This window comes from Ranitomeya imitator, chromosome 1 (genome assembly GCF_032444005.1).
Source record: "Ranitomeya imitator isolate aRanImi1 chromosome 1, aRanImi1.pri, whole genome shotgun sequence".
NCBI lineage: Eukaryota > Metazoa > Chordata > Amphibia > Anura > Dendrobatidae > Ranitomeya > Ranitomeya imitator.
In genome coordinates, this window is record NC_091282.1 from 280,145,822 (window position 1) to 280,284,708 (window position 138,887).

The 138,887-nt window shown below is 45.0% G+C and overlaps 1 protein-coding gene and 1 long non-coding RNA gene across 2 annotated transcripts; one reads left to right on the forward strand and one right to left on the reverse strand.

The window, feature by feature from the left end:
* Nucleotides 1-8,979: 8,979 nt before the first annotated feature.
* On the forward strand, nucleotides 8,980-119,144 carry ULK1 (unc-51 like autophagy activating kinase 1). The gene is made up of 28 exons (XM_069756064.1): nucleotides 8,980-9,578; nucleotides 13,299-13,391; nucleotides 13,473-13,514; nucleotides 44,097-44,129; nucleotides 47,892-47,928; nucleotides 58,996-59,169; nucleotides 60,083-60,156; nucleotides 62,337-62,438; nucleotides 72,991-73,049; nucleotides 74,210-74,292; nucleotides 74,878-74,928; nucleotides 79,281-79,369; nucleotides 83,203-83,374; nucleotides 90,418-90,475; nucleotides 90,765-90,851; nucleotides 91,614-91,736; nucleotides 92,573-92,721; nucleotides 99,522-99,605; nucleotides 100,306-100,565; nucleotides 101,272-101,465; nucleotides 103,476-103,591; nucleotides 105,634-105,771; nucleotides 105,860-106,047; nucleotides 109,881-110,059; nucleotides 110,507-110,625; nucleotides 111,791-111,948; nucleotides 113,065-113,200; nucleotides 115,820-119,144. The coding sequence occupies exons 1-28, from the start codon at nucleotides 9,489-9,491 to the stop codon at nucleotides 115,873-115,875; spliced, it is 3,144 nt and encodes a 1,047-aa protein (XP_069612165.1). The 5' UTR covers nucleotides 8,980-9,488; the 3' UTR covers nucleotides 115,876-119,144.
* LOC138657727 (uncharacterized) lies at nucleotides 36,294-43,030 on the reverse strand. The gene is made up of 3 exons (XR_011317157.1): nucleotides 42,806-43,030; nucleotides 37,789-37,930; nucleotides 36,294-36,628 (listed from the first exon to the last, which is right to left on the reverse strand). It is a non-coding gene; the product is annotated as an uncharacterized lncRNA (long non-coding RNA).
* Nucleotides 119,145-138,887: the final 19,743 nt, after the last annotated feature.

Consider the following 138,887-nt stretch of genomic DNA (forward strand, 5'->3'; position numbering starts at 1 on the left):
GCACTGTTTTACTTTTTCAACGCAGAATTGGCTGGAATTGAGATCGGACGCCATGTCGCGTTTGGAGAGCCCCTGATGTGCCTAAACAGTGGAAACCCCCCAATTATAACTGAAACCCTAATCCAAACACACCCCTAACCCTAATCCCAACAGTAACCCTAACCACACCTCTAACCATGACACACCCCTAACCCTAATCCCAACCCTATTCCTGTGTTATGAACAGGTAATTCAGAACCACAATGGACATAGAAGTTCAGAGCACACAAAGTGACCTGACAATTACCAAAAACAAAGGACGAGCTCTGAGACGTGGGAACTCTGCTGACCGCAATCCCTAATCCTAACACACCACACTAGAGGTAGCCGTGGATTGCACCTAACGCTCCCTATGCAACTCGGCACAGCCTGAGAAACTAACTAGCCCTGAAGATAGAAAAATAAGCCTACCTTGCCTCAGAGAAATTCCCCAAAGGAAAAGGCAGCCCCCCATATATAATGACTGTGAGTAAGATGAAAATACAAACACAGAGATTAAATAGATTTAGCAAAGTGAGGCCCGACTTACTGAATAGACCTAGGATAGGAAAGATAGCTTTGCGGTCAACACAAAAACCTACAAACAACCACGTAGAGGGGCAAAAAGACCCTCCGCACCGACTAACGGTACGGAGGTGCTCCCTCTGCATCTCAGAGCTTCCAGCAAGCAAGAAAAACCAATAAAGCAAGCTGGACAGAAAAAATAGCAAGCAAAAATAACACAAGCAAAACTTAGCTTATGCAGGATAGACAGGCCACAGGAAAGATCCAGGAGGAAGCAAGACCAATACTAGAACATTGACTGGAGGCCAGGATCAAAGCACCAGGTGGAGTTAAATAGAGCAGCACCTAACGACTTAACCTCATCACCTGAGGAAGGAAACTCAGAAGCCGCAGTACCACTCTCATCCACCAAAGGAAGCTCATAGACAAAACCAGCCGAAGTACCACTCTCGACCACAGGAGGGAGCTTGGCCACAGAATTCATAACATAACTGTAAATGTAATCTAAACCCTAACCGTAACTTTAGCCCCAACCCTAACTGTAGCCTTAACCCTAGCCCTAACCCTAGCCCTAACCCTAGCCCTAACCCTAGCCCTAATGGAAAAAAATACATTTTTTTAATTTTTCCCTAAGGGGGTGATGAAGGGGGGTTTGATTTACTTTTATAGCGGGTTTTTTAGCGGATTTTTATGATTGGCAGCCGTCACACACTGAAAGACGCTTTTTATTGCAAAAAATATTTTTTGCGTTACCACATTTTGAGAGCTATAATTTTTCCATATTTTGGTTCACAGAGTCATGTGAGGTCTTGTTTTTTGCGGGACGAGTTGACGTTTTTATTGGTAACATTTTCGGGCATGTTACATTTTTTGATCGCTTTTTATTCCGATTTTTGTGAGGCAGAATGACCAAAAACCAGCTATTCATGAATTTCTTTTGGGGGAGGCGTTTATACCGTTCCGCGTTTGGTAAAATTGATAAATCAGTTTTATTCTTCGGGTCAGTACGATTACAGCGACACCTCATTTATATCATTTTTTTATGTTTTGGCGCTTTTATACGATAAAAACTATTTTATAGAAAAAATAATTATTTTTGCATCGCTTTATTCTCAGGACTATAACTTTTTTTTTTTTTTGCTGATGATGCTGTATGGCAGCTCGTTTTTTGCGGGACAAGATGACGCTTTCAGCAGTACCATGGTTATTTACATCCGTCTTTTTGATCGCGTGTTATTCCACTTTTTGTTCGGCGGTAATAAAGCGTTGTTTTTTGCCTCGTTTTTTTTTTTTTTTTTTTCTTACGGTGTTTACTGAAGGGGTTAACTAGTGGGCCAGTTTTATAGGTCGGGCCGTTACGGAAGCGGCGATACTAAATATGTGTACTTTTATTGTTTTTTTTTTTTTTATTTAGATAAAGAAATGTATTTAGGGGAATAATATATATATATTTTTTTTCATTATTTAGGAATATTTTTTTTTTTTACTTTTTTACATTGTCCCGGGGGGGACATCACAGATCAGTGATCTGACAGTGTGCACAGCACTCTGTCAGATCACCGATCTGACTTACAGCACTGCAGGCTTCACAGTGCCTGCTCTGAGCAGGCTCTGTGAAGCCACCTCCCTCCCTGCAGGACCCGGATCCGCGGCCATCTTAGATCCGGGCCTGGAACAAGCAGGGAGGGAGGTAAGACCCTCGCAGCAACGCGATCACATCGCGTTTCTGCGGGGGGCTCAGGGAAGCCCGCAGGGAGCCCCCTCCCTGCGCGATGCTTCCCTGCACCGCCGGCACATCGCGATCATGTTTGATCGCGGTGTGTCGGGGGTTAATGTGCCGGGAGCGGTCCGTGACCGCTCCTGGCACATAGTGCCGGATGTCAACTGCGATAGGCAGCTGACACCCGGCCACGATCGGCGGTGCTCCCCCCGTGAGCGCCGCCGATCGCGCTGGACGTACTATCCCATCCGTGGTCATAGGGGCCCACCCCACCTCGACGGGATAGGACGTCCGATGTCAGAAAGGGGTTAAGAAATGTCTCTATCTCCAGCAGAACTGCTTATCACTGTTGTTCATAATTTGATAGAACATATATATTTGAGTATCATTTATAAAATTAATATGAAAGTTCAATTATGAAATATTAATACATTTTTTTAAAGCTGGAGTCGGTACATTTCTACCGACTCCAACCAAAACTAACTCCGACTCCACGACTCCGACTCCACAGCCCTGCCAACTTGAATTGGCTGAAAAAACCATATGGAAAAAATATGGATTTGAGTAATACAAAAAAGGCTTTTTCGGTAATTTAAAAAATATCGTAAAGAGCCAAATTACGCTTGTGGGCCAATCATTCTTACATCACACACATATGCTCTCTTCATAACCATATGTGAATGAAGTAAATACAACACACAGAGTTCAGAATATAATTTTTTTTTTTTTGTAAACTTAGAATATAGTTAAAAAGGAAAAAAATCACAAATGAGCAACAGCATAATCTTGCCAGGGAGAAACAAAATAATTTGTGAAAAAATCCCTAACTTTTATGCCAGAAAGGGGACGGCGCTGAGGAGGGCCATGTGGTGTAGGCCTAATCACATTGCTCAACATGTGTTCAGCAATATCAGCTGAGGAGCAATCATGTATGCGGGTAAAATTGTGCAAAATAACACAGGCTTTTAGGACTTCATTCACTGTAGCCTCACTGAGCTGAATGGCAGACTGGAGGACACGCCATTTGGCCACCAGAATACCAAAGTCGCACTCCACCAGTCTCCGCGCCCTGGAAAGCAGCAGTGGTCCAGGTTGCGCCGGGGATAAGGCCTCATGACGTGCCTGTCAGTGGGAACGCCTCATATCCAACAAAAACAAAAGGCACTGCTTCCGCATCAGGGCCTGGGAGTTGTTGTGGTGGTGGGAGGTTCAACTGGTTGTCACGTAGCCGCCGACCCATAATGGACGAATTGAAGACCATAGAGTCTCCAGTTCGGCCATAGGCCCCAATGTCTACAATTATAAACCTGTAGTTACTGTCAACTAGAGCTAACAGAACTACAGAGAAAAACTGCTTATAATTGTAGAATTGGGAGCCAGAGTTCGGCGGCTAATGCACCCTGATATGTGTCCCATCCACGGCTCCAATGCAGTTTGGGAAGTCACAAGTATCCTGGAACCCACGGGCTATTTTGAGCCAATCAGCCTGTTTTGGCTCAGGCATCACAAGTTCCTGGAGTTTAGCCCATATTTGACTACAGGTTGACCGCACAATGCCCGAAATTGTCGACCGCCCAATCAGAAACTCCAGGTGTAGTCCCACATACGACAAGCCAGTGGACAGGAAGCTGAAAGTGAAAAAAAAATTATTAGATAGGTAACAAGAGGTCACACAAAACATGAAGAAGCACAAATAGAATGTACGGTATATTTTAAAAAACATGATTAACTCTGTAAACTGAAAAATTTACCTAGGGTACTTAACTATAACATTAACCCCTTACTGACATCGGACGGTATAGTACGTCCGATGTCAGCTCCCCTGCTTTGATGCAGGGCTCCGCGGTGAGCCCGCATCAAAGCCGGGACATGTCAGCTGTTTTGAACAGCTGACATGTGCCCGCAATAGCGGCGGGTGAAATCGCGATTCACCCGCCGCTATTAACTAGTTAAATGCCGCTGTCAAACGCAGACAGCGGCATTTAACTACCGCATCCGGCCGGGCGGCTGGAAATGACGTCATCGCCGACCCCCGTCACATGATCGGGGGTCGGCGATGCGTCAGGATGGTAACCATAGAGGTCCTAGAGACCTCTATGGTTACTGATCACCGGTGGCTGTGAGCGCCACCCTGTGGTCGGCGCTCACAGCACACCTCCATTTCTGCTACATAGCAGCGATCAGCAGATCGCTGCTATGTAGCAGACGCGATCGTGCTGTGCCTGCTTCTAGCCTCCCATGGAGGCTATTGAAGCATGGCAAAAATAAAAAATAAAAAGTTAAAAAAAATTTGAAAAAAATAAAAAAATATAAAAGTTTAAATCACCCCCCTTTCGCCCCAATCAAAATAAATCAATAAAAAAAAAAAAATCAAATCTACACATATTTGGTATCGCCACGTTCAGAATCGCCCGATCTATCAATAAAAAAAAGCATTAACCTGATCGCTAAACGGCGTAATGAGAAAAAAATCAAAACGCCAGAATTACGTTTTTTTGGTCGCCGCGAAATTGCATTAAAATGCAATAACGGGCGATCAAAAGAACGTATCTGCACCGAATTGGAATCATTAAAAACGCCAGCTCGGCACGCAAAAAATAAGCCCTCAACCGACCCCAGATCATGAAAAATGGAGACGCTACGAGTATCGGAAAATGGCGCAATTTTTTTTTTTTTTTTTTTTAGCAAAGTTTGGAAAAAATAACCTAGTCATGTTAGGTGTCTATGAACTCCTAATGACCTGCAGAATCATAATGGCAGGTCAGTTTTAGCATTTAGTGAACCTAGCAAAAAAGCCAAGCAAAAAACAAGTGTGGGATTGCACTTTTTTTGCAATTTCACCGCACTTGGAATTTTTTTCCCCGTTTTCTAGTACACGACATGGTAAAACCAATGATGTCGTTCAATAGTACAACTCGTCCCGCAAAAAATAAGCCCTCACATGGCCAAATTGACGGAATAAAAAAGTTATGGCTCTGGGAAGGAGGGGAGTGAAAAACGAACACGGAAAAACAAAAAATCCCACGGTCATGAAGGGGTTAAACACACTTTTTTGGATCTGCTTGTGCCCTAATGTACACATATACTTGAAAAAACCTGCTAGAACACAACACATAAAAAAAAGGATCATCAACATACAGTATGTGAGGATGTTGAATACATACCGTAAGGTAAGGAGAAGACGCTCCTCTGGGGATATGGCTTTGCGCATCCTTGTGTCTTGATAGGTGATATCTGGACGTAATATCTCCAACAATATATGAAAGGTTCTGATGGTCATGCGACAGTACAGATAGAACTTGTCAGGATGTGCCCTCAGAGCTGTATAGAGCCTCTCAAAATGTCCTTTAGTGAGGCGTTGGGTCAAAAGAGGATGCACCCACAATCTTCGTCTCCTCCTTCGCGGATCAACAATCATGGGATATGGCTGCCCAAATCGACGTGACAAGACCCAGTGAAACAACACCCGCTGACTTGGGGTGAAAGACAGTAGGTCAGACATGGTTTTAAGGTAATACCAACACACCAAAGAGATGCACACCAACTAAATGGCCAGATGGGAGGGTCCCACCTGTTGTAGAGGGCTTAAATAGGGTTGGTGATGATGATTTAAATTAATTGCAGGCCAGAAACCCGTTAAATGTCCATTATGTGATGTTGCGTGTAAAATACGCATTACGGATTACATACGCAACATTACATGCGCAAAATACGCGACCACACCATGGCAACGGATTACCTATGGAACATTATTTCTGGGACATTTCTGCGTATTACGGCCGTAAAAAAAAGACTGTATTTGCCTACGCTGAGTGTGATGCCGGCCTAAGGGTACCGTCACACAGTGCAATTTTGATCGCTACGACGGCACGATTTGTGACGCTCCAGCATCGTAACAATATCGCTCCAGCGTCGTAGACTGCTGTCATACTTTGCAATGTACGACGCTGGAGCGATAATTTCATGACGTATGTGCGATGTAGAAGCCGTTGGTTACTATGCGCACATCGTATACGATATATGTTACACCATGCGATCATGCCGCCACAGTGGGACACTAGACGACGAAAGAAAGTTTCAAACGATCTGCTACGACGTACGATTCTCAGCGGGGTCCCTGATCGCAGGAGCGTGTCAGACACTGCGATATCGTAACTATATCGCTCGAACGTCACGAATCGTGCCGTCGTAGCGATCAAAATTGCACTGTGTGACGGTACCCTTACTCTGCTGCCCAACTAATTAATCTCTCTCCTTGCTAACCTCCTGCTTCCCCTCTTTGCAATTCCCTTCACTGGCTCCCAATTTCCCAGCGTATCCAGTTTAAACTAACAATGACCTACAAAGCCATCCGTAACCTTTCTCCTCCGTATATTTCCAAACTAATCTCTCAATATCTTCCCTCATGTAATCTCCGGTCCTCCCAAGACCTCCTTCTCTCCTACACGGTTGTTCGCTCCTCACCCAATCGCCTCCAAGACTTCTCCCGAATATCCCCCATCCTCAGGAATTCTGTGCCCCAACACGTCCGGTTATCCACCACATTTGGATTCTTCAAAAGAAACCTGAAAACTCGCCTCTTCAAAGAAGCTTACAACCTATAATGACCACACGGCCACCTCAACACCATCGGAGCTACTGCAACCCCCGACCTACTGTCTCCTTCCCAATAATACTGTAGAATGTAAGCCCGCAAGGGCAGGGTCCTCGTCCCTCTGTATCAGTCCGTCATTGTTAGCTTGCTTACTGTAAGTGATATCTGCAATTTGTATGTAACCCCTTCTCATGTACAGCACCATGGAATCAATGGTGCTATATAAATAATAATAATGTGATACGCATGGCATGCGATATATAGGGCATGTGATATGCTGGACACGTAATACGCCAGGCACATGATAAACTGTGAATGTGATTCACTGGGAATGTGATACATCAGACATGTGATACGCGGCATGTGTGATATGCCGGCACGTGATACACCGGGATATGTGATACGCCGGGCACATGATAAGTGGGATATGTGATACGCCGGGCACATGTTATGCGTGGTATGATACGTCGGGCACATGATAAGTGGGGTATGTGAGATACGCGGGGTATGTGATAGGCCGAGCATGTGATACCCCGGCGGGGTATGTGATAGGCCGAGCATGTGATACCCCGGCGGGGTATGTGAGAGGCCGAGCATGTGATACCCCGGCGGGGTATGTGAGAGGCTGAGCATGTGATACCCCGGCGGGGTATGTGATAGGCTGAGCATGTGATACCCCGGCGGGGTATGTGATTGAGAGGCTGAGCATGTGATACCCCGGCGGCGTATGTGATAGGCCGAGCATGTGATACCCCGGCGGGGTATGTGAGAGGCCGAGCATGTGATACTCCTGCGGCGTATGTGATAGGCCGAGCATGTGATACCCCGGCGGGGTATGTGAGAGGCCGAGCATGTGATACCCCGGCGGGGTATGTGAGAGGCCGAGCATGTGATACCCCGGCGGGGTATGCGAGAGGCCGAGCATGTGATACCCCGGCGGGGTATGTGATAGGCCGAGCATGTGATACCCCGGCGGGGTATGTGAGAGGCCGAGCATGTGATACCCCGGCGGGGTATGTGAGAGGCCGAGCATGTGATACCCCGGCGGGGTATGTGAGAGGCCGAGCATGTGATACCCCGGCGGGGTATGTGAGAGGCCGAGCATGTGATATCCCGGCGGGGTATGTGAGAGGCCGAGCATGTGATACCCCGGCGGGGTATGTGAGAGGCCGAGCATGTGATACCCCGGCGGGGTATGTGAGAGGCCGAGCATGTGATACCCCGGCGGGGTATGTGAGAGGCCGAGCATGTGATACCCCGGCGGGGTATGTGAGAGGCCGAGCATGTGATATCCCGGCGGGGTATGTGAGAGGCCGAGCATGTGATACCCCGGCGGGGTATGTGAGAGGCCGAGCATGTGATACCCCGGCGGGGTATGTGAGAGGCCGAGCATGTGATACCCCGGCGGGGTATGTGAGAGGCCGAGCATGTGATACCCCGGCGGGGTATGTGAGAGGCCGAGCATGTGATATCCCGGCGGGGTATGTGAGAGGCCGAGCATGTGATACCCCGGCGGGGTATGTGAGAGGCCGAGCATGTGATACCCCGGCGGGGTATGTGAGAGGCCGAGCATGTGATACCCCGGCGGGGTATGTGAGAGGCTGAGCATGTGATATCCCGGCGGGGTATGATACGCCGGGCACATATGCGCGGCAGGGTACTTGATACGTGGGGTATGTGATAGGTCAAGTGCACGACCTCTGGGAGACACATCTGTGGTTACGGTGTAACAAGCCCAGACCACGTGGCTCATGGGGGAAGGGACCACAGACCACTCGGGCACGCGCCAACATCACCCAGAAACACATGTACATTCATGAAAAACTTAAAAAGCTTTCAATGCCGATACCTTCAGGGCTTTGGAGACGACTGATCAGAATTTGCTAAAACTAATAGAAAATCCTCTGATTTCCCACATACAGTGTAATGGCCTGATCAGATACAACTAGCGCCATGATGTTTCTGTGCTGCCCCTGCGTTTTACCACCTCGCTCCCTATGACGAGCACAGCGCTGGAGGCCATCCCCGCCCCCTCACCGCACAGCAGACCATCACCAGTGTCACCACACAAAACAACAAAGAGCGGATAGACGCGCATGCTCAGTAGGAGGAGGTCGCTGGCGGAGTCAGTGCGCAGGCGCAGGCCCTTCAGCTGCCGGAGGACTGCGCTGTGCCATCGGCTGCGGCCCTTATTGTCAGTCCCCGCGGTGCAGCAGCAGCAGCTCCTCTCACAAGTCTCCGCTCCGGCCTGTGCACAAAGCCTCGTCCTCTATTAGCTCTGGTGGAGGATCCTGGTGGCATCAGCGCCCTATAGATCACCATGGCACTAGTGGTCGGGTGCCAGAGAGGGGGCGCTGACCTCCTCCTCTAGGGGATCTGTCACCCCTTCCATCCAGCTGCATTTTCCTCCTCTGCTACCCACTAACATGCAGCAGGGAGGACCGGAGTGCTGGGAGCAGCAGCCCATGCAAGTGGCCCCCCGGAGCCTGATCGTCGGCAGCAGGGAGGTGGACAGGAGAGCAGCGCTTCTTTTCCAGCTGGTCTTCAGCTCCTGATCTGCTCCTTCTACCCATCAATCACAAATCCTTCTACACCTTATCGCACTGTTGTCGGCCGATCCAGGGATTCACAATGGAGTCGGTCGGGAAGTTTGAGTTCAGTAGGAAAGATCTGATCGGCCATGGAGCATTTGCTGTTGTGTTCAAAGGCAGGCACAAAGAGGTAATGTACCCACATCTAGGAGGCTGGCACCATCCGAGGGCTCTAGTGGCGCCTTTGTCTCTGGGGGGAGGCTGGCCGATCTGTGTCTCTGGGGGGAGGCTGGCCGATCTGTGTCTCTGGGGGGAGGCTGGCCGATCTGTGTCTCTGGGGGGAGGCTGGCCGATCTGTGTCTCTGGGGGGAGGCTGGCCGATCTGTGTCTCTGGGGGGAGGCTGGCCGATCTGTGTCTCTGGGGGGAGGCTGGCCGATCTCTCTCTGGGGGGAGGCTGGCCGATCTCTCTCTGGGGGGAGGCTGGCCGATCTCTCCCTGGGGGGAGGCTGGCCGATCTGTGTCTCTGGGGGAGGCTGGCCGATCTGTGTCTCTGGGGGGAGGCTGGCCGATCTCTCTCTGGGGGGAGGCTGGCCGATCTCTCTGGGGGGAGGCTGGCCGATCTGTGTCTCTGGGGAAGGCTGGCCGATCTCTCTCTGGGGGGAGGCTGGCCGATCTCTCTCTGGGGGGAGGCTGGCCGATCTGTGTCTCTGGGGGGAGGCTGGCCGATCTGTGTCTCTGGGGGGAGGCTGGCCGATCTGTGTCTCTGGGGAAGGCTGGCCGATCTCTCTCTGGGGGGAGGCTGGCCGATCCGTGTCTCTGGGGGGAGGCTGGCCGATCCGTGTCTCTGGGGGGAGGCTGGCCGATCTGTCTCTGGGGGAGGCTGGCCGATCTCTCTCTGGGGGGAGGCTGGCCGATCTCTCTCTGGGGGGAGGCTGGCCGATCTCTCTCTGGGGGGAGGCTGGCCGATCTCTCTCTGGGGGGAGGCTGGCCGATCTCTCTCTGGGGGGAGGCTGGCCGATCTCTCTCTGGGGGGAGGCTGGCCGATCTCTCTCTGGGGGGAGGCTGGCCGATCTCTCTCTGGGGGGAGGCTGGCCGATCTCTCTCTGGGGGGAGGCTGGCCGATCTCTCTCTGGGGGGAGGCTGGCCGATCTCTCTCTGGGGGGAGGCTGGCCGATCTCTCTCTGGGGGGAGGCTGGCCGATCTCTCTCTGGGGGGAGGCTGGCCGATCTCTCTCTGGGGGGAGGCTGGCCGATCTCTCTCTGGGGGGAGGCTGGCCGATCTCTCTCTGGGGGGAGGCTGGCCGATCTCTCTCTGGGGGGAGGCTGGCCGATCTCTCTGTAGATTGGCAGAAAACACAATATTTACTTTTAGGATTGTTTTAGTGAGAATGTAAACGGCCATTAATTTAAGGGGCTGCATAGTGAAACACTGGGCAAATTGTTTCTGAGAAGTGACCTGGTGGCAGTGGGGCTGTGTGATGAGCTGGTGTCATGGAGGCTCCTCACTTCTGTGTGATCAAGGTGATTTTGTTTTAGGAACAGCACAAACCTGTGTGAGAGGGATCTGAGAGGGATATACACATGTGTGAGAGGGATCTGAGAGGGATATACACATGTGTGAGAGGGATCTGAGAGGGATATACACATGTGTGAGAGGGATCTGATAGGGATATACACATGTGTGATAGGGATCTGAGAGGGATATACACATGTGTGAGAGGGATCTGAGAGGGATATACACATGTGTGAGAGGGATCTGAGAGGGATATACACATGTGTGAGAGGGATCTGATAGGGATATACACATGTGTGATAGGGATCTGAGAGGGATATACACATGTGTGAGAGGGATCTGAGAGGGATATACACATGTGTGAGAGGGATCTGAGAGGGATATACACATGTGTGAGAGGGATCTGAGAGGGATATACACATGTGTGAGAGGGATCTGAGAGGGATATACACATGTGTGAGAGGGATCTGAGAGGGATATACACATGTGTGAGAGGGATCTGAGAGGGATATACACATGTGTGAGAGGGATCTGATAGGGATATACACATGTGTGAGAGGGATCTGAGAGGGATATACACATGTGTGAGAGGGATCTGAGAGGGATATACACGTGTGAGAGGGATCTGATAGGGATATACACGTGTGAGAGGGATCTGAGAGGGATATACACGTGTGAGAGGGATCTGAGAGGGATATACACATGTGTGAGAGGGATCTGATAGGGCTATACACATGTGTGATCAGGATCTGCTCCTAGCGCATGACCTGCGCCCATGGGACCCAGTGCTGCAATTTAATAGGGACATTTGCATAATAAAACTGGCTAAGATTAGATCTATTCTTGGAAGCTCCGCATGGGGCAGAAATTAAATCCTTCCCACAGAATTTGGACCACCATCAATTCCCCACCATCTCACAAGCGTGAATTAATGAATAATTCTGGGCTGGGCAAGTCTGGGCAAGGACCAGTTCAGGAACAATGGTGCCCCAGTGTATACTGTACACTACACAGGATCAGAGCCTGTGGTACCCCAGTGTATACTACACAGGATCAGTGCTTGGGGGTACCCCAGTGTATACTACACAGGATCAGTGCTTGGGGTACCCCAGTATACACCACACAGGAACAGTGCTTGGGGTACCCCAGTATACACTACACAGGACCAATGCTTGGGGTACCCCAGTATACACTACACAGGATCAGTGTTTGGGGGTACCCCAGTATACACCACACAGGATCAGTGCTTGGGGTACCCCAGTATACACCACACAGGATCAGTGCTTGGGGTACCCCAGTATACACCACACAGGATCAGTGCTTGGGGGTACCCCAGTATACACCACACAGGATCAGTGCTTGGGGGTACCCCAGTATACACCACACAGGATCAGTGCTTGGGGGTACCCCAGTATACACTACACAGGATCAGTGCTTGGGGTACCCCAGTATACACTACACAGGATCAGTGCTTGGGGTACCCCAGTATACACTACACAGGATCAGTGCTTGGGGTACCCCAGTATACACTACACAGGATCAGTGCTTGGGGTACCCCAGTATACACCACACAGGAACAGTGCTTGGGGTACCTTAGTATACACTACACAGGATCAGTGCTTGGGGTACCCCAGTATACACTACACAGGACCAATGCTTGGGGTACCCCAGTATACACTACACAGGATCAGTGTTTGGGGGTACCCCAGTATACACCACACAGGATCAGTGCTTGGGGTACCCCAGTATACACCACACAGGATCAGTGCTTGGGGTACCCCAGTATACACCACACAGGATCAGTGCTTGGGGGTACCCCAGTATACACCACACAGGATCAGTGCTTGGGGGTACCCCAGTATACACCACACAGGATCAGTGCTTGGGGGTACCCCAGTATACACTACACAGGATCAGTGCTTGGGGTACCCCAGTATACACTACACAGGATCAGTGCTTGGGGTACCCCAGTATACACTACACAGGATCAGTGCTTGGGGTACCCCAGTATACACTACACAGGATCAGTGCTTGGGGTACCCCAGTATACACCACACAGGAACAGTGCTTGGGGTACCTTAGTATACACTACACAGGATCAGTGCTTGGGGGTACCCCAGTATACACTACACAGGATCAGTGCTTGGGGTACCCCAGTATACACCACACAGGATCAGTGCTTGGGGTACCCCAGTATACACCACACAGGACCCCTAGACACTCTGGAGAATCAGTTTGGTGTTTGTGGTACCCAAGTATAAGCTGCCCACTATACAATGGTGCCCCCATATGTGATACAAGTAGCACTACCAGTGTGGCTGCAGGTTGGGAGCCCCTCTGCTGTCATGTAGTGCTGCCCCCCATGAGATGCTGATGGTTCTTGTGTCACGTTTTCAGAAGCAGGACTTGGAGGTGGCTGTGAAATGCATCAATAAGAAGAACCTGGCCAAGTCCCAGACTCTACTAGGGAAGGAGATCAAGATCCTGAAGGTGAGCGCAGCGCTGTTTGGTCAGTGCGGTTTCTGTGCGGTTTTTGTGCGGCTTGCTGTAACCATAGTCTTCTCGTTGCAGGAGCTGAAACATGAAAACATTGTGGCCTTGTACGACTTCCAGGTAAGTGATGATACAGCTGCTAACCCTGCGTGCTCTGTCATACAACGGGACCGCGGCCTTGTGTGTCTCCAGCTGTATGCCCGTGCAGCGGCAGGTCCGCTGGGAGGATTCCCGGTGTGCAGCGCTATGTAACGTGACCGCCGTCACCTCCCGTGCAGCCCTCCCTCCCGGCACAGCCTCGGCCGCCGCTCTGCCGGCTCCTGCTGCCCTGTCACGTGGCCGCCTTCTTGTTTGTTGACATTCCTGCTTACTGAATTCTCATTGGTCCGGCGGTTATATACGTCACGGAATTCTAAGAAAACCTCGCCCAGCTGTCAGACTGAGCGGAGGCTCTCGGGAGTTGTAGTTGGTAACAGCCGTTGTACGCTTTTTTTGCGTGACGCGGAAACTACAACTCCCATGTAGCTGTTCGCGATGTAAACACATTTTCTTGCTTTGGCATCCATCCAAGTTAGTGTTTGAAGTGGGTTCAGTTTGTGTTGTGTGTCCCAGACTAGGGGCGGCAGGGAGGAGAAGTGCTCGGTCATGGTACCAGGAGGCCGCCATCATTGCTGGCATTTTACAGGACAGGAGGAATATGTGTGACAGTGTCCCACTGACTGAGGCCACACACCTGTGTGATCTGTGCCTGTGCTGTCATTAAAGGGACGTGCCATTACAGACGCTTAACAGTCTGGGTGCACAGGTCCTTTAGGGGTGATGAGGGCAGAGTGTAAGGCCACGGTCACACCTTCACTGGACTGGTGACTACAATTTGTGCCCCATGTCAGTACATCTATGCATACTCCCCCGGTGCCCCCACTGACTGCAGCAGCCCACAGGACGAGGGCCTATAGCCAATGGGGGATGGGTACGCTGAATGTCGAATGTCTCCTGATCCCCCCTAGAAGTCATGGCGGACTGCAGCCCGGTGACGTAGATATTGTGCTGTAAGCTGTTGCCTTATATCAGGACCCTCGGTGTGCTGCAGCGGAGATTTCCTGCTTCCAGTAATACACCGGTGGTTGGGCTTTGCTCATGACGCAGTTTCCTGATAGGTACACTTGGATTTAGAGGTGGCCGGTCACCAAACAATTCACCAGCGCTGCACAGCTGAGATCCCTTCAAGGAATTGTCCACCTCGGAATAACTCCAATGTAAGGTCCTATTGTGGTGGGGGTGAATGATCTCTGGGACACCTGAGGGGGCAGCTAGCCGTATGTGACAGGACTGAGATGAGCTGTGTCTGGTAGATCTTGGTGAATGTCCGTGCCCCTCCTCCATGTTTATCGTCTTCTTCCCCAGACGCAGACGTCCTATATCAGCACACGGTCCATCCACATACAAGTCTAAAGCAAATGACCTATATTTGACCACAGGGTGTCCTATCTCCGCTGACCTTTGCTCCTGGTCGTTGCGGTGTCTGATTCTTTGTTTCTCCACATGCCGTCTCATACGTTTCATTCAGACGCCTATACCTTTATGTACTTTGGCCTTTTTTTTAATGCTAAGTAATATATCTAAGGCAGATCTAGATTATAAGTAGTAAATATTAGTGAGCTCTGGCAGAGAAACTCAATGTCCCCTGAGGCCTCCTTCATCTCCATGTCTGCACCATGGAAAAACAAAGCCATCCTTGTTCCAGTGATCCTGGCTACTGCCAGCCTCCTGCATCTTCTGGCTGGTGGCACATAAATGTCAGCCGAGCCGGCCAGCCACAGCGGGAACCACACAGCCATCTGATGTGTTTGGGGGTCCCGATTCTCCTCCCAGGACAGTAGAATTACATCTCAGCATGTCGGATGTTTGTTCTTGGGGGATATAAGTTGTTGCCACAGCTGTTAGGGAGTTACTCAGTTCCGTCTCCTCATTGAGAACACAGGCGCAATGCACGTGTATGGGGCACTCATGAGATATATCTGCCGGATAAACGTTAGTTCTTCTGACAGCTATCTAAGGTGCTGACATTTCTATATAATGTGAAGTACCATGATAAATCTCCCTACCAGAATGAGAATTCAGCGTTGTCCCCTCACTGCCGGTGTCACGTGGCCCACATACACATTAGACTAAAGTTGTCTGAACCCACCAATTATAGCATGGTCATCTAATGTGTATGGGGGCTGCCTGACTTCTGTTAGAGTCAGACATGTTGAATTACATCCACCGATCCTTTTTTTTCCCTGGGAGAGATGTCTGGCAGCAGCTTACTACACTCTCCCCATTGAAAATACATATGAATGCTTGTATGAATGTTTGTGTATGGGTGAGTAGGTAGGTATATAGACTATGTATGTGTATGGGGAGTAGGTAGGTACACAGGCTGTATGTGTATGGGGGAGTAGGTAGGTACACAGGCTGTATGTATGGGGGAGTAGCTAGGTACACAGGCTGTATGTATGGGGGAGTAGGTAGGTATACAGGCTGTATGTATGTGTATGGGGTAGTAGGTAGGTACACAGGCTGTATGTATGGGGGAGTAGGTAGGTATATAGACTATGTATGTGTATGGGGGAGTAAGTAGGTATACAGGCTGTATGTATGTCTATGGGGTAGTAGGTAGGTACACAGGCTGTATGTATGGGGTAGTAGGTGGTACACAAGCTGTATGTATGGGGGAGTAGGTAGGTACACAGGCTCTATGTATGTGTATAGGGGAGAAGGTAGGTACACAGACTGGGGGAGTAGGTAGGTACACAGGCTGTATGTATGGGGGAGTAGGTAGGTATACAGGCTGTATGTATGGGGGAGTAGGTAGGTATATAGACTATGTATGTGTATGGGGGAGTAGGTAGGTATACAGGCTGTATGTATGTCTATGGGGTAGTAGGTAGGTACACAGGCTGTATGTATGGGGTAGTAGGTGGTACACAAGCTGTATGTATGGGGGAGTAGGTAGGTACACAGGCTCTATGTATGTGTATAGGGGAGAAGGTAGGTACACAGACTGGGGGAGTAGGTAGGTACACAGGCTGTATGTATGGGGGAGTAGGTAGGTACACAGGCTCTATGTATGTGTATAGGGGAGTAGGTAGGTACACAGGCTCTATGTATGTGTATAGGGGAGTAGGTAGGTACACAGGCTGTATGTATGGGGGAGTAGGTAGGTACACAAGCTCTATGTATGTGTATGGGGGAGTAGGTAGGTACACAGACTGGGGGAGTAGGTAGGTACACAGGCTCTATGTATGTGTATAGGGGAGAAGGTAGGTACACAGACTGGGGGAGTAGGTAGGTACACAGGCTGTATGTATGGGGGAGTAGGTAGGTACACAGCCTCTATGTATGTGTATGGGGGAGTAGGTAGGTACACAGGCTGTATGTATAGGGGAGTAGGTAGGTACACAGGCTGTATGTATAGGGGAGTAGGTAGGTACACAGGCTGTATGTATAGGGGAGTAGGTAGGTACACAGGCTGTATGTATAGGGGAGTAGGTAGGTACACAGGCTGTATGTATGTGTATGGGGGAGTAGGTAGGTACACAGGCTGTATGTATGTGTATGGGGGAGTAGGTAGGTACACAGGCTATGTATAGGGGAGTAGGTAGGTACACAGGCTGTATGTATAGGGGAGTAGGTAGGTACACAGGCTGTATGTATAGGGGAGTAGGTAGGTACACAGGCTGTATGTATAGGGGAGTAGGTAGGTACACAGGCTGTATGTATAGGGAAGTAGGTAGGTACACAGGCTGTATGTATAGGGGAGTAGGTAGGTACACAGGCTGTATGTATAGGGGAGTAGGTAGGTACACAGGCTGTATGTATAGGGGAGTAGGTAGGTACACAGGCTGTATGTATAGGGGAGTAGGTAGGTACACAGGCTGTATGTATAGGGGAGTAGGTAGGTACACAGGCTGTATGTATAGGGGAGTAGGTAGGTACACAGGCTGTATGTATAGGGGAGTAGGTAGGTACACAGGCTGTATGTATTGGGGAGTAGGTAGGTACACAGGCTGTATGTATAGGGGAGTAGGTAGGTACACAGGCTGTATGTATAGGGGAGTAGGTAGGTACACAGGCTGTATGTATAGGGGAGTAGGTAGGTACACAGGCTGTATGTATGTGTATGGGGGAGTAGGTAGGTACACAGGCTGTATGTATAGGGGAGTAGGTAGGTACACAGGCTGTATGTATGTGTATGGGGGAGTAGGTAGGTACACAGGCTGTATGTATAGGGGAGTAGGTAGGTACCCAGGCTGTATGTATAGGGGAGTAGGTAGGTACACAGGCTGTATGTATGTGTATGGGGGAGTAGGTAGGTACACAGGCTGTATGTATAGGGGAGTAGGTAGGTACACAGCCTCTATGTATGTGTATGGGGGAGTAGGTAGGTACACAGGCTGTATGTATAGGGGAGTAGGTAGGTACACAGGCTGTATGTATGTGTATGGGGGAGTAGGTAGGTACACAGGCTGTATATATAGGGGAGTAGGTAGGTACACAGCCTCTATGTATGTGTATGGGGAGTAGGTAGGTACACAGGCTGTATATATAGGGGAGTAGGTAGGTACACAGCCTCTATGTATGTGTATGGGGAGTAGGTAGGTACACAGGCTGTATGTATAGGGGAGTAGGTAGCTACACAGGCTGTATGTACAGTGGGGCAAAAAAGTATTTAGTCAGTCAGCAATAGTGCAAGTTCCACCACTTAAAAAGATGAGAGGCGTCTGTAATTTACATCATAGGTAGACCTCAACTATGGGAGACAAACTGAGAAAAAAAAAATCCAGAAAATCACATTGTCTGTTTTTTTAACAATTTATTTTTATATTATGGTGGAAAATACGTATTTGGTCAGAAACAAACAATCAAGATTTCTGGCTCTCACAGACCTGTAACTTCTTCTTTAGGAGTCTCCTCTTTCCTCCACCCATTACCTGTAGTAATGGCACCTGTTTAAACTTGTTATCAGTATAAAAAGACACCTGTGCACACCCTCAAACAGTCTGACTCCAAACTCCACTATGGTGAAGACCAAAATGCTGTCAAAGGACACCAGAAACAAAATTGTAGCCCTGCACCAGGCTGGGAAGACTGAATCTGCAATAGCCAACCAGCTTGGATTGAAGAATACAACAGTGGGAGCAATAATTAGAAAATGGAAGACATACAAGACCACTGATAATCTCCCTCGATCTGGGGCTCCACGCAAAATCCCACCCCGTGGGGTCAGAATGATCACAAGAACGGTGAGCAAAAATCCCAGAACCACGCGGGGGGACCTAGTGAATGAACTGCAGAGAGCTGGGACCAATGTAACAAGGCCTACCATAAGTAACACACTACGCCACCATGGACTCAGATCCTGCAGTGCCAGACGTGTCCCACTGCTTAAGCCAGTACATGTCCGGGCCCGTCTGAAGTTTGCTAGAGAGCATTTGGATGATCCAGAGGAGTTTTGGGAGAATGTCCTATGGTCTGATGAAACCAAACTGGAACTGTTTGGTAGAAACACAACTTGTCGTGTTTGGAGGAAAAAGAATACTGAGTTGCATCCATCAAACACCATACCTACTGTAAGGCATGGTGGTGGAAACATCATGCTTTGGGGCTGTTTCTCTGCAAAGGGGCCAGGACGACTGATGCGGGTACATGAAAGAATGAATGGGGCCATGTATCGTGAGATTTTGAGTGCAAACCTCCTTCCATCAGCAAGGGCATTGAAGATGAAACGTGGCTGGGTCTTTCAACATGACAATGATCCAAAGCACACCGCCAGGGCAACGAAGGAGTGGCTTCGTAAGAAGCATTTCAAGGTCCTGGAGTGGCCTAGCCAGTCTCCATATCTCAACCCTATAGAAAACCTTTGGAGGAAGTTGAAAGTCCGTGCTGCCAAGCGAAAAGCCAAAAACATCACTGCTCTAGAGGAGATCTGCATGGAGGAATGGGCCAACATACCAACAACAGTGTGTGGCAACCTTGTGAAGACTTACAGAAAACGTTTGACCTCTGTCATTGCCAACAAAGGATATATTACAAAGTATTGAGATGAAATTTTGTTTCTGACCAAATACTTATTTTCCACCATAATATGCAAATAAATTGTTAAAAAAACAGACAATGTGATTTTCTGGATTTTTTTTTCTCAGTTTGTCTCCCATAGTTGAGGTCTACCTATGATGTAAATTACAGACGCCTCTCATCTTTTTAAGTGGTGGAACTTGCACTATTGCTGACTGACTAAATACTTTTTTGCCCCACTGTATGTGTATGGGGGAGTAGGTAGGTACACAGGCTGTATGTATAGGGGAGTAGGTAGGTACACAGCCTCTATGTATGTGTATGGGGGAGTAGGTAGGTACACAGGCTGTATGTATAGGGGAGTAGGTAGGTACACAGGCTGTATGTATAGGGGAGTAGGTAGGTACACAGCCTCTATGTATGTGTATGGGGGAGTAGGTAGGTACACAGGCTGTATGTATAGGGGAGTAGGTAGGTACACAGGCTGTATGTATAGGGGAGTAGGTAGGTACACAGCCTCTATGTATGTGTATGGGGGAGTAGGTAGGTACACAGGCTGTATGTATAGGGGAGTAGGTAGGTACACAGGCTGTATGTATAGGGGAGTAGGTAGGTACACAGGCTGTATGTATCAGCTACTAACTAATCTGTATTTGTCCAGTGTATGCAGAGAATATTGTATTGTTAGGAGAATGGAGCTGTGTTATTCTTGGCATTGGGGCTCATTAGTAACAGAGAAAGTGATGTTGGACCTCAGCTATGGTAGATTGGCCATCACCTTGGCACTTGTTTCATGCACAATGTGCCCTGGACCTGCATTGTTATGTAATAAATGCCAAATGTTACATCAGGCCTTCAGTGACATGAGGACGGGCATGTGAATAACGTCATTAGTCATCTCAGGGTGTTCTTGCTTTCTTTAAGTTTTTAGAGTGAATCACTAATAATGGCCGGGAACTCTTTGCCGGGCAGTGAACACGTTTAGCAGGAGCCGACGTAATTGTATATTTCCCTCCAGGAGATTGTGTGAATGCCATGCACCATCATGGCGGCAAACGTCTGCTTTCCCAGCTTTACTCCGACTGCAGCATTTGAACATTGTCTTACATTCCTAGAAGAGCTTTGAAGATGTCATGTTTCTAGCTCTGGCCTGTCAGCCAGTATACAGTCATATATTTGTCGAGGACCCTTGTATGTTGGCATTTTCATAGCAAAATGAGGATATTTATCATCGAAGACAATATATGAAAGAGCGAAATCCTGTAAATCATGGTAAAATAAGCTAAACCTTGGGATGGAATAAATTGTCTACTGATATTCTGCAGCAACTTGATGTTGATGTGTATTGGGCGCCATACAGATGATATTAGTGAAGATAAAACTGGGTCATTTCGAATTCTCTCTGATTCTTTTTGTTCTTTGGGCTATAAGCTGCCTCCAGAACTCTCTGGCAGCTGCGTTCTTCTTTCTTCCCTTTGAAAACACGTGACCGATTGACCGAGTCGAACGTTTGTGTATTGGAAATTGGGAGAGATAGGTGTTGGGCTGAACAAGTGTTTGGCTAGCTTGGGTCTAATGACAGAAAGTCCAAAAATCCCTGCCCGTATGGACCTTATTACTTGCTTGGTGAATCTTTAAGTAACAAAATTGACAAAATGCACATTGAATGTTAGTTTAGTTAAGACGTATGTTGTAACTTTGTCCACGGGTCCTCGGTGTTAAGCAACGTAAGCTATGGACGTGCTATCAATGTGTGGTTGGTTAAGTCCAAAAAGTTCTGAAAAACATTATACACCTAAAGTAATTCCATGTGTATAAGCCTCTCGCCAGCTGAATCAGGAGCCACGCTTTCCAGTCTTGTAAATATAGAGAGATCTCTTTCCTAATGGCTTGTCCCCATGCACGGTACATCTGCTGGTTGTCCTTTCTAAGAAACACATGGCCGGCGACGAGCGCCAGAAAGCTGTTCCTTTTTATAGCGTAATAGGTCATTTTCCCTGAGTGGTGCGAGGGTCAGACGTCCATTACCTTGGGGTATTTCTGTTAGTTACACAGGATTAGGTGGGGTCTCTCATTTTATAAAAGCGACGTGATTGATGTTTGTTAGCGGCACATTATTAGCAAATGCTTAAGTATGTGGAAAACCAACCAAACACGTCTGTTGGGTTTAGTTTCTATCTCCGATCATCGGGAAGGTTCCTTTTTGTACCTACGGTAGAATCTGTATTTCCTATAAATAATGAATTAGAGAAATCAAATAGTGACACGGACATTATCACCATCACCAAGATGTTATTAGCTTGGCTCTAGTAAGGATAGTGGTCCTGAAATGGTTAATGATCTAACTAGGGAGGCTATAGAAAACAATGCCATTGCGTATGACGAGCCGGACTATTGTCTCGTTCCCGTGCCACCTGTCAGGTTAACGTTGGGTTGTTGACAACAGGTTGAATTATAGGGTGTTATTCTGACACGTTACTGTCAGTTTAGTTTACCTAATGACTCATGTCCATGTCACCACTTTGCTATGAAATGTAGGATTCCTCGGCCATCATTCATCTTATCACATCCCGCACAGCCAACATTAATTCTGTGCTCATGGGGCAAAACGTGAGAACCAGCTGAACTTGTAGTGACAGTCACATGTCGTCCATGAATTAGGACGAATACAAGATGGCAATGACTTCTGCCAGTGTTGATCAGGAGTTTTCCCCAAGCTTTTCTAGTTGTTTTGATGTTTTCTTGACCCCGAGCCAAGACCAGTCATGACATGAGTGAAGAGCAAATCAGTTCCGTGCCTCCATCACGAGTAGACCCCGAGAGGAACAGCTCGATTGGTAGCAGAAGAGGTTCTTTATCTGACCGCCACTAATTTGCTTCATCCTTCTGCATAGCGACTAATCTGCTTTGAGCTGAGATACGTCTGACCGTCTAGTAGATAGGGACACGCTGGTTAACAACCACAGATGGGTGAAATCCTCAAGTAACACATGTGGTTCATGGCAGACTTGTTGTGGATTTGTTACCAAATCCATAGCAGAGTGCGAACATAACCCTTATGTCTTCATATACCTGCCAGGATGCATGTATGGTACATCTATCATCATCTACTAAATGAATAATGCTGGCGTGGGCATGAGCGGCACCAAAGAATCCCTTTTAGTTATGCTCAATACAGAAAAAAGGTGCTCATACGCTTAAAATATCTATCATGGCATGACTTAGACACGGCTATGGCATATATGCCCAATGTGGGCCTATTATATTTTATAACTAGTATAACCACCTGATCGCTGCCACTCCATGCACTGGATTTTCCTAGTACTCTTGGAAATTTATTAGGTTTTTTTGCACCAGTATTCCAACCAAAAAAAATAAAATTTTATTTTAACCTCAGATATGCATAAAATTGATATTTAAAAAATATGTACAGTAAGTTAGCAGGAAAGGGCATTGGCATTCCCGATTTACTATATTTCACACCATATATTAGCAGACATCAATGTGAGTGTAGATTTTAAGTTGTGGCGTAGCTTTAAGTGCATACAATGTATCCGCCATTCATAATTTCTTGTAGCACTGACTACATGTGACCCTACTCTTGCTGTGCTTTGAAGACCACTTATCTGCTAAAGGTTACACTTCAGGTTTTGTGTATGTACATTGTATGTATGCATAAGAGCAAATGGCACCAAGTCAAATATGCAAAAAATGAACTCACATGTAGTATTCATCTGTGTTCTCTAACTGGGCATTGTAAAAATGTGGCATGAAGAACGTTTCTCAGCACGTTTCACATCACTTAGCTAAACTAACCGATGCCTAAATGTATAGGAGATGTATACATTTCATTCCTTTAGGTTCCCATGCACGTTAAACTAAAGTCAGCTGAACCCGCAGATATTGTCAGGATCAGCCAACAGATATATATGGGAGCCTCCCAATCTTCACCGTACTGTTGATGTTGGCGGAGAGAAGGTTCCAGAAAGTCAGATTTCTGACGACCGATGCTTTTGTTCTCCCTGAGAATAAGCCACCGAGCCCCTCATAGAGAACACAAGGGCGCGTGGCCGAACAGTCCCCTGTATTTATTATTATTATTATTATTATTGTACATTTTTATAGCGCCATTTATTCCATGGCGCCTTACATGTGAAAAGGGGCAAATATAGACAAATATAATAAACATGAGCAAAAAAACAAGGCACTAACAGGTACAGAAGGAGGGAAGACCCTGCCCGCGAGGGCTCACAGTCTGCAGGGGATGGGTGGGGATACACTAGGAGAGGGTAGAGCTGGTTGTGCGGCGGTTCAGTAGGTTGAGGATCACCGCAGGCTGTAGGCTTGTTGGAAAAGATGGGTCTTCAGGTTCTTTTTGAAGTTTTCTATGGTAGGCGAGAGTCTGATGTGTTGGGGTAGAGAGTTCCAGAGTGTGGGGGAAGCACGGGAGAAGTCTTGGATGCAGTTGTGGGAAGAAGAGATAAGAGGGGAGTAGAGAAGGAGATCTTGAGAGGATCGAAGGTTGCATGTAGGTAATGGTACCGTCACACTTAGCGACGCTGCAGCGATACCGACAACGATCCGGATCGCTGCAGCGTCGCTGTTTGGTCGCTGGAGAGCTGTCACACAGACCGCTCTCCAGCGACCAACGATGCCGGTAACCAGGGTAAACATCGGGTAACTAAGCGCAGGGCCGCGCTTAGTAACCCGATGTTTACCCTGGTTACCATCCTAAAAGTAAAAAAAACAAACAGTACATACTTACCTACAGCCGTCTGTCCTCCAGCGCTGTGCTCTGCACTCCTCCTGTACTGTCTGTGTGAGCACAGCGGCCGGAAAGCAGAGCGGTGACGTCACCGCTCTGCTTTCCGGCTGACCGACGCTCACAGCCAGTACAGGAGGAGTGCAGAGCACAGCGCTGGAGGACAGATGGCTGTAGGTAAGTATGTACTGTTTGTTTTTTTTACTTTTAGGATGGTAACCAGGGTAAACATCGGGTTACTAAGTGCGGCCCTGCGCTTAATTACCCGATGTTTACCCTGGTTACCAGTGAAGACATCACTGAATCGGTGTCACACACGCCAATTCAGCGATGTCTGCGGGGAGTCCAGCGACCAAATAAAGTTCTGGACTTTCTTCCCCGACCAGCGACAGCACAGCAGGGGCCTGATCGCTGCTGCCTGTCACACTGGACGATATCGCTAGCGAGGACGCTGCAACGTCACGGATCGCTAGCGATATCGTCTAGTGTGACGGTACCTTAACTCCTTCCCGACCCATGACGCCACGTAGGCGTCATGAAAGTCGGTGCCAATCCGACCCATGACGCCTATGCGGCGTCATGGAAAGATCGCGTCCCTGCAGATCGGGTGAAAGGGTTAACTCCCATTTCACCCGATCTGCAGGGACAGGGGGAGTGGTAGTTTAGCCCAGGGGGGGTGGCTTCACCCCCTCGTGGCTACGATCGCTCTGATTGGCTGTTGAACGTGAAACTGCCAATCAGAGCGATTTGTAATATTTCACCTATTATAACGGGTGAAATCTTACAATCCAGCCATGGCCGATGCTGAAATATCATCGGCCATGGCTGGAAATACTAATGTGCCCCCACTCCACCCGACCGATCGCCCCCCCAGCCCCCCGATCTGGCCGGTACACTGCTTCGGCTCCCCTCCGTCCAGTGCTCCGCTCCCCCCCCCCCCGTGCTCTTGTCCACTCCCCCCGTGCTCCAATCACCCCCCCTGCACTCCGATCCACCCCCCCCGGTGCTCCATTCCAGCCCCCCTGTGCTCCGTTCCACGCCCCCGTGCTCCGTTCCACCCCTCCCGCACTCCGATTCCCCCCCCCGTGCTCCGATCCCCCCCCCCGTGGTCCCCCCCCCCACCCCATCATACTTACTGATCCAGCCGGGGTCCCGTCCGTCTTCTCCCTGGGCGCCGCCATCTTCCAAAATGGCGGGCGCATGCGCAGTGCGCCCGCCGAATCTGCCGGCCGGCAGATTCGTTCCAAAGTGCATTTTGATCACTGAGATAGATTATATCTCAGTGATCAAAATAAAAAAAATTATAAATGACCCCCCCTTTTTGTCACCCCCATAGGTAGGGACAATAAAAAAATAAAGAATTTTTTTTTTTTCCACTAATGTTAGAATAGGGTTAGGGTTAGGGCTAGGGGTAGGGCTAGGGGTAGGGTTAGGGCTAGGGGTAGGGTTAGGGGTAGGGGTAGGGGTAGGGGTAGGGGTAGGGCTAGGGGTAGGGGTAGGGTTAGGGGTAGGGGTAGGGTTAGGGGTAGGGTTAGGGTTTCGGTATGTGCACACGTATTCTGGTTCTCTGCGGATTTTTCCGCTGCGGATTTGATAAATCCGCAGTGCTAAACCGCTGCGGATTTACCGCGTTTTTTTCTGCGCATTTCACTGCGGTTTTACAACTGCGATTTTCTATTGGAGCAGTTGTAAAACCGCTGCGGAATCCGCACAAAGAAGTGACATGCTGCGGAATGTAAACCGCTGCGTTTCCGTGCAGTTTTTCTGCAGCATGTGTACAGCGATTTTTGTTTCCCGTAGGTTTACATTGAACTGTAAACTCATGGGAAACTGCTGCGGATCCGCAGCGTTTTCCGCAGCGTGTGCACATACCTTTAGAATTAGGCTATGTGCACACTGTGCGGATTTGGCTGCGGATTGGCCGCTGCGGATTCGCAGCAGTGTTCCATCAGGTTTACAGTACCATGTAAACATATGAAAAACCAAATCCGCTGTGCCCATGGTGCGGAAAATACCGAGCGGAAACGCTGCGTTGTATTTTCCGCAGCATGTCAATTCTTTGTGTGGATTCCGCAGCGTTTTACACCTGTTCCTCAATAGGAATCCGCAGGTGAAATCCGCACAAAAACACTGGAAATCCGCAGAAAATCCGCAGGTAAAACGCAGTGCCTTTTACCCGCGGATTTTTCAAAAATGGTGCGGAAATATCTCACACGAATCCGCAACGTGGGCACATAGCCTTAGGGTTAGGGTTGGAATTAGGGTTGTGGTTAGGGTTGTGATTAGGGTTATGGCTACAGTTGGGATTAGGGTTAGGGGTGTGGGCGGGTTAGTGTTGGAGTTAGAATTGAGGGGTTACCACTGTTTAGGCACATCAGGGGTCTCCAAACGCAACATGGCGCCACCATTGATTCCAGCCAATCTCGTATTCAAAAAGTCAAATGGTGCTCCCTCACTTCCGAGCCCTGACGTGTGCCCAAACAGTGGTTTACCCCCACATATGGGGTACCAGCATACTCAGGACAAACTGCGCAACAATTACTGGGGTCCAATTTCTCCTGTTACCCTTGTGAATCTAAAAAAATGCTTGCTAAAACATAATTTTTGAGGAAAGAAAAATGATTTTTTATTTTCACGGCTCTGCGTTGTAAACGTCTGTGAAGCACTTGGGGGTTCAAAGTGCTCACCACATATCTAGATAAGTTCCTTGGGGGGTCTAGTTTCTAAAATGGGGTCACTTGTGGGGGTTTCTACTGTTTAGGCACACCAGGGGCTCTGCAAACGCAACGTGACACCCGCAGACCATTCCATCAAAGTCTGCATTTCAAAAGTCACTACTTCCCTTCTGAGCCGCGACGTGTGCCCAAACAGTGGTTTACCCCCACTCATGGGGTATCAGCGTACTCAGGAGAAACTGGACAACAACTTTTGGGGTCCAATTTCTCCTGTTACCCTTGGGAAAATAAAAAATTCTGGGCTAAATAATTATTTTTGAGGAAAGAAAACGTATTTATTATTTTCACGGCTCTGCATTATAAACTTCTATGAAGCACTTGGGGGTTCAAAGTGCTCACCACACATCTAGATAAGTTCCTTTCGGGGTCTAGTTTCCAAAATGGGGTCACTTGTGGGGGGTTTCTACTGTTTAGGCACATCAGGGGCTCTGCAAACGCAACGTGACGCCCGCAGAGCATTCCATCAAAGTCTGCATTTCAAAACGTCACTACTTCAATTCCAAGCCCCGGCATGTGCCCAAACAGTAGTTTACCCCCACATATGGGGTATCACCGTACTCAGGAGAAACTGGACAACAAATATTTGGGTCAAATTTCTCCTGTTACCCTTGGGAAAATTAAAAAATTCTGGGCTAAATAATTATTTTTGAGGAAAGAAAACGTATTTATTATTTTCACGGCTCTGCATTGTAAACTTCTATGAAGCGCTTGGGGGTTCAAAGTGCTCACCACACATCTAGATAAGTTCCTTTCGGGGTCTATTTTCCAAAATGGGGTCAATTGTGGGGGGTTTCTACTGTTAAGCCACATCAGGGGCTCTGCAAACGCAACGTGACGCCCACAGAGCATTCCATCAAAGTCTGCATTTCAAAACGTCACTACTTCACTTCCGAGCCCCGGCATGTGCCCAAACAGTGATTTACCCCCACATATGGGGTATCAGCGTACTCAGGAGAAACTGGACAACAACTTTTGGGGTCAAATTTCTCCTGTTACCCTTGGGAAAATAAAAAATTGCAGGCTAAAAGATCATTTTTGAGAAAATAATTTTTTTTTTTTTATTTTCATGGCTCTGCGTTATAAACTTCTGTGAAGCACTTGGGGGTTCAAAGTCCTCACCACACATCTAGATTAGTTCCTTTGGGGGTCTAGTTTCCAAAATGGGGTCATTTCTGGGGGATCTCCAATGTTTAGGCACACAGGGGCTCTCCAAACGTGACATGGTGTCCGCTAATGATTGGAGCTAATTTTCCATTTAAAAAGCCAAATGGCGTGCCATCCCTTCCGAGCCCTGCCGTGCGCCCAAACAGTGGTTTACCCCCACATATGGGGTATCAGCGTACTCAGGACAAACTGGACAACAATATTTGGGGTCCAATTTCTCCTATTATCCTTGGCAAAATAGGAAATTCCAGGCTAAAAAATCATTTTTGAGGAAAGAAAAATTATTTTTTATTTTCATGGCTCTGCATTATAAACTTCTGTGAAGCACCTGGGGGTTTAAAGTGTTCAATATGCATCTAGATAAGTTCCTTGGGGGGTCTAGTTTCCAAAATGGGGTCACTTGTGGGGGAGCGCCAATGTTTAGGCACACAGGAGCTCTCCAAACGCGACATGGTGTCCGCTAACGATGGAAATAATTTTTCATTCAAAAAGTCAAATGGCGCTCCTTCCCTTCCGAGCCTTACCATGTGCCCAAACAGTGGTTTACCCCCACATGTGAGGTATTGGTGTACTCAGGAGAAATTGCCCAACACATTTTAGGATCCATTTTATCCTGTTGCCCATGTGAAAATGAAAAAATTGAGGCTAAAATAATTTTTTTGTGAAAAAAAAGTACTTTTTCATTTTTACGGATCAATTTGTGAAGCACCTGGGGGTTCAAAGTGCTCACTATGCATCTAGATAAGTTCCTTGGGGCGTCTAGTTTCCAAAATGGGGTCACTTGTGGGGGAGCTCCAATTTTTAGGCACACGGGGGCTCTCCAAACGGGACATGGTGTCCGCTAAAGAGTGGAGCCAATTTTTGATTCAAAAAGTCAAATGGCGCTCCTTCCCTTCCAAGCCCTGCCGTGCGCCCAAACAGTGGTTTACCCCCACATATGAGGTATCAGCGTACTCAGGACAAATTGGACAACAACTTTCGTGGTTCAGTTTCTCCTTTTACCATTGGGAAAATAAAAAAATTGTTGCTAAAAGATAATTTTTGTGACTAAAAAGTTAAATGTTCATTTTTTCCTTCCATGTTGCTTCTGCTGCTGTGAAGCACCTGAAGGGTTAATAAACTTCTTGAATGTGGTTTTGAGTACCTTGAGGGGTGCAGTTTTTAGAATGGTGTCACTTTTGGGTATTTTCAGCCATATAGACCCCTCAAACTGACTTCAAATGTGAGGTGGTCCCTAAAAAAAATGGTTTTGTAAATTTCGTTGTAAGAATGACAAATCGCTGGTCAAATTTTAACCCTTATAACTTCCTAACAAAAAAAAATTTTGTTTCCAAAATTGTGCTGATGTAAAGTAAACATGTGGGAAATGTTATTTATTAACTATTTTGTGTCACATATCTCTCTGGTTTAACAGAATAAAAATTCAAAATGTGAAAATTGCGAAATTTTCAAAATTTTCGCCAAATTTCCGTTTTTATCACAAATAAACGCAGAATTTATTGACCTAAATTTACCACTAACATGAAGCCCAATATGTCACGAAAAAACAATCTCAGAACCGCTAGGATCCGTTGAAGCGTTCCTGAGTTATTACCTCATAAAGGGACACTGGTCAGAATTGCAAAAAACGGCAAGGACTTTAAGGTCAAAATAGGCTGGGTCATGAAGGGGTTAAGTACCGGGAGACCATGTCACAGATGTATGGAGGAGACAGGTTGTGGATGGCTTTGTATGTCATAGTAAGGGTTTTGAACTGGAGCCGCTGGACGATAGGAAGTCAGTGAAGGGCTTGGCATAGGGGAGAGGCTGGGGAGTAGCGGGGAGACAGGTAGATTAGTCAGGCAGCAGAGTGTAGGATAGATTGGAGTGGTGCCAGAGTGCTAGAGGGGAGGCCAGAGAGTAGGAGGTTGCAGTAGTCAAGGCGGGAGATGATAAGGGCATGCACTAGTGTTTTTGTGGTGTCGCGCTCAAGGAATGCGCGGATTCGGGAAATATTTTTGTGTTTGAGACGGCAGGAGGAGGCAAGGGCTTGGATATGTGGCTTGAAAGAGAGGGCAGAGTCGAGGATCACCCCGAGGCACCGGGCGTGTGGGACTGGGGAAAGTGAGCAGCTATTGACCTTGATGGATAGGTCTGGTGGATGGTTAGAGTGAGATGGGGGAAAGATGATAAATTCTGTTTTGTCCATGTTCAGTTTTAGAAAGCGAGCAGAAAATAAGGCCGAGATAGCAGACAGACAGTGTGGGATGAGGGGGTATGGTGGATTTAGGATACATAGCTGTTGCCAGAATGATTGTTCACCCCGACAGGTATGTAATGTGTATGGGGGGCTTTATTCAAGTTTGTAAAGGCCCCTTCACATTAAGCGACGCTGCAGCGATACCGACAACGATTCGGATCGCTGCAGCGTCGCTGTTTGGTCGCTGGAGAGCTGTCACACAGACCGCTCTCCAGCGACCAACGATGCCGGTAACCAGGGTAAACATCGGGTAACTAAGCGCAGGGCCGCGCTTAGTAACCCGATGTTTACCCTGGTTACCATGCTAAAAGTAAAAAAAAACAAACACTAGATACTTACCTACAGCCGTCTGTCCTCCAGCGCTGCGCTCTGCTTCTCTGCTCTCCTCCTGTACTGTCTGGGAGCCGGAAAGCAGAGCGGTGACGTCACCGCTCTGCTTTCCCGCTCACAGCCAGTACAGGAGGAGAGCAGAGCACAGCGCTGGAGGACAGACAGCTGTAGGTAAGTATCTAGTGTTTGTTTTTTTTTACTTTTAGCATGGTAACCAGGGTAAACATCGGGTTACTAAGCGCGGCCCTGCGCTTAGTTACCCGATGTTTACCCTGGTTACCAGTGAAGACATCGCTGGATCGGTGTCACACACGCCGATCCAGCGATGTCTCCAGGGAGTCCAGCGACGAAATAAAGTTCTGGACTTTGTTCAGCGACCAACGATCTCCCAGCAGGGGCCTGATCGTTGGTCGCTGTCACACAGAACGATTTCATTAACGATATCGTTGCTACGTCACAAATAGCAACGATATCGTTAACAATATCGTTATGTGTGAAGGTACCTTAAGGTGTCCTGATGCTTATCAATGAGAGCTGGAGAGATAAGATAGTCCTGTTTCTTTCATTAACGAGAATTTAATTGCGGAGTTGTTTATGATTTGGAATGAACGTTTCTTATGATATCCTCCGTGGACCTGCTGACACAATCTTGTCCTTGACTGTTAGGAACAGAAAGAAATAGCATCTGATATATTACTTAGATTCCGGTGACAGCTGCTATACACCTGATCCCGGTGACCCTCTGCCGCAGGTGAACAACCTTAGAGGATTCTTCCCCAATCACAATCAGGCTTGCCGAGCTAACACTCACGACTGCTGTGTGCTGACGAATATGTTAAGAGTTAATCAATAAATGGTGACGTGTGGCTAAATGAAATATTACCATATGTAGACCCATAAAATAACACCAGACATGCCAAGCATAACAATATATCACACTATTTTTCCAATGCAACAAGGCAAAAAAATAATCTAAATAAACGGTAAATTTTTATTGCTATGATCAATATGTAAAAAGAATAATAATAAGTCAGAATAAAACATCCAGAATACTGTGGGATTCTCGGGTATTGGGTTTAAAAAAAAGTAGTCAAAGACTTGTAGATGTCTAGCAACCATAATGTGAAAATTGTGTACTGTATATGCTCTAGTTAATAAGTAACTAGCAGTAGATGGTCAATCTAGTAGGGCAGATGGTATGGTGTAAGGATAATAAAATGTACAATAGACCATTCTAATATACATGCTGACAGTTAACGAGGTAAACAGCAGTGCACGCCCACTACATATGTTGTAGGTTTCGCCAGTTGGTCTGCCACCTCTAGAGATTTTATACGGCTAGTAATCCTGTAATGTCTGTGGAGAACTTTAAAACTACGTAACAATGTTTCTTTTATTTTTACACATTTATGCATAGACATTGTCACATCAGACACTCGCCAAAAGGCCCCCATACACATTAGACAGCTGTCGGCTAAACAATCATTCGGGCAACAGCTGCCTCCCGGACTGAACTCGACCTAGCGCCCTGTGAGAGATCCGCTGCCTGTCTCCTCTCACATTGACTTATCTTTGGAAGAACAAAAGGATTAGCTGTTGGAAATCCAACAGGTTGGATCCTTCTCTTTCCCAACAGCATCTGTTACGGAGAGTCGGGAGACCCCCATGCACATTAGACTTTCGGACAATCCCGCCGATGTCAGCGTGTATGACGACTTACCGGATTTCTTCAGTTTTACTTACATTGTTGTGTGCTCTCTTATCTAGTTTTATTATCTCGGGTTTTCGGGGACTCCCTCGTTGTGCTTCTATATTTTATGATATGTCCTCAACATGTGTCGGCAAGACATAGTTGAGCAATAGGTCATGGTCTGTTTTCGGGGAGAACACCTGTCTAGATAACACAATTTCAGGCCGTGTTGCTTGTGTAGGCACCTCTATAGGTTATGTGCTCATAGGGATCCTTATTGCACCTATGTCCTAGCTCTAACTTACAGTTTTTTATTGGCAAGACCATGACCTTATTTTGTTTCCAAAGGGCGGGTAGCATGAGGACAAGCAAGAAGATTTAGGTCAGCTGTAATTCACATCAAACATCAGAGCAGACACAACGAAGACTTAAGTAGCCAGATCCTATTTATTAAAGATGTAGCTTTGTAGACTTAGAAGCAGGTCTTCCTTGTCGGCAGCTGTGACTAACTATCTCCTCTGTGTTCCTTAGTTGTTGTTCTTGTATTTCATATTATATCAGGACTGGGATTAATTAACTAAAATGTTACAATAAATAACTAGTGTCCAATTCAATTCTAATACTAAAATAGTAAAAAAAATGAGTGTACTTCAAAAGGAGGAGCTCCCGTCATCCGTGATTTAGGGTATGTGTCCACTTTCAGGATGGCCGGCGGTATCGCCGGAGCGGCTTAGCCGCTCTGCGGTAAGCCCCGCCCCCTTTCTGGGACGCGATGATGCCGGATGTGTTCACAGCACACATCCGGCATCATCGCTCCCCACCATAGGGCCCTGTGCTATATCTTGCGGCGACGCAGCGTCGCCGCAAGATATACGGACATGCTGCGATCTGAAAAGACGCGCAGCATGTCCGGAGTCGCAGGGCCGCCACGTGCGTGTTACCACGCATAGTGGAGACGGGATTTCATTAAATCCCCTCCACTATGCTGTAACATCTGGACGCTGCGTGTCTGACGCTGCGTCCCTATGCAGCGTCAAACACGCAGCGTTTACTGCACGTGGAAACATACCCTTAGTCATTTGGACTTTTTCCTCCTCTCTTATCTGGTCACATTTAGAAGTCTCCTTGACATCTATTCCTGGATTGATACAACAGTTGAAGGGGAATTGGGTTCCTTGGTCGTAAATCAGAAAAAAAAAAAAAAAATTGACAATAAATGATGAACAGCAGTTAAATATTTCAGCTATGTAAGGAATGTGAAAGAGTTAAGTGATATATGTCCCTTTAAAGGTATTGGTGGTTTAACTTGCTTTTCAAACTCTGTTAACTGTGTCCCAGGGCTTGATGTATCACAAAAAGTAAAAAGCCCATAGCATTAGTATTAAATTAATGTAGCCAACATACGAACATATACACACAGTGCGTCAGCACAATGCGATTAATGAATACATGAACTCCAATATTACTGTAAGCGTTAAAAACGTAAGGTACATAGTTAGCGTTTTCTGATCAATGAGCACAAAAGCCATCCAACCTCATCAAGGTGACCTTTAATATGGATGGTCCCGAAACACTAACGAGGCTCATGAAGCTGTGGTCAGACTGTCTATGCAGTTTCATTAATGACTGCCAGTCAGCTTGCATGTAACCAATCGGTGATAATTTAACGGCCGCAGTCAGCCAGTGTAAGCTTAAGGGCGTATTCACACTAGACAACTATCATGAATGAACCAGCCAGTGTAAACAGGCTGCCAATCACCTGACCAATGAGCAAAACAATTTTTAAGCTGGCTTAGAAATCATACATTTCGGCAGCACATCGTCGTATGTAAATAGGATGTGCTACCGAGAAAAATGACATTTAATGAGCAAAGAACGATGTCTTACCAGTTTTTGTGCACATGGCCAGGCTATTGTATGTACATACTAAACGCTGCAAGTCAGCAAGTGTAGACACTAGCAGAGTATAACGTTATCATTTTCAGGTCCCTGATAAGATATTATTATGCTTACTTCTGTAGATCTGCTGGTTTTCCTGCCTCGTTCAGGAACTTTCTGGTTTTGATAAGTAGTGTTTCTTTTCTCATAACAGCATACACATACGGCCAATTTATATGTTCTCGTAAGTATAGTCTCCTGGTAACAAATGTATCATTTGTAAAAACTTCATTGATAAATAAAAATTATTGATATTGCTATTGTTTCAGGCTGGGTCCCATTAGCATCCAACATCATGTGTCTATTAGCAATAAGTAAGCCGTCGCCAAACACTATGCGGGACCACCGCTTCATTGTCAACCTTTTATTTATCCCATCGACCTGCATTACTAATATTGTTACATTTGCATTAGAAAGTGGCCCTAATACAGACGATTATTCACATAAAGATTCTCTGGTATGATGGAAAAAGACTCCAAGCACTTCCATACAGAATGCATTATTCATTTTTATATTGATTATTATTTATTATGCTAACTTACAGTTTATAGCTCCAATTGATTCCACAGCTCTGTTCAGATCACCACTGTCCACATTGGGGCGCACATTATAAATTCCCTATCAGTATGTCTTTGGGATGTGGGAGGAAACCGGAGAACCCGGAGGAAACCCATGCAAACACGGGGAGAACATACAAACTCCTTGCAGATGTTGTACCTATTGGCTGCAGTGTTATAAACGGCCAGCAATTAGTTGAGGTGGGCTTTTGTTGGCAGATTTCTGCCCATTGAGGGCCAATCGACAATATAATAAGACCATCAGCGTTAATGGGGACAAAAGCAATGTTAGGCTCTGTTCACACGTTGCATTTTCACAACGTTTTACAGTAACAGCAAAAGCTATGAAATTTCTAAAATCTCAGGCGCACGATTGTTTCTTTTTTTCCCCTGACTGAATTGGGCAACTGCAGTGTTATTTTAATCTGTGGCATGTCAATGCATTGTTTTTACAGCGTTTTGACACCCATAGAAAACAAAAAGTGAAAAACACTGCAAAAAAAATGCAAGGGTTATTTTTTTTGCTTTGTTTTTTTGTAGCATTTTTTATAACATTTTTGGTGAATACAACTAATTTTATTAAACATGTACTGTAGAAAAAAACACACCTGTAAGGCTACTTTCACATTTCCGTCGGTACGGGCCCGTCGCAATACGTCGTACCGACGGACGTTGTGAAATTACTGCACGATGTGGGCAACGTATCCGCTGCCCATTCTGCAGTCCGGGGAGGAGGGGGCGGAGTTTCGGCCGCGCATGCGCGGTCGAAAATGGCGGATGCGACGCACAAAAAAAGTTACATTGAACTTTTTTTGTGCGTCGCGTCCGCCAAAACACGACGGATCCGACGGACGCGACGTGTGCCGATCCGTCGCTAATACAAGTCTTTGGGCAAAAAACGCATCCTACAAGCACATTTCCAGGATCCGTTTTTTGCCCAAACAGACAGATTGCGACAGAGGACAAAAGAGGGAAGTGTGAAAGTAGCCTTATCCACACCCAAAAACCACATAAAAAATGCTGAAAAACGGGTGTTTTGAAGTCGTTTTTACTGCTAAGAGAACAGGTTTTGACTGCAGAAAAAAACATAACAAAAATGCAGCATGTGAACATTGTCTTAATACGTTGTATGCGTGTTGTCAGCAGCACGTCCCCTGGTTACATGGGGAGATGTGCTGCCGAGAAAGGTCATTTATAGGCCCATCGAAATGATCCAGTCATTCACTGGTAAAGCAGTGGCATGTAGTCAGACCAGTAATTCGGAACAAGCTCTTGTTCTACCTTTGTGAGAGGGTCTTGAGGCTTTGGTTACATCGTGGTTTATGTGAGGAGCCTTTCCCAACATATACCTTGTTGGAGGCTTCGGCGTATTCCACTTTATGACCATGGAGTGGCCATCAATGTTAAAAAAAAAAAAAAAAAAAAGTATATAGGACAATATTATTATTATTATTATTTATTTATATAGCACCATTGATTCCATGGTGCTGTACATGAGAAGGGGTTACATACAAGTTACAAATATCACATACAGTAAACAAACTAACAATGACGGACTGATACAGAGGGGCGAGGACCCTGCCCTTGCGGGCTTACATTCTACAGGATTATGGGGAAGGAGACAGTAGGTTGAGGGTTGCAGGAGCTCCGGTGTTGGTGAGGCGGTAGCTCCGGTGTTGGTGAGGCGGTAGCTCCGGTGTTGGTGAGGCGGTAGCTCCGGTGTTGGTGAGGCAGCAGCGGTGTCAGTGCAGGCTGTAGGCTTTCCATTAAAGGGAAAGGTGCAGGATTAGAGGAGGCAGATAACAGCGAGTAGCAGAGATGTTCGTACCATTAAAGGTAAAGGTGCAGGATTAGAGGCGGCAGATAACAGCGAGTAGCAGAGATGTTCGTACCATTAAAGGTAAAGGTGCAGGATTAGACAATATAAGTAGAAGTCCTTCTTGGACCACGTCCATGTTCAGTATTTGGTCAGTATTTTACCTCAGTATTTGTAAGCCAAAACCAGGAGTGGGTGATAAATACAGAAGTGGTGATGTGTTCCTATAATACTTTTCCTCTGATTGTTCCATTCCTGGTTTTGGCTTACACATACTGAGGTAAATACTGACTAAATACTGAACGTGTGAATGTAGCCTAATACAGACTCAATATCTGAGTCTTCTGCAGTAGACCTCTGGTAGACCACTACTTGATACTTATACTACTCATTGGCATTTGATGACCTCTGACCATGCTAGTCAATAGGTTTATAAACCCCCCATGGGGAAGCGGAGGAGGGGCGGTCACCTCCTGGTCACACATTGTTATGCAGTCTAATTGAGAGAGGCAGAGTATTTTATGCTCAATGGTTCTTCTGTCTTTATATCTCAACCCCCCTTTCCCCCTGGAGCCCGTGAATGGTGGCAGGTGTCCAGCTTCAAATGGAGGGGATGGAAGGTTTCAGGTGGTGTCTATACCGCCATACTAGCATCTTTCTCCTGCCTCATCTGTAATTTAATTGGCTTTGTTCTTGTCACTGAAAAGAGGATGAATGCTTTGTGGGAAATATCGCATCACCCAGGATTATGTATAAGGTTCACATTATGTTTTTGGCGTCCGTTAGACGTGCTACGTTACACCGCGGCAAAGTGCGGTGTAACGCAGTCCGTTAACGCCGCCATTTAGTCAAATGTCGGACACATCGCTAGCGCACGCCCACAATGGGCGTGCGCTAGCGATGTGCCGTCATTGAGTGATGGACCCTGGGATGCGGGCTGCAGGGTTTCCGGGTCCGTCACTGCTAGCGCATATCAGCACTTGCGTTAACAGCAGCCCATTAACGCATGTGTTGAACGGGCTGCTGTTAACGCAATGTGAACCTACAGCTCACACATGGGATTAAAGGCACGGTTTACTTCAGGTTGTCATTATTATACTTACCATTTATTATGCGTGTTCATATAACGCCAACATATTCAGCGGCGCTTTACAGACTTAGTCATCTGTATTGTATAAGCCGGTGAAACTGGAACCATTATAATCCATCCTTGTATGGAGGTGTACCGTTATAGAGGACTCGACACTAAAAAACATGAAATAATAGAATTTTTGAGGAAATATTAATAGAGATAGGAGCCATAATACAGAGCAGTGAGCAATGGGTGAACACTGGGTGACGTAATAATCACAAATTGGAGCCTATTATTGCCGCTGCTACTCCCAAAGGTGTTCATCAGATGATGTGTGCACCTTTATAATATTCTGATAGTTTACATATCCAGAATTTGTAGATTTTGCTTGAATATCTAGATATATTTGTTATGTCTCAGTTTGTATGAATCCCACTGCCCCATCACGGCGAACCTCTTAGTGGGTCCATGACCGTAAAGGTGCACCACCATGTGTCAATCACCACCTCAGTGACCCTGCACCAGTTGGACAAATTACCTGGTGCCCCACAGATTCCATGCTGCCAGGCTGAGCCCCCTGATGTAGTCCATGTAGACTTCGGACATAGTCCATTTATATTTGTCTACTGACCTTGGATTCTGACACTGTACATTAAGATCTGTCAGGGAACATTAGACCATGAATTATTGACCACTATATAATAAAGTTAAATAAGTCGCTTCAATTTCCAACAATAAGACCATGTTCATACGCTGAGTATTTGGTGAGTTTTTACCTCAGTATTTGTAAGCCAAAACCAGGAGTGGAACAATCATAGGAAAAGTATAATAGAAACACGTCACCACTTCTTTATTTTTCACCTATTCCTGGTTTTGGCTTACAAATACTGAGATAAAGAACTCACAAAATACTCAATGTGTGCACGTGGCCTAAGAAAAGACTCTCGAAATAAAATTGGGAAAATGCATGTACTAATTTGGCTTGAAAACCACATTTGAATATTAACCCCTTCAAGACTGATGACGTATAGGTACGACATTGGTCGTATCACTGCCTCTGATGCGGGCTCTGGCGCGGCTGTTAACAAGTAAAATGTCGCTGTCAGTCTCTGACAGCGGCATTTAACATGTGCTCTCCGGAAACGCGTCACAAGACCAGCCTATTGGTGCCCCCTGTCACATTATCGCGGGGCGCAGATGGGTTGTCATGGCCAGCCGAGAGTCTTCAGAAGACCCCCATGCCTGTCACTGTAAATCTCCCATCAACGTTGGCTTGTGTCTGGCATTCATAGGAAATCATGATTTATGCTTAAGCCCTGCTATGTGTAGCACAGACGATCGGATGATCACTATTTCAGGTCTCCTAAGTGGACATTATATCCGACAAGAAAAACTGGAGTATAAGTCCATAAAAAATCAACTTTATTGAAAAACTAAACAATAATTCATCGTATAAATAACACAATAAATATCAGTACAAAAACAAAGTATAGTAAGCAGATGGATGGCTATGGTAGCACAGAAAAAGACAGCGCGGGGTAAACTGGTGCCAAAAAAATTATTCCCTTAAAGTGCACAGTGCTATAAAAATACCAAGGAGAAGAGAGGAGGCTAAATGTATTTCATTTAAATGTTTCATTAGTTATGTCCATGTAGACCAGTAACTGAGCCCTGTACACTGACTCACCCCACTACGTAATATGAAAAAAGAGTCACAAATAAACCTCCATTTCTTACCCCGCAGAGATGGCCACCAGGAAGACACCGCGCTGTAGCCCCAACGCGCGTTTCGCGTTTGCTTCGTCAGCCCCCTGACGAAGCAAACGCGAAACGCGCGTTGGGGCTACAGCGCGGTGTCTTCCTGGTGGCCATCTCTGCGGGGTAAGAAATGGAGGTTTATTTGTGACTCTTTTTTCATATTACGTAGTGGGGTGAGTCAGTGTACAGGGCTCAGTTACTGGTCTACATGGACATAACTAATGAAACATTTAAATGAAATACATTTAGCCTCCTCTCTTCTCCTTGGTATTTTTATAGCACTGTGCACTTTAAGGGAATAATTTTTTTGGCACCAGTTTACCCCGCGCTGTCTTTTTCTGTGCTACCATAGCCATCCATCTGCTTACTATACTTTGTTTTTGTACTGATATTTATTGTGTTATTTATACGATGAATTATTGTTTAGTTTTTCAATAAAGTTGATTTTTTATGGACTTATACTCCAGTTTTTCTTGTCGGATATAATGCAGCTTTGGGAGTGTCCTATCATCTTATTATAGTGGTTTTTTTCTGGACTGTGCTCCCCTATTCAGGGTTGTGAGCATGGTGCAGAAGTTCCATATGATTTCTTTTTTTTGTTTGGGCTTATTATATATCTCCTAAGTGGACAGCAAGAAGTAAAAGAAATATATATATAAAATTAAAAGAAAACAATATTTCAACCATCTCCCTTTTGCCCCATTCACAATAAAACAATTTACAAAAAAATATTGCTTCGTTCAGAAAAAGCTGGTCATGTCCTATCAAAATAGAAAGTAAATTAATCCAAACAGTAAAAGGCATAACGACAAAAAAATTGAAAGCAAGAGTTAGGTTATTTTTGTCGTCACAACATTGCAATGCAATAACAAGCCCTCATACTGTCATAATGACGGAAAAAAAAAAAAAAAAGTTATGTCACTGGGAAGAAGGGGGAGTAAAAATCGGAAAATTGCCCAGTGGAGTGGGGCTATCTTAATGCCCAATAAATAGCTGTTTGCCTTCATTTGGCCTATCTTTTTGTTGGCGCCATTTCCCCACTCCTCCATACACAGAGATGCTCACTCTGCTGCGGGATCCTGTGCTCTCTATGAGAGTCGCTGCCAGACTCCTCTGATGGGCCGGCGGCTTATTTCACAAAGAATTGGCAGTCCAAAGTAGGACACGTTGGATTCTAATCTCCCACCGATGTCATCTGAAATAGAAACGAGCGGCCTCATACACATTAGACTGTGTGCCGAGCCTGCCATTCGGCAAGTTTGACCAACTTGTTAATAGGATCCTTAACAGTGAGGTTGAATTACATTAAATATTAAGAAAATATTGCTAAACAGTGAAAATAAAATAAAATTAAGGCCAAAAATATAGGTTATTATGCTAATTAGCCAAATGAAGGAACCAGGCATGTGATATGGGTTTGGGTCTAGTGCCAATTGCTGGAGGTATGCTTCTGGGTGGAATGGTCTTAGTATTGGCAAAATATCTCTGGAGTCATTGGCCTACAATGCCATTAGCTATAGAATCAGGTTTAAGGGTATGTTCACACATTTACAGCATTTCTTCTGCACGAAAAACGAGAATGGTGGCAGGAAGGAACGCCGTATGAAATAGTAGGTGCGTTTTTACTTACGTCTTTCACCCATTTGTTTGATTGAAAATGTTGCAAAAGCATTGAAGGAATTGACATATTGCATCTTGGCAAAAACGCAGCAGGGCTGAAAATGCATGTGAAATAATGAAGCGTGCCCAAAAAATGAAGCATGCCCAAAAAATGAAGCGTGCCCAAAAAATGAAGCGTGCCCAAAAAATGAAACATGCCCAAAAAAATTGAATGTGCCCCAAAAAACGAAGTGTGCTCAAAAAATGAAGTGTGCTCATGAGATTTCAGAAACCTCATTGATAATGTTGGTAATGTAAAATGTTCCTTGTTTTACTCCCCAAATATGCTGCGTAAGGTAAGCGGCACAATCGCCACGTGTGATCATAGCCTTGGAGACCTGAGTCACATAAGGCTCCTGAGCCACTGGTTAGGAAAAAAACAACCTAAAAAGGAAAATCATGGAAACTACCTGACACCTACCTAGTAGTTTGCTGTTGCAATAGTAAACAGCTATCACGTGACAAACTTTAGACATAGACGATTACAACACCCGGGTCCAATATTACAAGTCCAGAGAAGATCACATGTTTCTGGTGGGCTTTAAATAGTCATCATCTGTAAATGTTCCAGCATATTATATAAAGTCAATCCAAATTGCAGTTGCACCTTGGCCATGGAGCCAAGGAAGTCTCGATTGGTCCCTATGTCCTATATGAGAAGACCAGTACTACTGATGGTTGGGAGTCCTTTTTGAGATCTTGTATTGGGGCCTTCAAACTTCACGTTATGAAACCGATTCCTATAGGAATCTGGTACTGGGCATGTGTCTGTAGTGTTGGGAATGTACCAGTTACACGGGACTCTTAATTACGGGTCCAATTCTCTTACAACTTTTGGAGAAATTACCTTATTGCTCTACTACTCCCAAGTGTTTCCCTTCCATTTGTAGTTTGGATAATAGAGCATAGTCAAAGTTATTAAAGAATGTTTGCAGTTTTTTAAAGAAATTGGATCTTCAGAAAATAACCTATAGTTTAAATTAGGATTTTTTGTTATATATACATACATGTGCATACATACATTTTTGGCAGTATTTTTTTTTTCCATATTACGATCTATATTAAAAAAGCAAAATTAGTAATCCAGTAAAAAATAATAAAAAACAAAAGACAGAAAGCCAATGGGGCAGTTTTAGACACTTAATTTCTTGTTCTTTTAGGAAATTCACATGAACATTAGCAGCAATAGACTGCCTCAGACCACATCTTTTGTATTGAAGCATCTAATGAGGGTGTGCAAAGGTCATTGTGAAGCCGGGAGCAAGGGGACATCACCTATTGTTAATGGTGGATCCTGTTTTATCAGCTCTGTACTTGGGTGTCACCTGTTGTAAGTCTGCCTCTGATGATAAGAAGCCTCCTGAACGTACCGGAAGTATGAGACTAAAAAGCCCCAGCGGATATTGTGAAAACTACAAGATCATTAATAGTACAGATCATGAGCTGAATACCTTCGGTCTTTCAACAATCCACATATTATCGGTGGTGTTGGGTGATATTACGGTACTATAATATTGGGTGACATTTATTACTTGTGACTATATGTGATCAGTGTAGATGACCTCTTATTAGGTTACTATTGGATGCTGGTAAGTAACAGTGCTTATAGGGATTTGTATTGAAAAACTCACCATTGTATGAGCACATCCGGTCACACGAGATGACTCGCAGCTAGCAACAAGTGTGTGCGTGTGCGTGTGTGTGTGTGTGTGATATATATCTAGACATATATTACCCCAATGTATAACATACACGGCCAGTCCTTATCTCCTGTCTTCAGCAGGTGCCTTGTGTGTCTGACTCCAGCACATTCATAGGGAAATGAGGCAGGGTGAAATAGGAGCAGACATGTCCTTATACCCCCAACGCTTTGTCCTATCTGTATAGCAGAATAGCAGGCCTACGTGCTCCTGACACCAACAGATGGCCTGCAATGGCCCCTTATCAGCAGGAGGCAGCTGTGGAGAGTGGGCAGAGCTGGCAGGCCTGTTACCAGGCAGACACCAGAGCTTGCAGTCATCTCCTTGTCACTTGTGATCGCCTCTTGGGACTTTAGGTGGGATTAGAGAAAATGTTGTTACTCTAACCACTGACGTCTGATACTATAAAAGTTGGCTATAATTTATCTCATAAGCAGTTAGTGAGCTTCCATATCTCCTACAACCTGTGCGATAGGATGGCTAATAGAAACGAATTGGGTTTGATAGTTGAAGCAGAATTTGTAGAGATGTTCTCCCAAGAAGATCTCTGCACATACAAAGTGCGGTGGAACACGCAACGTTTTATGTTGGGATGAAGAAAACTTCTGTATACCTCTGTATGAAATATAAGGATATGGAGGTACAGAAGAGGCCCCATGTACCTTACTGACACCCATGTTATAGACCCGTACAGTACGGACCTGCAGTGTGAACATGTACCTAAGCCCTCCAAAGACTTTAGTCCCTCTTCTTTTTGTGCGGTGCAGCTTTACTCCCCCGGTCTTGTTGAATCCGTGTGCGTGGCCCCTGGGCTTCTGGGTATGTTATTAACTAGGCACCAGAATGTTAATGGATAATGTCATGGTCAATAAATCAAAGCAAACTTTTATCAGAAATCCCTGTTCTTTCAGCGCATTGTTAGGTGTCATAAAAGAAATACTGCACGTGTCCCAGCCGTGGCGGACAGAACATGAAGATGTACCGTATCCACGGATTAGCTGCATTAAATAACAACCAACAATAAAACTTTTCCTAGGCAAATGATGACAGGTGTAAATTTGCACTTCTGGTTTTGCATTAATTTGCCTGATAACCCTTTGTTTGCTGTGTGGTGCCGCGACCGCGTATCATACGCGGCACCCTTGTCCGTCACCCTGACCTGAGTAGAAGCTGTGTAAGTCAGTAATGGGATCCTACCTGATGTTTGTTTCTTTGTTTTCAGGAAGTGGCCAATTCCGTATACCTGGTTATGGAGGTGAGTTCCTCTGCTCTATTCTCACACATGCACAGCATTGGAGTAGGTATCAGTAGGTGGCCATTGCCATTCCCTATACTGGTAGACAGTAATACAGAAGCCGTGACTTTTCTGTTATGTGACAATTAGGCTGCGACTTTTTGGGGAACAAGTGTCACATAGTCAATTATATCGCTATTTGCCGCTGTGATATTGCAGCATAATGGGGATGGGGTCGCATTGCGACCTGCAAAGTACTAGCTTAAATGTCCTGTAATCCAAACCCCTTACTTTTTTAAGTTTCTCTTAGAAATCATCCTTATGTATTCAGAACATGAAAGGTGATAGAGAAATTCCCACTGTCATTCAGCTTGGGTCCACCTGTGGAACTGGCAATTTTGGGGCAGCATATTGCAGTAATCTAAAACTAATTTTGCCTGTTCATATTGCATTTTTGTCAATGGATTCCACCAAAAATACAGGTGCATCTCACAAAATTAGAATATCATCAAAAAGTTAATTAAACTCATATATAGAGCCATTACAAACAGAGTGATCTATTTCAAGTGTTTATTTCTGTTAATGTTGATGATTATGGCTAATGGCCAATGAAAATCCAAAAGTCATTATCTTAGTAAGCTAGAATAATTAAAAAAATACCTGCAAAGGCTTCCTAAGCATTTAAAAAGGTCCCTTAAGGTACCTTCACACTAAACGATATCGCTAGCAATCCGTGACGTTGCAGCGTCCTCGCTAGCGATATCGTTTAGTTTGACACGCAGCAGCGATCAGAATCCTGCTGTGATGTCGTTGGTCGGGGCTAGAGGGCCAGACCTTTCTTTGGTCGCTGGCTCTCCCGCTGACATCGCTGAATCGGCGTGTGTGACACCGATTCAGCGATGTCTTCGCTGGTAACCAGGGTAAACATCGGGTTACTAAGCACAGGGCCGCGCTTAGTAACCCGATGTTTACCCTGGTTACAATCCTAAAAGTAAAAAAACAAACGCTACATACTTACCTACCGCTGTCTGTCCTCGGCGCTCTGCTTCTCTGCTCTGGCTGTGAGCACAGCGGCCGGAAAGCAGAGCGGTGACGTCACCGCTCTGCTTTCCGGCTGCCCGGCGCTCACAGCCAGAGCAGAGAAGCAGAGCACAGCGCCGGGGACAGACAGCGGTAGGTAAGTATGTAGCGTTTGTTTTTTTTACTTTTAGGATGGTAACCAGGGTAAACATCGGGTTACTAAGCGCGGCCCTGCGCTTAGTAACCCGGTGTTTACCCTGGTTACCGGCATCGTTGGTCGCTGGAGAGCGGTCTGTGTGACAGCTCTCCAGCGACCAAACAGTGACGCTGCAGCGATCCGGATCGTTGTCTGGATCGCTGCAGCGTCGTTTAGTGTGAAGGTACCTTTAGTCTGTCTCATTAGGTTCCACAATCATGGGGAAGACTGCAGACTTGACAGATGTCCAGAAGGCAGTCATTGACACACTCCACAAAGATTGTAAGCCACAAAAGGCCATTGTTAAAGAAGCTGTCTGTTCACAGAGTGCTGTATAAAAGCATATTAATGAAAAGTTGAGTGGAAGGAAAAAGTGTGCTAGAAAAAGGTGCACAAGCAACAGAGATAAACACAGCCTTGAAAACATTGTTAGGAAAAGGCCATTCAAAAATTTTGGGAGATTCACCAAGGAGTGGACTTATCCAGAACATAGGCTACAAGTGTCGCATTCCTTGTGTCAAGCCACTCATGACCAATGGACAACACCAGAAGAGTCTTACTTGGGCCAAGGAGAAAAAGAACTGGATGTTAGAATCAGGCTGCACTCAGATGTCGTCTGAGTGCAGTCTGTAACGCCGAAGGCGACGGGAACAAAGAGTGGACCCACTGGACCGTGGCACCGAACCTCCCCTGAGCGAGCACTCCAGAGTGGAACCAACCCCTATACAGGGACTGTTAGAAGGCAAGCACAGGGAAAACTAGTACCACAGAGGCCAGGACCAGGGATCGGCTCCAGGAAAAGGAAACAGGGAGAAAAACGGGGAAAAACAGAAAGGGAAGAAGGTGACGGAGGAAAACCTGGGTGAGAAGTAAAGGAGCTGAGGAACGGACTGAGGAAAGGGAAAACACAGGAACTGCGGAACACAGGAGCAGGAACTGAAAGAGAAAACAGGAGAACAAGAGGTTAAACAACACAGGGCTGGAAAGGCACAAGACTGGGAATGCACAGGACTGGTAAAGCACAGAAAACTATGCGGCCTAACTAAAGCAGGAAAACACAATAATCAGGCGCCTCCACAAAGGGAGGAGGGCCAGAAATACCTGAGGCCGGCCAGACTTTGATTGGCAGGAAGTACTTCCGGGTCAGGTCATGGAGGGATAGAAGAGCAGAAGGAGCGTGCGTGGTCGGAGCCTACTGCGCCTGCGCAACCCACAGGAGCGCGCAGCTGAGAGCAGGGAGGACGCGCGCCGGGATGCAAGCACCGAGCCCCGGAGTGAGGAGGACGCAGCAAGGACATCAGCTGACCTGGACTCGGCGGCAGCAGGAGGAGCGCCAGGAACAGGAGCCGAGGTAACACTGGACTGTTGCTCAGTGGTCCAAGGTGTTGTTTACAGATGAAAGTAAATTTTGCATTTCATTTGGAAATCAAGGTCCCAGAGTCTGGAGGAAGAGTGGCGAGGCACACAATCCAAGCTTCTTGAGGTCTAGTGTGAAGTTTCCACAATCCGTGATGGTTTGGGGAGCCATGTCATCTACTTTTGTAGGTTCATTGTGTTTTATCAAGACCAAGTCAGCGCAGCCATCTACCAGGAGATTTTAGAGCACTTCATGCTTCCCTCTGTCAACAAGCTTTTTGGAGATGGAAATTTCATTCTCCAGCAGGACTTGGCACTTGTCCACACTGTCAAAAGTACCAATACCTGGTTTAAAAACAACAGTATCACTGTGCTTGATTGGCCAGCAAACTCGCCTGACCTTAACCTATGGAGTACAAGAGGAAGATGAGAGACACCAGACGCAACAATGCAGACGAACTGAAGGCTGCTATCAAAGCCACCTGGGCTTCCATAACACCTCAGCAGTGTCACAGGCTGATCACCGCCACGCCGCATTGATGCAGTAATTGAGGCAAAACCTGACCAAGTATTGAGAGCATTTACTGAATATACATTTCAGTAGGCCAACATTTCGGATTTTAAAATCATTTTTCAAGCTGGTGTTATAAAGTATTCTAATTTACTGATACAATGACGTTTGGGTGTTCTTTGGCTGTAAGCCATAATCATCAACATCAACAGGAATAAACACTTGAAATAGATCACTCTGTTTGTAAAAACTCTATATAATATATGAGTTTCACTTTTTGTATTAAAGAACTGAAATAAATTAACTTTTTGATAATATTCAAATTTTTTGAGACACACCTGTATCTAGCATGTTGGACTTCAAATTTTTTTCTTCTCCTTCGGAGATATGTTGGACATGCACTCTGTCAGAGGTGTGATTGGCTTTACACTAGACACCCCTCACACATTGAAGACAGCCACACAATGATTTTGTCGGAACTGGCCATCTTCCGATTGGACTTCAATATGCCCGATGCTTTTGTTCCCTGGAGAAAAAAATCCACACAGATCTCTGTCAGTGGCGTACCCCCTCTTCCTATGTAGAACACATGATGCCCACATGCAGCCCTGCCACTACAATTGTAGAGTATTACATACTGTCCGGTGTGTGTTTTTTTGCAGATTTTCTCAATGTTTATTTTCTTTGTTCTGCTTTTCAGTACTGCAATGGTGGCGATTTAGCAGATTACCTGCACAGTAAGTAAAAAAAGTTGTTTTTTTTGTTTGTTTTTTTTTCGATTCAGTAATTGTAGTATTTGAAGACAGTTAAGGCTAAAGGTACCTTCACACTAAGCGACGCTGCAGCGATACCGACAACGATGTCGATCGCTGCAGCGTCGCTGTTTGATCGCTGGAGAGCTGTCACACAGACCGCTCTCCAGCGACCAACGATCCCGAGGTCCCCGGTAACCAGGGTAAACATCGGGTTACTAAGCGCAGGGCCGCGCTTAGTAACCCGATGTTTACCATGGTTACCAGCGTAAACGTTAAAAAAACAAACACTACATACTTACCTTCAGCTGTCTGTCCTCCGGCGTTCTGCTTTCCTCTGCACTGTCAGCGCCGGTCAGCCGGAAAGCAGAGCGGTGACGTCACCGCTGTGCTTTCTGGCTGACCGGCGCTGACACAGGATGCAGGAGGAGTGCAGAGAAGCAGAGCGCCGGGGACAGACAGCTGAAGGTAAGTATGTAGTGTTTGTTTTTTTAACGTTTACGCTGGTAACCAGGGTAAACATCGGGTTACTAAGCGCGGCCCTGCACTTAGTAACCCGATGTTTACCCTGGTTACCAGTGAAGACATCGCTGGATCTGTGTCACACACGCCGATCCAGCGATGTCAGCGGGAGATCCAGCGACAAAATAAAGTGCTGGACTTTCCTCAGCGACCAACGATCTCCCAGCAGGGGCCTGATCGTTGGTCGCTGTCACACATAACGATTTCCTTAACGATATCGTTGCTACGTCACAAAAAGCAACGATATCGTTAACGATATCTTTATGTGTGAAGGTACCTTAAGTGCACACTGTGTCCATGCACCTAACCATTGTATACACATGAAAGCTTTTCCATACATACAATGGCTTGCAAAAGTATCCCCCCCCTCCCCACCCGCACACACACCCTTGGCACTTTTCCATGTTTTGTTACCTCACAACCTGGAATTTCAGTTTTGTTTAAAGGATTTACATCAGTTCATGTAAAGAACATGCCTACAACTGTGAACATTAGGTTTTCTTTTTGTTGTGATGTGCCTAACTATTCAACCCCCTAATGGCATTACTTTGTAGAGCCTCCTTTTGCGGGAATTACAAGTTTCTTTGGATAAGTCTCTGAGCTTTCCACATTTTGCCACTGGGACTTTTGCCCATTTCTAAAGGCAAAACTGCTCCAGCTCCTTCCCTGTAGCAGGATGCTGCCACCACCATTTTTCACTTTATGGATGGTGTTCTTGGGGTGATGAGCTGTGCTGGTTTAGCATCAGACATAGCATTTACCTTGGTGGAAAAAAAGTTCAATTTTGGTCTTGTCTAACCACAGCACCTTGCTCCATACATTTGGGGAGTCTCCCACATGTCTTTTGGCAAACCCAAAATGAGCTATACAATTTTTTTGTGTAAATTAAGTTTTTTTTCTGGCCACTCTTCCTTAAAGGCTACCTCTATGGAGTGTACGGCTTATTGTGGTCATATGGACAGATACTCCAGTCTCTGCTTGGGAACTCTGCGGCTCCTTCAGGGTTACCTTTTGGTCTATGTGCTGCCTCAACCCCAAATTGTATTTCTCAACAACTTTTGTCCCTGACTTATTTGGAGAACTCCTTGGTTTTCATGGTGTTTGGTTAGTGGTGCTTCTTGCTTAACCCCTTATCGTCATCGGGCGTAATAGTACACCGATGTCGGTATCCCTCCCTTTGATGTGGGCTCCGGCAGTGAGCTCACATCTTTCCAGGGACATGTCAGCTATTTTGAACAGCTGACATGTGCCCGCGGCTATTAACTAGTTAAATGCCCCTGTCAAACACTGACAGCAGCATTTAAATGGTGCATCAGATGTAAATACGCACACCGGGGACCTGCGTCACGTGATCGCAGGTCACCGGTGTGTTGGCATGACAACCCAAGGTCTCCTGGAGACCTCTATGGTTGTCACTGCCGGATTGCTGTGAGCACCACCCAGTGGTTGGCACTCATAGCAACTCAGCAGTTCTACGACATAGAGGCAATCTGACCATCGCCTCTGTGTAGTAGAGCTGATCGAGTTGTGCCAGCTTCTAGTCTCTTAGACTACTGAAGCATTGCAAAAGTAAAAAAAAAAAAAAGTGTTTAAAAATATAAAAAAAATTAAATAATTGTTCAAATCAACCCCCTTTTGCCCCATTCAAAATAAAACAATAAAAAGAAAATCAAACCTACACATATTTGGTATCGCCGCATTCAGAATCGCCGATCTATCAATAAAAAAGGATTAAAAAAAGTCAAAACGCCGAAATTACTTTTTTTGGTCGCTGCGACATTGCATTAAAATGCGATAACAGGTAATGAAAAGATCGTATCTGCACCAAAATGTTATTATTAAAAACGTCAACTCGGCACGCAAAAAATAAGCCCTAACCCAACCCCAGATCACGAAAAATGGAGACGCTACGGGTATCGGAAAATGGCGCAATTTTTTTGTTTTAAGCAAAGTTTGGCATTATTTTCCACCACTTAGATAAGAAAAATAACCTAGACATATTTGGTGTCTATGAACTCGTAATGACCTGGAGAATCATAATGGCAGGTAAGTTTTAGCATTTAGTGAACCTAACAAAAAAGCCAAACAAAAAACAAGTGTGGGATTGCGCTTTTTTTTGCAATATCACCGCACTTGGAATTTTTTTCCCATTTTCTAGTACACGACATGGTAAAACCAATGGTGTTGCAAAAGGGGTGAATACATATGCGCATGTCAATTTTGTTATTTGTTCCTATAAATTTCATTTATGCCTGTATTTTCCTTACTTCACTTCACTAGCGTAAACTATTTAGTGCTGATGCATCACGCACAAATCGATGAGAAAAATATTTAAACACAGGTTGTAATGTAACCAAATAGGTAAAAATCCAAGGGGTGAATTCTTTCGCAAGCCACTGTGTATACCTTGACGTTACTATAGGCCGCCATTCACCAGATGGAGGTGACAATGTGTTCTATTGGCCACCTCCGGCATGCCATTTAACTGTATAAGATAGTATGTCACTTTCCTATACATAGGACCCCTGCAAAGAAAGGCATACAATATCTACACGTTTCTTGTGGGTCCCTATGGTGGATGGACGCCTTGGCATGGGTCCTGACTGTGCACACTGTCGGGCTCATACCTTTGGAGCATATGCCCCAATGTGGGTACAGATACAATGTGCATCCCGGCTTCTCTGCACAATGAACAGATGGAAAGTAACATAAAAGCTACATAAAAATCAGAATAATTAAAGTGGAGGAATAAACCATCTATTTGTTACAGACATGCTGCAGCATGTGGTGCCATGAATGTATAACATGCCTACTGCCGGATTATGGCTGGTAATCGGATCCGGTGGTATTCAGTGGGCAGAATATTTAACCGCTTTGTACATGTCCAATTTAGTTGTTTTGTTACTGTGTCTGAGTATTTTATGTCTTTTTTTTGCCATCATGTGAAATGTGTTGTGTTTTGTGCTTTGTTACTTGGGTTGTGTATGATTGAGACATATCCTATGAATTAGCATGCAAATCTCTGTTTTGATGACTTTATACGTAAATTATTATTTACTATCTAGGATATTGCTCCCGGGAAAAATAGGAATGTAGACTGCTGAACGTTTTATGGCTACCTCAACAGCAGACAGGATGATACGACTTGTGCCAACTTGTGCCCATAATTTACTATTCTCTCTATACCCACCATCTGGTAACAGAGTCGTCATCTGGCCAGACATAGACTAACTATAAGGACCACAAAGACGCTTTCTATATTAATAGATGCCACTGTGTGTGCCTTCATGAAATCTTCCTAAAAGAACACTTATAATCAGTTCTAAAAGTAGAGCAGCCATTAAAATGTTGAGACTTGAGTGTGTTTCCGAACCTCACGTCACATGGGTACTCCTCCCAAGCAGGAAACCCATGTCCAAGTGTTGGATTAGAGAGCCCATGTATGAGATCCAACCCATATCATGAGAACCATCCTTCAGACTCTGTCTTCCAGGTGGGATCTCACAGGGTTCGCTGCCATTTTGGAGATGGTTGAGCCAGTCGTCTAGTGTGCTTCAACGCTGCTTTGCAGTGGGACGATAATTGGCAAAGGAACGTTCCTGGTTTCCAACGATGAGGCCATGTAAACAGGCCAGCAATCACCTGTTGAACGACAAAAACACTTGTTCAATGGATGCGAAGATTTTTCCACCAATTTAAAAACCGTTGTTAATGTCAGCATACTGTCCTGTGTAAGCAGGCTGTGCGCTGCCCATAATATTCCATGGACAGCATGACCGCATTGACAAACGTCCCGTGATTGTGGTCGGCCTGTCCAAACACGCCATTATATGACTGCCGATGTAGCTGATCAGTGGTCATTTAACAGCCGCACATAAGACTTTAGCATAAACATATGTGGAGTGCTGGATTAGCGTCTCTGGGAATGTCTTGATCTTTTCCATTCTCTTCGCATGGACTTGGCGCTGTCTGGTTTTCCTTGCTCGGCAGTAATGTTAGTAAATTCTACCAGGACGGTCGGATGTTGCACCAGGCTGCTCCTAGGGGTGACCTGGTCAGACAGCGTACGTTTACCCTGTGAAACCGATCTCATGCCAAGCAGATGAGAGGAAAAAAGTCTAAACAAACAGCCCCGTTCCTGGGAGAATCATTCGGTCACATCGTCATCCCAGAGAAATAAACAAAGGATATAGTTACTTCCAAGCACTGCTGGCAACACAGCGTCCTGGGAGCAAAGAGGCAGCTTATTATCGGGTACCGCACTGCTCTGATGAGTACTTGGCTTATTAGTCCCCTGTGGCCTATCCTACTGAAGGCATGTCCTACTAGGATTAAACATGCTGCTGTCGGAGGCGGAAGACCAGCCAGTCACAGGAAGACTCGATACTCTTTATAGATCACACGTTATTTGCCTTAGTCAGTTTTTGTTTAACAAGGTGGACATTGTGCAATATAAATTTCGCATATTTAAACTCCCAGAGGAACTCTCCACAAGGAAAAGATTTACCGTTTAGACCCTGTCAGAAGCCTCTCTCCCAGCAAAACAGATCTCCTGCTTTGCACTGATGAGGGGAAAATACCTGAAACATGTGTCTGTAAATGAAGTTTCTGGTCTGACTTCTTATCCAAAGTTGTGTAAATAGGCCCAATGAAGAGTCGATATTGACCTTTAGGATTGTTATCCGGAATAGGCAGCATAATATAGTAATAGATGTAGCATTTTACCAATTTTCTACTACGGAAGATAAATCAGATTGTAGGGTTAGGCAGGTGCAGAAAGGCAGGATGTGGAGTGGAGCATGGTAGATTTCATTCTGTATTTTGCTCCTTACATCTGTACATCTGGAGGGGGAACTTTGAAGACTACAGCTGCTATATTTAAATGTCTGTGAAATATAACTACGCTAATGCCATATAGTGACCAACTAATGTGCAAGCAAAAATAATTGCACTATTCCATCTTGTGGGGTCCAGTTACAATGTCATACTGTCTTGTGGATGACTGATGCCACACGTCCATGTTTCCAGTACATGTGATATCACCTTAAAGAGGTTGTCCACTACTAAGACAACTCCTTCTCAATCTGAATATTTTCCACCCATTAAAATAAAACCACCTATGGTCACCTCCTGTGACTGCTCCATTCCAGCTATGTCAGCCCTCGTGCTCCCGGGGCTCATGTGAGGTTATGACACAAGAGCATATAGATAGATAGATAGATAGAGCGACCGGGTCATTGGCACTGTATGTGAAGAGATATATGCCACAAAGATTGCTTTTTTCAGTGATCTAGAACCCCATAAGTTTCTCTCCAGCATGCTGTGTGTTGAAGGGGTTAATCAGTCATGATAACGGATCGGTATTTTAGGTGATGAGGTAATAGATGGACGGGACACCTGCTCACCATATCTCCACCTCATGCCAATGGCTGGGGAGTTAAAGGGAACCTGTCACTCCCAAAATCGAAGGTGAGCTAAGCCCACCGACATCAGGGGCTTATCTACAGCATTCTGGAATGCTGTAGATAAGCCCCCGATGTAACCTGAAAGATGAGAAAAAGAGGTTAGATTATACTCACCCAGGGGCGTTCCCGCTGCGGTCCGGTCCGATGGGTGTCGTGGTCCGGGCCGGGGGCCTCCTATCTTCTTACGATGATGTCCTCTTTTTGTCTTCAGGCTGCGGCTCTAGCGCAGGCGTACTGTGTCTGCCATGTTGAGGTCAGAGCAAAGTACTGCAGTGCGCAGGTGCTGGGAAAGGTCAGAGAGGCCCGGCGCCTGCGTACTGCAGTACTTTGCTCTGCCCACAACAGGGCAGACAAAATACGCCTGCGCCGGAGCCGCTGCGTAAAGACAAGAAGTTGACGTCATCCTATGAAAATGGGAGGCCCCGGACCGCGACGCCCATCGGATTGGACCCCCCGCCCAGATGAGTATAATCTAACCTCTTTTTCTCATCTTTTAGGATACATCCGGGGCTTATCTACAGCATTACAGAATGCTGTAGATAAGCCCCTGATGCCGGTGGGCTTAGCTCACCTTCTATTTTGGGGGTGACAGGTTCCCTTTAAATGTTGAGGCACTGTTTTCTTTTTCTCTGTTGTGTGTTTGGAGAGGAGAGTCTCCAGATGTGGCTCCAGGAGGAGCTGAGGACTTTGGGTGTTACCTGCGAGTGAATCTTGCAGGAAAAAGGACTCTGTTGAACTTTATCTTTGTTTTGTTTTGCCATTAGGCCAGAAAGGCCAGGATTATTTTGTTTAACCCTGCTACGGTTTATGCTGTGCTTTAATAAACCAGCAGGTATTTTACCTAAAAAGCATTCCTGTGTTTACATCTGCAAACATCTGAGTGAGTCAACCCTTCACAATATTTATATACAAGTCTATTGGCGCTCTATTACTTGCATGTTTATACATGCCAGCGGATACTGATGGGAACAGTACAGCGATTATAGTAGACTGTGTCTTAAGTGTCCGCCTCCAGTAGGCGTATACACTTAAAAATTATGCATGACAGAGCACGGGGGAAATTCAGACGTAGGCACTGAATTCAGACGTAGGCGCATACGCTAACGGACTGCGTTAACGCAATTGCCGAAAGGGATTGCGTTATGCGATCGTGCTAGTGCAGATGCTCTATCTGCGCTAGCGGGAACGGACCCAAAAACGCTGCAGACAGCGTTCGAGGGTCCATCACAAAATAACGGCACATCACTAACGCATGCCAATAATGGCATGCGTTAGCGATGCGCTACATAATTGCAGTCAATGGGTGCGCTAACGGATCCGTTACATAGCGTTAGTGCCGCTATGAAACGGATTCCGTCAGCGGACACACACTAACACAATATGAACCTAGCCTTAGGCTTTCAAAAACCAAGAGTTTTTCAAACAAAAAGTGTTTCATGAAATTCTGCTTTTTTTGTGGCATTTTTGGTGGATTTGTACTTTTTCTGATTTGCTTCAAAGAACTTACATGCATTTATTTTTTACCAGATGATTTTCATAAAATATTAAGGAAAAAAGCTAAAAAAAAAAAATCATTTAGACATTGGCACAGTCGCCAAGTTTTCCCGGGCGAAACTGCTTCAGGAAAAAGCCTGTGCCTTTGCACTTATTCTTACGCCAGCTTTCAGTCTATACTGTAAAGCTGCTAAAAGAAGGAGCACGTCACGTCTTTTAACTGTTTCAGAGTTTCCGAACCCTGAAGAGGTTAAGAGGAGTGACGTAAGACAGAACATCTGCACGGTAATTTCATTTTGAAAGTGCTGTGCATTATGTTCATTTTATGGAGATGATTTTGTGGCGCTTTTTCAGGCGGATTCCTGTCAGACTCGACCAGAAAATGACGTGCTCTGCAGGATTCCGCCTGGAAGGATTTTTCAAGAGTTTTGAGGAGGATTTTAGAAATCATCTAGCTCTAAAAAATAAAAATGAAAAATCTTAAAACAAACTTTGCTTTCACATACCGTTATGACTTATATATTCGTACAGCTAGAGGGAAAGGATCACAGTTGATATTCTGGAATACTAATGCTGTTGACTACAATCCATAAAGGAAGCAGGGCCACTATTTAGGGTGTTGCACGTATAGAAGCCCGCTAACATGTTTGTGTAATCCCAATAATAAAAAGCTCTCCATTATTTATTCATGTTCCTTATTTCCCCTAAAGTCCATATTAAGCCGCGCACTTTCCCACGCTTGCTGGGAATTTAACCTTCCATTTCCTGCCTTGCTCTCGAGTGCTGTTACAACATAGACTATATTTTCATAAGCGTTTAATAACCTCCAGCCTTTATATGACTGTAATGGCAAGACGCTGAGCTTTTTTTTCGAGAAGCTGCGGTTATGTAGAGCTGGCGGGGCAGCTGGGGGAGCGGAGTCGTGTTTGATGTGTTGTGTGTGGAAATGGAAAAGTTCTCTTTTATCTCAGGTCGGTTTGTGTCCTGTGAATGTCTTATTCCTGCATATTGAACAGTGTGTGCCAGTGCACAGTGGGAAACGGACGCCATTGTTTATTTTCTCAAGAATAAAAAGAACAGATTTGACTAAATATCTATAAAAAGAGGTGTAAGGGCGCATTTAGACCTGCGGCTGTTAGCCAACCGGGTACAAGTTTGCCGATAGGCAGGTAGCTAGGCTAATGGCGCTTCTTATGACACAGACGGATCAGTACCAGATCGTTTTGTGCTCATAGACTTTCATTGTTCTCGTCAGCACATGTCTTGTTTACATAGGATGATGTGCTACCGAGAATGATGATTTTTATGCAAGCTTTAGGCCTCATACACACCTCAGTATTTGTATTCCACAGCAGTGGATCCTACAGAGAAATTATTAATTGAAAGATTGACCCCTGTTCTGTGTTTTGCAGACGCTCCTGGTTTTGGCATACAAATATTGATAAAATGCTCATGGAAAAATACTGACATTTGAATGAAGCCTTACTCAAAGCTGTTTACCTAAAAGCTATAGGGCTTCGTTAAAGAGATAGTCAGGGTTTTGAGCTGGGCATCACTTTTTGTCAGAGACTTACAGTAAATATTGATATGTACTGCGCCATGGAATAAATGACGCTATAATCTACTATATAATTATCTAAGGGTCACTTCCGTCTGTCCTTCTGTCTGTCGCGGATATTCATTGGTCGCGGCCTCTGTCTGTCATGGAAATCCAAGTCGCAGCATCAATAGTAAAACGATCTAATGTTACAAATAATAATAATAATAATAAAAAAGGTTATTCTCACCCTCCGACGTCGCCTGCTGTCCTCAGCAGTGCAAGCGGCAGGTTCCGGTGCCAAGGATGCTATGCGAGAAGGACCTGCCATGACGTCACGGTCATGTGACCGCGACGTCTTCACAGGTCCTGCGCTCATACCAACCCTGGGACCGGAAGCTGCCGCGTGCACCGCATACAGGCGCCAGAACTTCAAGGTGAGTATATGTTTATTTTTTATTTTAAGTCTTTTTTAACCACGCATATAGTGCCCACATTGCTATATACTACGTGGGCTGTGTTACATACTGCGTGGGCTCTGTTATATACTACATCTCTGTGCTATATACGATGTAGCTGGGCAATATATAACGTGACTGTGCAATATACAACGTGACTGTCCAATATACTACGTGGCTGTGCAATATACTACGTACTCTGTGCTATATACTACGTAGCTGTGCAATATACTATGTGGCTGTGTCGGTTCTGTTATATACTACGTCGACTGTGCAATATACTACGTGGCTCTGTTATATACTACGTGGCAGTGCAATATACTACGATATACGACGTGGCTATGTTATATACTACGTGGCTCTGCTATATACTACGTGGCTGACCAATAAAATACGTGCCTGTGCAATACACTACGTAGCTGTGCAATACACTACGTGGCTATGTTATATACTACGTCGGTTGTGTTATATACTACGTCACTGTGCAATATAGTAGTACGTAGCCTGTGCTATATACTACCTACATATTCTAGAATACCCGGTACGTTAGAATCGGGCCATCATCTAGTCTACTATATAATCTTCTAATTCTGTCTGTTTGTCTGTAATGGAAATCCCGCATCGCTGATTGGTCGTGGCAGCCAGCTGCGACCTATCAGCGATATTGGTGCGGAATTCAACCCCCACTCACAGTGTGACGTAGTTCACTCACGTTTACTGAACAAGTTCTGTCAGTCACAGTGTGATGTAGTTCAGTCATGTTTACTGAATAAGTTCTGTCAGTCACAGTGCCACGTAGTTCAGTCACATTTTACTGAACAAGTTCTGTCAGTCACAGTGTGATGTAGTTCAGTCACGTTTACTGAATAAGTTCTGTCAGTCACAGTGCCACGTAGTTCAGTCACGTTTACTTCATAAATAAACTACATACATATTCTAGAATACCCGATGCGTTAAAATCGGGCCTCCATCTAGTAATAAATAATAATAATATTTATGGGGGTCTAAGCCACTTAATCAGCAGATATCCACCCCAGCAGTGTCATACCCCGACAGATCTCATATTGATGCAAGTACCTGATAACCCCTTTAATTTCCCAGCAATATTAGTCATGTTTTTCATCTAACATAACATGTCCGATTAGGACAGACAGAACAAGAAGAAACCGTGACAATTAAAAAAAAAAATTGTATTATATTATGTGAAAAATATTCTCCATTTGTTTTGGGGGGTTTTCTTCTTTTTTTTTCTCGTTTGTTTTAAAGTCATTAGCTGATGATAATATTTTATAATATTATGCCACAACTCGAGTACATTTCCTATTTTAGATCACGCTGCTGTTGCCGTCATTCTTTTGCACGTTTATGGAATAGCATATGAGCTTTCACCTTTTTCCGTAAATCTCCTCTCTCTTTGGCTGGATATTCATGCTTGGCCATAAATGACCACAGAAACTGCAAGAACTGTGTTCACATGACAGATCGGCTTGTAGTCACTTTAGTACAATATTGATATCGCTGTAAGGAATCCTTTGAGATCTAGCATGTGACTTTGTGCCTTCTTTGTGCCTTCTAGCAATGCGGACCCTGAGCGAAGACACCATCCGACTATTTCTGCAGCAAATTGCTGGAGCGATGAAGATGTTGCACAGTAAAGGCATTATTCACCGGGATCTGAAACCTCAGAACATCCTCCTGTCCTGCACAGGCGGCCGCAGGTCCAACCCCAACAATATTCGCATTAAGATAGGTAAGCTGCTCCTATATGTGGATCCCTCCATGTTTTGCTGTGCGGAAGAACACACGACGTGCGGAGGAATGGAACCCCCCATATTGGTAGTTTTCCTTAGTAACTGGTGACCATCTTAGGTCGTTGTCCCATTATTAATAGTCACTGTGTAGCATAAATCCCAAGCGCTGTAGGAGCCTCGGTCCGTTTATCCTGGCTTTGTTTCAGCTTCCTTTCCTGGCGCCTTGTATATAAGTATTTTATCGAGGTATTTATAGTTCCAGTACTGTAGTCTTATTCTTCTTGCTTGTTTAGTGATTGTTTTAAGTCGTCCTGCAAGATTCCCCACCCACAGTCTCTTTTATGTGAGGCAAGTGTTTTTTTTCTCCATCCCATAAACTAGCGCCAATCAACTGTAAACAGGGTGATACGAACTGTATAAGGGCAGAATGATCATTCTTTTTTTTTACGCCAGCATACACCATCCGATCAGCATTTTGCTCATTCATCGGCTGACCGTTGGCATATTCACACAGGATAAGGGACCACCGTTCTTCTAAATGATCCATGTAAATAGACCTTAACATCTAATGGTCTGCTTTTAGTTCCTTGGGTTTACCGTAGTTTCTTATACTCCCCCCATGAAAGCAAACTAAACCTGGTAACTGGAGTGTAGTTGTTCTGTAATGATAATCTCCTGCTAATGAAACACTGATTGTATTGAAGAAGCAAAACATAAAAAGTGATAGATATATTCTTGTAATCAGCCTATCTTCCACCTCATTGTGGTGCTCTCAGATTACATAGCAAAAAGGTTAATTTTATTGTTGGGGTTTCCTCCTGAAAGTAGCTAATTTTTCCATGCAAGGTGTATGCAGGGTAAATGGAGAGCGTGAAATAGGTTTGTAACCATTTGGATTTTTCTCATTCACAGCTGATTTTGGATTTGCAAGGTATCTGCAGAACAACATGATGGCGGCAACTTTGTGTGGATCTCCCATGTATATGGTAATCAATGTCTTCCTTTAAGTCATATAGACCTTTGGTTATAACTATAATGCCATGTTATGCTTTGTCTAGACTGTTGTCTACAAAAATAATGTCCTCCAAAATTTACAGTTATGTAAAAAAGACCCCAAAAGTTACATCTGGTCCCCATATGTGCAGCGCTGAAAGAAGAAATGCGTCTGCATGGTTTTATGTTAGGATGAAGCCCCCAAAACCAAGCAGATCAATGTTTCGGGGTTTGATATGTTCTATATATAATCCCTCACATAATTCCTCATTCCCCGATGCTTTCACATAAAGTCCCAGGGTCTAATGTGCTGTTTCTCCTTATTTAAAGATGGTTTAGTAAAGCGTTTCCTGTGCATTGTTAACCTCTTCAAGATTTCAAGGTTTTGGTAGTTTTATGTGTCGGGGTGGTTACACAAGCACATACTGCACGTTGGGGACATTGTTGGCGGAATCGATAACATTTCATTTCTTTATCAATTATCTCTATTATATTAAACTTGTCACGCGATTCATGCTGCCCAAACCAATCTATTTCAGAAAAAACTTAGTTGAAAGCGCCACCAGGACATTGTGTCTCGTAAAGATGAGCTGATCGAATTGCAGTACCATCGCCCAGAGGCCACATCAGTATTTTTCAGACTCCAGCCCCGCACACTGCCTCCTACCTGCCGGCTTTCCCAGAATCTCCTCTTGTAGGCCGGTGTGATGTCATTGTTGCGGCATGATATAAGCATGACGTCACCCTAGATCTTCTAATCAGAAGAGGTGTCTGGCATGCCAATGGGTAGGAGACAGTTGGCAGTGCTCCCTTCCGGCAGCCACGCTTCACTGATGGGCCGCTGGGCCGGAGAACTGCAAATCGTTTCGCTTGTCCCTAGTGATTATTTGAAGAGCTATGTCCGTTCTCCCTGCCCACTCTGCTAGACTGACAGCTTCTCCTTTGTGCACTTACGTAGAGAGAGACCAGTCAGTCTACCTAAGTGGGTGGGAAGGAGGCAACTGTGCTGTGTTCAGGCAGCGTGAAGCATGGGACAGGTTCCCGTTAATGCATGATTGTGGAAGAGGAGGCAAAATTGCGACACAACTAGGGCAAGACTTGTTTTGGAAAACTGGTAGAATGCCTCTCTGAAGGTGGCTATACCCATTAAATTTAGGTAAGGTGAGCCCGTGAATTTCGGCAGGACAGGATAACCATCCTCTGCATATGGAGACCTCTTGATTGTCTCTACACAGGAAATTTTGGGGGAGAGAAGGTTTGGGCAGTTGACAAGTCTGTTGGGTTTAGTGATGGTCCTGCTGAATCGCCAAGGCTGGTCAGTGTACCAATCAAAGAGCAGGCTCGGGGGCTGACGGTGCTCATGATTGAATTTTCCAGAGTACCTACATTGATTGCCGGTTATTGTATGCGTACTACCCAGAGGCGGCATTGAAGGATTGATTTTCTGTGTTCTGATCCTGGCTGTGCTCTTGACAACTGCAGCTCCTAAAGTGTAATTTCTGGAATATTGGTTGTCTTTGTTTCCATTTTTTAGGGAGTGGTCTGTAATAAACTGTAGTTTGCCAAATGTATGTTTTTCCTTGTTTCTGCACTTAATGTCAGAGATGGATTAGAGTAATGCAACTTGTAGAGCCATTCCCTGCCTGCTTTGGGAAACGGTTTGAACCACATTTGTCAAAGAGGTTGCGCCTACTGACTGCTTGCTGCTAAGTAGACAGCTGGCACACTCCCAGAAGTGATGGGAATTCATGTATCCCAGTAGTCCTCATTGTCAGTCAGGCCCTGCTCCTTATTCCGCCGGACGGAGGGCTGGGCCGCCAGTTTGATGTTATTTATACCTAGTGATTTACTGCCTCTGCCTAAACATCTACACATGCAGAATATGAATCCTAAACAGATATCTTACTAAGGGTACTGTTCATGGAAAGAATTCGTAATTCCGGCACATGTGTTTCCTCCGTCCTCTGCATCAATTCGTTTACCTAAACACATACTTGTAGGTCGGTTAGGTATACACATAATATAGCGGCCTGGGCCACAAAGTTGGTGTTGGCTTTCGGGGCCAGATGTGTAACCTTGTATGCTTAGGAGGATACTAGTCAAGATTAACATATTGTAAAAGAGCTACAGACTACACATCCATGGTGTCTTTTTTGTGTGTTTATCCTGCCAGGCACCGGAGGTTATTATGTCTCAGCACTATGATGCCAAAGCTGATCTGTGGAGCATTGGCACGATCATCTACCAGTGCCTGACTGGCAAGGCTCCATTCCAGGTAAGTGTCACCTCAGTTCTACCACAGAATTAGTGACCTTGAACTGAATTTGCTCTTGACGATTTACATGGACTACCTTCATTGTACGATACAGTTATAAAGATAGTCTGAATCAGGGATGGACCGAGACAAGAACTGTATGTGGGCCCTACATGGCCTATACTTCATCATCTGCACCCCTTTATGGGTCTGTGACATGCTTCTTGCTGACTTAGAGGAGGAAGTGGTTCCTCTTATCTCTTGGGCCCCTGTCCAGCTGCACAGGTGGTAGCAATAGCATATCCTCCCCTGCCCCGGTCTGGATTATAGTTCTCATTCAGCTACACCAGTATTCTTCACATTACGACCTTTGAAAGCTGTTAACCTTTTGTTAACCCCGATTAAATGAGCTCAGACCTTCCTCAAGCTCATAGACAGGGTAACAAAAGCCTCATATGTCACCACCTTTTTAGTAGTTGACATCCCTGAGAGAAACTGACACCTGTCTATGTAATGAGAACCTGTCTTGTGTCCTCATCAGAACTGGCATAAACACCAGAGTGGAGAACATGGACAGTTCTGCGAGAAACATCACCTCCATGAAATGTCTCTCTAGATGGGTCTCCTAAAAGGCATTGATATATTATAGCATGGTGGCTCAAGGATGGGTTAATTTACCTTGATTAAGTTCTTTTGCTGTTCACAGAGTCAAACACCTGTATACCTGTCAGAGGTCTCCACATGTGGATTGTACACTTCATTGTGGCCTACAGGATTGATTACGCCATCTTTACAGTTTGGCAGGAAGTTGACACTTTAGAAACAGTGGGTTATGAAAAGCTTTGGTTGTGTTAAAACGATGTCTATAGTCATTTGGCGTTATGCTTCATATTCGTTGGCATTACAAATGGGCGCTGGGCATCAAATTGTGTGAACATTATTTCCATTGTACTTTATCCCAAACAACCCACATGTTACTTTTAATGTGATTACCTGGAGCTTTCATTTAAAAATTTAGGTTGCCGATTCGCAGATCTCTCTGCTGTCACCTAAGTTGGCTGTTGCGCTCCTCAGACCATCTGCCACACAGAGCTCAGCGGTAGTCTGAGACGCTCTATACAAATAGCTGACCAGCTTTTGTTCAGACGCCAGTTATCGCCATTAATAAGCATTTTTTACTTCATCTAACTTTGACACCAATAAGTAGGATTGGTGTAAATTAATTCTCAGGACCCGATCCATCAGCCAAATCAGTAATGTGTGGCCGCTGGACCGGAGCCCTGAAAACTGCCTCTTATCTGACAGCATTCGCGGCTTTTCTGTTGATTAGATAGCCTGCTATGACATCACATGTATGTGACACCACAACCATTACATTGCGCCAAGCAATCAAATCGCAATTCTGTTCTCTACAACTGTACCAATAAGGCAATGAGGTCAATAATATAGTAATGTAAGATGAGCTATTGGTTGCTAACAGTCAGTAGCTCTCTATATTTACCCGTACATCGAATGGTTAGCATTTTATACCTACACACACATGTCACTGGTAGAACTCTATATTAACCTCTTTCTGGCCTTGGTACTACTCTATATCTACACCTACATGTCAATGTGAGCACTCCACAGGGTGGGCCATGTATATGGATACACCTAAATAAAATGGGAATGGTTGGTGATATCAACTTCCTGTTTGTGGCACATTGGTATATGGGAGGGGGAAACTTTTCAAGATGGGTGGTGACCATGGTGGCCATTTTGAAGTCGGCCATTTTTGGATCCAGCTTTATTTTATAAAATGTGTTCAAAGTGTTGCCCATTGTGTTGGATTGTCAGTGCAACCCTCTTCTCCCACTCTTGACACACTGATTGCAACACCGGTAGCACTCTATAGCTACTCCGACATGGCCTTGGTAGCACTATATCTACCCCTACATGTCATTGGTAGCATTATATCTACCCCTACATGTCATTGATAGCACTGTATCTACCCCTACATGTCAGTGATAGCACTATATCTACCCCTACATGTCTTTGGTAGCACTATATCTACCCCTACATGTCATTGATAGCACTGTATCTACCCCTACATGTCATTGGTAGCACTATATCTACCCCTACATGTAATTGGTATTACTATATCTACCTCTACATGTCATTAGTAGCACTCTATATCTACCCCTACATGTCATTGGTAGCACTCTATAGCTACTCTAACATGTCATTGGTAGCACTCTATATCTACCCCTACATGTCATTGGTAGCACTCTATATCTACCCCTACATGTCTTTGGTAGCACTATATCTACCCCTACATGTCATTGATAGCACTGTATCTACCCCTACATGTCATTGATAGCACTATATCTACCCCTACATGTCTTTGGTAGCACTATATCTACCCCTACATGTCATTGATAGCACTGTATCTACCCCTACATGTCATTGGTAGCACTATATCTACCCCTACATGTAATTGGTATTACTATATCTACCTCTACATGTCATTAGTAGCACTCTATATCTACCCCTACATGTCATTGGTAGCACTCTATAGCTACTCTAACATGTCATTGGTAGCACTCTATATCTACCCCTACATGTCATTGGTAGCACTCTATATCTACCCCTACATGTCATTGGTAGCACTCTATATCTACCCCTACATGTCTTTGGTAGCACTATATCTACCCCTACATGTCATTGGCAGCACTCTGTAGAATTAGCACTCTGTAGATATGCCATTTGTAGGTCACAGAGTCTAATGTGATGGCGCTCTTAAGCGTATGGCACCCTGAAGAAGTCCTATATTGTGCAGACGGGAAATGGAGAAGGTTTACCCGTTCTGTGTGTTTATGAAAGATATGATTGTTGGTGGTCTATTCATCCAGTAAAATTCTTACTACGTAGACAAAAATGAAACAGCTGAAGCAATAATTTATTTAAAATGTGTTTATAAAACTGGCTCCAGTCATAGTCTGAGCCCCAGACATAAACCAGAACACTGTAAAGCATGCCTGTACCGTTGGTTGTCAGTGCTACAATAAAATATCCTTTGGGGGGGGTTAGTGCTTTTCCGCCATTTTTGTAGCACCTTTTTTTACTAGCATTTTCCATTGTTTTTTTTTTGTTTTGTTTTTTTTTTAACCCATTTACCATTGAACAATCCACTTGCAAGTCTTCAAGTAGACGCACTGTCAAAACATCCAAAAAGATGCACAGGCATCTTCTGGGCGTCCTTTAGGTCTTCCCATTGACTTACCGTATATTAGAAAGAACAGAGTGTCTTCAGAGCGGAAACCGCCTGCAGAATGGCCGACTCACTTTGCTGCTTGGTGTTTTTGAAACCTTGAAGAGGTTAAAAGATGCTCAAAAGCCTAAAATTCTCTCGAGAATTGAGGTAGCCATTTTCAGGTGGTTTTCAGAGCGGAATCCCCCTGAGAAAGACATTGTGTGCATTTACCCTAAGGGTCTTACATTTGGAAGAAGTGCTCCTTTCTTGTCCTGTGGATGGGTGTGTTGCTTAGGAGGGTACTAATATATATATTTTCTCTAGGGTGTTTTAGTCCATCATCTGGCTTGAAGTTATATATTCCAAATCCCCAAATAATGTACTGATCCGAGTTCTTCTCGTGCGCTGTGTACACAGGAAAATCCTAAGTAAAAATAGCGTGTCCATGTTCTGCTAGCCCTCACAGATCCACAAGGTTAATTGATTGTTGCTCACGTATTTATAGATCATTGACTCATGAGGATTAATAAGGAGAGAATGGCTCTGCCCTCTGCTGGAGATACAGCCCCACTGGTAGACATGCCCGGCTCTGCCCTCTGCTGGAGATACAGCCCCACTGGTCACTGGTAGACATGCCCGGCTCTGCCCTCTGCTGGAGATACAGCCCCACTGGTCACTGGTAGACATGCCCGGCTCTGCCCTCTGCTGGAGATACAGCCCCACTGGTCACTGGTAGACATGCCCGGCTCTGCCCTCTGCTGGAGATACAGCCCCACTGGTCACTGGTAGACATGCCCGGCTCTGCCCTCTGCTGGAGATACAGCCCCACTGGTCACTGGTAGACATGCCCGGCTCTGCCCTCTGCTGGAGATACAGCCCCACTGGTCACTGGTAGACATGCCCGGCTCTGCCCTCTGCTGGAGATACAGCCCCACTGGTCACTGGTAGACATGCCCGGCTCTGCCCTCTGCTGGAGATACAGCCCCACTGGTCACTGGTAGACATGCCCGGCCGTGTATCTGGAGGAGCTTCTTCTGATCTGTTCTGAAGGACACGACTCTGCTGAGCTCTCTAGTTCTCTGCACTCATTACATTCTGCTTCTAGATATGGAGAATCCTATTCACTGATTGTACAAGTCCGCACACGTAAATCCCCGGTCTTCACTTTCCTTTTGGCTTATGAGTGGCTGATGCAACGTTTTCAGTCTGTTGCCCCTAGCCTCCCATGTAGATAACTGACATCTTTTGGATGTAGTGGTATGATTCCTCACAGTTACACAATGATTTCCTGGAAAGGTCGCAGTGTTCCATAAAATAAAGTGTGAGATCACAAGGCGCACATAACAGCACCCACATATCCTTCATCCCATGACTCTGTGACTTATCCTTTTCTTTTGTTTTTCACCTTTTTTTTACAACAACCATGATCAGAAATTAAAGGCGATCTGTTTTTTTTCTTTATTATTTTATTCACATGGCTCCATTGAGATTTTCCTGTTTTTTAAAAAAAAAAATGTTTTTTTTTTAATTCACAGTATAGTTTTAGAGATATGTTATGGGGCGTTGCTCACCGGATTCTCTGTGGCGTGTCTTTAGTCTGATCGGCATGATTAACCTGTGAGACACGACCCCCTGTAGAGACCATGAAAAGGAGCACTAAATAAAAACCTCTAGTACCATATGGCGGATATTGGAATCCTCAGGGGAGTGCCGGGAATAACAGCAATAACTGGCCACGTCTGTACTGGCGCCTGGTTATTATTTTTTTTAATTCGAGTATGCTTTAGACACTCTGTTAGCACACGAGCATGCTCAGATAACACCGTCACGTTCGCTCATCACTATTTTCTACGAAGTACCATGTTTGGTGGTTTCGAGGAATCTGATGGAAAAGGCTTCCACCAGGTGCTTGGAATCCGTTGCTGTCAGACATGCGTTTTTCTAAGTAAAACTGATATTTAGATCCAAAAAGTAATGGTGGTAGAAAAGGGAAAGCTGTCTAGCACACTTCACTTGAAGAGTCATCAAGATCCCCATATACCCAGCCTTGAACTATAGGGGCCTTTTCTCTATACTGTAAAGCTCCTATACCAGCGGGAATGTGAAACCTTGACCCGGGCCCCACATGTTTCCTGAAATGCAGCTCACAGGCTGTTAACTCTTTCAGTAACTTGGAAACCTAATTCCTGTTTACGTCTAGGCTGGCCTCGGCATTTGACTTTCGAAGAAATCCCTCTTCCCAACCCTGTATAAAGTGAGCCTTGTTTTGGCGACCAAGAGTTATGAATTCATAGAAGTATCTAGACCCGTATTTTATAAGGACATTTCAAAGAGACAAAATAATGGGTAGAAGAACCAGACAAGGCTGCCCCCTGTCCCCGATGCTCTTTGTGATAGAGCCCATCGCCCTTAAATTTATGCAGGACCCTTTGGTGGAGGGCATTAGTGTAAATTCTAGAATAGATAAAGTGGGATTATATGCCGACGAGCTGGTGCTCTTCCTAAATGAAGTAGAGCAATCCCTCCTGAGAGCAATTGACCTCATTAACTGTTTTGGGGAATTATCAGGTTTCAAAATGAATTGGGGCAAATCTGTGGTTATGCCACTTAAAGATAACATGGCTGAACCTGTGCTTTTTGGATTACAAGTAGTACAGAAATTGAAATACCTAGGTATTATAATTAATCAAAGCCCAATTAAGGATGATGTATACCCCCTAAGTCAGAGGTCCCCAACCGCCGGTCCGCGGACCAGGACCGGGCCGTTGGGGTTTTTCAGCCGGTCCGCGGCGCCGCTGACAGCTAGCTTCATGGCCCTGCGCCTGGTCAGAGCACGCTCTGTGACAGCTCGCAGCTCCCGGCAGAGAACATTATGCGGGGCGGGGCGTCAGGCGGGCCTTAGTGACACAGCCCTCCTGCGCAGCATGGTGTGTTCCTGACGGGGTGGGGCGGCAGGCTCTCCTCACTGACACGCCCAGTGGCGTATCTAGGGGGGCGCAGCCGGCAGGGGGGCGCAGTCGGGCCGCCTCATTCGGCGGTCCGCAGTGTCTCCCCCGGCGGCTGCATTCTGCCGCCCCCGGTCAGGGAGTCAGCTGTTCTCTGTGCCGACTGTCAAGTTGACAGCCGGCACAGAGAAGTTGCAGAGCGCCGGCTCCCAACAAGTGCAGAGGTGGAGGGGAGTCCCTGCAGGGTGGCTGTGACGGGCAGGGAGAAATCCCCGCAGCTCCACTGCCCAGCGATCTGTCTCCCTGCTTCCTCTCACACAGACGCGCCGCTGGATGACGTCATCATTCAGCTGCCGGCTGTGTCAGAGGAAGGCAATGAGATGCTGTGGGAGAGTGCGAGGAGAGGTGAGAGGGGTGTGTGAATGTGTGTGTGAGAATGTGTGTGTGAATGTGTGTGTGTGAGAATCACATTCTCATTATAAATGTCATAATTATATAAGTATGCACTAAGCTCCACCCCTCCATAACTCCACCCCCATATGACCAGAGCCCCGCCCCTGCCCCACCCCCACCCCACCGGGCCATGGAAAACTGGTCTTGCTTAAAGCCGGTCCCTGGTGCAAAAAAGGTTGGGGACCTCTGCCCTAAGTGATATGATGAAGAATAGGTTTGAGGTCTGGTCTCAACTTCCCCAATCTGTGGCGGGAAGAATTGGCATAATCAAAATGATAATTCTTCCAAAATGTTTGTATGTGTTGGAACATTAATCAATTAAAATCCACAAAAGGGTTTTTTAGGAAAATGCATAGTGTGATGGCGACATTTATATGGGGTTCATCAAGGCTCAAATTAAGTATTGGATCCCTGCAGAGAAGCAGAAATCAGGGTGGCTACGTGGTACCTGACCTACTTTTGTATTATTTAGCTGGCCAGATACGTTATTTGAAGTACTGGATAGGTGGCGACAAGCTCAATAAGCTCATTTTATACACTTCTCGGGTGGGAATACACCAAGGGCAATATTAGAAGGGTCCTGCAGACCACCACAAGGTTTATTGTTTGCACACAGTTTAGCGATACAGATGTGGCTAGAGAGTAAGCGCATCATAAAATTCACCAACCAAATGGCAGAGACTCAGATATGGGATAATCCCGAATTTCCACACCTCAGATCTACAGGACCCAATTTTCTGGGAGCAATATAGAATAACAACACTTAATAAAATTTCATTTTCAAAAATCTGATTATCATTTGATCTAATTCATATCAAGTTTGGGATCCCTCATAGGGATTTTTACAGATACTTTCAGATGAGAGCATCAATTTCCATATCCCAGGATGCGAATATCCAGATATCCATTGATAGGGGTGCTAACAAGTCAAGGGCCCACAGGTGTAATATCGTCCTATATACCTTTCTACTAAACTCCAGCATTGCTTCTCCTCAACTTGTTGTAGAGAGTAAATGGCGACAATTGAGTCCTTCGATCACTGATGGTCAGTGGAATGATGCCCTAGAGCAGTGTTCCCCAACTCCGGTCCTTAAGAGCCACCAACAGGTCATGTTTTCAGGATTTCCTTAGTATTGCACAGGTGATAATTGCATCACCTGGACAGGCAAGCATTCAATCACCTGTGCAATACTAAGGAAATTCTGAAAACATGACCTGTTGGTGGCTCTTGAGGACCGGAGTTGGGGAACACTGCGCTAGAGGCACATATGGTGTGTCGCCAGCCGCAAATAATAAATTAATCCAACTATATATCCTACATCAGTCGTATCTGACCCCAATTAGACTACATAGATTTGGCGGACTAGTATCTGATGAAAGCCATAGGTGTGGTGAACCAAGGGCGGATTTCTGGCATCTTATCTGGAATTATGGGATAATATGAAGATACTGGAGTGAAGTGATAACTACACTAGAAAGGATATGTATCTTGGGTATTGTGGATGAAGAATTGTGGTCGCACTATGATAGAATATTTTTTCGTGAGGTTGTATTTAATGCTAGGAAAGCAATAGCACTAAGGTGGATGGGGGGAAAACCTCCCACTATCAACCAGTGGAAAAAATGAGTGAATGATAGAATACCATATGAGAATATATTGTACAGAAATAGAGGATGTCCCCAGAAGTTCCATAGGATTTGGGAGAACTGGTGTGACTCAACCTTAACGCACTTATCCTCTAATGCCATGACTTTGTCAGTCTCCCATTACGAGCCCTGATGTGTGTTCCTTTAGACATATGGACTGTGATGAATGATATACATAGACTAAAAGACTGTACTTCTGATATGCCCCAAATTGGTACGTGTTCTGAATGTTGATAAGGAGCCAGCTAATTTAGCCGAGGGTGCAATGCTTCATAACGGAACCTGTCCTAATACACTATGTTCCAATATGTTCGCTTTTCTTTATTTTTTCACTCTGAGAGTGTGATGTTACATCCATGTTATTGTACTGAATGGATAAAGGTAAATGTTGGAATCATTCTGACCTTATACTGTGAGATTATATGATTGTAGCTTTTATCCTGTGGAATCTTTCAATAAAAAGAGTTTTTTTTTAAAAAAGTAATAAGCAGATCTAAATCGAGAATGGAAGTCTTTGGAGGTTTACTGGACCTGTCTATAGTATTGAAATAACTGTAGGACTGGCGCCGGTTCAGTCACTTATCCATTCGTCACATAAGAAGTTGTTTTCCTGTTTCTTTCTATAGTTAATGTAGCCCTTTGTGCGGAAAGATGGCCCCCGACATACAACTATTGTGTTGTCTAAAAAGAAAGGTCCTTAAAGGGAATCTGTCAAACCCTGTCCCCTTAAATATTTATATGTGCATGTAGCTCGTCTGAACACAAATCCAGCAGTCTGTTTCTCCATTCATAAGTAATCAGCGTTTGAATCGATATGCAAATGAGGCTGAAGTGCTTTCACATATGGAAGCACTTCCCACGCCTTTGTCACGTTTACTCTATTTCCCAAACAGGGCTGCCTTCTCCTGCTTGAGTGACCGCTACTTTGTCATGTAACGTCAAGCACAGGAGGAGACAGCCCTGGATGGAGAATAGAGCTGGAGTGGCAGAGGTTTGAGCAGTGCTTCCATGCATGAACATCACTTCATCCTCACTTCATTTTCATGTCCATGCATATGGTGATTTCTCAGTAGTGGAGGAGGAATGGACTGTGTAGGTAAAGGTATTGCTGGGTTTGTCTCTGAAAGAGCTGCGGTACATATAAATAGTTAGTGGGTGAAATCCTGCTGACAGGTTCTCTTACACGACTTATCAAATAGTTGTCAAGCACATTCTGTTCCATGGTCAATCCGGGTCACCATGCTAATATTGAGATTGTAATCTTTATTTGTCAGACCATGTTTTCTATTCTTACGTAATACATCTCTGCTAGTCTTTATGCAATAGATAGACACAATTGCATTGATTACTTACAGTGAATATGAAAAGTCTACACACCCTTGTTAAAGTGCTTGTTTTTTGTCATGAGAAGAACCATTTTCCAACTTTTATTACTAATGTCACCCATAATCTGACAAATCCTTTGAGAAACAATATCATTTTGAAGTGAAAATAACAACACTAAAATAATGTGGTTGCATAAGTATGGACACCCTCATTTAATTGGGGATATGGTTGTGCCATTCACATTTAAACTCATGTTAAATAGTAACCGGAACACAGCTCTATCATTAAAGGTGATTTCTTTAGATTTTAGCCGCTCTTGTAGGATTTTCCAGACATTTTCTTAGTTGCATTATATAGGAAAAGCCATGATCCGTAAACAGCTTACAACAGAGCAAAGGGATCTCATCTTAGATGCTGAAGATTTTCCCAGAGTGAAAACACACAGCTTCAAAAACTCATCATGGGAACGTAACCTAACCGGAGTTTGGGATGGGTTTGTTCTTCTTTACACATTGACAATGCATGCTTGGCTGAGCTTGCATGTTTATCGTACCATGAGGTGAAGTACTGTAGCTGCTGACTGGGCGACCTTCCTTATTTCTTCTCGAGTGCCGGCTCAGAAATCGCTGCCTGAGTGTAGCTGACCTACAATATAATATACACTGCCATTTGTGTCCACAATACAAACTTTGTACAGTAAGGATTTTGTTTTCCTGGGGTCCACTGAGGGATGGATGTGTATTGCAGCACCTTGTGGTTTACATGACATGGTTGCACCTCTTCTATGTCAGATAACAAGAATAGCTCCTTTCATGTCGGCTCTAAATAAGTACATTGGTGGTTAGGGAGGTGTTGGTTAGGCCAATAGGGTGTCTTACTTATCATATGACTGTGATAAAAATAATAATCCGCAGCCCAGATCTTTGGAGCATACAGCACTCCCTTGGTTAAAGCTTCCTTCTCTTTTCAGGCCAGCAGCCCTCAGGATCTTCGTCTCTACTATGAAAAAAACAAGACCCTCACACCCAAGTAATCATTCTCTCAGCGTGACTGACTTTTTCCATTGACTTGCTCTCGGCCTACACCTGTTGATTCTGTGCTGAAGTTCCAAGCTGCCAGGGAGATGGGCGATGGGCGCTGCACGACTGGCACTAACACAAGCATTCCTTAATTAGCACTGCATAACTGCTTGTGCCAGGCTTAGACAGAAAGGCCTTTAATCCCTTCAGCAAATGGGGCAGGTTATTTGAGGAAACCTTTTTTTATTACAGAAGAAGTCTATGGGGCACAGGAAAATGTTTAGACTAGTTTATATTTTTAATGAGGTGTTCTACCAAAAGTGGCCGAAGTGGAATATGTATATGGGCGTGGGATGGCAGGGACTGTGCGAGCACACTGATATTGGCGCTTCCTCTACATAACGGGGTTACATCGAGTGTAGAAGTTACCCTTTATCTATAGGATAGGGGATAACTTCCCGATCGCTGGGGATCTGACGGCTGGGACCCCCTCTGATCCCGAGAACCAGGACTCTTCAGCATTGGTCGACCGTGCGCACTTCTGTTCCGTTTATTCTTAATGGGAATTCCGAAAGCAAGCAGAACGCTGCGCTCCGGTGGTCCCATAGAGAATGAATGCAGCAGAGGTGCGCAAGATAGACCACCGCTCCATTCCAATGAGCCCCTGTTCTTGGGATCAGTGGGGATCCCACCGGTTGGCCAAGGATAACTTGGTACAACTCCTACAACAGATCATTATCAGCACAAACGTAATATCTTTACATATGTAAGGCCTAGAGAAGTAGGTTAGGGGCTGCAGACTTTTGTGCTCTTCATCATAACCCCCTCCTATGGTCTCTGTGTAGATGGACAATCGCTTTGGTCTCTTTCCAATATTATTTGACTGGCCTGGAGTTATTTCGCCGACTTCCCAACATTTCTGTCCCCTTTCTAATTATTGCACCGAGTCTAGTTTAGGAGTGATGAAGAATAACACCCAGGCTGCCGGCAGCTGTTAAATTTAACCCTGGCAAACGAGCTCCCCTCTCGCTTTACGCCCGCACAGACCGCTCGAACCCTCGGCTCAGCATTTTTCCTATTCTGTGACTCCTCACTCTCGGCTGGACAGCTTTGCCCTTGTATTTTTGTGCCGTATGTGTTTTCTAACTGTCGCGTGTGTTGACATTTCAGTGTCCCCAGAGAAACCTCCTGTCATCTGAAGCAGCTTCTTTTTGGGCTTTTACAGAGGAACCAGAAGGATCGAATGGACTTTGGTAAAGTGTTAAAAATACAACTTTTGATAATCCTCCTGTAAACGCATAAGGAACTAGTAAAGCTGTTTGTAGATCTCTGTATGTCTCAAAATCTCAGCCAAAATGTTTATTTAGAGGGTTTGTCCTCCTTTTGGGGACATTTTTTTTTCCCTACCTTAATGCTTTCATTTAGGGCTAAAATTCATCATTGCAATTGGTTTCTATTAAGAAATGTGCACATTTTTTTGTTTTTATTGCTTCTATATACCACTGTCTATTGCAGGCTGCAGAATAAGGTAACTGAGAATCTGTCAGTGAGCCAGCTATGGTGGTGTCACGGGGAGCTTGTAACGCTTTTATCTGTGGTTTTCTGGTGATTTATCACCACGGATTACATCATAGTTCAATGTGCAGGGAAACAAAGAGTCAGTAAAAGGCAAAAAGTGCCATATTATTGTATTACGTATAGAAATCCTTTCTATGTGAGTGGCATGGTGGTTTTATAAGTCACAGATGGTGGAACCGATGCCACATAATAGTACCTAATGTTTCGGATGTGCAGTCCGTTCTTTGGCTTGATCATAAGCTTTCATTTTGTTTCTTCAGATGAATTCTTTCACCATGCGTTTTTGGATGCCGGCTCCTCCATGAAGAAATGTATGTATCATTCATAATGAACTAGATTCAAGCACAGTTATCATTTCCTTTTACAATGTATAATTAGAAATAATATGATTTTCCAATGTATTTCCAGCTTTTAGTTACTTAGGTTTTTTAAATCTCTGCTTGCTTTCATTCATTAGGAACCTTAGAGGGGTATTACTATGGGTGGGTATTACTGGGTGTAATACTTTTAGCAAATACCTTCAACTAGAAATGTAGTATAGTTCTTCTGATTCGCTGTATCTCTTACCTTATGTGCAGGCATTGCAGGACCTTAGGTATTCATGGTTACATCCACTGGTGAAGTGATTGCTAGTTGCTAGTGGTCGTAACCATGGCTACCTAAGGTCCTGCAATACCTGCACAAGAGGAACGAGACATAGCTTATCAGAAAAACTGTACTACATTTCTAATTAGATGTATTTGCTAATGTTACTATTATTATTACACCTACTACATATTGGGATTTTGGATCTTGAAGGTTTATCTTTAAAGCCTTTAAAAACGTCAAGTTTTTTTTACATATGAGTGCCATTAGAGTTTCTTTAGAGTTTGGTCAGCGTTTTATCAGTTTTTTTTTTGTCACTGATGATAAAAAATAACAGTTTCCCCACATTCTATGGCCATGTTCACACTTTGCGGCGTCCCTCTGCGGGTTCTCCCGCAGCGGATTTGATTAATCTGCAGGGCAAAACAACTGCGGTTCTCCCTGCAGATTTATCGCGGTTTGTTCCGCGGTTTCCGCTGTGGGTTTCCGCCTATACTATTGATGCTGCACATGCAGCAATATCTCTGAAAAAGCTGTGACCACCAATCAATAATATCGTATAAAAAGCAGGGTGTGATTCTAGATTAAAAATTAACTTTTAATAAACTCGTTAAAAAATGGTAGACCCAAATAATCAAAACACATAAAGGACTCACAGTACGTCACATTTCAAAAGAAGAAATGCCAATATCACAAATAAATCGAACTGCCTCAGACCTCAATATCCCAAGATCCCTATGAATAAATCTATCATGGGAACATAAAGGTCCGATATCAGCTGGCAGTGCGGAAAAATATCAAATTTCACATCACCTGGTCATTTGGCAGATCAGACCACATATGCTCTTTATATATGCATCTATTATTGGCAATGACCGCTCAAAATGGTGTGTGAAAGGAAAAAAAAGTGAACAGTTTCACCCTATAGCGAATTAATGACCGTTTTTATCTGGTGTAAAGACTGGGGAGATGGCACATCATTATCCATACAAATACCCCATCATAGAATATCACCAGTTTTTATATAGTGACCCCCAATGCAAAGTAACGGAAAGGTATACTTCCCTACGCGTTTCGTTTTTCTCTACTCATCAGGGGAAGATTCCTGTAATTCTCCATTGAGATAGGAGGAGCAAGACGGGGTGCTGTGACGGTCTGAAATTTGATATTTTTCCGCACTGCCAGCTGATATCGGACCTTTATGTTCCCATGATAGATTTATTCATAGGGATCTTGGGGTATTGAGGTCTGAGGCAGTTCGATTTATTTGTGATATTGGCATTTCTTCTTTTGAAATGTGACGTACTGTGAGTCCTTTATGTGTTTTGATTATTTGGGTCTACCATTTTTTAACGAGTTTATTAAAAGTAAATTTTTAATCTAGAATCACACCCTGCTTTTTATACTATATGCAGCAATATGCAGCATCAATAGTAATGTTAAAAATAATAAAAATTGGTTATACTCACCCTCCGACGTCCCGATCTCCTCGACACTGCACCCGGCGGTCCGGTTCCAAAGATGCTGTGCGAGAAGGACCCTTCGTGACGTCACGGTCATGTGACCGCGACGTCACCGCAGGTCCTGGTCGCACAGCAACTGTGACCGGACGGCCGCGTGCAGCGCTGAGACTTCAGAGGGTGAGTATAACATGATTTTTTATTTTTATTTTTTTTAACCTCAAATATGGTTCCCGGGGCCTGGAGGAGAGTCTCCTCTCCTCCACCCCGGGTAGGAACCGCACATTATCCGCTTACTTCCCGCAACGTGGGCACAGCCCCATGCAGGAAGTAAGCGGATCAATGTATTCCTATGGGTGCAGAATCGCAGCGATTCTGCACAAAGAAGTGACATGCTGCGGGTTGTAAACCGCTGCGTTTCTGCGCGCTTTTTCCCGCAGCATGTGCACAGCGGTTTGCGGTTTCCATAGGGTTTACATGTAAATGGAAACGCTATGGAAATTGCTGCGGACCCGCAGCATCAAAATCGCCGCTTTTCCGCGGTAAAAACCACAAAGTGTGAACCCAGCCTAACAGTCACCAGTGAGTGATAAACGGACGGCACATGGATGGCATCCGAATGGTGCCTGATTTTGTTTTCACGGGCACACAAACATTCATTGCTGAGTTTGATCCGATACTGGTAAACTCAGGCCAATGTTGATCCAAAGACCCCTCGGACCGCAAAAAATCCCGGACGTGTGACCAGACTCATAGACTGTCCTAGGTACGAGTGTTATCCGTGAAGAACTGTCATGTGAATGAGTCCTTGGGGATGAACCTCTGTCCTGAGCGCTGTATGATGAACACGCACACGGCTCATCAGACGTACTGCCCAGTTATTAGGTCAGGATAATAAGCAGAGCCCGTGTGTGGCCATAACATGACTCGGACGGATTTTCATCCCAAAGAAGTGAACGATGAATGTTCTAGCAAGCAGAGATCTTAATAACAGTGAGACATTAATAGAGAAAATGTTATTGTTATTGGCAGTAACCATAATACTCTTAAAGGGGGCCTGTCAGCAGGATTTCACAGCCCACACTGTTTACACGCGCATGTAGCTCTTTCAAAGACGCGTCCAGCAATACCTTTACATGACTGGTCCGTTCCTCCATTAATGAGAAATCAGTGATTGAACTGATATGTAAATGTGGCTGTGGATCTGAAGCCTCCGTCACTCCAGCTCTACTCCCCACCTAGGGCTGCCTCCTCTTGCTTGACTGACAGCATTTATATTGTGTGTCTTCAGGCAAAGGAGCCGACAGTCATCAAGGAAGGAGAGGCAGCTCTGGGTGGGGTGTAGATCTGGGGTGACAGAGGTTCAGATCTACCATAGTCCTGGAGCCTCACAATGCAAACACTGATTTCTCGGGAATGGAGGAATGTACCCGTCATACAAAAAGTGTTGCTGGACTTGTCTTTGAAAGAGCTACATGTGTATATAAATAGTTTAGGGGTGAAATCCTGCTGACAGATTCCCTTTAATATACAGCTCTGGGGTTTTAAAGCCAATCCCATTGCTTCACTTTATGGGTAAAATTTGCTTGTAATGGTGCAAAAATGTATTTTTTACATGTGCGTATGTTACCTTTATTATGTTCTTTTCCTATTGGATGATATTTTATGCGCATTATATAATATAGTGTAGTTAGTCTAACATCAAGCTTATATTTTGTGTAGTTTGGTTCCAGTATGTCCTAATTTCTTAAAGGGATTGTTCATGAGTGAACAAGTGATTATCAGTGTGAGATTGGTGGGGGTCCGACCCCTGACATTCTCACTGATCACCTGACATTTGCAGGGGCAGTAGCTAGATACAAGCCCTGTATGTTGCTTTGTGGCCGCTGATTAGCGCTGCACTTTATCACTCATTCAAGCAAATAATAAAGTGCAGCACTCGGCAGCGGCCATTAAGCAATGTACGGGGCTATTGTGTTCAGCTGATCGTGGGTCATCGACAGTTCATTCCCAGACAACCGCTTTCAGGGGAATCTGTTACCAGATTTATACCACCTAATCTGAGAGCAGCATAATGTAGGGGCCGAGACTCTTATTCCACCAATGTATAATTTACTGGGCTACTTACTTTAGTTTTGATTAAATCGCTATTTTATCAGCAGGAGATTATCAGCAGTGGGCTCGTACATCTGCTGCCATGAAGTTCTCCAAATTCATGAGCTCTGTATAACCCGACCCCCACCACTGATTGACAGCTTTCTGCCTATGCACAGTGTATACAGAAAGCTGGCAATCAGTGGTGTGGGCAGAGTTACACAGAGCTCAGCATTCAGAGAGCTGGTAAATTTGCGGCAGATAAAACAATGATTTTATTAAAGCTAGCAAGGAGCCCAGTAAGTATATCACTGGAATCAGTGTCTCTGCCCCTACATCATGCTGTTCTTAGAAGGGTGACAAAACCCTGGTGAAAGATTCTCTTTAATAATTAATGAATTAGATGAATAATTATTCATCTCCATCTGAACATTTGTGAATAACTTAATAACTAGTAAATCTGTGCTGAAGCTTTCCTGTATCAGATACTTGATCACTCAGCAATGCTTCTGTCTGTCTTCTAGCTGCCCCTGTGCCAATGCCATCGTATCCCAGCTCAGGCTCGGGCAGCTCTTGTAGCAGTTCCTCCACGTCACACTTGGCATCTCCACCTGTAAGTGTATCGATTTGCCTTAAGAAATACCGCAATATCTAAAAATCCTGCATTTAATTATTACATAAAAATGTCATCTCGTCCCCTTTACTTTCCACTATGTACATGTGAGCACAGAGCAGTGCTGCAGACGTCACCTATTCAGTGTAGGAAGCTGGACCACATGTACAAGTGTGGCCACGGTCTATTCAGTGTAGGAAGCTGGACTACATGTACAAGTGTGGCTACGGTCTATTCAGTGTAGGAAGCTAGACTACATGTACAAGTGTGGCCACGGTCTATTCAGTGTAGGAAGCTGGACTACATGTACAAGTGTGGCTACGGTCTATTCAGTGTAGGAAGCTAGACTACATGTACAAGTGTGGCCACGGTCTATTCAGTGTAGGAAGCTGGACTACATGTACAAGTGTGGCCACGGTCTATTCAGTGTAGGAAGCTGGACTACATGTACAAGTGTGGCCACGGTCTATTCAGTGTAGGAAGCTGGACTACATGTACAAGTGTGGCCACGGTCTATTCAGTGTAGGAAGCTGGACTACATGTACAAGTGTGGCCACGGTCTATTCAGTGTAGGAAGCTGGACTACATGTACAAGTGTGGCCACGGTCTATTCAGTGTAGGAAGCTGGACTACATGTACAAGTGTGGCTACGGTCTATTCAGTGTAGGAAGCTGGACTACATGTACAAGTGTGGCCACGGTCTATTCAGTGTAGGAAGCTGGACTACATGTACAAGTGTGGCCACGGTCTATTCAGTGTAGGAAGCTGGACTACATGTACAAGTGTGGCCACGGTCTATTCAGTGTAGGAAGCTGGACTACATGTACAAGTGTGGCCACGGTCTATTCAGTGTAGGAAGCTGGACTACATGTACAAGTGTGGCTACGGTCTATTCAGTGTAGGAAGCTGGACTACATGTACAAGTGTGGCCACGGTCTATTCAGTGTAGGAAGCTGGACTACATGTACAAGTGTGGCCACGGTCTATTCAGTGTAGGAAGCTGGACTACATGTACAAGTGTGGCCACGGTCTATTCAGTGTAGGAAGCTGGACTACATGTACAAGTGTGGCCACGGTCTATTCAGTGTAGGAAGCTGGACTACATGTACGAGTGTGGCCACGGTCTATTCAGTGTAGGAAGCTGGACTACATGTACCAGTGTGGCCACGGTCTATTCAGTGTAAGAAGCTGGACTACAAGTGTGGCCACGGTCTATTCAGTGTAGGAAGCTGGACTACATGTACGAGTGTGGCCACGGTCTATTCAGTGTAAGAAGCTGGACTACATGTACGAGTGTGGCCACGGTCTATTCAGTGTAGGAAGCTGGACTACATGTACGAGTGTGGCCACGGTCTATTCAGTGTAGGAAGCTGGACTACATGTACAAGTGTGGCCACGGTCTATTCAGTGTAGGAAGCTGGACTACATGTACAAGTGTGGCCACGGTCTATTCAGTGTAGGAAGCTGGACTACATGTACCAGTGTGGCCACGGTCTATTCAGTGTAGGAAGCTGGACTACATGTACAAGTGTGGCCACGGTCTATTCAGTGTAGGAAGCTGGACTACATGTGCGAGTGTGGCCACGGTCTATTCAGTGTAGGAAGCTGGACTACATGTACGAGTGTGGCCACGGTCTTCTCAGTGTAGGAAGCTGGACTACATGTGCGAGTGTGGCCACGGTCTATTCAGTGTAGGAAGCTGGACTACATGTACGAGTGTGGCCACGGTCTATTCAGTGTAGGAAGCTGGACTACATGTACAAGTGTGGCCACGGTCTATTCAGTGTAGGAAGCTGGACTACATGTACAAGTGTGGCCACGGTCTATTCAGTGTAGGAAGCTGGACTACATGTACAAGTGTGGCCACGGTCTATTCAGTGTAGGAAGCTGGACTACATGTACGAGTGTGGCCACGGTCTATTCAGTGTAGGAAGCTGGACTACATGTACCAGTGTGGCCACGGTCTATTCAGTGTAAGAAGCTGGACTACAAGTGTGGCCACGGTCTATTCAGTGTAGGAAGCTGGACTACATGTACGAGTGTGGCCACGGTCTATTCAGTGTAAGAAGCTGGACTACATGTACGAGTGTGGCCACGGTCTATTCAGTGTAGGAAGCTGGACTACATGTACGAGTGTGGCCACGGTCTATTCAGTGTAGGAAGCTGGACTACATGTACAAGTGTGGCCACGGTCTATTCAGTGTAGGAAGCTGGACTACATGTACAAGTGTGGCCACGGTCTATGCAGTGTAGGAAGCTGGACTACATGTACAAGTGTGGCCATGGTCTATTCAGTGTAGGAAGCTGGACTACATGTACAAGTGTGGCCATGGTCTATTCAGTGTAGGAAGCTGGACTACATGTGCGAGTGTGGCCACGGTCTATTCAGTGTAGGAAGCTGGACTACATGTACGAGTGTGGCCACGGTCTATTCAGTGTAGGAAGCTGGACTACATGTGCGAGTGTGGCCACGGTCTATTCAGTGTAGGAAGCTGGACTACATGTACGAGTGTGGCCACGGTCTATTCAGTGTAGGAAGCTGGACTACATGTACAAGTGTGGCCACGGTCTATTCAGTGTAGGAAGCTGGACTACATGTACAAGTGTGGCCACGGTCTATTCAGTGTAGGAAGCTGGACTACATGTACAAGTGTGGCCACGGTCTTCTCAGTTTGGAGCCTTCCTAAAGATAAGCCTGAGGAAAGCTCCTAATTTAGGCCAAACCGTGCGATACTGGGGCATCATGAATGCTGCTATTTAGCATACTAATACTGGGGAGGTCGGCCCTTTCAGGTATAATCCCCTTTATGGACTGACTGTCAGTGTTTTTTACTTTCTTCCTAGGTTGTGTTCATATATCGTGGCCATAATAAATATATACATATATGTTTTTTTATAAAATGTGGTTGATTATGTTGCGCAAACAGTCAGGATGATTATTGTACTGAAGCCAGTGCTATGGCGGAGTTAGGCTTCATACAGCAATAACATTGATTCCGGTTTTGCAGAAATCCAGTGTACCTGCCCTGAGAAATCCAGCTTTGAAGACCTATGCAAATTAGATTAGAAGTGCAGTGTGGGAGAGTCAATAACAGGAATCTGTCAGCAGGTTTTTGCTGCACCTTCCGAGAGCAGCGTCATGCGGAGACAGAAACCCTGATTGATGCAATGTATCACCTACTAGGCAGCTTTGATAAACTCTCTGTTTTTTCTGCTGCAGATCTACGAGTTCTCTAATACTGAGCCCTGTAGAACCCCGTCCACACCACTGATTGGCAGATTCTGTGTACACTGTGCATAAGCAGAAATTGCCAATCAGAGGTGCTCTTGAATATGGAGGATTGTAACAAGCAGCCCATTAAGTGACATATCACTGGAATCGGGGTCTCTGCCCCTACATCAGGCTGCTCTCAGGTTAGTTTGCAAAAAAAGGTGACAGATTCCCTTTAAGGCATATCAACATGACCCTAATGCACTGCCAGGCTAACTTACATATGCGTTCACAGCTTGATTTCCCCGTGCTGGCACATCAAATTACTATGGTGCAGGTAATGCAGTTATGCCATAATGGTCTTACTAGCGGTATCAAGTGTCCGAAGTGTTAGTTGCACAATGTCAGCTGTAATTTCTCATTATGTATAAATCAGTCATTAGCTCATACTTTGCTCCCCCCTGTCCCTCGAATATTTTGTCAATCTCCTCCTGCATGTCTATTATTTCTCTATTCTCCCTACACTATATAGATGGGTAGGCAATGCAGTGTAGTGCAGTGTTAATGCATTAAATGGTAAGCTAATTATACTACTTTCATAATTTAATGCTTTGATTCCCAGCAATCCCTAGGTGAATTGCAGCAACTACAGGAAAAAACGCTGGTTTCCCCAATTCCTGATTCTCCAGGATTTCTTCAAGGTTCAAAGGAATCTGCAGGGAGCAGCAGCAAAAACTCCTCTTGTGACACTGATGATTTTGTTATGGTGCCTGCACAATTTCCAAGTACCCAAGGTTTGTTTATTGAAAATTCTATAATATTAGAGGGATGTTACATCAGAAAATGATAGATAGATAGATAGATAGATAGATCGATCTATAGGTAGATAAATAATGTCACTTTTCAGTTCTCTTTGGAGCTTTTCTCAAGCACTGCTGCCTCTTAATTTGTATTTTTATACGTTTGATGAGATACTGAGCCAGAATCCTTGGGGGAGTTTTTGCAACCATCTAAGCATCTATATATACACCTCACACAGAACACAGACCACTGGAGATCCTCTCTCCAGCCCTACTGAACAAAGACTGCCTCTTGAGCCCAGTTATTTAAGCCCCAGATCGCTCCCTGGGGTGGAGATAAGGTGGACAACCTCCCACCCACTATGGTTATCCACAAAAACCCAGCCCATTATGTAAATTAGCTGTTAACCCCTCTCAGCACTTAGTGTGCTGGAGGAAAATCTCTGGGTTTCACATCACTGATGCCATTAAGCGCAGTGAAACATATCTCCCCTCCAGAACCTTATCAGTGACTGTGTCATACTGGTAACACCTCTATACACCGATGGTAACACAGGATCCAGCAATCACAATCGGTGATGTCACAGCTCACCTCCTCCAATCCTCTTCACAATAACCTTTGCCCGGATCAGAGCATGCTCAGAAACTTTTATATAAGTAAATAGGATATGAGCCAGTGAGCCAGTCTTTTACAACCCATGTCCATGTGGCTCTCTGTACAAAACAGTCTAATATTAGGCCTAGTGGGCAGTAGGAAAATAGCAAGATCTATTACATTTTTTTACATAGTGATATGAAAATAATAAAAAATTATATATATATATATATATATATATATATATATATATATATATATATATATATATATATACCTAATTTTCTGTGCTACATAGGACGGGGGGGAGGCCAGGGATGAGACAAAGGGGAAGCCTCCTCCATTATGGCAGGCTATACAATGCATCAGCAGGGGCTTCACTTGCTCCGAGTGCGCTCCCCTATAGGACTTCTTCTCTATAGGGGGGTCTATAGGTTTCCCTGATGTTCATTACTGACATAGGTAATGAAAGGAGAGATTTGCAAATCTAATGCAGTCACCAAGGACTAATCCAGTGGACAAGTTCTGACTCTTCACCCTCACAAATGACTGACTAATGAAGGCTCTCTGAGGCGCCTGAAACTCTTTAGTCGACTCAAGCCTCGGCCATTGTTTCTTTTAAGTATTTAGCAGTTACGGACTTGTCTCCCCGCCTGACACGCTGTGAAAAGCAGGAAAGCGAGGCACAGCACACTTCCAAGCATTCCAGAGCACTTTGCATAAAGCTTTGTATAAATGTTGCCCACTGAAGCCCCTTCTGCTAAGTTGTTCCAAGCTCAATGCAGCTCAGTGACCCGAAAGGACGTAATAACAAAGGATAGGCCAAGCGACTAACACTGGTAATGGGACAATTGTCATTCTCGCTCCATCTGTCCCTATGATCTTCAGTTTTGATTAGTGCTGGCTAATTAAGACTGTTCCATCTGAACATAATGATTAAAGTCTGGAGTCTAGGCTGTTCCCCAGGTAATTAAAGCAAAGATTCAGATATGTGTTCATGCCCAAGCCGCTTCAGGTTTTTTGGCAGGTGGGAAATAACCGTTTGGCCAGGAGCTATAGGAATGGCTTGAAAAGATGCCAGCTTTTATTTTTTTACTTTTCATGGATCCATTGACTGTGAAAGAGAGATGGTTAGTATATTTGTCTCCATTGCCTATGATAGATATATAGATAGACGTGCGGTGGAAATAAAGTCTACACACCCCTGTTAAAATGCCTGGTTTTCACACCAAGAAGAATAATTTCAGAACTTTTTCCACCTTTAATGTCATCTGTAATCTGTACAAAACCATCTAGAAACAACATGAAAGCACATTGCTGAGGAAATATTATATATATGTATATACAGGGTGGAGCGCGGTAATTTGCTGATTTGGGAATGAAATAAAAAAATTATGATCATTAGAAAAATTTATTTTATATTTTAATTATACTGAACAGTAATGGAATTTTTAAATTACATGGTTTTAAATAGTGTATCTGGCAAATGTCGACCTTCGCTATCCACACACTGCTGCATACGTTTTCTGAAGTTTTCATGAACTCTAACAAGCATGTCCACTGGTATTCTGCCAATTTCAGCTTCAATATTGTTCCTTAGGTCTTCCAAGGTGTTGGGACGGTTGATATACACCTTAGACTTCAGGTAACCCCAAAGGAAAAAATCGCATGGGGCTAAATCTGGTGAGCGTGCTGGCCAGTTCACATCTCCCCTCAAAGAGATAAGCCGTCCAGGAAACATTTGCCTCAAACAATTCATGGTAACCCTCGCTGTGTGTGCAGTGGCACCATCCTGTTGGAACCATGTATCCTCTAGTTCCATTGCCTCAAGAGCCGGCTGAAAATAATCCTGTATCATAGACAAGTACCGTTCGGAGTTCACAGTTATGGCACGACCATTATCCTGAAAAAAGTAAGGACCAATGATGCCTACTCGTGATATGGCGCACCACACAGTGACGCGGTCCGAATGCAGAGGTCTCTCGTGAACTTCTCTGGGGTTTGTTTCACTCCAGTAACGCATATTTTGTTTGTTTACACACCCACTGAGGTGAAAATGTGCCTCATCAGAAAAAAACACAATTGCGTCATTGGGTATCGTTGCTAACATGTCTTCACAAGAGGTCCGCCGTGTCAAATAGTCCCATGCTGACAAATGTTGGACCACGCACATTTTATTCGGGTGAAAATTCAGTTCATCATGAAGAATCCGGTGGAGAGAACGTCTTGAAATGCCAAGAGCAAATGATTGCTTCCGAGCAGAGCGTTTCGGAGATTGCAGTACTGCTGCTCTAACTCTCTCCATGTTTTGTGGTGTTGTAATCCTTCTCTCAGGTCCCCTTCGTACACATGACACATTCCCTGCTGTTCTGAATGCATTCACCCAATTTACAATTGATTGCCGTCCAGGAACACGTCCGCGTGGAGGAACAGCGAATTGTAAACGAAAAGCACGCGTTCACTGCAATGATCGAGTGGGCATTTGAAAAATACGCTTCAACACAAAATGACCTCTCCTCACGTGTCCACTGCATGATGGCAACTGAAAGGCAGAGGAATACAAATCTCCCATCAGCCACTGTAAGCCACACCCACTCTCCCCTCTCTTCGACCGACAGTGCCGCCACAGCATGCAGTGCAAAAAAGCAAATTACCGCGCTCCACCCTGTGTGTGTGTATATATATATATATATATATATATATATATATATATATATAGATCCTCAACAACTGCGACCTCACAGGAACAGACAAATATACCTACCTGGGCCTAGAGATTCACCGGTCAGGGAGCTTCAAACAAGCCATAGAGACCCTGAAAGACAAGGCCTGCAAAACCTTCTATGCCATCCGAAGGACACTCTACCATCTGAAGCCACCAGTGAGGGTCTGGCTAAAAATCTTCGACTCCATCATCGCCCCAATCCTCCTGTATGGCAGCGAAGTCTGGGGTCCTCACACCTACCCAGACTGGTCAAAGTGAGATTCCAGTCCAACAGAAATATTCCACCTGGAATTCTGCAAGCACCTTCTCCAGGTCCATCGGAGCACCTCCAACAGTGCTTGTCGGGCCGAGCTGGGCAGATTCCCTCTACACCTAACCGTTCTAAAGAGGGCGCTGTCATTCCGGGCTCACCTGCATAGGAACAATCCAAGCTCCCATCACCATAAAGCCCTGATACATGTAGGTGAAACAGAAAAACCAGAACCCTCGGAACAACCCAGCCAAACCCAACCGGAGCAGAACACCAATCACAACAACCTGACAAAAGCCGGAATTAGGAAGATGGCAGACGAAGGCCAGGAGAGGTATGTCAGTGACTGGAAGAATGATATCATCAGCTCACAGAAACTGACCATGTACCGGAGCCTACAGAGAGACTACAGACTGGCCCCATATCTGGAGAAACTCCCGGACCCCAGAGACCGCCAGATCCTGAGCCGATATAGACTCAGCGCCCACAGTCTGGCCATCGAATGTGGCCGACATAGGCAGAGCTACAAGCCCAGGGAGGAAAGACTGTGCCAACACTGTGATCAGGAGGCCATAGAGGACGAAACCCACTTCCTGCTACACTGCTCCAAATACTCAGCAGTGAGGGACACTCACTTCAGGAGACTCTCACATCTCTTCCCGGACTTCATCACCATGAAGGAGGAAGAGAAAACATATATCCTGCTGGGAGAAGAAGAGAGAGCAGTGGAGATAGCAGTGCGGTATGTGAGCGAATGTCATAGACTGCGAGAAAGAGAACTATGATGCCATGGACTATAGCCCCCAACCTGGACCTGCCCCATCCACCTCCCCTATGCCATGGACTATAGCCCCCAACCTGGATCTGCCCCATCCACCTCCCCTATAACATGGACTATAGCCCCCACAATGGATCTGCCCCCATCCACCTCCCCTATACCATGGACTATAGCCCCAACAATGGATCTGCCCCCATCCACCTTCCCTACAGCTCCTACCCAACATCCCCACAGTCCCTATCCCTATTGCCTTTATACACTTGCTTTGGCAAAACTGATGTGTATTTGGTCCTGCCAATAAAGCTTCTTTGAATCTTGAATCTATATATATATATATATATATCACTAGAAGAGGAAAGGAAAATTAACAATATCACTGAGAGAGATAAGACAGCCAAACTTGCAATGCCATGTCCAGACGACACAAATGCACAGGATGCAGCAGGCCCCAAGATAAAAGCAGGGTGTCATTCACACCATTATGTGAGATGCACATCTATCCGTATAGCAGCCTATTACTGACGCCCCTACTATTACATAATAGTGTGAATGACACCCTACGCAGACATGTGTGCAATTGGAATACTAGGCAGCCGCCCCACGGATGTTTGGTGGGTCAGTAAGTGGCATCTTTTCAGCTTTTTGCACCTGTGCTGCCCCTGCTTTTATCTTGGGGGACCTGCTGCCTCCTGTTTCTGTGTGGACGTGGCATGGCAAGTATGGCTGTTTTATCTCTCTCAGTGATATTAAGGAAACATATAAATAAGAAAACTAAAATAATGTGGTTGCATGAGTGTATGTATTTGGGATGTGGTTGTGTTCACATTTAAACTCACGTTAAATAATAGTTGGTAACCCCTCAGCTCCTCGTGCCTGCCATTGACGCTTAAATTAATTTTCGATTAAAGATCCCATTATCAGGAGCATCTTAAGCAAGTATTCCAGTTAAATACTGGCTCAGTTTCTGCCCAAACCATTTTATGGGAAGCTCATAAGGTCGTGATGAGAGTTTGTCGTATAGCTGAAGGGTCTAGGATAAAGAAAACTTCTAACCAACTTCATTCCACCCTCACTACTCAGCTTAAATACTAGTCAAATCCCCATCTACTGAGACCATGAGGAAACTGATCGCCATCAGAGATACGTCCAAAGACCTATCTATGCGTAAGATTGAGAAGTTGCTTCAATACACTAAACAGAAGTATTCCGAAAAAGGCACGCTCTCGACTTGCCAGACAACTTCAAGAACGATCTGTGGCCTCAGCCGCTCAAGACCTTAAAGGGAACGTGTCACAAGGTTTGACAGATATGAGATGTGGCCACCACCTTTCAGGCTTGATATACAGCATTCTATAATGCTGTGTATCTGACCCGACCTGAAAGACAAGAAAAACGGCTTTTATTATCTCACCTGCGGATGGTCTGGTCCAAGGGGTATCACTGGCCTTGGTCCGGAGCCTCCCTTCTTGTTTACCATGAACTTGGTTTGGTCAACCCCTTAGGATACCTACTCCGCTTCTGGGGCCAATGCAGTTTGCTAGAGATTTTTGGTTTACCTGTAAGAGACATCTTTCATGTACTTGCCCTTATTACCAAATAGCCTAGTCCTAAACAGTTAATATATTGGATTATATTAAAACTAATTTTCCCATTACCAATTATGAATTCTTTCAATACTTGCAGATCAAATACTTAGCAAAATCCCTCTTTGGCTCCCCTAAAGTTTCTTCTCCATCTGAGTTTGAAAGGCTTTGCAAGAGAGGCCTGTCCACTGAGTAGTTGATGTCTGACATTTATAGGTTAATTAATTCTCCTCAGTGGTACTCATTTATCAAACACTCCTATATGACTAGATGGGAGAGCTTCTTGGAATATACAGCCAAGACTTCGAAATGCGCCTTGTATAGCAAAGATCAATACACGATTCTTATGTTTTGATAAGATGAATCCTCAAATTCTGGATGTCTCCTGGTCATGTACTACATTAACTCCATTCTTGGAAATAGTCAAATTCCTGATTCAGGTAGTGTTATCTACGGAGGTCTTCTTAGGCCCATTGGTCTACCAACTCAACATCTCTCTCAGAAGGTTGGGAAAACTCGTCTAAATTGCTCTTGCGGTTACTTACGACTGCTCGGTGTTTGATAGCTTCTTGCTAGAAGCAAATTCTTCTTCCCTCCCGCCAAGAATATCTCAGATAAGCTTGCGATACTCCTCACATGGAACTTGTAACTGCCATTTGAATGCAAGGGACAACTCATTCGGGACAATCTGGTCTCAACACAACATGTAGCTTCCTCTTCTCACTCCCCGGCAGTGGCGCATACGTAGGTGCTGGCCCAAAGAGCGTTCTGCCATTGGCTATCTTGTGCATGGCTAGCTTCAGGTGAAAAGTTCATTAGTCTTACATTTGATGCCAGCATCATTATATACTTTTGTATTGATGAATATTTCATCATTTTAGTACATTTATTAATTAGAAAAGAAAACATAAAAAATGAATGTGACTTTTCAAATGTGTGTTTTTTGCAATGATGGGTAAGAATCTAGCATGCAGGTAAGAATGGAGATATTGTGCTCTATCTTTCATGTCTGTTTCATTGAACAAAAACCTGTTGGATTCTAATGGTAAGGTTATAATCGGCTTTATTATAGCTTTAGGCTTAATCAGTTGTTTTCTATGTTCTAGGAGATCTCGCAGAAGCTGCCACAAGCAAGCCCATTCATGATACCTTAATGTATAGTGGGTAAGTAAAGTCCGGTTACTAACATGTCACCTAACCGGACAATCTGACCCCTGAATTCTCACGCCTACACTAGCTGAGCAGAGAGATCATTTTATATTTTTACTGAATATTACCACATTGTGAGTGATCCGACTGTTCTGGGTCACAGTGCAATATCCATTTCTATTGAGACAATTATTTGAAAATGTACAAGGCTTTATTGGGCCAATTACAGATATCCGGCTCATGGACGTAGTAATATTGATTCATACTTTTGAAGGTCTTCATCCTTATCTCCGTTTCTTATCAGTTCTCTGTTGACATCAGCGGGTCTCGAGAGCCGAGCGCGAACACCCTCCCCAACGCTTCCATATAGCTGCTCCCCCAGTCCATCTCGGTAAGAACTAATCAAAAAATCTTTTCACTCATAAAATCATAGATAAAAGGGTCTTTTTTTAGGTTTCATTTTGCACTAAAGACTTATTTTCCTTTCATGGGTAAGGTAAAGGATTCTCGAGCAGATTTCTGTAAGACTCAAGCTGCTGTTAAAGGGACTCTGTCAGTAGGATCAACCCTCCTAAGCTGTCTACATGGACATGGAGGTCATAGAAAGTGGAATAAATTTATACCTTCATATATGTGATCCGATTATTCCAGAGAAATCCGTGTTTTACTTATTATGTAAATGAGTTGTTAAGATCTATGGGCGGACACTTATCGGCATGAGAATCTGCCTCCAGAGCTTATTTTGAATAAAAGGTGACATTACCAGGGCGAGACATGTAGATCAGGAGAGCAGACTGTCAGCAGTTACATGTCTCACTCTGGTAATGCCACCCTTTTATATAAAATAATATCTGGGGGCAGATTCTCTGAGAGTTCTATGTCCGGCCCATAGATCTGAACAGCTCATTTACATATTAAGAAAAACATGGATTTCTCTGAAGTAAGCCATTCGAATCGTAGATATCAAGGTAGCATTATATTCAGCTGTCTCTGAGCGACCTGCCCATATAGACAGCATAGGAGGGATGATCCTACTGACAGATTCCCTTTAAAATGAATCACCCAGTCAATATCTGTATTAAAGTGAATGTATCACTTCCGTATGTATTGGCACAGCTTTAATTCTAGAACGTCTTGTATTCTTTTGTTTAAGGCTGTCTCAGGCATCACCTAGTAGATATGGTCAGTCTGTGCCCATTCCTGTCCCGTCTCAAATTGACAATTATCGGAGGATTGAGCAGAATTTGCAGTCGCCCAATCAGTACCCGCCACAGAGGTTTGTATGCGATATAAGAACGCCTTGCATTTTTCTGTAGGCTTCTGTCTACGTTTGTCCTATTAGAGATGGGGCAGGTTAGATAACCGCTAATGGTAATATTATCAAAAAAAGGTCTAATGTGACTTCTGTGATACGACCACAATCTAAATTAGTAACTAACAATCATATACAAATAGTCATGATAACTTCTGTGTAACAAGTAGCCGGTTGTCCCCTGACCTGTGCTGCACTGAATAAAATAATAATAAACCTGCTCCTAACAGAATGAAACAAATGTGAGCAGATCCAAGCTGCAGTGACGGCAATGTTAACGTAGAAAAAGTGCCGTCACACACTGTTCGTCAGGATACATGCAAACATTGACTGTGATCTAGGAACAGCATTTACTGCTGTGTAAACTAGATTTACAAAATTGATTTACTTAACGCACAAATTAGTCAATTTGTGTGTGCTCACCAGCCACGACAGGAAGTATCTGAGCAGAGATGCGCCTTGTCATGGCTGGTGGGCACATATGAATTGGGCAGCTTGTAGAAATATAGTTTTATATACCAGTAATGCGATTCATAATTAATCTGTTCAATGTTTGCACATATATCGGCTGTCAGTAGTGCAGGTTATTAGTATCTTTCTTGTGATGGGCATCTACGGGGTCTAATAGCTGTGATTACCATAGTGGCCGGACTGCAATGTGTGCCAGATTGATTGTGCGCACAGTATGTATGTATCTATGCATGTGGAGGTGTTCCTGGTTGGGCATATTAAAAGGTACCGTGAGCTCTTGTATTACATTTCTTCAGAGCAATGAACATGTTTTGTATGTGATCTTTCAGACCTGGCATGGTGCGGAAGTCCAGCAGTGCCAGCCCCCTTCATTTCATGAGAGCAGGAACCTCGCCTCCTTTTCCTGTAGAAGCCGCCACCGCACCAACAAGGAGGCTGTCTTTCGGAGGAGCCAAGCCATACATTCCCTCTCCACAAGGTACGCTGGATTGTTAATTTAAATAGATTTTTATTAACAATATAAAAAAAAAGGAGAACAACAGAATGCCATTTACATTGCATTATATCAGATACACATTTTCTTACTTTAATAAACCCCAACATTACCCCAACTACCCCCCTCCCCCATAAGACAGCTCAGTCTCAATCTCCACCCCACCGAGGCATTATCTGCCTCTTGTAATTTATCCTCTTCCAGGTCTTAGGAAACACGACGCCTATACTCCTCAATCCAAATCAAGCCAAGGAGACCATATTTTATTAAAGAGTTCTATTTTCCCCCTTTTACTGTACACCCCCTTTTCCAATTTTAGACCATGTTGAACATATTGGAGAAATTCCCTTCTCACAGGTGGTTCCGCGTTTATCCAGTTTCGTGCTATTACTTTCCTGGCCATGTAGAGTAGCCTAGCAATTGCAATCTTCCAAGTATTGTCAACTCCAATTTCTTCCACATATCCCAGCACACATACTATCGGGTCTCTAACAACTCTGCACTTATACGCTGCTTCAACTCGGCTCAAAACCACCACCCAAAAGGCAGCCAGTCTCGGACACGTCCACATCATGTGATATATTCCTGCCTTCTCACTCGCACACCTCGGACACCCAGAATTGGCACGCAATCCCGCTTTGTATAACACTTCCGGAGATTTATATACCCTATGCAAAATGTATAGCTGCGAGAGCCTATATGGTTCACTCAAGGATAGTCGCGGAACCCACTCCATCACCGATTCCCAGGTTTCATTTTCCATCGGCCCCACTTCTCTCTCCCACTTAGCTCTCGCCTTTATAGGGAAATCTAGCAGAAATGTGTGCATAAGGTCCTTATACAGAGTGGAAATAACTCCCCTTGTAGTACCCTCACCACACACATACTCCAACACTATATCATCTTGAACCCTAATATCAGCCTTCTTATTCTGAGCTCTAAAGGCATGTCTCATCTGCGCATACTGATATTCCCCTGTGGATCGCAAACCAAATTCTTCCTGCAATTGGGAAAAGGACTTCAGCTCCTGCTGCTGGATTATCTGGTGAACAAAGCAAATTCCCTTATTCTGCCATTCCATCAATCCTCCCAGGGCCTCAAAATCCTTTAAGTTGTGGTTAGACCATATCGGTGTGAATTTAGTCAACCCTGTAACCCCACGAATCTGCCTTAATCTATTCCATAATTTACGAATCAGGAACAGGGTTGGGTATATTTTCCCCAGCGCGCCCAATGAGCCATCCTCCAAACACCTGGCCATCGGTCGTCGGTCCGTCACCTCTTCCAATATCTGTTGTACTGCACTGGATGACGCCCCTCGCGCCCAGCCCTTCAAATGCTGGCTCTGGGCCGCAAGGAAGTATATTTCCGGGTTGGGCAAAGCCAAACCACCATCTTCCTTGGGTCGTTGAAGCGTCTCCAAGCTAATACGTGGATATTGTCTACCCCATATCAAACTTCTAAAGAGGGCATTAATCTGCCTGAACTTCCCCCGAGGGATCCAAATTGGTGCGTTATGCAGAACATAAAGAATTTTGGGCATAAGGACCATTTTAATAAGGTTTACCCTACCGACGACCGATAGATGTAGCTTATTCCAGGCGTCTACCTTTGCCTTGAGTACCCCCATAACAGGAGTCAAATTTCTTTGCAGAAACTCCGCCACCGGCACCGAAATCCATATTCCAAGATATTTAAATTGGGAAACCACCTTCAGCCTCTCATCCCCAACATCCTCACTCACATTCTCTCCTACGTCATCCACTCTAAAAAGAACCGTCTTATCCCAATTAATTGTTAGTCCCGACACAGTACCAAATCTCTCAACAATTTCAACGGCCCCTCTTAGTGAATTGTCTGGATCCTCCAGGAACAGCAAAACATCATCCGCATATAACGCTATTTTTTCCTCTACTTTGCCATACCTAAACCCAGGGACCCCATCCGACTGCCGAATCTTAGCAGCAAGAGGTTCTACAGCCAACGCGAACAGGAGGGGTGAAAGCGGGCATCCCTGCCTAGTACCCCTAGCCAGCCCTATAGGACGAGATAGCTCCCCATTTACTCTAATTCTGGCGGATGGTAATGAGTACAACAGCTGTATCCAGGCCACAAACTGCAGGCCAAACCCCATACATTCCAGCACCTGCCAGAGGTACCCCCATTCGACGCTGTCAAACGCCTTGTGTGCATCTAGCGATACAATCACTCTTCGACCACAGTTATCAGACTCTACCTGCAAATTTACATATAACCTCCGCAAATTGATCGCCGTTGATCTATCCGGCATAAAGCCAGATTGGTCCGAATGCACCAGACTCGCAATAACACTAGAGAGGCGGAGAGCCAACACCTTGGCCAGAAGCTTGACATCAATTGTTAGTAAAGAAATTGGGCGGTACGACTCCGGTTTCCCCAAGTCCTTATCCTCCTTTGGAATGACCACTATTATGGCCTCTCTCATAGAGGCTGGCAAGCGCCCACAAGACCTAGCTTCCTCCAATACCATTTTTAATCTAGGAATCAACACTTCTGCCAACCCTTTATAGATCTCAGCGGGTAACCCATCGACCCCAGGCGCCTTCCCATTGGCCATAGACATCAATGCCCGACTCAATTCCTCCTCAGTGATAGGGGCCTCAAGGCTCTCCCTATCTGCCTCACTCAGTCTCGGCAAATCCAGACCTTCCAAGAAAGTCAGTGCATCCTCGACCGATTCACCAACCCGAGAGGAATACAAATCTGCATAGAAGTCCGCAAAGGCTCTCAAAATTTCAGGTGTTTCCGTTATTTTACCTCCACTAGCAGAATCCAAAGAGTGTATATATGAAGAACCTCTCTGAGCAGCAGCCACTACCGACAGCATATGTCCCACTGTTTCTCCCTCCTGATAGAACAATACCCTTTGGAAATCTCGTTTCCTCTCAGCTTTGCCTAGCAGAATTTTTTCCAAATGATTTTGTGCGTTTTTCATTCTTCTCTCTGCCTCAGGGGTTCCCATTGTGGCCATCCCATCCTCTGCTTCCTTCAACTCCTCAACTGCCGCTTTTTCTACCTCTCTCGTCCTCCGCTTACACCTACTAATGTCCCTAAACAGTAGTCCCCTCAGGTACGCCTTCATTGCATCCCAAATTGTAAGAGCGTCGGCGCTTCCATCATTTAAGAGAAAGAATTCCGCCACCTCCCGTCCTATACTTTCCAACTCAATACTCTGTAACCAATTAGGATGAATCTTCCATTCTCTCCCACTTAGCGAGCGAGCCCCCTCCAATCTAACCTCTACTTCAATTGGACTATGGTCCGACAAGGCCCTTGGCAGATATCTCACCTCCCCAACCAATGTGTCCAAAATCCTGTTACCCAGAGCCATATCAATCCTAGAGAGTGTGGCATGTGCCGGTGAATAACATGAGTACCCTCTCTCCCCCACATGTCTAACCCTCCACAGATCAATCAAACCTATCTCCTGTATATAGGTGCCAAATGTTGTTATGTGTCCCTCCGACCTATTCTGAGTATTTTTATTTTTATCCCAATATTCATCACAGATGTTATTTAGATCTCCGATAATTATTAACGGTGTCGGTCCCCATTTTTCCACTCGCTCCATTACTTCTCTAATCTTCCTGCTAGAGTAGGGAGGCGGAATATACATCGCGGCAACACACAGCATCACTCCATACAGTATACACCGTAATAGTACATACTGTCCCTCCACGTCCACATATACCTTCACCTCCTCATACTGAACTCCCGCTGGAACCAAGATTGAGACTCCTCTTGCATACGTGGAGAAGGTAGAATGATATCCCCTCTGGATCCATCGTCTATTCAAAACATCCACTTTTTCCCTTACCAAATGCGTCTCCAGCAAGCATATCATTGAGGCCCTTTGGTCTCTTGCATATTGCAAACACGCAGCACGTCTAGATTTCTCCCCTAGGCCTCTCACATTCCAGCACAAAATCTTAAAACGGGTCCCCATCACTTGGCTCATCTTCACTATAAGTATCGTCAATTTTGAGCTCAGGCTGTCTAACTACCCTCCCCAACCCCCCCCCCCCCCCCCCGCCCACCCAACTCCCCCTCCCACCCTTCCCCCCTCACATCTAACCATTCCACCTCTTTCCAAGAGTGGGGCATCATCGCCCATAGCGAACACTCCGTTTGGCATTACCTTCCCAACCCTCCTCCCACCACTGTACATAACAGGATTTCAGACATTTTGAAAAATAACGTTCTCAAAACATTTTAACTTAGAATTATTTGCACACACAAGAAGTCTGCATAAACTTAAAATATGTCGCAAACCCTTCCTCCCCCTTTCCCAGCAGCCATTACACCATCCCTTTCCCTTCTTCCCCCCCCAAACCCCTTGGCTTGTCAATCACATGACTCTTTTCCAACTGACAGATAAGTAAACAACTTCAGACTCTTCCCACAGTTTCAGTCTCCTTTTCCTTTAAGCTTTTTAGCATTAATATCGATCCACTGGGTAGCGTCCTCCGGCTTCTGGAAAAAATGAATTTTATCAAACGCCACCACCCTCAGTCTTGCTGGGAACATCATGGAATACTGCACACCCAATTCCCTCAGCCGTCTCTTGATACCCGTGAACATCATCCGTTGTTTCTGCACCAGAGTAGAATAGTCTGGGTATATAGCAATCTTTTGACCTTCAACTGTCAGATCCGTCATGTCTCTGGCCTTCCTCAGGATAATGTCTCTGTCTCTATAGTTTAGAATTTTGGCGAGCATGGTACGGGGATTCGCTCCAGGGACAGGTGGTTTCGGCGGGACCCTATGCGCTCTTTCTACCGCGAACACTTTTGTTAGCGCCATATCTCCAAATGTCTCTAACAGCCATTTTTCAATATATTCCGTTGGATTCCTCCCTTCAGCTTTTTCAGGGATGCCCACTATGCGAATATTATTTCTTCTGGACCTGTTCTCAAGGTCCTCATTTTTCGCAGCCAATTCAGCTATTGCTTGAGTGAACTTTTTCTCTGCTTTTTGCAGCTGCACTATATGGTCTTCTGCAGTGCTCACTCTCTCCTCTACCTCCCCCACACGTTTGTCAATCTTCTGCATGGCTGCGTTTATCTGGGCTGTGTCCCCCTTAACCTCCTGTATCTGTATGGTCAGAGATTGTTTACATGAAGAGACTAGCGCAAAAACGTCTCTTAGGGTAGGCTCAGCTTCTGGCGCCATTTCCTCGGGTCCCCCTTCTGCCACCGCCATTTTACTCTCCTTTCTCCCCTGTTGTACCTCATGTTCTCCTGCTGGGCTCTCCTCCTCCTCTTCGGTATCAGCTCCGGCTCCCTCCTCTGCGGCCTCCGCTCTCGCAAACTGCTGGAGCTTTGCCGCTACCTCCATGCGCTTTCTGCATGCGGCGTTCTCCTTGTCTGCCTTTTCCCTCAAGTCGGCGCCATCTTGGATTGCGCCTGCATCCCCGGCTCCCGCGTCCTTCTGCCGTCTCCTGGTCATGTTCGTCGGTTCCAGCGCTACCGAACAGCACCGCCGGCCTCTCCAAGTCTCCCCGCAGCCAGTAAGCCCCCGCAGGGACCAAACAGCAGCGGCTCTGCAGGATTTTACAATATACAGCGGCGGGAGCTCACAGCTTCACGTCCGCTCACATGGACTCTCAGGCCACGCCCCCCAAGGTACGCTGGATTGTTACACTGGTAATTGCCTGTATACCCATCTGTAGGTGGTTTACGTTTGATGCCTGACGGACCTAAACACCATGATAGCCATTGATTTACCATTAAAAATAGCACAAATGCTGATTTCTCAGTCAATGTAACAGAATCCGTGCCGGAAGCTACCAACTGAGAGTAAAAGGCATGAACTTCACGTTGGCATAAGTTGTATATAGTGTACCAATGTTTATCACTGGACCTCCACAACTATTTTCATGTTTGTTTGATTTTTTTTCCACTCTTCCATATGTTATTTTCCCATTTTTATGTGTTTTGCGTTCATAACAAAGCAGCTTAAACTGCTGATAAAGGAACATCAAAATTAAAAGATAAAATTAAAAGTTGTGTAACTAGTTTTATTGACCATGATAAAGGGAATATGTCGCAAGGTTTTTGCTGCCCGATGTAATAGCAGCTTGATATAGGGGCAGAGACACTGATTGTAGTGATTTGTTACTTTCTGGGCTGCTTGCTGCAGTTTTGATAAAATCCCCGTTATATGTGCTGCAGATCTGCCAGTTCTCTGAATTCTGAGCTCTGTATAACCCCGCCCGCACCACTGATTGACAGCTGCCAATTTATGACAGGGCCATGGTTACACAGATGTCATGAATATGGAGGACTATATGCTAAGTAGTCCTCAAGTAATAATCTCCTGCTGATAAAACTGTGTTTTAATCAAAACAACACCAAGCAGCCTAGTATGTTACACATTGCTGGAGTCTGGTTTCTGCCTCTACATTATGCTACTCTTAGATTAGGCTCTTTAAAGGGCACAGAATCCTCCCATCCTTCATGTTTTCCCTCTATCTCTGCCCTCCTCTCTTCCTGTAAAGTCATTAAATCAAGAGCGAGGCACAGATAAGTACAAAACACGTAGGTGGGAAGGTGCTTGGTCATGTCAGGGTGCGCCGAGCCCATGTGCTTGGTTTGACCGGTCATTCTGTACATACAGGCCCCCTTTAAATACACGGTGCACACAAAACATTGTATTGAAAACTCTTGAAAACCGTGATATATTTATTTCATACTTAAAATCTTTGTTGTTTTTCACAACAATTTTGCCTCCTTTATGTGTCGCAGTGGGCACTATTCCAGAGAAGCCAGTAGCAGACATCAGCAGAAGCCCTGGAGGAGCAGAACCTAGAAACAGGAGCCCTGATTATGGTGGGTACGGCCTGCCAAATAGAAGCCAGAGTCCCTGTAGTCAATTAATTGGTGGGGTGCCACAAGTTGGACCCTTGATATAGTAATGGCCATCAATGCCTTTGAAACAGAAAATCTGTTCTAATACCTTATTGCTTATAGAGCTGAGACTATCTTACAATGGATCAGGGTAGGTAGGAGCGATCAGCACTGCCAAGGGGACAGAGATTTGTGCTTCTACGACCATAACTAGGTTACACAGTACTAATATCCTCACAGGGTGCACACAACACACTCCTGAAATGAGGACACATGGTTTTGGTGTATGTAGTAAACATGAGAGCCATTGTGAGTCCCTCACATAGTGGTCAGCGCTCGGTGGTGTGTTTAGGGTAGGAGCTGCTCGAGGTCTAGCGAAGTGGAGCTGACTTGGGAACGTCAAGATTGTACATGTGAAATGCAATCATGAGAGAAGCGGAGGAGAATCTAGGCGGCACTTGACCAAAAGTATGCAAATCATATACATAGATTTGTTTTTATCAAATATCACCAGAATCAGGCTGTGAATGGTATTTCTAATTGAACTAGTGGTGGAGAGTCATTAAGTAGTTTTATAAAGATCAAGGTCCAGATTTGCCAAATCTTGGTGCGTACTCTCCATGTGAAACATAGTAGTTGTTTCACCACATGGTTGAATCATCTATTTTTATGTGTTTTCCAGGTATTCCAATGGCTGCACAGAATTGTAGAATGGGATCCCGTCTTAACAGCGCCCCAAACCTGTCTGACCTACAACCAAGCAAGCAAAAGATAAAGAAACAGCTATCGGATCCTGTTATACCTAGGGATGTCTTTATAAAGCCAAGTTCTCCACAGCAGATCCACGGCCTTCAGTCCACTCGACCTCTCAGATCCTCCCCCAAGTTATCTGAGTTTATGCATAGGAGCCCCCTTCCAACTATACTGGGTTCACCCACAAAGGTAAGGAACCATTAGCCCATCAAGGAGTAACCAAAAGTATTTGACTTCTATGTTTAACGGGAATCTGTCACCAGATTTTTGCTACCCCATATGAGAGCTGCACAATGTATGGGCAGAGACACTGATTCCAGCGGTGTCATAAATCTCTGTAGTATGTGCTGCAGATCTAGCAGTTCTCGGAATGCTGAGCTGTGTATAACCCCATCCCCAACCCAATCCCTATGGGATTTAGCCAAGTACAGTGCACGACTATTTCCAGCAGACCCATAGACAATGAAAGGGGCAGTGGTGCTCATAAGCGGCCACCTATTCATTCCAGTGAGGCATTCCTGACCCTTGTTCTTAGAATCGGTGCGGATCCCAGTAGTTGGATCCACATCTATCTTCCAGTTTTCAGAAAAACTAGGTTGGTCCTAGAAAGTAGGAAATAGTATGGAGGCAAGCTATTGAGCCCTAAACATATGTACATGATCTGCTGAAAAGGGTTTTTCTGGTGCTGCTCCTCTCCCACACCGGGAGCTGATCAGCACCAAAGCTGTAAGACATATCCTACCATTGAACCTGATTGTAGGTCTGATGATTCTCGCACATGTGTCTCCTCTTTATACCATGCGTGTCACGAAGTAAGTGTGTAGTGCGAATGATTCACTTTGTTAGAGTGTAATCTATGAATACTTCATATATCTCCTCTTTTTTCACTCTTCAGGGTATATCCCCATTTGAGTTTCCCAGGGGAACCAGTTCTCAAAATCTTGTGACGCTTCTCACTCACCAAGGAGTGATCATCCCACCAACCAGAAACAAGACCCTTCCGGACCTAAAGAATGTAGGGCAATACCAGTGCCAGCAAACTGGCATGGGTATGCGTCCTGTGGAGGAAATGAAGGGGCCTTTTGGCAGGTAATTATGTCACTATGGGCTCTTACGTATACTATACACAGTATATAAGTTTACTGTTTTAATTGGAGCTGTGTTACATGTTTACTACATCCCCTCCCTTCAGTTATGAGATGACACATATAAAATGCCCAGAGGCAGTGCACTAGAACTCTAGCGCCACCTATTGGTGGGTAGCAATCCTAGACGTCAGTGCCAAGCCTTGCCACATGATTTAGGATAAAATCCAAACCAGACACTCCGTTTGCAAGCATGTGTTGTTTCGGGGTGTTTAAGGGCAAACATCCAGAAACAACACGTCATGTCGCAAGGCTCGTTAAAGGGTCGGTATTAACTTTTAGGATTCCTACATCAATTAGGGGGCATTAGACTCCAAGTCCTCTTCCTCTCTGAAGAAGGAGCATTGCACGGCCTTTAATTCTCCTTACACTGGCTTGTCACTCTTCACAAGGAGAGACTTTACCCCTTAGTCCCCTGTTCATATGACATATTCCCCATCCTTCTTTATGCCGGCATCTGCTGTTAGTGGAAACTGTGGCCACTTCCATTCATATTAGATGGCCGACAGGTCCAACCACAATCAGCAAGCTCAGCCAATGTACACCTAATGTGTATGACTTTGTTTCCCCCCTGCCCGTAATTACCCTTTTATTGCTTCCATAAATGTGCTTGTGTACAGCTGAGATCATTATCGTTTGGACAGCTATATATAGATGTATAATGTGTTTATACGGGTCTTTATCATCCCTCTCAAGTATGTCTAGCATTGGGTTAATAGAGTACAAAATAGCCTTTTAGTCCTACAGCAAACACCAATTGCCCCTTCATATCAGGTTATGATCAGACTGTGTCAATGTTCTCCTATGAAGACTTTGGTCGGATTTCGAGAAGGTTGACATAGAAAAGGGTTCTCTGGTCTTTGCTGAGTAATCAGGAGGTGTTGATAAGCAGTTGGCCCTGACTATTTCTAGCGGGGGATTGTGCTGAATTTAGATTAGGAACCCCAATGGGGACAGTGATGCCTTGCATGTTTGGGAATGTTAGACCACATGCGGGGATTGCTTGTTTGTTAGGGAATCTCCGAATGTGTAGAGGCTGTCTAACATTCCCAAGACATTCAGCCGCAGGGACTGGAACATAATATAGGAGCAGCCCAAGAGACTCTGATAACACCTGGGCATGCTCAGATAACACATAATCCGGGCACATTCGCTCATCACTAACCACTAAAGGTACCTTCACACTCAGCGACGCTGCAGCGATACCGACAACGATGTCGATCGCTGCAGCGTCGCTGTTTGGTCGCTGAAGAGCTGTCACACAGACAGCTCTCCAGCGACCAACGATTCCGGTAACCAGGGTAAACATCGGGTTACTAAGCGCAGGGCCGCGCTTAGTAACCCGATGTTTACCCTGGTTACCATCGTAAAAGTAAAAAAAACAAACACTACATACTTACCTTCCGCTGTCTGTCCCCGGCGCTGTGCTTCTCTGCTCTGGCTGTGAGCACAGCGGCCGGAAAGCAGAGCGGTGACGTCACCTCTGTGCTTTCCGGCTGGCCGGCGCTCACAGCCAGAGCAGAGAAGCACAGCGCCGGGGACAGACAGCGGAAGGTAAGTATGTAGTGTTTGTTTTTTTTACTTTTACGATGGTAACCAGGGTAAACATCGGGTTACTAAGCGCGGCCCTGCGCTTAGTAACCCGATGTTTACCCTGGTTACCAGCGAAGACATCGCTGAATCGGCGTCACACACGCCGATTCAGCGATGTCTGCAGGGAGTCCAGCGACGAAATAAAGTTCTGGACTTTCTGCAGCGACCAACGACATCACAGCAGGATCCTGATCACTGCTGCGTGTCAAACTGAACGATATCGCTAGCCAGGACGCTGCAACGTCACGGATCGCTAGCGATATCGTTCAGTGTGACGGTACCTTAACTGTGAAAAGATTCCCAGCTGCCCTATGGCCTGAGTGCCCCTGCTCACTTGGTTCTCACGTCTGGGTCCCTGCAGGTCCCTCAGCACTGGCAGACTCACCGATCTCCTGCTGAAAGCAGCATTTGGCACACAGGCCCCCGACATTGGCAGCACGGAGAGCCTCAACGCAGAGAAACCAATGGAGATAGCAGGTGAGTGTCCCTTTCCTTCTCCAACCCCATATCATACTCCTTTCTTGGGGTGATACATTTCATGTCTTTTATCTGTAGTGGGGCAAAATCCGTCTTCTTGTGACATCGTGGTCACTGAAATAATGTCCAGACCCTGACAATCCTTTTATACCGTGCTCAGACCCCAGTGCCATTAGTGCCATCCATCGTTGCCGTTAGTGGTGATCCATTAGCTCCGCAAATATTCTCTTATATCATTTTGGAAAGAGAAAATAAGAACATTGTAGCATTGGTCAAACTCTGTTTTACAAGTTCCCCATTTGCTTTCTCAACACAAGAATCGGCAGTGGGCCAGTGACGTAATATTCTACTATTCCTGTATATAACAGAACCACATAGTGGTCAGCCTGTAATAATGGGGATGGTGTAAATGCAGTGCTCCGTTATGTGGGTGCAGCACGTCTGACATTTCTATTTAGAACTGATTGAGAACGAGGGACGTGCAGTAAACTGAAGAAGCGTTTGTGTCTTTTGTTAGTTTCATAGATGGGGTTGTTATTTGCAACCTCACACCGACTAAACATCCCCAGGTCGTGGATTACCTCCGTGCTCTCCTCAATGTGGCTGCACACTCTGTATGTTCCGTATGTCATTCATTTAATATTGCGGCCTTCATTTTTTTCGACTGCTTTTCTCAATGTCTGTATTTTCCAGGAGATTTGTGTGTCCATATGTCTTTTGATTGCTTTTAATTGACATACATATAGTATAAATATAATAAAATGGATAGCTACATAAATAGTTATTACTACCATTTAATATTTTTACAGTAACTATGTAATTCAATAATTATACCGTGGGGATTCACTCTCTCAGGTAGGCATTGGGTAGCGTTCACACAGGCAATGCGGTTTAGTTCAAACAGGTGCGGTTTTTTTGCTTTCATAAACCTCCAAGGGATTCAAAACCAAAAACAACTTCTTCTGGGCACAAAACCATCGCAGCAAATAAATGGTTCATTTAATAGGGCACATATGTCAGTGCAGGCTCACCCAATTACAGTCCTTTCTCCCGAAGTAGACGGAATATCCCCATTTAACCCAAGCTCCAGCTTCCAGTGCCAGGCAGAAGTGTTCAACTCTGGACACAGTACCCACTGAACATGCTGCAGCGTCCACTTGGTTTTCTGCAGCTCCAACACACAGACTGCTCAGCTTTCCTAGCTGACCCATGCAGCCTCCATTCAGAGACAGAGACCCCGACACGTCTCTCTCCCAGCTACAGCTCACATTTTTGCTGGTCACTTACCCTCAGCATACTCTATTCTGCTCAACATCTAGCAGATTGACACCCCTAGTAAACACAGGCCTTGCTTGTAGTAAAAAAGCAAGGAAGGTGCATCTAATCAAGACCTGCAGTGCTAGGATTTAACCCTGTCCTACCTGGCTTTGCTACAATGTATATAATGTAGTACATACTTACCTAATAAATCTATATATATAATTGTCTAAGGGTTTTTCCGTCTGTCTGTCTGTCTGTCCTGGAAATGCCGCGTCTCTGATTGGTCGAGGCCGCCAGGCCTCGACCAATCAGCGACGGGCACAGTATCGACGTAGAAACCCGCGTCTCTGTGCGACGGGCACAGCGACGATGATGTCATAAAGGACGTAGATATCCCGCGTCTGATTGGTCGAGGCCGTCAGGCCTCGACCAATCAGCAACGGGCACAGTATCGACGTAGATGTCATAATGGTTGCCATGGCGACGATGATGTCATAAAGGTTGCCTCGACCAATCAGCGACGGGCACAGTCTGCTGCGAATTCTGGAATCATCATTGTCCATATACTACGTGGACATGCATATTCTAGAATACCCGATGCGTTCGAATCGGGCCACAATCTAGTATATTAATAAATATGTATGTAACTGTCTACTTTATCATATTTACAATATTTGTCATGTCAAAAGCATTAATGCATTTTTAATTATATCTAACTGTTTAATAATATTTGTACCATATATCTGTCAAATAGCAATGATCTAAACTATTTTGCTATTTAGCTCCCTTAATTGGTTATGGAGGGAACCTGCACTGTGGGGCACAAGCCTCAGTCAGTCCCGCTCCCGTCATTTTCACAGTGGGTTCTCCACCAGATGGCATGACCCCTCCGCAGACAACACGCACGCGATTCTTCTCAGGTAATTTTTTGGACAGATTGTGTATTATTGTACTATGTTATGTTTTCATGCATTTTTACGGTGCATCCTTCCTACATTTTCCTCTCAGTGGGATCATCCAGTTCTCAGAGCTCGGCTGGCTCATACACTGGAAGACATCTTGTAGTTGGAGCCGGTGGTGAAACCTTTGAAGCCCCTTCAAGCCTTAGATACGCGTTCCCTGATACCGGGATGGCAAATGCTGAGGGCATTGTGATGTTTGAAGTGCCTGAGCTTCCTGAGGAGACTCTGATGGAGGTAAGATGGGTGAGCAGGTCTGGTAACACGATAATGGTTGGTGGAGGAGCAGGAGAAGGTCAGTACAGCAATTTCCATGGCGAACACACAGTATCCCAATATAGTTTTCATCCTTCCTCTCTATATTAATAGTCATGTTTCCTGCACACACCCTTCTAGAGCGACTGACCTTAGAAGTGGACAGGATCAGGCCACCAGAAATTCACAAACGAGTTACAATGGAAGCGTGCCATGTTCTTCCAGATTCATGGGAAATCTGAGTGTGTGACGCCGTGCCCAGTTCCAGAGCTCACCCTGTGTGATGAGCAATCATTAGGTCATGTTTGGTCAGGTGCACCCACGTCCGCTGTGTAAATGTCGGCCCTTCACTTCATAAGTGGTTATTATGGGACTCTGTACAATCAGAGGCACTTGTGGTCACAGTTTTTTTCCACTTTATTCAGGTCAGAACTCTGAGGAAAAATGCTTTTATTTCCGCCTTGCAGTTATCCAGTAATTCAGAGGAGCAATGATTACTAAAATCTTGTGAAGCTCACAGAAACTTTCTTCTTCCTGTACGATCAGCATTTCAGAATGGCAGATGTCAGGGGCGGCCGATGTGCTGTCCATTGACTGCACAGTTTTCCATTGTAGTGTATGAGAAATGAGCATCATCTTTCCTGAGCCATTGCTATCAGTGCAATAACATGATTCCATTTCACCTTTTGAGTCTGACCTGTGATTTATGATCTGCCGTATTCACATTCACATAAACACTATTCAGACTGTGTGGCTATGACTTTATTCAGTGTGGGAAATCTTCCAAATCATCTCATTTTATTTTGAGGATAGTGAAATTTTCTTTTAAAGGGAAATAGTCATTGCGTTTATTGGATTTAGTTATTTTATAGGGAATCTGTCACTAGGTTTTTGCCAACTTATCTAACAGCAGCATAATGTAGAGACACAGACACACACACACACACACACACACACACACACATATATATATATAGTAATTTTTTACATTGTAGCATTCCAAAAAGCAAGATGAGCCGATGCAAAAGCTTCGGCACCCTTGGAGATTTCTGTGCTCAGATAACTTTGGCCAAGGTTTCAGGCCTTAATTAGCTTGTTAGGGGTATGGCTTGTTCACTATCATTGTTATGAAAGGCCAGGTCATGCAAATCCCAGCTTTGTAAAAAACAAGCCTCCTCTAATCTTGTGCCAAAAAACAGCAGCCATAAGTTCTGTAAGCAGCTGTCTAGCACTTTGAAAATAAAAATGGTGGCGGCCCACAAAGCAGGAGAAAGAAGACAGCAAAGCAGTTTCAAGTTGGCAGTTAACAGGAACTGTGGGGGTCAAGATAAGATCTGGAAGACCAAGCAGAATTTCAGTGAGGTGTGCTCATAGGATTACCAAACTCTGGTGTTGTGGTACATTGTTCTACTACTAAAATTAAAAGTAAAGCTACAAAAAGAGGCATACAAAATCCTCACAACCTACCAATTCATGGAGACGGTGATTGCTTAGTATTAAATTGAACAAAAGCGGTTTATATAGGGTGCTTGTCAGACAAAGGTAATGCACAGTGTCTGGCATACAGCATATTGGTGCTGCCCATACTATAAGATTAGGCTGGCGCCCAGCACTATCTAAGTGCAACCCATGAGAACAGACACCATAGTTTACAAGGCCAAACAATGCTGGGCTTGGCTGATCCCTGAAAAAATAAAAAGGCAAATCAGAACCCCTGCTTGACTGCAAAAGACCTGCAGAAAGGTACCGTCACACTTAGCAACGCTCCAGCGATACCGACAACGATCCGGATCGCTGCAGCGTCGCTGTTTGGTCGCTGGAGAGCTGTCACACAGACCGCTCTCCAGCGACCAACGATGCCGGTAACCAGGGTAAACATCGGGTAACTAAGCGCAGGGCCGCGCTTAGTAACCCGATGTTTATCCTGGTTACCATCCTAAAAGTAAAAAAAAACAAACACTACATACTTACCTACAGCCGTCTGTCCTCCAGCGCTGTGCTCTGCACTCCTCCTGTACTGTCTGTGTGAGCACAGTGGCCGGAAAGCAGAGCGGTGACGTCACCGCTCTGCTGACCGACGCTCACAGCCAGAGCAGGAGGAGTGCAGAGCACAGCGCTGGTGGACAGACGGCTGTAGGTAAGTATGTAGTGTTTGTTTTTTTTACTTTTAGGATGGTAACCAGGGTAAACATCGGGTTACTAAGCGCGGCCCTGCGCTTAGTTACCCGATGTTTACCCTGGTTACCAGTGAAGACATTGCTGAATCGGTGTCACACACGCCGATTCAGCGATGTCTGCGGGGAGTCCAGCGACCAAATAAAGTTCTGGACTTTCTTCCCCGACCAGCGACAGCACAGCAGGGGCCTGATCGCTGCTGCCTGTCACACTGGACGATATCGCTAGCGAGGACGCTGCAACGTCACGGATCGCTAGCGATATCGTCTAGTGTGACGGTACCTTTAGCAATCTTTGGAGTTGTGGTACGTTATTCTACTGTTCAGAGACACCTGCACAAATATGGCCGTCATGGAAGTCATCAGAAGAAAACCTCTCCTGTATTCTCACCTTAAAATTCAGTCAGAAGTATGTAACAGAACATCTAAACAACCCTGATGCATTTTGGAAACAAGTCATGTGGATCGATGAGGTTAAAATAGAACTCTTTGGCCACAATAATCAAAAGATATGTGTGGGGAGAGAGGCCAAGCACTAAGCATGGGGGTTGAGCAGCCCTGCTTTAGGTTTGTGTTGCAGCCAATGGTACGGGGAACATTCACAGGTAGAAGGAAGAATGGATTCAAAATTTTTTTTTTTTTTAATTGTAATTTTTATTGAATTTTTTTTTTAATTTTACAGGAAAAGAAAAATTAGGCATTTTAGATTTTTCCCTATCATTTATAGGTTAACAACTAATCTTATACTATAGTAATAGTTAAACATTTTCAAGTATATAAAGAGTAAAATTTTACAAACACACATACAGACTTAGACAAAAGGAAAGGGGGGGGGGGAATGATGTGGAATGTTACGGCCTAGTTATAGCCATCTCATAGAAGTCATATATTTAACATTGACCAAAAGGAATCCCAAGGAGACCAAACAAGGTTACATCTTTCTACAGTATTGTCATTTAATGCTGCATTCTGACAAGGTGGCTCATTTAGTTCTGGGTGCTGTAACCGCAGAAAATGTCTTTTTTGAATTTGTCCCTCATACCTTGAAATAGTCCTGGGGGCAGGTCTTTCCCCCCTAATCCAGACGCACCACAGCCGTCACTCATGACCTCTTGGGGCCGGGTGTCGCCTCCTCAGCATTATTCAATTGTCCCGGCGCCTGCGTAGTCATCTTATGCCTTGGGCATGCGCAGTTAGCGCTGCCCGTCCACTGACATCACTTGATGTCTTGATAACTGCGCCTGTGTGGATGCGCGGCCCGAGATCCCACCCCCTCAGTCTCTTCTGATTTATTCACACTGCAGGGCTGGGATTCTTGGGCATGCGCAGTATTTATCTTCGGCTCTCCCTCCGCCTTCCCCATACTGTGCAGGCTCATAGACTTTTACATGCCACTGTGTGTGTATGTATATGTGTGTATATATATATATATATATATATATATATATATATATATATATATGTATATATATATATGTATATATATATATATATATATATATATATATATATATATATACGCACATACATATGTAGCTCATAAATTAATCTACTCTTAGTTAGCCATTAATCTACTCTTTAGATCTCCTTGATTCCTTCTTATTCTACCATATACCTGTAATATTCCCCTTTTCTCTGCAGCAAGAGCATACAGACTCGCTCCGCAGCCTGCGATTCACGCTTGCCTTTGCACATTCTGTTATGGAAATCGCCAGTCTCAAAGGCGGGTCTGCGGACGTGAGTGCGTCTGTGACATCCGAGTACCAAATGCAGGAGAGTGTTGTGGCGGATCAGATTAGCCTGCTAAGCCGGGAGTGGAGGTAAGCCTGTCTGCTACAAGTGATAAGTCTACAGCTGTAATATCCAGACAGGGGGATTAATCATGAATAGGTTATTAGGACATTACCATGAATGTAATCCTCCCGACCTCATGAAGTTCAGACAGATACGACTAGGATTGCTTTACAAGTGTTATTTGAATCTTATTACTTTGATGGCAATCGGTGAATTAGGAAAAAAAATAACTTACCCTAAAACAAGAAGTAACTCTGCCCAAGATGATACAAGCTGCTTTTTTCTGTACTTTAAACGGACCCAGATAAATTCAGTTTTTTTGTGCAGTCGATATCTTCCAGTCTTGAAAGTCCTTTTTTCTCCTAATCTTGAACATAAAGCCATATGTTACTCTTGGATATAAGCACGAGTGAATATAACAATTATATGGATGCCAATTTGTGGCAAGCTCATTTGTATGTACTTTCTTTTAGTTACGCAGAACAACTGGTTCTCTATCTCAAAGCTGCAGAACTTCTCTCGAACGGGCTTCAGACGGCCATGGAGCAGGTCAAGAGTGGGAAACTGTGTCTCTCCTCTACCGTCAAACAGGGTAGGCATTCGTGTGCATGACAATGACAAATCCTTAGGTTTATGTCCACAGTTCTTCTTCTGACTGTTGATCCAGTCGATTGACAAATGGAATCAGGAGGGAAGAATTTGCTCTTCTAGGCTACGTTCAGTATTTGGTCAGTTTTTTTAGATCACTATTTGTAAGTAGTGGATGAAATAGACAGAAGAGCTGACGTGTTTCTATTCTTCTTTTCCTCTGATTGTTCCATTCTTGGTTTTCTCTTACAAATCTACAGCAGACTGAATCATGCATTTTCGTTGTACCTACATCCTTTCTCTTCCCATTCCTCTGTTTATCTTGATGGACATGTGCCTTTTCTCAACCGTACTAACCATGTAATAATAATATGGTCAACAAAGCTTCCCCTGTGTCCCACACAATGCTAAGTGAGGGTGCGTGTCCACGGTCCGTAATGACGGCGCTTTGGACGGAAAAGTGACGCTCCCTTCTGTACGCGCGGTGATTCCGGATGTGCTCATTGCACACATCCGGAATCTCTGCACCCCATACATAGGGCCCTGTGATTTACCTTGCGGCGACGGAGCTTCGCCGCAAGGTAAACAGACATGCTGCAGTCTAAAAAAGACGCGCCACATGTCCGGATACGCAGGGCCGCCGAATGCATGTTCGCACGCATAGTGGAGACGGGATTTCATAAAATCTCCACCACTATGCTGTAACATCTGGACGCTGTGGGTTGAACGCTGCGGCTGTATGCAGCGTTCAATCCGCAGCTAATCCGGATGTAATCCTGAACGTGGACACATACCCTTAGACTGACTGGAGAAATGATACAAATATCCAATATCTGCACCTACCTGACGCCATTACTTTAGTATAGCTGCCAGGCAGATCCATCGCTGATCATCTCCGGGTAGACCAGGCTTCAGAGTATGGTTACTAATCCAATGAATCGGATCATTTCAAAGATTTTTTTGAAGGATCTGTTCAGCTTCATAGACAATAGATGACCATTGCTGACATATCCTGAAGTCTACGGCCGCTTCAGACATAGGTTCCTCATAAATAACAAGATGGACAAATTGTACAATTTCTGACTTACTAGAATACAATCATGTCTCCGGCACGTAGATAACGAAACGTGAGATCTCTGTTGAGTTTTTTATGTTTTTTGCTTTCTTAGTGGTAAAGAAGCTGAATGATCTGTACAAATCTTGCGTGTCTTCCTGCCATTGCCTGAATGTGCGACTTCAGAGGTTCTTTGCTGACAAACAGAAGCTCATGGACCGGATCAACAGCATCACCGCAGAAAAGCTGATCTTTAGCTACACAGTCCAGATGGTGAGTGGCAGCGGACATGGGCATTGCATTCAATCTCGACTTGTCGTCATCATTGAACTAATGAATGAAATCACCGCACTCGCCATAATTCCACTGCATTTACTTAATGACTGCTTATTGCCGATCCAACAATAGCAGAATACTACAGGACTGAAAGAGAAGAGGACATACCAGTAAGACACGTGTTCAGATTTACAGACAAGAACCCTTGTATCAAGTGATACATGACATGGGGGAACAACCACTGGGAACCCCACTGATTGCTAGATTGAAGGATCTAAAGGGGGTGTAGTGGCTTTTTCTTAATTTTCTGTTCTTCAAGGGGTGTCCACTTTCTCATAAAAGCATTAAAAAACCTTCCTAGCAGGATGATTAATGAATTAAATAAAAAAGCAATCCCCGCCATTATTATTCGTGTAGATACTCACTGATGGCCATCATATACTCACTGATGGCCAGCCTCACCAGTTTCTAGACTTCTATTCCGAATCCCTGGATCACACCAAGGTTTGTGTGAACCAGAATTCTCTTTTTCAATGAAAGCCTATGGAGCCTCCTTCTGACACTGTTGGCATTCATTGTAAAAGTGATTTCTCACACATAAGCCTCAGGTTCAGCGAGTTGGATTGGCAGTCATGTGATTCAGAAGAGGACCGGATCGGCGCTGGAAACAGGAGGACGGCCATCGGTGAGTATATAACAAAGTCTATAGAAGACAAATTGTGCACAATGTTTTATGGAACCCAAGTGCAAAAATGATTTTTAGCCACCCAAAGTGGACAATTCCATTACTTGTGCCACTGTTGGCCAAGTGCTGTACTAGGCTTCAGTTCTGCAACTTAGTCCCATATAATTAATTTATAGTTCCTCGTTTGGAGGATGAGGTACTTTCTCCCTAGGTCAGCCCCCCATCATTTCCTACAACGTCTCTGTTCAAACATTGCAAAGGGAGCTTCTTTGTCTGCTGGCATTTCCAGTATATAGAGGCTTCTTCTAGTGTCCACCACTTGCAGCATGCCAAAATCACAAACTTGCATAGAAACTATCATAAACATGTTTTGATTTTTAGTTTTTCCCTATTAAACAATATATAGTAATACTGCGATGTTATTACAGGTGCAGTCAGCAGCATTAGATGAAATGTTTCACCATCGAGAAGACTGTGTGCAGAGATATCACAAAGCTCTGCTCCTGATGGATGGATTGCTGAACTTCATGACTGAGCATGGAGATATAGAGAATATCAACAAATGTAAGTTTACGTAGTTGTGTCTGTTACTGAATGTTAGCTCACTACAGTATATCTGCATATAGTAAAAATCACGCTCTCCTTTGGAGCCCAGCCATAGGAGCACCGTGCTGACAGGCACGGAGGTCTTCAAAGGCCTCCTGACTGTTATAGCATCCTGCGATGACGTCTCAGGTGTGTTGTTGGGCTCATGGAATGATGCGCCCCCTGCCGACACGCAGTTAAAGCCACTGTAAGAGTTTAAATGGGGTATATGGGACTTACAAAAAAAACAAAAATGTGTCTAAGCACTAACAGGCAGGTAAGCCGTTCTCCCCCAGCACAGAGCAGTCATAGACCGCTCCTGCCAGGGATTCAGAAGCCTCTGCTGACGTCACATCTATGGCTTCTTTTCTGCTTCGCTCTGTCAACAGGGCGGGACTTCCAAGGTCAATGTGATTGCCATTCCCTGCTGCCTAACTGGGACGAGCCGGCTGTCAATTAGAATGACCTCGGAAGTTCAGCCGTTGGGTCAGCCGAGGCAGCTGAATTCTGGCAGGAGCCCTCTGTGACCACTCTGTGCTGAGAACAAACGTCGCTGAGCACAACAGGCAGGTAAGTTGTAATTACCTGCCTGTTAGTGCTTAGATAATTTTGTTGTTCTTTGTAGTCCCGGATACGCCCTTTGCCAGCCGCATTTAACAGGGTAACACATGCTGGTGGAACTCTGCTCCACCCGCAACTGTAAGAGGCAGGTCCTGGCTTCATGTCAAAGCCATTATCTGCATGGAATGGATCGGACTGTGAGCACACTCCATACACCACCTACAGACTTGTCCCAAAACTGCAACAAAAAGCCCAGTAAGTGATGCATTTCTGGAATCATGCGGCTCTCGGAGGGTGTAGCAAAAACTTGATGACCGATTCCTTTTAAGAATTGTCAGGATTACTAAATACTGGATAACTGTCCTGACACAACTATTTCCTGTTTGTCAACTTTTATACTGCTTTCGTCAGATTCTTAGGTTCCAATTGATTTAATACTGAAGAGGATGAAAAACAAAAATTATTCCCATAATTGCCTCACAATAAATCATCTATAAGCTTTTAATGTCTAAGCAACTTCTGCCCCAGCCAGATGCAGGTTTGAAAGGTGTTATTTCACCAGGCACGTAATTATAATGCTGATATATAAACTGGAGCAATTGTAACAGATCGACATCTCCAATATTAGACATAGTAATTGTCACGACTCTGTTGACAGATTTTCCAGGGCCAGGTTCTCCTACCCTGTCCCTAGCGGTAGGGGTGCCCTAGTTATCCCTGCTGTCCAGATTAATTCTAATGGTGAAGTTGCTGGAGCCACTTGCTTTGCTGAACTCCTGAATCTGCACTTATCTGTCCCCTTCTCCACCAAGGGAAGTGGGTAGTAGTAGTGTATGAAAATACACAAACCAGACTAACAAGGGAATACGTACAGGGATAAAGGAAAGTACCAATCACACAAATATGCACTCACAAACAACAGAGTGGAACACCGGAGAGTGAAGGACGGAAAAGAACAAATAGAAGAGGATGAGAAAATGCACACAGACAAATCACCAAGTAGCAGTCTTTAGATAAACACTCCAAATGCCTCCTCAAACAACCAATTACTCCAGCTCCAGAGCCAGGCAGCAAGAAACTAAAGGTACCTTCACACTAAACAACTTCACAACGATAACGATAGCGATCCGTGACGTTGCAGCGTCCTGGATAGCGATATCGTTGTGTTTGACACGCAGCAGCGATCAGGATCCTGCTGTGATGTCGTTGGTCGGAGCTAGAAGGCCAGAACTTTCTTTCGTCGCTGGACTCCCTGCAGACATCGCTGAATCGGCGTGTGTGACACCGATTCAGCGATGTCTTCACTGGTAACTAGGGTAAACATCGGGGACAGACAGCGGTAGGTAAGTATGTAGTGTTTGTTTTTTTTACTTTTACGATGGTAGCCAGGGTAAACATCGGGTTACTAAGCGCGGCCCTGCGCTTAGTAACCCGATGTTTACCCTGGTTACCGGGGACCTCGGCATCGTTGTGACAGCTCTCCAGCGACCAAACAGCGACGCTGCAGCGATCGACATCGTTGTCGGTATCGCTGCAGCGTCGCTTAGTGTGAAGGTACCTTAACACTGGCACCACTGATAGCCAGAGGAGAATATATATAGAAGAGGGGAGTGGCCTACATTGAATAGCTGAGACCATCAATGCTGGAAAGCTGTAGCAGCTCTCAACTGAACAGATTAACCCTTGCACTGCTAGCAGAAACCTGCACCGTTTAATATGATGGTGAGGTGCTTTTCTAATCAGTGTGGGAAATCAGATGCTGCAGTCTGTGACACCTCTCTGTAGTGGTAAACCCATGATAGTAACACTCCTTTTCATATGTATATATACACGGTACTTCATCTATGCTGAAATGTGTTTACCTTACGTTACGGCCCTAAGGCCAGAAGCTGCACTACTGAGATCTTAGTTGCGGTCAAGTGCGTTGTACATTCAGAAGGTGGCCATAGAAAACACCATAGTTGAAGTATGAGTAGATCCTTGTCTTTAATCAACATTGTCCTTGCACTCCATGAATGTTTCTGTTCTTTCTTACAGATAAACTGTGTATAGAGCGACGACTGTTTGCACTTCAAGGAAGCATTTGTGCATGAGTCCATGTCCCAGACGTCTTCCGGTTACATTTCCTCTCATTCTGGAAGAAGAGCATTGCCAGCATTGTGTCTAGTCCATTCTTCTCATTTCCTTACCTGGGATGAATCCTATAAAACATTGTTTCTCTCAGTACCTCATGGAAACCCCCCACTACATGTTTCAACATTCTCCTTTGTACATTAATATGACATTATTTCTGATGAAGAACGCCTGGAGAACACACCATGGAGTTTGTGTTGTAGTAACAGGACGGCACAAGGGAGAAGGTAAAATGTGGCTCCATGCACTCTTTAAGGACGTGAGTGGCCAAGAGTGCTCATAAAGTTTTGAATAACAGCACAGTATGTCGCCTGTGGAGAGTGCCCAGCTTGGTGTAAAAATACGCCCTCGGCAACATATTTCACCCAAGCCAAAATGGAGACATGATCTGCCTGATGGTACGTGAAGGATAACACTGTTACTCTTAACATAGCCACATAGTCTAGCCGAGATGTGGACTAAAAAGCAGCAATGTCCCGGTTTCCTTAATGTTCCCCTCACCAGCTGGCACTGAACATCACAGGGTTCCTCACTGAGTCGTATCTTGCACAAAGCCGTCATTACGTTTTCTGCAGATCTATTGATATTTCGTTTTGCACAGTTCCGAATAATTGAAGCTGTTCTGTAGATTGGATCCTTGCTCTCCTTTACAGAGAACTAATAGTTTATGAATGATGGATATATCTCAACACCATCATCAAGGAGAATTTAACAAAAAAAAAGTACTGTATTTTATTTGCCAAGGCTCGGAGTAACTTTTGCACAGATTGGAGTTTTTTCATGGACTTTAACCTGCCACAGGCTCTAGACTAATCCAAGGACGTCAAATGAGCCAATTTCCCTAGGTGTTCCCCTTTAGTATTCCATTTCCTTTGGAACACCTCCTTTTCGCAGTTTACTGAAGATTTCCCGTGAGTTTAGTGAGCAAGTGTATCGTGTGGATCAGAAACTGAGAAATGTCCTCATGTAACTGAGGACAGAACTGAGTCACCTAGTGCAGCATTGAAGAATATCGTTTCTCTGCATGTTATCTTTATAAACCTGTTTTTCCTTGCACTTTATTCACTTTTAATGAAGATCTGAGAATGCTAACCAAAATGTTTTCTTGAACATACAAAGAGCGTATCATTATTCAAGCTGGTGTGTTCAGAGGTGGCAAAGATGGCGAAACGCTAGGTTATCCGAAGCCAAGGTTACTTCTCTCGTGTTGTTTCCTTTTGTACTACACTACCAGTGTAAATATGTTAGTGTATATAAAATATATATATATGTATATAATGTAGATTTTACAAAGACTGTAAAATTGCAGTAAGATGCGACTATCACACCTTTGTAGCTTTGTCTTCCTATCAATAGTTTTCTTATTGTTTGATCCATTCATGTGCAACAGAGTAAATAGTCATGTAGGGTTGCTGCTCCTCCGTGCTTATGTTGACGACTCAGTTCAGACCCAACACGTTTGTGTTCGCAAGGTCACTATTGTGGATTTATATGATGCCTATAGAAGAAGGATTATCAACAAGCCCTCTGGGATATTGCCACTTTAATACGCCGATCCATCTGATACAGACAATCCGTTGGTAATAAGGATATGTATCAATGGATTAAGTCCAGACTTGCAATATAGGATGCAATATATGGCTGTGATAGGTGCAAAATTGCATTGATAAATGAGCGGGGAATGAATGGACTCAATAACCGAATTTGATGGTGGCAGAAATGGGATCTGATTGGAGCTGCTATTACGAAACAAGAACTCTGCTTAGATTCAGAAGTATTACTCCGCAACTTATGGTTTACAGGTCTGTTGAAGCAGTTGGTCATGTTCAGATAGTATACAATGGAGGTAACTTCACTCTGTATTGTCAATAGACCTGTCTATTAACCCTGATTACAGGTTAATTAGTATTTATGGTGTTACCTTCGTTTCGGGTTCTGGGACTGCATCTGGGGTTAGTCCTACATAGTGGAGAAATCACTGAGACCTGGTCGTTGTAACCACCTGGGGAGATCATGTTACCACTGCTTCTCCAATTTTACTTCTCAATACTTGAAAATTTATTTAATGCTTTTAGTCGATAAACATTAAGCGCCTTGAGGCCTATCGAGACCTAGGAATTATACGGTAATCCGTTTTGTAGAAGCAAAATCTATTTTGCTGTGCTAGGTAGTGTTAGGCCTCTGGCCACAAAGGGTGAAGTAACTGTGTTTTATTTGCCATTAGCTGGGTTGCATTTTTATCACGTTTTTTTTATGTTGTTTGTAGCATTTATTCAAAGATTTGGTATTTATTGTGTGCTAGCCAAAAATACGATAAAGAAAATAAAAAAGGTTAAATAAAAAAAATTGCAGATTTTTCACAATGAAAAGTGCCCTTTTAACCCATTTAGTACCATAGTTGAACAGAGTATTGAAAGTGATGCTCTCAATATTATCTACTTAAGGCCGGGGTCACACTTGCATGTGCACTGCGAGAAACTCGGGCATCAATACCCAGAACTGCCGCCAGCACTCGGACCGGTGTGTGCGGCTGCATAGAAATACATGCTGGTCCTAAGTGCCGGCGGCAGTGCCGGGTATTGATGCGCGAGAATCACCCGCAAGTCTGACCCCGGCCTAAGGCTGAAAGTAACTTATTCTGCTTTGTCATGTGTGCTTATGTATGATATGCGAGTGGTCAGATGGAAAAATGTTTTACAAGACTTTGTTTTTAAAGCCTTACTAATTCAGTGCAGGACATTGGGCAAGCCTTTCTGGCGAATAGCTAGTGACTGGCCATTATGCCCACTACTCTTGGTTACACAGTCCACAGTTGCGCCAAAGGCATACATTTCTGGAGAGACTCTGCTGGATTGAGTCAATCTGACATTTCCACTGTTCTCTTAGAGTGAAAGGGTTAAACTAATGGCAGAAATCTGATATTAGCTAGTTGCACATGTAGAAATAACTTCTCGGTAGGCTTCCCTACTAAATGTGCTTTTTGTATTATGAAAACTTACGTGAAATATGCTGGTTTGGGTGATAAAATACATGGTTGGAGAAATATGATGTGGAATGTCTGCTTTTATAAAAAAAAAAAAAATAGTTAAATCGATAGTGTTTGAGACATGATTGTTTTTGATTTTTCTTCGATTTTTTGTTTTTGTGTGCTGCATTGATTTATTTTATTTGTATACCTTCAATAAGAAAATGTAAAAAGAAAAAAAAGTAATAAAATCTTAAAAACGTATTGTTCTCGTAGTTATTTAAAACAACACAAAGGAAGAACAAATTAAGGCTCGGTCCATAAGTGTTTCTCCCAGCTGAAATTTTGCCGTTAAGGTAGCAGCCGATCAGTGACATCGGTCATGTGACACCACCGCCGTAGGAGACAATCAGGACCCCAGTGGAGGATTCCTTATAGGGGTATACACCTTTTTAGAAGATTTATGGCATTTTCTAGAGATGTGTTATATACAGTGGTACAGAAAGTATTCGTACCCCTTAAAATGTTTCACTCTTTGTTTCATTGCAGTCATTTGGTAAATTCAAAAAAGTTCATTTTTTTTTACATTAATGTACACTCTGCGCCCAATCTTGACTGAAAAAAACCAGAAATGAAGAAATGTTAGCAAATTAAAAAAGAAAAACTGAAATATCACATGGTCATAAGTATTCAGACCCTTTGCTCAGTATTGAGTAGAAGCACCCTTTTGAGCTAGTACAGTCATGAGTCTGTCCATTTCCTTGTGATCCTCCTTGAGATGGTTCAACTCCTTCATTGGAGTCCAGCTGTATTTAATTAAACCAATAGGACTTTATTTGGAAAGGCGCACACCTGTCTATATAGGACCTCACAGCTCACAGTGCATGTCAACCCAAATGAGTACCATGAGGTCAAAGGAACTGGCCAAGGAGCTTGGAGACAGAATTGTGGCAAGGCACAGATCTGGCCAAGGTTACAACAAAATTTCTGCAGTACTCAAGGTTCCTAAGAGGCCAGTGGCCTCCATATTCCTTAACCCCTTCATGACCGTGGGATTTTTCGTTTTTCCGTGTTCGTTTTTCACTCCCCTCCTTCCCAGAGCCATAACTTTTCTATTTTTTCGGCAATTTGGCCATGTGAGGGCTTATTTTTTGCAGAACGAGATGTACTTTTGAACGACATCATTGGTTTTACCATGTCTTGTACTAGAAAACGGGAAAGAAAAACCAAGTGCAGTGAAATTGCAAAAAAAGTGCAATCCCACACTTGTTTTTTGCTTGGCTTTTTTGCTAGGTTCACTAAATGCTAAAACTGACCTGCCATTATGATTCTCCAGGTCAGTACGAGTTCATAGACACCTAACATGACGAGGTTATTTTTTACCTAAGTGGTGAAAAAAAATTCCAAACTTTGCTAAAAAAAAAAAAAAATTGTGCCATTTTCCGATACTCGTAGCGTCTCCATTTTTCATGATCTGGGGTCGGTTGATGGCTTATTTTTTGCGTGCCGAGCTGGCGTTTTTAATGATTCCAATTCGGTGCAGATACATGCTTTTGATCGCCCGTTATTGCATTTTAATGCATTGTCGCGGTGACCAAAAAACCGTAATTCTGGCATTTCAATTTTTTTTCTCGTTACGCCGTTTAGCGATCAGGTTAATGCTTTTTTTTATTGATAGATCGGGCGATTCTGAACGTGGCGATACCAAATATGTGTAGATTTGATTTTTTTTTATTGATTTATTTTGATTGGGGCGAAAGGGGGGTGATTTAAACTTTTATATTTTTTTTATTTTTTTCACATTTTTTTTAACTTTTGCCATGCTTCAATAGCCTCACAGGGTGGCACTCACATCTACCGGCGATCAGTAACCATAGAGGTCTCAAGGACCTCTATGGTTACAATGGAGAAGCATCGCCGACCCCCGATCATGTGACGGGGGTCGGCGATGACGTCATTTCCGGCCGCCCGGCCGGATGCGGTAGTTAAATGCCGCTGTCTGCGTTTGACAGCGGCATTTAACTAGTTAATAGCGGCGGGAGAATCGCGATTTCACCCGCCGCTATTGCGGGCACATGTCAGCTGTTCAAAACAGCTGACATGTCACGGCTTTGATGCGGGCTCACCGCAGAGCCCTGCATCAAAGCAGGGGAGCTGACATCGGACGTACTAAACCATCCGATGTCAGTAAGGGGTTAAATGGAAGAAGTTTGGGACTACCAGAAGTCTTCCTAGACCTGGCCGTCCAGCCAACTGAGCAATCGCGGGAGAAGAGCCTTGGTGAGAGAAGTAAAGAGGAACCCCAAGATCACTGTAGCTGAGCTCCAGAGATGCAGTAGGGAGATGGGAGAAAGTTCCACAAAGTCAACTATGACTGCAGCCCTCAACCAGTCGGGCCTTTATGGCAGAGTGACCCGACGGAAGCCTCTCTTCAGTGCAAGAAATATGAAAGCCCGCATAGAGTTGCTAAAAAACACATGAAGGACTCCCAGACAATGAGAAATAAGATTCTCTGGTCTGATGAGACGAAGATAGAACTTTTTGGTGATAATTCTAAGCGGTATGTGTGGAGAAAACCAGGCACTCATCACCTGCCCAATACAATCCCAACAGTGAAACATGGCGGTGGCAGCATCATGCTATGGGGATGTTTTTCAACTGCAGGGACAGGATGACTGGTTGTCATTGAAGGAAACATGAATGTGGCCAAGTACAGAGATATCCTGGATGAAAACCTCTTCCAGAGTGCTCTGGACCTCAGACTTGGCCGAAGGTTTGCCTTCCAACAAGACAATGACCCTATGCACACACCAAAAATAACAATGGAATGGCTTCAGAACAACTATGTGTTCATTCTTGCCTGGCCCAGCCAGAGTCCTGACCTAAAGCCAATTAAGCATCTCTGGAGAGACCTGAAAATGGCTGTCCACCAACGTTCACCATCCAACCTGACGGAACTGGAGAGGATCTCCAAGAAAGAATGGCAGAGGATCCTCAAATCCAGGTGTGAAAAACTTTGGATCATTCCAAAGAAGACTCATGGCTGTACTAGCTCAAAAGGGTGATTCAACTCAATACTGAGCAAAGGGTCTGAATACTTACGACCATGTGAGATTTCAGTTTTTCTTTTTTAATAAATTTGCAAAAATTACTACAGAGTGCAGAGGTACATTAATGAGAAAAAAATTAACTTTTATGAATTCACCAAATGGCTGGAATGAAACAAAGAGTGAACATTTTAAAGGTATGAATACTTTCTGTACCCACTGTATAATATGTAAGTGATGTTGGTCTGGGTTTTGGGACCACATCCATCACCTGAATTTGGTACACTCACTAAAGGAATAATGAGACTTCAACTTTGACATGGCCTCTTTGTAGTATGTGCAGACACAGGCATATGGGCCATGGACGTCGATGCAGCATTCAGGTGAGGCATGTTGGAAAGAGATAAAGGTAAGGGAGACCGCTGACAGACAGGAATGCCCAAACAGGTAGCAGAGGTCCTGTCCTGGCAGACCGCTGACAGAAAGAAGTCCCAAAAGCTGCAGGTGGACAGTAAACCGGCGGGAACAGGTAGCAGAAGTCCTGGAAGAATGTGAACAGGTAACACAGCACTCCGGAGCGATTAGAAAGCCTTATTACCAAGACGCATGTGTGTCTCTTGGTAGGCCTCATACCGGTCCAGGCAGATGATCCTATGGGATCTTGCTCATCCACCTGCAAAGCCCCAAGTGGAGCACAACAGAGTTCAGCGGATGGAGGCGAAGGGATTAAATGGACAGGTGTGTAACAGTGCCATTCAGGCTAGACGTGCTAGAACGTGTAGAAGTGGTGTGTCAGTGCACTTAGAAGAAGCAGTCATAATTGTATTGACACATTCTTGTGCTCTTCCAGTCTTATTTGCATATAATGTTTGTAATAGATTCCACATGACTTGTACACCGGATCACTACAAAAAAAAGAATCATTTTAATTAAGAACGTGCATCTATACAGCCATGTAACTACTTGCATATTAAAATTGCAGACGAGTTTCCTTTAAGAAGAAACTAGCACTGAGCTTCAATACCAGAACTAGTGCAGAAGTTCAGAGTGTTCCTATAGCTGGTTCCATAAAATGTGCATGGCATGTCCCCATAGAACCCATGCCGAAATAAACACTCTGGACACAGATTTAATTTAAAGTGGAAATAAAATGGCCGTGCGGTTTTATTCAGGGTTACATAAAATACCATAAAATACTTCCAATAAATAAACTTCCGAAATAACATATTTAAAATTCTCCAAAAATTCCAAATGTCCAAATCCACCCATACATGGGTGATTTATCCCCATGATTAAAACCACACGACAGGAGGAACGATGACATAAAGGGAGGGAGGGTGGGCTCTTCGTTGCTCTTGCGCCAGCAACTGAGGTAATGACAGCTGTCAGTCAGATTTGTAAATAAATAAAAACCGCCAAAACGCTCTCCACCAATGAAAATGCAGGGAAAAATAGCGCTCAAAAACTGGAAAAAACCAGTCTGTCACGAATCACCTAGATTCTGACTGAAATTTACATTGCTAAAAAGTGAGGAAAACTAATAAACTAAGCTCATAGCAAGGTCCATGGGGACATGAGACCCCCGCTTTATTTATTTTCAGTTTATGCGGGGGGGCTTACATGTCCCCATAGAACCCATGCCGAAATAAACACTCTGGACACAGATTTAATTTAAAGTGGAAATAAAATGGCCGTGCGGTTTTATTCAGGGTTACATAAAATACCATAAAATACTTCCAATAAATAAACTTCCGAAATAACATATTTAAAATTCTCCAAAAATTCCAAATGTCCAAATCCACCCATACATGGGTGATTTATCCCACAAGGCCAAGACTAACAGAGTCGAGGCCCCCCCCAAACCACACAGCCATTTTTCAACTATGTTGCCCAAGTTCAGATTAAAAATGTCAAGTCCTATGTTGGACAAGTGAACCAAATCTTGTCTAAACAGACCAGGTAAAAACCCCTCCAAATCCACATGCCTAAAAGAAAAGCCTCCTAAAAGGGGAAAAAATTTCATCATTTCACGGTTTACCCTTTTACGAATTTTATCCATAAAAGCAAACTGCTGTTGCTGCCAAAAAAGTCTGGGAATGATCTCGGAAAAAACGAGACAAGAAAATGGAAATTTTTGTTTCAAAAAAATAAGATCAGACCGCATGGCCGCTAATAAATTATGCGTATTGATCTTCCCAAGATCATTCCCAGAAAGATGAATGATTAATAAATCCGGGTATGGAAATTTCAACAAACAATTATTTAGCTCATGCACCAAAGAAGCCCACTTCAGTCCACGGATGCTATGCCAGTAGACCTGCGTAATGGAAGGGTTAAAGGACAGATTCTCCGAGTAACAACGCTGACTAGCCCTCTTCTGGGCCCAGAAAATAAAGGAATGGCCAACAATCCAAACAATATTTGGACCTAAAAGAAAATAAATAATTAGTCAGCATATAAATGATGTCGAACGTACAGTTTAAAACGATTCGATTCCCATCTACCCATTTTTTTGATTCTGGCATCAGATAAGCCGGCTCTAGAGGCTTCCGTAGCCGCACCTATCCTAAACGAATGAGAGGATATCCTGAGGTGACTCTTTCCCAAAAAAGATAGACATTTTTTCAAAATAAAATTGAACTGAAATACAGTGACTGGTGATTCATCTTTATGCAAAAACAACGAGCCCTGCACCGCAGGCCTAACCACAATCCATTTGGAAAAATTAAAAACTGGGCAAATAGTTTTGTCATCAAAAGATTTCAAACAAATTTCACTACCTCATCCCATTTGATCTGTTTTAGAACTTCTAATAAACACTAAAAGGAAGGAATCAAAAATTTTAACGTCCTCCAGCCTGAGCCCGGATGGCTCAGCTTTCTTATAAGACACTATCTCGCCGACTCTAAGAGCTCCAAAAAAACAAATTAAGAAAATGGCGTTAAACAACAGTGCTTCCTCTGGGTTTGAGCAGACATTAATCAGCACTGAACAAATGTTTCTTAGCAACGACAGGGAAATGGGACGTCTGGAATCTGGTACAAAATTCTCTCGTTTTAGGCCCTTCAAGAATTGTTTAACCAGAAAGAGGTCAGTCAACGCAGATTCCCCGTGGGCCTTCAGGATAAAGGAGACTCCTGCGAAGCATTTTGCTAACGCAGAGTAAGATAAATTCTTCTTAAGTAAAGATTCCGCAAATTGCAGAGCAACAAAAGGGTCGGAAGTCAATGCATTAAACCCGTGAAGAACACAAAAATCAGACCATTTTTTCCATGCGGCCGAGTAGTCAGCCCACGATCGTTTGGACAGGGAATTTTCAATAAAATGCGGAACTAGGCTGAGATCACGTCCCAAACTGATGGAGGACAATGGGTCGCTTCCTTGTCTGCTAGCGGAACCTGTTGGGAAAAATTAGTCCACTGACTATTCAATAACATCTCAGTTAACAATGTAAATTTGCTATAGCCCACTTTCGCCTTCAGCCATACGTTGTTTTTCAAACATAGAAAAACCAGTTGTCTCAAAATCTTTGCGGCCTGACGATTCTTTGAAGAAAGGGTGTTGATGGCAAAAACGACTGCTTGGTTAGAGGAGAACAACAGAATTCTTGAATTTTGCAAGTTTTTGCCCCAGATGAAGATAAGTGAAAAAATTGCAAAAAGCTCTAAGAGCAGGGAATTATTCATGACCCTGATAATATCGGAATCATCAGGCCAATTCAAGCGAACCCAATGAGATGAACATACCAAGCTGACACCTAAGGAAATATCTGCGGAGAAAACCAGAGGAATAGAATCCGCATTGATAAAAGGAGATTGTAAAACCGATTTACCATTAAAATCGGACAAAAATGACAACCAAATTCTAGCGTCCTCCTTGAGCTCAGAGCGAACTCGAATATGGCATTTAGGTGAAGAAAATCCTTTGGTGGCTTCGTACAAACTCCTAGAAAAGACTCGGCCCATTGGAATTACCCGAAGAGCAAAGTTCAGCAGGCCTAAAAGCGCTTGAAGATCTTTGAGAGAGATTTTATCCTTAGACAAAAATTCAGAAAGAGAAGCACGCAGCTTGGCAACCTTATCCTCAGGGAGAATAGCTTCCATTTTTACAGAATCGATTGTGATGCCTAAAAATTCAATTCGATTACTAGGGCCAACAGTTTTATCAATCGCGATAGGAACGCCAAAGTGAGAGCACATCCGAAAAAATGTGTCCAGGGTAGCCTGACATACAAGTGAATGAGGAGGACCTATGAAAAGGAAAGCATCCAGGTAGTGCAGTATCCCTGCTTCCTTACTGTTGGATTGTAAAACCCAATGCAAAAAAACGGAAAACGTCTCGAAGTAAAAGCATGACAATGAAAAGCCCATTGGGAGGCATTTATCGAAAAAAAAACAGCCATCAAAATGGAAACCTAATGAGTTAAAACCCATAGGGTGAACTGGTAGAATCCTAAAAGCCGATTTAATATCGGATTTCGCCATTAATGCAAAGGAACCGAATTTCCTTAGCAAATCCAGTGCACCGTCAAAGGAAGAGTAAGAAACTGAACAACATTCCTTATCAACTTCATCATTTAAAGAGTGGCCTGGCGGATACGAAAGATGGTGAATTAAACGAAATGAACCGGAATCTTTTTTAGGTACGACCCCCAGAGGTGAGATGCGAAAATTTAAAAAGGGGGGGGACATAAAAGGGCCAGCCACCCTACCTAATACTAACTCATTATGGATTTTTTCCCTAGCAACTTCTGGAAAAGCAGAAATGGAGGATAAATTATTTACTATAATGCAACCCTTCCCTTTGAACTGGGGTACATGAAAGCCATCATAAAAACCCTCAAACAAGAGCTGACTACTCTCCTTGTTTGGGAATCTGTTTAGCCAGTGAACCATATTTTCCAAATTCACTGGCGTCCGGGCCTTTTGGGTTAGGATCCTTACTTGCAGATTGCTGGGCTGCCTGCTTCTTAAAGCATTTGGACATCGGATGGGCATTACCGCAGAAGGAGCACTCGTGCCTGAACCGGCAATTATTACTCCATTTGCAAAAGGATTCGTTAAAGGCGAAGCAGACGCCTCTTTTAGGAAAGGAATTAACCGTTTGCCTACCCGCGACTTGTCTTGACGGCAGCATGAGGTTAATCCACAACCCGATATCTTTCGTACCCCATTTAACCTCAGGGTGAACAGATAGCTTATGCCTAAAAGCCTCATCATAGTGAAGCCAAGCAGAGCCGCCGAAATTTCTATAAGCTTCTAAGATAATATCGACGTGCTGAAACAAGCTACTGCAAAGCTTAGGGGATTTCTCCCCCAAAACTGCAGCGTATATAGCAAAGGCTTGTATCCAGTTGTTAAACGATCTAATGTTACGCCTACTATCCTCAGAATCTGCTCTGTCCTCTTTTTTATCAGACTTCGGGGGCTGATCTCTGCGAGGGATAAGAGAAAATATATCGATAAAATTATTGTTCCAAATAAGCTCCTTAACCGAGGAACTTAAATGGAAACCAAGTGGAGACAGTTCACAAGTTAGAGCCTCTTTAAAAGGATTTAATGGGATGGAAGCTATACAAGGCGTATCGATACGCATAGAGTCAATAGTAATCTTAGGAACGGATGAGGGAAGGGGAGGGGGAGTGGGTACAACATCCCCCATAGCTTCACACACTACTGATTTGATAAAATCCCTCAATTCACTATTAAGTAAAATTTGATTAATGTTCTCACCCCTGTCAGGCTGTACCTCCCGGCGACGCTCACCAGAAATGCCTGCGCTCAAGCCCATGGGATTAGGCGAGCACGGCTCTCTGAAGGAACTTGATTGAAGATCCTCTTCATCTTCTGAGGACTGTGCAGCAGCCGCTGGAGCCGACCTTCCCTGCAGGTCTGATGCAAAGATGGCCGCTCTGGAGAGAGAGCAGGAGGGGACCGCAGCGCTTTTACGGCCCTGCCCCACTCCTGCCTTTCCGGCTGCTTGAGATGACGTCGCCGGTTCATCTAAGGGGCGACGGCCGACATCTCTCGCCGGGCTGCGGGACTTCGCTGAGGCGCAGCGTCGCGGTTTCTTTCCGGCGTCACGTTGGCTACGCTTGGGCGCCGGAGAATCCGACGCTGCCGCTGAGACAGACCTTGACCTCCTGGAGCGCGATACAGCGCTCGACGCTGGCTGGGCGGCAGGTACCGGGCTTGAAAGTGGGGGGAATGCCTCCGGTTCGGTAGGAGGAGGGATAACTTCAGTGCCCACCGGCGTTTCCTTCATTGCTAGGCAGCTTTTTAGCCAGTCTAAGCCATCCTGGCCCCCTGCCCTAGCTAAAACTTCCTGGACTAGCTTTTCCATGGCAGCGTGGTACCTCTTCGTTGCTCTTGCGCCAGCAACTGAGGTAATGACAGCTGTCAGTCAGATTTGTAAATAAATAAAAACCGCCAAAACGCTCTCCACCAATGAAAATGCAGGGAAAAATAGCGCTCAAAAACTGGAAAAAACCAGTCTGTCACGAATCACCTAGATTCTGACTGAAATTTACATTGCTAAAAAGTGAGGAAAACTAATAAACTAAGCTCATAGCAAGGTCCATGGGGACATGAGAAACCCGCTTTATTTATTTTCAGTTTATGCGGGGGGGCTTACATTCTGTCACACTCCACAGTGTCCTTCTAATGCTGACTTTTCATCCCTGGATGAACTGACAAATTAGTAACTAAAGTCCACCCTGCAGAACAAGGACCTTCTATGTTTACTAGATGGTGGCCCGATTCTAACGCATCGGGTATTCTAGAATATGCATGTCCACGTAGTATATTGCACAGCCCACTTCGTATATTGCCCAGTCACGTAGTATATTGCCCAGCCACATAGTATATTGCCCAGCCACGTAGTATATTGCCCAGCCACGTAGTATATTGCCCAGCCACTTAGTATATTGCCCAGCCACGTAGTATATTGCCCAGCCACGTAGTATATTGCCCAGCCACTTAGTATATTGCCCAGCCACGTAGTATATTGCCCAGTCACGTAGTATATTGCCCAGCCACATAGTATATTGTCCAGCCACGTAGGTATATTGCCCAACCACGTAGTATATTGCCCAGTGACGTAGTATATTGCCCAGGCTTGGTCACATGACCGTGACGTCATGGCAGGTCCTTCTCGGGCAGGCGCGCAGGACCTGTGATGACATCGCGGTCACATGACCGTGACGTCATGGCAGATCCTTCTCGCGCAGGCGCGCAGGACCTGTGATGACGTTGCGGTCACATGACCGTGACGTCATGGCAGGTCCTTCTCCCACACACGGCTTCGGAACCTGCCGCTTGCATGGAGCGGTCACCGGAGTGTTGCGAAAGGTGAGTATATAATGATTTTTATTTTTTTTATTTTTAACATTAGATGGTTTTACTATTGACGCTGCATAGGCAGCATCAATAGTAAAAACTTTGTCACACAGGGTTAATAGCGGCGGTAACGGAGTGAGTTACCCGCGGCATAACGCGGTCCGTTACCGCTGGCATTAACCCTTTTGTGAGCGGTGACTGCGGGGAGTATGAAGCGGGCGCCGACTGCAGGGGAGGGACTAATCTGACTGTGGCCGTCGCTGATTGGTCGCGGCAGCCAAGACAGGCAGCTGGCGAGACCAATCAGCGACTTGGATTTCATGACAGACAGAGGCTGCGACCAATGAATATCCGTGACAGACAGAAGGACGGACAGACAGAAGGACGGAAGTGACCCTTAGACAATTATATAGTAGATATCCCGGCCGTAAGTAAATGGCAGACTCATATGGACCCATAGAAGCCTGTGGAGAAGTGGCTGTACTGTTCTTGTTTGGGACTTCTCTCTGTTAGGCAAAGCTTTACATAGATCACTTGGCGGAGTGATGCATCTCCTGGAAATAAAACTTTATCTTCAGGGGATCTGTTGTTGAAAATTACCAAAATAAACCCTGTATTCCGGATGGTAGTGTTTCTCATTTGACTACCAATGCCATCAATATTGAAAAGTATGGTAGCCGTTCAAACTAGGCAGCATGGTGGCTCAGTGGTTAGCATGATAGCCTTACACAGGTGGGGTACTGGGTTCATATCTGTCCATGGAGTCGGTATGTTCTCCATGTTTGTGTGCATTTTCTCCCATTTCCTTCTACACTCCGAAGACATACTAATAGGGAATTTAGATTGTGAGTTCCATGGAAGGCGATACTTTAGAGCGATCTAAACTACATCGTGATAACTGTAAATTGCTCTGGTCAAAAGTGATGAGCAAACGCTCTTGTCACTGTTCGATACTCGATTGAGCATCGGGGTGCTCGGGTACACCAGTTACTCAAACAAGTATTGTGGGTGCACCATGCTCGAGTCTCCATCCTGCATGTTTTGTAGCTGTTAGGGTATGTTTCCACATTCAGGAAACGCTGCGTGTTTGACACTGCGTAGAGCCGCAGCGTCAAACACGCAGCGTCCAGATGTACAGCATAGTGAAGGGGATTTCATGAAACCCCATCTCCACTATTCGGTAAAACACGCAGGCGGCAGACCCGTGTAAACGGACATTCGGCGCGTCTTTTCAGAACGCAGCATGTCTGTTTACAATGCGGCAACGCTACGCATCTAATGATTAGTCACATGCATAGAAACTGCGTAAATGCAGCTTACTACGCATGTATGCCGGCTTACCTGTCCCGCCGCCAGAAGTCCCTCGTCCACTGCAGTTCTTGCGATAAGATAAGACTTGTCTCCGGTCACTAGGCTGTTTCTCACAAACAGCTGATCAGCTGATTGTGAGAATGCTGCCGTGTAGGTGATGGCTGGAGAGTTATCTCTGGCGATCATCTACAGGCTCTGCTACATCTGGATGTCAGGCATCCAGATGTAGCAGAGCTGGACTCGTCTACACTGTGTGCACATACAACACACAATATACACCATGCGACATACAACATGTGACATGCAACACACAACATGCGACACACTACATGCGACATACAACATGCACCATGCAACATACGACATGCAGCATGCGACATACAACATGCACCATGCGACATACAACATGCGACATACAACATGCACCATGCGACAGACAACATGCACCATACACCATGCGACATACGACATGCACCATGCAACATGCACCATACAACATGCAACATACACCATACAACACATACATACACTACATACATATAGACATACAGTACATATAACATAGAATACATACTCACCATCACCTTGTCACCTTGATCCCTGAAGCCATTGTCACCTGTAAAAAATATTAAAATAATAAACAAACACTATACTTCCTGAGTCCGCAGATATCCAATTAAAACGAGTGTCCCACGACGATCTCCCGTGGAGAGCAGCCACATCAGCTGATGCGACCGCTCTCCAGGGGCTCCAGGAATACAATAACAGAAGGTATCCTTCAGCAATGTATTCCTACGCCCCTGTGAGAAATAGTCCCTAGTCTCATTTGTGGCACTGCTATGTGGGAAAATTCTCACGCAACTTTTGCCATAAAGTGAGACCCTGAACGAAGGTAACCTCAGTGATGCACAGCAGGAGCCATTGTCTCCTGTCAGTGTGTCACTGGAGGGACTATAGAGCAGTGACATCACCCGATGTCACTGTTCTATAGGGGAGATCGTCGTGGGACATTTGTTATTAATTAGACTGCGGCGTAGTAGTATACGGTTGGTTTATTATTTTAATTTTTTATGCAGGCGATTGAGTATGGTAGGTATGGTAAAATTAAGAATATTAAAATACTTTTTTTGGCTGTGTCTTTATTTTATTTTTAACCCTTTCACTACTCTAGAATAATGGATAGGCGTCTTATTGACGCCTCTTCATTATTAACCAGGCTTAATGTCACCTTACAATAGCAAGGTGACATTAACCCCTTATTACCCTATATTGCACCGCTACAAGGGAGTGGGAAGATAGGGGCTAAGTGCCGGAATTGGCGCATCTTACAGATGCGCCATTTCTGGGGCGGCTGGTATTTGTAGCCAGGGGGGCCAATAACCATGGCCCCTATGTAGGCTATGAATATCAGCCTGCAGGTGTCTGCGTAGCCTTACTGGCTATAAAATATAGGGGGACCCCTTGTAATTTTTTTGGGGGGTCCCCTTAATTTAATAGCCAGTAAAGGCTACACAGACAGCTGCAGGCTGATATTCATAGCGCAGAGAGGGGCCGTGGGTATTCCCCCTTCCCAGGCTACAAATATTGTATTGCCACGTAGTATATACAGTAGTAGCCACGTAGTATATAGCACAACCACGTAGTATATAACACAGCCACGTAGTATATAGCAAACCCCCCATAGTATATAACACAGCCACGTAGTATATAGCACAGTCCACGCAGAAGATAGCACCCACGTAGTATATAGCAGCCAGGTACTATGTAACACAGCCCACGTAGTATATAACACAGCCCACGTAGGATACAGCAGTGTGGGCACCATATCCCTGTGAAAAAAAAGAATTAAAATAAAAAATAGTTATATATTCACCTTCCCTCGTCCACCGAAGCAGTCCCGCTCCTCGCGATGTGGCCGGCAGCTTCCGTTCCCAGATATGCATTGTGAAATTACCCAGATGACTTAAGGTCTTAGCCAGAGACCGCTAAGTAATCTGGGTAATTTCGCAATGCATCTCTGGGAACGGAAGCTGCCGAGAGCATCGGGAGGAGCGGGAAAGCTGCGGAGGCGAGAGAAGGTCAGAATAGCGCGATTTTTTATTTTTTTTATTATTTTTAACATTATATCTTTTTACTATTGATGCTGCATAGCCAGCATCAATAGTAAAAAGTTGGTCCAGGATGGTGCGACACACTGGCGCTGACTGGAGGGGAGTAGGGAAGGGCCAATTTGCGGCCGGACTAAGCCTGTCGCTGATTGCTCCCAGCCTGCCGGCTGCGACCAATCAGCGACTCGGGATTTCCGTTACAGACAGAAAGACAAACAGACAGAAGTACCCCTTAGATGATTATAGATAGATGGATAATCTATCTATAGATATATTTATAGATAGATATATCTATAGATATATAGATATGCTAAACATTGGGCTTGGTATTATCTATCTATCGTATCTATCTATTATCTATCTATTTATCTTTCTATTATCTATCGATAAATCTATCTAGCTATCTATAGATATATCTATCGATAGATATATTTATAGATAGATAATAGATATGATAGATAGATAGATACGATACATCTATCTATTATCTAGTTATCTATCTATCCCATATCTATCATCTATCTACCATCTATCTGTCTGTGTGTGTGTAAACATTAGTCTTCAATGGAGTATGTAAATGAAGAGGTTGGACAAGAAATGACATCACCCTTTTTCTTTTTTTTTTTTTTTTTTTTTAGTATATCTTTATTGAGCTTAAAAACACACAAATACGCATGAAAAACGCAGGTGACCTGCCAGTGACCTCAGGTGCAGATTTGGTGCAGATTTTACCTGCGTCAAATCCTGATGCAATCCTGAATGTGGAAACATACCCTTAGGGTATGTTTCCACGTGCAGGAAACGCTGCGTGTTTGACGCTGCATAGAGACGCAGCGTCAAACACACAGCGTCCAGATGTTACAGCATAGTGGAGGGGATTTAATGAAATCCCGTCTCCACTATGCGTGGTAACACGCACGCGGCGGCCCTGCGACTCCGGACATGTGGCGCGTCTTTTAAGATCGCAGCATGTCCGTATAACTTGCGGCGACGCTGCGTCGCCGCAAGGTATAACACAGGGCCCTATGCATGGGGTGCGATGATCCCGGATGTGTACTATGAACACATCCGGCATCATCGCGTCCAAGAAGGGGGCAGAGCTTAGCGCAGAGCGGGTTTGCTGCTCCAACTAAACCGCCAGCCATCCTGATCGTGGACACATACCCTTAGGGTATGTGTCCACGTTCAGGTTGCATCAGGGGTTTTATGCAGGTAAAATCCTGACCAAATCTGCACTGAGGTCACTGGCAGGTCACCTGCGTTGTCCTTGCGTTTTTTCTGCAATGTAAGGGCATGCTTGTTGCCATTTGAAATGATTTTAGTTTTGTGCCATGTCTGTGATCTGCTTTTTTCTACAAAATTAACTGAATGAACATCCTCCAAGGCCGGTGATTCCATAATTTTTGCCAGGGGTTGTAGTTCAAAAAGAGTTGATCTAGGAGGAAGAGCTTAGATTCGAGCATGAATATAGACAGGGTCTAATTGCTATTGCAGTAAATATATACCGCTGCAAACAAAAGTCATTTTAAGGGCCGCATACTGTCCTTTCTCTAGTAATACCTCTGTTACCTGCATTCAGTGCAGGGATAGCTGGTGGAGGAGCAGAGGGTAGCTAGAGCTTTTGCCGCCCGGGGCTGTTCCCGAGTTTGGTGCCCCCCCGGCTCAATACACACAAAGGTTACCAAAAATGGTCTTCCTGTTTTGTAGAACTTAAACTGGGCCTAATGGTGTCACCCCCACATGCCAAACCTGTGACTTTTCTTAATGACAATGAATGATATGGTTGCCCATAATCATCACTGTGTCATAACATCACAGGTGCACTCCATTGGTCTAACCGCTTAGGTACAGCGTACCATGTAGGTTGCAGCATCTGACAGGTTGAATGACTGGTGATGGGGGGGGGTGCCTTTTGCGTTTATGCCACCTGTGTGCTGTGCATATGCTATGCACAATACGCTAAATGTATAGGCGCCAGGGGGGTAAATCCCCAATTGTAATGCAAATTTTCACTCAGTGCTTACCTGACCGCGCTCCTGCTCTCTCCACGCACCTGAAGCGTGCACTCGCCGGCGACATGCACGCTGGGACTGACGTCAGCTGCCAGCCTCAGATTGGCTGGCGGCTGTTAGCTATTGACGTGCAGGGTCGGACTGGGGTGTCTGGGGCCCACCAGAGGAATGGACTCTATGGGCCCACCCTACAGCTATATGCAAATATCTGTCATTATAGTGGAGCATCGGCTGTAAAACACCGGCAGCTGCTGCACATCTACCGTGTGCCCCAATAACTGGGATGTATAATTACGGTAGTTTACATTAATGGGGTTCTTGGTTAAAACAAGTTATCACCAATCCATGGGCTCCACAGGATAGGTGATCGCTTAGATCCGACCATTAGAAATTGCACCGATCGGAAGAATGGGAAAGTTTTATCCCTGACAGGACACTTTTATCACTATTTTAAAATGCAGCGGCAGGTGGGATTTCTGACCCCAACTCCATTCATTCTCTTTGGGGCTTCCAGAAAAAAACAAGTGCAGCCACAGAGTGAGTGAATTGATCAGTGATCTAGTCGGACATGCCACTCCAGTCTAATGGGGATAAAAAGTTCCACATTTTGCTGAATGGGTCCAAGCAGTCAGACCCCCACCAATCAATACGTTATCACTTATCCTGTGGAGAGGTGATTACTTTTTTCTACAGGAAACCCATGTAAGTGCATCTCCGCCGCTGTGTGCAAAGCATTAAAACTCTAATGGAAATAAAGAATCTTCTCCTAATTAATATCAGAGAGAACAAATGACTGCCATACACAACACAATCCACTATACCAAGACAAATAATATCACATACAGGAAGAAATACCACCACACCATGACCAGACCACATAGTGACCGAATAATACTACATTCAAGGGACAAATACCACCGCACCATGTCAAGACCACATATTACCACCACTTGGTGACCAAATAGCACATACAAGGGAAAAATACCACAACACCATTTCCAGACCACATATTACCACCACATAGTGACTGAATTCTACAATACTGATCAGTAATAAAAAAAAACACAATACTATCACCATAAGTGCCAGTATTCACAGGAGATCTGTACTTAGTATGCAGTGTCTGTGTAGAGGTAATACAGAGATCACTGGTGGTATTATACACAGGAGCTCTGTATATAATGTATAGTTAATACAGTGATCACTGGTGACATTGTACACAGGACCGCTGTATATAGTATACAGTGTATAGTGTCAGTGTATAGGTAACACTGACTCACCAGTAACGTCTCTAGGTGAAGTCCTTCATCTTTCATCCAGCACAGACCGCCATAATTTCTTCCAGCCAGGACTCGTTTCTGCAGGAAATAACACAGTTATCTCGAGCTCCGCTTGCAGAACACATTACTTAATTTTTCACAACTTCTACATTACACCACATGAAGAAAAAAAGGTGATATAGTGTCACTCTGCACAGTAACAGGACCGCCCCCCCATTTACAACAGTATACTCAAAAAATAAAATAAATACATCACTGCAGTAATAATATCCCTTAATTAGCCCCTATGGTAATAATATTCCCCACCCTGGCACCGTTTATCTCATTCCTGGCTCCAGCCATATGTTCTCGCATCCTGCCCTCATGAGTATCCATTCTACCCCATATGATCTCCTCATCCTGCCCCATCAGTCTCCATCGTATCCATCCTGCCCCATGATCCAATCCTGCCCCATGATCCAATCCTGCCCCATGTCTCCAATCATGCCCCGTATCTACATTCTGCCCATGCCTCAAGTCCTGCCCCCAGTGTGTCCAGCAATCTGCCCCAGTGTGTCCAGCATATTACCCCTAGTGTGTCCAGCATATTACCCCCAGTGTGTCCAGCAACCTGCCCCAGTATGTCCAGCATATTGCCCCAGTGTCCAGCAATCTGCCCCAGTGTGTCCAGCATTGCCCCCAGACAGTGTGTCCAGCAATCTGCCCCAGTATGTCAAGCATATTGCCCCAGTGTGTCCAGTATTGCCCCTGGACAGTGTGTCCAGCAATCTGCCCCAGTGTGTCCAGCATATTACCCCCAGTGTGTCCAGCAATCTGCCCCGGTGTGTCCAGCTTATTACCCCCAGTGTGTCCAGCATATTACCCCCAGGTTGTCCAGCAATCTGCCCCAGTGTGTCCAGCATATTACCCCCAGTGTGTCCAGCAATCTGCCCCAGTATATGCAGCACTGCCCCCAGTGTGTCCAGCAATCTGCCCCAGTGTCCAGCATTGCCCCAGTGTGTCCAGCATTGCCCCCAGTGTGTCCAGCAATCTGCCCCAGTGTGTCCAGCATATTACCCCCAGTGTGTCCAGCAATCAGCCCCAGTATGTCCAGCACTGCCCCCAGTGTGTCCAGCAATCTGCCCCAGTATGTCCAATTGTCCAGCATTGCCCACAATGTGTCCAGCAATCTGCCCCAGTGTCCAGCATTGCCCCAGTGTGTCCAGCAATCTGCCCCAGGGTCTCCAGCATTGCCCCAGTGTGTCCAACATTGCCCCCAGTGTGTCCAGCAATCTGCCCCAGTGTCCAGCATTGCCCCAGTGTGTCCAGCAATCTGCCCCAGTGTCCAGCATTGCCCCAGTGTGTCCAGAAATCTGCCCCAGGGTCTCCAGCATTGCCCCAGTGTGTCCAGCATTGCCCCCAGTTTGTCCAGCAATCTGCCCCAGTGTGCCCAGCAATCTGCCCCAGTGTGTCCAGCATTGCCCCTAGTGTGTCCAGCAATCTTCCCCAGTGTCCACCATTGCCCCAGCGTGTCCAGCAATCTGCCCCAGTCTCCAGCATTGCCCCAGTGTCCAGAAATCTGCCCCAGGGTCTCCAGCATTTCCCCAGTATGTCCAGAAATCTGCCCCAGGGTGTCCAGAAATCTGCCCCAGGGTCTCCAGCATTGCCCCAGTGTCCAGAAATCTGCCCCAGTGTGTCCAGAAATCTGCCCCAGGGTCTCCAGCATTGCCCCAGTGTGTCCAGCATTGCCCCCAGACAGACAGAGTCAGACATAAAGAAAAAAAAAAAGTAAAATCCTCACCTCTCCCGTTCCCAGGGCAGTTCCGGTGCACTCAGCATCTCTCCGGCTCTGCAACGCTCAGGACAGAGAGGCTGAGCGGCGCGCACAGTGATGACGTCATCGCGCCCTCTGCCCTGAGACGTCGCAGAGTCAGAGGGCGCTGAAGACGCTGTAGCTGCCGCAGGAACCAGGAGAGGTGAGTATTATAGAACGGGGGCCCGATGCCAGAGCGCCGCCCGCAGGTTTAAAGGGCCCGCGTCTCTTTTTTTTTTTTCTTCCTCCTGCAGCGCCGGCCGCGGCCCAATGACCCGCCCCCCGCATTGTGCAGCCTGGGGCGGCCCCCCCCACCCCTCCCTTCCTACGCCACTGTGGAGGAGGGATAGTTTTGGATTAGAGGTATATAGGCAAAGTTTATTGCCTTACAGTCCTTTTGGGTTACTGCTGCTGCTGCAACCTAAAAACAAAAGTACTTTTCAGGGTTACACATTTTCTATTTCCTATTAATACCAGAAAGTTTGAAGGCATATATTACTGTATATACCCAGGGCCGGCGTCAGCACCCGGCGTACCGGGGCAAATGCCGGGGCCCTGAACAATTGGGGGGCCCACTCGTGGCCGGGATACCAGGGAGCCCAGGCTGCTCCCCCAGCAGCTTCGCCACTACTTGAGCTCAGCCGTCACTTAAATGGCCGTGCACAGTGCACTCTGCAGCGATGTCTCTGCTTCTGCTAGTAATGACGCAGCTGGGTGGACACACAAGCAAAGTTAAAGGCACAGTGTCTGCCTGACCGCATCATTAGTAACAGACACAGCTGCAGCGTGCACTGTGGGTGGCCATGTCTGTTTAAGTGACGCCATCGATCAAGCAGCACTCCCTCCATATCCACATGCCAGAGGAGCCTGATGGGTGACAAGCCTGGGGGAGGTGAGTGAGGCTTGTGTGTTGTGTCTGTCTGTATGCCTGTATGATGTGCATATCTGTGTATATCAGTGTGTTTGACTGGACATATTTATGTATTTTTGTGAATTTGTCTTCAAATATATGTATGTAAATATCTGCGTATTGTATGTGTATATCTGTGTAATGTATTTGTGTGCATGTCTGCGTATTGTATTTGTGTGCATGTCTGCGTATTGTGTGTGTGCATGTCTG

Coding starts and splice junctions, on each gene's coding strand:
- ULK1 (XM_069756064.1), top strand. CDS start 9,489: ATGGAGTCGGTCGGGAAGTTTGAGTTCAGTAGGAAAGATCTGATCGGC. Junction 99,606..100,305: donor AAACAGGAGCCCTGATTATG/GTGGGTACGGCC, acceptor TGTGTTTTCCAG/GTATTCCAATGGCTGCACAG. Junction 100,566..101,271: donor TACTGGGTTCACCCACAAAG/GTAAGGAACCAT, acceptor TTCACTCTTCAG/GGTATATCCCCATTTGAGTT.